Raw genomic sequence first — 144,179 nt, forward strand, 5'->3', positions numbered from 1 at the left:
TTCTGGGTAGTGCTTGCTGCTTTGCCGGCTGTGATCTGATGGAGCCGTGGCAGGAATGACTCCAGGGAGGGTCTCTGAAGCCTCCTCTGTTGCCTGGAGTCTGGGAGATGGGAGCTCATAGTCCCTTCCTCCCGCTCCCTAGGCCCTTGGTGCATAGGTGGGGAGCATCCTTCACACTGACTGCAGGAGGAATGGCCAGGTCCTTGAGCACCAAGCCTGGTCTCCAAAAAAATCATTTCATTGATGCTGCTGGATGCGAAAGAAGGAACCTTCAACCCAGTCTCTCTCCGGGGATGCTCATATATGTTAGAGATGTCTGCCAGGCTCCTCTGTCCATGGGATTTCTCCGGCAAGAATACTGGAGTAGGTAGCCATTTCCTCCTCCAGGGGACCTTCCTGACGCAGGGATGGAACCCAGATCTCCCATATTGTGGGCAGATTCTTTACCATCTGAGCCACCAGGGAAGCCCACATGGATGCGGGTGGCTGTGTTCCAATAAAGCCTCATTTAAAGACGCAGAGAACTGAATTGCCTATTTTCACATGTTACAATATTCTTCTTTTGACTTTTTTGCAACCATTTTAAAAAGCTGGCTTAAAACTCAACTTTCAGAAAACTAAGATCATGGCATCTGGTCCCATCACTTCATGGCAAATATATGGGGAAACAATGGAAACAATGACAGACTTTGTTTTCTTGGGCTCAAAAATCACCTCAGATGGTTACTGCAGCCATGAAATTAAAAGACGCTTGGCCCATGGAAGAAAAGCTATGAAAACCTAGACAGCATATTAAAAAGCTGAGACATTACTTTGCCAACAAAGGTCCATCTAGTCAAAGCTATGGTTTTTTCAGTAGTCCTGTATGGATGTGAAACTTGGACCATAAAGAAGGTTGAGTGCTAAAAAATGGATGCTTTTGAACTGTGGTTTTGGAGACTCTTGAGAGTCCCTTGGACTGCGAGATCAAACCAGTCCTAAAGGAAATTAATCCTAAATATTCATTGGAAGGATTGATGCTGAAACTGAAGCTCTGATACTTTGGCCACCTGATGAGAAGAGCTGACTCACTGGAAAAGACCCTGATGCTGGGAAAGATCGAAGGCGAGAGAAGTAGGGGACGACAGAAGATGAGACAGTCGGATGGCATCACTGATTCAAAGGATGTGAGTCTGAGCAGCTCTGGGAGATGCTGAAGGACAGGGAAGCCTGACATGCTGCAGACCATGGGGTTGCAAAGAGTTGGACACAACTGGACGACTGAACAACAAAAAACGTATTAATAAAAGCCATTCTCAGCTCAGGGGCTGTACAAAAACAGGTTCCCTGGCTTTTGCCTGTGGGCTGTCGTTTGCTCAGTTGTGTCTAACTCTTTGTGACCCCGTGGACTGTAGCCCACCAGGCTCCTCTGTCCATGGGATTCCCCAGGCAAGAATACTGGAGTGGATTGCCATTTCCTTCTCCAGGGGATGTTCCCAGTCCAGGAATCGAACCTGCGTCTCCTCCATTAGCAGGTGAGTTCTTTACCTGCTGAACCATCGGAGGAGCCCATCGTTTGCTGACCCCTGAGCTAAAGCATGGTGAGCAAATGGGGGAGAGAGTGATCCCAGATGGGGTGAGAGAGACAGAGAGAGGTGGGTGTGGACCAGACCCCATGCAGGCATTTTGTAGGCCATGGAAGTGAGTGGATTTTATTCTAATTGTTCTGGGGAATGCCTGAGGCACGTTAGGCAGGAGTGTGACGTGATATAGTTTAATAACACTTCGGTGCATCTGAGTCCAGAGCGAACCTTCAGAAAACAAAGCAGACAGCAAACAGATGACAAAATATCGGAATGGGAATGAGAACCCCAACCTCAGAGGAAGTGATGTATTAGGAGGTAGGGTGTTTAAGCAGAGCATCCAGTCCATACTGTATACCCAGTAAATGCTCCTTCCCTACACTTCCCTTCCTTTGGTGATAAAAGCCTCGGAGTATTGGTTTGGTCCAAATCTCTCATCACTCTCAGAAAAATGATTCATTCTACTAAAAACAGGTCAGATATTGTCATTAAAAGTGGATGAGTGGGACTTCCCTGACAGTCCAGCAGGTAGGATTTCACCTTCCAATGCAGAGGGTGTGAGCTCAATCCTTGGTTGAAGAGCTAATAACCTAGATACTTCACAACCAACAAACCAAAACATAAAACAGAAGCAATATTGCAATAAATCTTCAATAAAGACTTGAAAAATAGTCCACATTCCCCCCCCAAAAAAAACCCTAAAAAGAGTTGAGTGGACTCACACTCAAATTTTATGACTCTCTGATATATGTGTAGGTGTGTTCATATTTTTATTGAGCCACATGAAACAGCTAAAATTTTTCTACCGATTAAGGTTTATCAAGATCACTGGCCTTACTGATGAAACTGGCCTTACTATGAAAACACATTTAGTTTCAACCCATTTAATTGTCCTCATTAAAAATATTAATGTATAAATCAAACTATTATCCTGGTGGCCTTGAAGTGACACAGTGATGTATGTCAACTGTTTCTCAATAAAACTGGGGAAAATGTATCTAAAAGGTTTTAAAAATTTATCCTTAGGTACAGAGGAAAAAAAAAACGTACTTGATCATTTTGCTAGAATTAACAACTAACCTTTATGTGCCATTCTGTGTTCTCCCAATCTCTGGATCTGACCTGGTATTGTATTGGCATAAAAAGGTGCAAAACACTAAAGTCAGGAATTTGCCTGATATTGGAAAATTATCAACTTGGAAAAGGAGATGAATCACCCTGAACTCCATATAGGACAACATAAGACTGTGAGGTTGAGATGAAGGATGATAAAACTCTAACCAATCCAGAGTCTGTATGTGAAGCAGATAGTTGTAGAGTTAGTGATTTTATACCCATTTCACTTTATGTACTTAGAAAGGTAGAGGTAGTTGATCATAGTTATTATATATGCAGCAAAGTGTACATGTGACCATAGCTTCTGGCTTGGAAAAGTGCTGGGGAGAATCCTTCCTTGTCTCTTCCAGTTTCTGGTGGCTTCAAGTCAGTTTTCAAGACTTTTGTCTTTGTTTATATTTTCTTTCAATCTTTTTTTTTTAATCTCTGTGCTTCACTATGGATAGATTATATTGGTATCACTTCATATTCCCTGGTCTTTTGTGCCTAATCTACTGCTATTCCTATCCAGTGAATTTATTTAAATAAACTTTTGTTTGAGAAGAGTCTTGATTTACAGAAAAATTACAAAAATAGTACAGAGTTTCTATATACTCTTACCCAATTTCCCCTATTGCTAACATTTTATGTTATTGTGATACATTTATTAGAGCTCGTGAACCAACATAATAGCATTATCATACTATTAACTAAAGTCGATACTTTATTCAGATTTTCTTAGTTTTTATCAATGTCCCTTTTCTCATCTAGTATGCCACCTTACATGTAGTTATCCTGCCTCCTTAGGCATCTCTAGGTTGTGACAATTTCTGTACGATTTGTTTTGGATGACTTTGAGAATTTTGAGCTTTGCAGAATGTCCCTCAGTTTGGGTTGGGGTGACGTTTTCATCATGGTTAGATGGAGCGTATTATTTTTTTTTATTGTTGCCGTAACAAATTACTACAAACTTAGTGGCTTTAACCACACAACACAAATTTATTACTTACAGTTCTGTAGGTCAGAAGTCTGACGTGAGTCTAACTGGGACAAAATTAGTCACCTGGGCATATTTCTTTCCGGAAATTCTTGGGGATACTGTGTCCTTGCCTTTTCCAGTCTCTAGAAGCCATCTGTCAATACAGTCCCTTGGCCAGTGGTCCATTCCTGGAGCAACAAACAGTGACTCTCTCCAACACTTCCATCTCTCACCCTGCTACCATTGTCACTTCTCGTCTCTGGCGACAGAGCAGTAAAAGTTCTCCACTTTTAAAAACTCTTATGATTAGATTGGGTTCACCCAGATAATCCAGGATAATCTCTGCATCTCAAGGTCCCTATCCTTAATCTTATCTGCAAAGTCTCTTTTCCCATAAGTGTTCTTGCCTAGAGAATCCCATGAACAGAGGAGCCTGGCAGGCTACAGTTGATGGGGTTGCAAGAGTCAGACACAGCTTAGCAACTGAACCACCACAGTACATTCTGGGGTTTAGAATGTAGACATTTGGGGGGGACACTATTCTGCCTACTGCATTGGAGTTATGGGTTTTTGAAACAAAGGCCACTGAGTCATTGTCATTATATCATATTGAAGGTTCACGCTATCACAATTTATCACTGATGATGTTAACTTTGATCACTTGGGTGAGGTAGTTGGTCAGGTTTCTCCACTATAAAGTTACCTTTGCCTCTACTTCCATACTGTTCTCTTTGGAAAGAATTCATTACATGTGTCCTGCACTTATGAGAGTTATGTTGCTCAGCTGGTAAAGAATCCACCTGCAATGCGGGAGACCTGGGTTTGATCCCTGGGTTGGGAAGATTTCCCAGAGAAGGAAAAGGCTACCCACTCCAGTGTTCTGGCCTGGAGAATTCCATGGATTGTATAGTCCATGGGTTTGCAAAGAGTCAGATACGACTGAGCAACTTTCACTGTCTTTCACTTTTTATGCTCACCTTACTGTCTGGAAGAAGAGAGGTCGATAAACTGCTTGGGAACTGGATGAGGGTGGAGAACCGGGGTAGGGGGTGGGGCGGGTTCAATTTAATCCTGCTAGCCCCTGCCCGAAGATGAGATGGCTGGATGGCATCACGGACTCGATGGACGTGAGTCTGAGTGAACTCCGGGAGATGGTGATGAACAGGGAGGCCTGGCGTGCTGCGATTCACGGGGTCGCAAAGAGTCGGACACGACTGAGCGACTGAACTGAACTGAACTGGACGGAGCCCCTGCCCAGATTTTCCCATTCCTGTGCTTTTCTGGGTTCTGTATGGAAAATTAGCTCACTTCTCATAGACATTCCTCCCCCACCCTTTGCAGACACTGAGGTTTGACCTTCCTTCTCTCTGACTCTTTGATATTCCTCTTTCGAAATCCTGTCTCCATATTCCAAGAGCACAGACATCTCCAGTTTCTGAATGATGGGTATGAATTTCTGTTACCTGTTTTCCTTGATGTTTCTTGGTCAATTTTGAGGGAAAGGGGTTGGGTGGGTATGTCTTTACTCTGTTCTTCTGAAACCAGCATCTCCCATATTTTTGTAGCAGAAAACAGGACTCGCCACATGGGGTGGATTCTTATAATTCCTTTATTTTTGTTTCATAAAAGCCTAAACTTGGAGATAAATTTTAATCACTGGCTAATAGGAAGAAATAAACTATACAGAAAAGGGTTAAAGGTCATCAAACATCTGGATAAAATACTAGTTTGGTGCACAGGTGTTTTGCCTACATGACCACAAGCTAAAAACATCTGGATGTTAGATTTTTTTCCTTCTTTAGTTTTTACCAGCTGTCTGGTATCACGGAACGGTCAAGGCCATGTAATTAAAATAACTTGTGAATAGAACGCTGAGTTAATAACTTGAGGCTACTCTTCTATATGTGGCTTCCCAGATGACACTAGTCGTAAAGAACTCACCTGCCAATGTAGGGAACATAAGAGATGCAGGTTCAATTCCTGGGTCAGGAAGATCCCCTGAGGGAGGGCATGGCAACCCATTCCGCTATACTTGCCTGGAGAATCACAGGGATGGAGGAGCCTGGTGGGCTACAGTCCTTGGGGTCTCAAAGAGTTGGATACAACTAAAGCGACTGAGCACAGACTTTTCTATACATCCTGAATGTGGCCAAGGGCAGGTCCACAGTATTCCATCTGCCCATCCAGTGACACATGCCGGAACCTCAGAGCGTTCAAGGAATTCATGTCTGCAGGCACTCATCTGGTGACTGTCTTCCCTTTCATTCCCATGGAATCAAAGTATCGCAAGGAAATAGTTCTCAACCTGTAGTTTTAGAGGCTGAAGAGCTGCCTCAGAGATCTTAAATGCACATATTTCTTCCACATGTTGGATGTAGGAGTGTTTCTATCCCCCCCCACTCCCATATCTAATTTTTAATTGAAAACAAACTAGTTTCTTAACTCTAGAAATACATTTGATATATAATTCAACAAAATCCCTCTGGCTTAAACACCGAGTTGGCTGGGACTGAAGGACCAGAGGAGTTTGTTAGATTGGTGTTCCGTGTGGGATCAGAGGACATTTTAAACTCTGAAATCTCCTGGCAAGAAATTTTAAGGTTAACGACTCAGTATGACACACTCACAGGTGAATTTATTTTTAATTACTCATTGTGAACCTGTCCTTTAAGGAACAGGTCAAATTCCATCAGTGGAAGCCCGAGCTCTTCCGCTGGTATCCTTGCTGTGCTTCCTTGTTTACCACGTGGAACCGTTTCTTTTTGTGCTTGACTGATGACGTGCCATACTGACGCAATGGACGCCTATCACTCGGTGAATTATCCTTCAGAAGAGGTACAGAGAATACTGGACTAACGTCCCTGCTTTTCCTGAAGCCACTGAACTGATGTCATGGAGGCACAAGCACTGTTTTGAGCAGGAACACACACTTTTGTCAAAGGGTATTCAGTGGACCAGACTCCACCAGCTGCTGGAGTCCCTCTGGTGGGCGCATCCGGCTTGCCCGGGGGGACGCCATCTTGGTTCTGTGCGGTGACGTAGGAGAATTCCTCACGGGGACCAGAGAAGCCTCAAAAAGACCAGGGTCAAGCTGGCATGAGAGCCGTGGCCTTTAGTCCCATAGTTTTTCACTTTAGGAAACTCCGGCTCTCCTTTTAGGCTGTGGGGATCTGAGGCCTTTCCCTCAGGGAGGGTAGGATGCTTTAGGGAAGGGAAATGTCAGCCTGCTTAGGTCTCTCCGCTGTGGTTCTGTGGGGTGGCTCTGGGTTAAAGCTGTCTTGCCAGAAGGTCCCTGAAGTGACGTAGACTAGTGGACCCTCAAGAAGTCTATTTATAATTAATTATCAAGGGCAGTTTCTCTCTCTCTCTCTCTCACACACACACACACAAATACCAAAAACAAAAATCAGAAGTCAATATAATTTTTTAAATACATTTTTAAGTTTTATTTTACCTTATAATAATAATAAAAATTTTGGCTGCACCCTGCAGCATGTGGGATTGTAGTTCTCTGATAAGGGATCAAACCCACACTGGCTGGGTTAGAAGGTGGAATCTTAACCGCTGGACCACCAGGGAAGCCCCTCAAAGGGATTTTAATCTTTCTCTTTAATCTACTCTGTATTTCCAAATTTTCATTTTGTTTTAAGATTATCATCTTTTTCCTCAATACAAAAATAAAGGGGAAAAATGAGTAGCCCACTTGTCCTTAAGGTGACCAACATTAACAGCTTTGTATCTACATCTTTTTTTTTTTTTTTTTTTGTATCTACATCTTTATCCTTTTAAATTCAAACTTTTTGTGGAGGGGTCCAGTGATGTCTTTTGGGCTTCCCTGGTGACTCAGTAAATAATCCTCTTGCAATGCAGGAGACATGGGTTCCATCCCTGGGTTGGGAAGATCTCCTGGAGAAGGGAAAGGCAACCCATTCCAATATTCTTGCCTGGAAAATCACATGGACAGAGGAGCCTGGGGGGCTACAATTCATGGGGTGGCAGAGTCAGACACAACTGAGCAACTAACACTAGCACTGTCATCTTTGCAAAAAAGGAAATCAAACTGTGAACATTTCATTGCATCATGAGCTTCATTCTTTACAATACATCCTGGCCCCTATCCATAAAAACAGATATTCTTAATTTTTTATTTTTTATTGCTGCCTAATATCCCACTGAATAGATCAACCTTAGTTTATTCAATCATTCAGTTACCAACATTCAAGTTCTTCCTGATTTCGTCATGACAAATGAGTCTGCATTGCTCTATTTTCTACTGTCATCATTCAGTTCAGTTCAGTCCCTCAGTCGTGTCCGACTCTTTGTGACCCCATGGACTGCAGCACACCAGGCTTCCCTGTCCATCACCAACTCCCGGAGTTTACTCAAACTCATGTCCATCAAGTCCGTGATGCCATCCAATCATCTCATCATTTGTTGTCCCCTTCTCCTTCTGCCTTCAGTCTTTCCCAGCTTCGGGGCCTTTTCAAATGAGTCAGCTCTTTCCATCAGGCAGTCAAAGTATTCAAAGTATTAGAGTTTCAGCTTTAGCATCAGTCCTTCCAATGAACATTCAGGGCTGATTTCCTTTCGGATGGACTGGTTGGATCTCCTTGCAGTCCAAGGGACTCTCAAGAGTCTTCTCCAACACTACAGTTCAAAAGCATCAATTCTTTGGCGCTCAGCTTTCTTCACAGTCCAACTCTAACATCCATGCATGACTACTGGAAAAACCATAGCTTAGACTAGACAGATCTTTGTTGGCAAAGCAATGTCTCTGTTTTTTAATATGCTGTCTAGATTGGTCAGAACTTTCTTGCCCAGGAGCAAGTGTCTTTCAATTTCATGGCTGCAGTCACCATCTGCAGAGATTTTGGAGCCCAAGAAAATAAAGACTATCACTGTTTCCATTGTTTCCCCACCTGTTTGCCATGAAGTGATGGGACCAGATGCCATAGTCTTAGTTTTCTGAATGCTGAGTTTTAAGCCAACTTTTTCACTCTCCTTTTTCACTTTCATGAAGAGGCTCTTTAGTTCTTCTTCACTTTCTGCCATAAGGGTGGTGTCATCTGCATATCTGAGGTTATTGATATTTCTTCCCATAATCTTGATTCCAGCTTGTGCTTCATCCATTTCAGCATTTCTCATGATGTACTCTGCATAGAAGTTAAATAAGCAGGGTGACAATATACAGCCTTGACATACTCCTTTCCCTATTTGGAACCAGTCCGTTGTTCCATGTCCAGTTCTAACTTGAGCTGCATACAGATTTCCCAGGAGGCAGGTCAGGTGGTCTGGTATTCCCATCTCTTTCAGAATTTTCCACAGTTTGTTGTGATCCACATAGTCAAAGGCTTTGGCATAGTCAATAAAGCAGTAGATGTTTTTCTGGAACTCTCTTGCTTTTTCAATGATCCAGTGGATGTTGGCAATTTGATCTCTGGTTCCTCTGGCTTTTCTAAATCTAGCTTGCACATCTGGAAGTTCACGGTTCACATACTGTTGAAGCCTGGCTTGGAGAATTATGAGGATTACTTTGCTACCGTGTGAGATGAGTACAACTGTATGGTAGTTTGAGCATTCCTACTGTCATATATGTATTATTATATTAGATGTAATATATTAGATATATATAATATAGATATAATACATACATTTATTTACATATATAATACATATTTGTATAATGTAATACATATATGTATGCATATATTTACATACATAAACAATATATATTATTTGTATTTGAAAAAATCATTTAGAATATAAAAAATAGATAAGTACTATCAAGTCAAGAAACAAGTCAAGGAACAGATGCTGAATAAACAGATTAAAAATTGTATTAAAATATTACCTGGGAGTGGGGGCACATATAATCTGTTATCTTGAAATAACCATCTTTCCATTGTGGGTCCCATCTCCCAACTGCAAATGCCTCAAGGTCAAGACCTAGGTTTCTTTCTTTCCCGTCTCCTCCAGACTGTTAAGGACGCCCCTGCAGGGGGCTGGCAGTCCCAGGCCCACACAACCCACTGAGCCCTCACAGTATCTTTTGAGAACAGCTGTCTAGATTTCAGAATGAAAGTTTCCCATGTGTACAGTGTTATAAAATGGTGTATTCCTGGGCCAGCCCATGACTTTTATTTTAACCCATCATGAATGAAAACTGTATACTTATACCATCATAGTTTCTTCTTACTTCTGAGGGAAAAGTATTCCGAAGTGAGTTTCCACTATGCAGAGAGCCCGCCTCTCCTGTGTGCATGTGTATATGTGTGTGAGAGAGAAAGATAAACATCCTTCCCATCACTGCCTTCAAATGAGCTGTTTTTCCTCCCTTCTGATAATCCTATTGTATGTGGAAATAAAGCAAGCGAAGTAGGAACTATGATGACTAAAGCTGAAAGTGCCAGAAAGAGGAAAGACAAAGAAAGAAAAAAAGGTAACATAAAATTACGGTATTTTTCTTAGAATCCTCATTCATTTTTGAGATCTAAGAACTTGAATTTGATTGCTGAGCATCTAAGCATCTAGTAATATTCTTACATCCAAATGAAATGAAACTTTACAAGCAGAAAAGATTCTAGATTCTTACAAGTAGAAAAGTTATAGATTTCTCTTAAGTCAATCTTTTTCAAACAGCATATTTAAAACATGATGTGAATCAAAGCAAAAGCTTATTCAAATATTAATAATGATCATGGAATATATCACTTATTAATAGCCACTGATCTGGACACATGGTAATTTATGTTTGGTTTTATACGTTTCTTTGGAGAGTCATTAAAAATTAATATTTTGATATAATTAAAGACTAGAAGAAACTATATAGCATTTGTAGGAAAAAATTATCTAGACAGATTTAAAAATTCTTATAAGGATGCAGTGTAAGATATAAGATGTATAAACCAGTGCTTTCCTTTTTGAAGTCCAGGAGAAGAAACTAGCTAAAATAAGTCATTTGCATAAAAATCATAAGCATATCAAGAAATAATTTTCTGAAATCATCTGTAAAATATATAACATTTTTACATTAATAAAAGGAAAATCTATCCTCAAAAATGTTAATTTTTTCAACAACAAAAAATATCACCCAGTTCTGTTACTCAAAGACAACCACTATTAATGTTTTGATATAGTTCCTTTTTGGCCTTATACATATGAACATCTTTGGGGTGCTGCTGCTGCTGCTGCTGAGTCGCTTCAGTCGTGTCCGACTCTGTGCGACCCCATAGACGGCAGCCCACCAGGCTCCCCGTCCCTGGGATTCTCCAGGCAAGAACACTGGAGTGGGTTGCCATTTCTTTGGGGTGACCTTACTGTAAATATGAAACTTTGTTTTCCTTTTTACCCTCAATGGAGAATAAATTTCCTACTATTATGTTTAAGCTCATCGTAAGCAAAAATACCATCAAGAGTGTATATGTGGTAAATATCTGTAAGCATTGTAGAAGATGAGAGGGTTAGGGTAGTGTTCCTCTAATTTCTCCTGAGGGAAAAGGCTTGGTCAAAAGTGTCATAAAACATGACAGGGGCATGGTTAAGGGGGCTTCCCAGGTGTCTCAGTGGTAAAGAATCCAGGAGACACAAGAGACACTGGTTTGATCCCTGGGTCACGAAGATCCCTTGGAGAAGGAAATGGCAACCCACTCCAGTATTCTTGCTTGGAAAATTCCATGGACAGAGGAGCCTGGAGGGCTACAGTCCATGGGGTTACAAAGAGTTGGACATGATGGAGCATGCACACCAGCCAGCCAGCCAGTGGTTAAGACTCCAGACGTCCACTGCAGGGGATAAGGGTTCAATCCCTGGTTGGGAAACTAAGATCCCATATGTTGCACGGTATGTCCAAAAGATAAAAATAAAACATTAAAAAAAAAAACCCAACATGACATCAACCACACACATGGTGAAACAAGTGGTCATGATTCTGTTGGTTATACACCCCTGAAAAGATGAAAAGTTCTGTCAAGACAGGAACTAAAAACAAGGAAAGTATGGAGACAATCTGAGCAAGTCAAGTGAGGATGAACCTAAAGATTGGTCCCTCCTCTGGGGCTGGCTCTGCCTGGCTACCCAGCAGGAACTCACCCATCCACCCTCCCTCCAGTTTCTGTTCCTGGGTCTGCTTATTTCTGTCTCTCCTTCAGTCTTAAAGATCCTCACTCACACTTTGCTGTGTCTTCTTTCTTATCTCCAAGTATAGGAAAATGAAGCTGAACTAACAACCAGTATTTGAGACTTTGGTGTTTTTTTCCTTTTTTTTTTTTAAAAAGCTACAGAAGCTTTTCCCCAAATGAAATCTTCAAAACTTCCTCAAAACTTCAATATGTAAAACAGGAAAGAAAGTGGTTTTTTTTTTTGGTTGTCAGGAGATGAAATCCAGTATCCACAGTTGGATACTGAGAAAATATGTGATGGGCTATTTAAACCAATATTTGCTTTCAAATTACACAACATCCAAGGCAAATCGAGAAGTTTTACCTAAAACTTCTGCCAACAAAAATTCAGTTTTTTGATAGCAAAAAAAAAAAAAAAAAAATTATGAAGTTTTTGAAGCTGAAAGCTTTGCTTTTGGACAACAGAAACTCATCTCTATCTCCCTCCCTGTACCTGCCTACCCCCTACCACACACACACACACATCCTAACTATTCATTACACACAAAGGGTTTCTGATGGAAAAAAAATTCTGAAAAATTTTCAAAGTCAAAAAGAGAAAAAATATTCAAAACCATTAAATTTGGGGATGAATATTGATTTTGTGGTGACATAATCTCTGAGAATTATCATTGTTCACTCCAAACAGTCTAAGGAAAATAGTGTGTGCCAGGAATCCACAGTTGAATGTATCTTCTCTTTTTTAAGGAAAGTTCTTATGGGGGTGTGACAAAGAGCATGAAGTAAATATTTGCTTCACTTGTAGAGATGAAAATCAGAGAAAATGTTAAAGGGGAAGAAATACTTTAGAAATACAAAAAAGAAATGAAAAATTAGATCAAACTGTTCCCAAATATCCCTAATGTGTTGTTTCCTCAACAAATTCATCATGTAATGAACTGAGAGGTCAGCAAAAGAACTGCTGCAAATGCTAAGAAATCCACAAATTAAGAAATCCTTGCATTTCATTGATGTGGGAAATTTATAGTGTGACATTTTAAAACCACAGAACTCTTCAAAATCTTCCCATTGATCTCACAATAAAATCCATACTCCTTGTTCTGCCCTCTGCTTGTGTCCTCACCCTCATTCAGAACTTTTATGTCACATTTACCTTCCTTTGGTTTCCAGAATACGCTGGGCCCTTTTGCTTCTCAAGGCCTTTGCCTCCACTCTCTCTCCTGCATCAGCACTTCATCACACAGTTGGTGTCTGTTATATGTTGAAGTGAATGCCCCTCAAAATTCGCATGTTGCAATGCTAACCCCCAGGACCTCAGTGTCTTTGCAGATGCAATGAATTAAGATGAGATCATACTGGAGTGTTGTTGTTGTTTAGTTGCTAAGTCATGTCCGACTCTTCATGACCCTATGGACTGTAGCCTGCCAGGCTCCTCTGTCCATGGGATTTCCCAGGCAAGAATACGGGAGTGGATTGCCATTTCCTTCTCCAGGGAACTTTTCCAACCCAGGGATCAAACCCACGTCTCCTGCATTGGCAGGTGGATTCTTTATCACTGAGCCACCAGAGAAGCCCATATTGGAGTACAGGGGCCCCTAATCCAGTAAGCTGGTGTTGGACAGGGAGGCCTGGCACGCTGCAGTCCACGGGGTCACAAAGAGTCGGACACGACTAAGCGAGTAAACTGAACTGAACTGAATCCAGTAAGACTACTGTTCTATAAAAAACAGGAAATTTAGATACAGGTGCACATCCAGAGAGAACACCTGAAGATTCAGGCAGAGATGGAGTGATTTTTCCACAAGCCAAAGGATGCCCAGGATTGCAGAAGCTAGGAGGGAAGCACGTTCCCTCTCAACCCTCAGAAGGAACCAACCCCACGGACACCTTGATTCTGGACATACAGCTTCCAGAACTGTGAGACAGTACACTCCTGTTATTTCAGCCACCTGGTTTGTGGTACCCCAGGAAATGAATGGGCCCCCTAGTATTTTCTGTCAAAGGTCTTACTTGTTTCTCTCAGCACACGGATACAAATCTGTAACTATCTGATTGGTCTGGTTATGTTGACATCATCCCCATTAGAATGTAAGCTCTGGGAGAGCAGGGCTTCCGTTTATTCTTACCCAGAACATGGCCAGGAAATATCTTGGAGGTGCATCCAAGGTAAAGGAGGCAACATCAACAGCTGTATGTATGAAATGTCGTGCACATTTTGGATGTAGTGGAGATGAAACTTTCTGAGGAAGTAAGACTATTTATACTCTTTGTCCTTTGTTTCATGACACTTTTGTGTCTTTCTGATTGGCAAATTTCCAAACATTTTCAAATAGAATAAGGTGTATTACTCAAAGTGTTCAGAAGCTGTGGGGAGAAAGAGAACAGACTGAATATCAGCAAGGCTCACATGCTGGTGAGCAGAGGCGCATACAGAAAAGTGGTGGAAGCTGTAACAGAAGATTCTTAAAAAACTCCTATTCAGTGAATTTTGTGGTTTGCTGAATTTATGTTACAAACTGGAAATTTATTTCTTGTTTGAAATAATTGCTTTTTATTAATTTTTTTCTGGTTCCTTGGGATCTGATATGTTTCTCTTTTTTTAATATTAAAAAAATTTTTTAAAGATTTTTTTAAAAATGTGGGCCATTTTTAAAGTCCTTATTGAATTTGTTACACTATTGTCTCTTTTTTATGTTTTGTTTTTTTTTTTTTCGGCCCTGTGAGGCATGTGGTATCTTAGTCCCTTGACCAGGGATTGAACCGGCACTCCCTGCATTGGGAGGCAAAGTTTTAACTACTGGATGACCAGGGAAGTCTCTGACATAGTTTTAATTCTTGAAACTATTACAGTAATTGTTTCTAAAGAATCTCCAGGCAAGGCTATAGGCACTTTTCCCCTTTTGACTTTAAAAGCACTACTTTGCAGTTTATCACCTTAGAGACATAATGAATATTTCAAAGCCATTTGGGATAAGACAGAGAAATGATAGCAAAAAAAAAAAAAATTATCAAGTTTTTGAAGCTGAGAGCTTTGCTTTGGGACAACAGAAACTCATCTCTGTCTCCCTCCCTGTGCCCGCACCCCACCACACACACACCCCCTTTCTTCCCTTATTTCACCAGAGGAACAGGACAAAATTAATATTTATTACTAAGGATTGGGCAATGTATTACTCAATTGAAATTCATGATTTTCAGAGAATAATTGCAACAAATGAACCTCATTTCAGAGTTTCTAGTAAAATGGAAAAAAAAAACCCACTATATGAGGTAATACAGTAGTCCAGAACTTCTCCAACTTAATGCCTATGATCCTTGAACTTAGATAGCTTTTTCAACATCTTTGCAGTTCTACTGTTTCAACTAAAATCTACCATGGCTGTATTGTTTATTCAACATGGAATTCACAATGATATTCTTTGCAGTGCAGAACTATAATCTACGGCTTTGTATTGGGGAACTGCTCTGGCAAGTGCGGAACACTCATTTTCCATGAGTTTATAACCTCTGCTGAATTCTATCAACATGCAAAAGAGTCTTGGGGGCCAGGACAGAAGTGGTACTAGTGATACTGTGGGAAAAATTAGGGCATCAACTGGCAGAGTTATGGGGGGGGGGGCGCTGATTTAATCACAGCTCTAAGTACTTAGCCCTCTAGTTAGCATGCCATCATAGCCTATACTTGTAACTTTAACGTACAGTTCTAAAGACCGTGATAATAGCTGGAGGTGATGTCCGGGCCATTACTAGGATGATATAATGGAAATTAACATTCCAATTTACTAGACTGTAACAAAACTTCTTGGATGGCAGAGATTTTCATTTGTTATGTTCACAAGAAGAGTTCTTGGGCACTCAATAAATTTCGTTACTTAAATGATTATTTTATCAAATCAGTCTCATTTATTAGAACAAATAAATTAACCCATTTGAGAAAGGTTAACCTTGACTGTATCTTTAAGTTTCATTCACGGAAAGATCGACTGCTGTACAGCCAAGTCATCATTGTCCTTTCTCGACTCCCTTGAAATGAGTCCTGATCCATCCAGACAGATGATCTTAGGATGTTCCAATCCACAGGTGAGACATAAACAAACCTCACTCAGGAGCTCACTCTAGTTTCATTATGTTAGACTGCTCAAACAACATTTATTGCTTTAGATCAGATGTTTGGTCAGATTTCTTTCGCATGGCAAAAACTACTTTTCCCAGAGATTTTCAAAACGGTTATACTGTGCTATATTGATTCATTTCCCACAGAGGTTTATGACTCTATGCATCTCATCAAAAGGCTAAAAATATTTTTTGACCCTATATACAAATACCATGTGGATTTGGGGGTCATATTTACATTTTGGGTCTGCAATCATACGTCTTCAAGAGCATAAGAACAGAGCGAAATCCATTCTATGGTTTGTGAGTTTAGGGGCCTGGAAATTAGAAACGCTACTCATGCCCCAGGAAGTTCCATAGACTCAGGAAAGATGGGAGTTGGTGATGCTTCCCCATTTCCTGGCTGGTTAATGAAGTAACAAATGCATGGTGGCTGGGGAAAATGTTATGAGTTTAGTTGGGACATAAATAATTTGTTGCACCCAAGGAACATCTAGAAGGTAAATGCACCCAGAGCTCAGAAGGTTATAGATTTTGGAGTTATCACCAAATAGTGATATCTAAAGCTTTGGGTGTAGGCGAGAGCACTCCAAGAGAAAGCATGTAGAATGAGAGAACAGGAGGGGGCGGCGAGGCTGGACTGTCTCAGCACACCGTAATTTAGGGGGCTGGCAGCAGAGGAGGAACCAGCAAAGCAGTAAAATAGGACGGAAGGATGTCACATAGGCATCAGGCCGTATTATGGCGATTATTAAATGATACAGAGATGCTGAACAGAAACGTTCTTTACAAAAATTACTAAAAGGACATACATGAAAATATCTTCAGGTCTATTCCTTATTGGTAAAATTGCAGGTGTCATAGTCGTCCTTCAACTTTTCTGTATTCTGCACAACAAATATCGATTACATTTCTATTAAAAATACTCTGATAAAGTCTATTTTCTGAGAACCAAGGGCAAACGACTATAAGTTCCTAAGCAGCTGAGTGCCTCTGTGCTGGGCACTACCCTGAGGATAAAACGCCGAACAAGAGGATGGCTCTGCTGTTTTACCAAAAGGAATGGAAGCTGGTTTGACAAGGGAGTGGTGTGGGGCACAGTAGCAGGAGACGAGGCTGGAAAAGAGGTCTACTGTCAGATTATAATGGGCTTTTTAGGTCTTGAAAATAATATGGACTTTATTCTGAGGGCCGTGGAGAAATTTTTGAGGGGCGGGGTTAGGACTGGAATTGTGCTTCACCTGAAGTAGATTTTCTGCTTAACCTGGCTGTTAACCTGGACGAGTTCGAGTTCGAGCGGGAAGCCTAGTCCCCAGGCCACTGCCATAAATGAGTGAAGGCGATGCAGAGGGGTGGAGGAGGGGCTGGGGCCAGAGATATTTGGGATCAGCATCAACAGGTGCATATGATGGGTGGTGTGATGGGAGGAAGGAAAACATTAAGGACCACGGGGTTGCTTGCTTGGGTCCACAGGGTGGGTAAAGAGTGACAAAAATTCTACAGAGTTTGTATATAGTTACTCTAATCATCTATCACAGTCATTGCTTTATGAAATAAGAAAGTGAGCGACTGTAGCAAATAGTATTCTATCAGAGGGGATTAAAAGTAACAGAGTATGGCAGATCTATTTCTGGGACCACAGCCACAAAGCAGAATCCTAAACCCGCCCCTCTCCTCACCACACGTGCATACTTAGATAGTTTTACCCATCTGTAGAGCTCAATACTTCTGTGAAAGAGGACTGCTGGAGCTATGTTTTTAGATAAGTGTTTACACATATGTAGCTATGGCCTCCTAGGAAGGGACTTCCTGTGTGAGGGGAGAGATATTTGGGAGAAGGTCAATGAAAAGGCATGTGGGGGAAGGAACAGGTATAACTAGATGATAATCTATATTTTAAAGCAAGGGACCCCAAAGCGACAGGTCCCAAGTGAACTGTGTTAGTCTGAGCTAACACCCTTTGAAGGGAACTGGTGCAGCACTGTATTCTTGCATTCTCTAAATCATCCCCATTTCAGGGCATTGAAGACTGAGGCCTTAGGTTAAGCAACTTGACTGGGGAGTGCAGGTAGTTAAAGAGGCCAAATCGGAACCTGGCTGGAAGTACTCCAGTACAAACCTGCCTCCTGGTCCAGCCACAGTGAGACATCTTTCAGGAAAATCCGCTCTTACCCTTGCCCATCTTAGCTGCAGGCAGGGAACTTATAGGGGAGGGCCTTCCTTATCGCCCTCAGACAGGGTCCCAGATGACAGCAGCCCCTCAAATGGTTACACCCTCAGCTACTGATAAGGGTTTAAATAAGGTTAAGGACGCGCCGCTTGGCCCAGGTACTGCACTAGTATCTAAATAATGCTGTCTTGTCAGTTCATTGCTCCTTGTGTTCCTTGGCAGTGGGCAGTGTTACAAAGTGAACTTTTACTCACTCGGAAAACAGAGGCTGTAAACACCTGCCCCACCGACGGGATGGCAAGAGCGTTGCTTCCACGAGCCGCCAGCCTGCTCCCTCCTTCCCGACCTTCGGGTCGCCCTTTAGGATGGGGAGTCGGTAGGGTACCTGCTTTCCCCTCCTGCCGCCAACCAGCTGACGCCTGGAGCCCAAGCTGGCGCCCCCGGAGCCCCTCGCCCCCGGACCCCCCGGCTCGAGTGGTTTGAACGCCCGGTGCGCGGGCGGCACACTCACGAACAGCCGCTTGTTGCTCCCGCGGCCGCGATGTGGGGAAGTGAAAATGAAATTGACTTTTCTGAGAAATGATGAAAGCGGCGCTGCCGGCCAATGAACGGCGGCGGCGGCGAACTTCCGCACCTCCCGGCCGGGCGGCTCGCGGCCTCCCCCCGCCTGCACCTCCCGGTTGCACAAGCTTGAAACAAACACTGGGGAGGAAGGGCGGAGGGAGGAGGGCGGAGCGGGGGGGGGGGCGGGGGGAGCGCGGAGGGCGGGCTGGAGCGAGCCAGGCTCCGGGAGGGCGGGGGGCGGGGGGATTTCCAGCCTCGGCGCTTCGCAGTTTCCTCTCCTTGTTTTGCTTTCGATCTGGACTGTTCTCAGGCAAGCCGGGGAGTAACTTTTAGTTTTGCTCCTGCGATTATTCAACTGACGGGCTTTCATTTCCATTTCACACACCCTAGCAACACTTAAGCCTTGCGGAATTGTATTGGTAGCGTGAAAAAAGCACACTGAGAGGTAACATTTTTTTTCAAATAATAGTCGGGACTATGCGTGTGTGTTTTTCTCGAGGGCATGTTTAGGAGGACTGGAGGGGATGTGTGTGTGTGTGTGTGCGTGCGCGCGCGTCCTGATGGTTTGACACGATGTTTTGCAGACGGAAAATGCTGAGGTTCATAAATATTAATACTGATTTTTGGAGGAACAGTCGGCGCTGTTATGGATCATCTGGTTTTAGGTGAAGCAGGTTCGGTTGCTGCTGCTGCTGCTGCTGCTGCTGCTGCTGCTGCTGCTGAGGCTGCAAGGAGGAGGAGGAGGAGGAGGAGGAGGAGGAGGAGGTTGGTGGAGGTTTAATTTCACTTTTGGATTTGCAGATGCGGAGAGCTGGCTCCATGGACACAGACCTGCTCTGTGCGATCCTGCGCCCCAGGTGTTGTTTGTGGGGAAGCAGGTCCGCTGGAGTCGGGCCTCCTTTTAAAAACAACATGATCGCGTGCATGTCTGTGCGTGTGTGTGTGTGTGTGTGTGTGTGTTTACAGATGCCGGCGCCACGGGATCCGAAGGACGGGAGCGGGTCGTTCTCTGCGCCCGGCGGCGGCGCCTCTCTCCAGGCAGCCTCTGGCGTAAATAGGCAGGAACCCGCCGTCCGCCCGCAGCCTGCGCCCCGCGCCCGGGCTGGGAGAGGCACCACCCGCCGCGGCCGAAGGAAACTTGATGGGGCGCCCGGTGGCAGTCCCCGGGGCTCGCCCACCCTCGGGGCTCGGGGAAGGGTCGCGGGCATCGGGTGCCAGCGGCCGGGGGCCGGGCTCCGATCGGGGCTGCGCGCGGGGCCTGGCCGGCGCGCCCGGCTTCCTGGGGGCTGGGCCGCTGCCGCCACCGCCCGGGAGGGACGCGGCGTCCTCCTTCCCGCCGGCTAGCGCCCGGCCTGGCCCTGGGGCTTTGTCGCTGCACTTGTCCCCGCGCGGGGCTGGCGTGGTGGTGAGGGGGGCGGCTCGGGCGGCGAGTCCCGGGAGGGGTCAGCGGTCCGGGCCGCGGCCTAGCGCCGGGCGCCTCCGGGTCCCCGCGGGCGCCCCCCGGGCCGGCCTCGCGCGCTCGGCCTGACCCGCCTCGGCTACGGAGCGGGCAAGGTGGGGGCGGGGAGCCTCCGGGGACCGAGCGGCGCCCCGCTGGCAGGCCCGGGGCAGGGGGTGCCGGCGTCCCCAGGGGTTCCGGGGCGCGGGCGGCGGCGGGGTGGGGACGCGAGTGCCCGCCCCGCGCCCTCCGACCCCGCTCGGGGCGCAGAGTGGCATTCGCCAGCCGGCCGAACGTGGTTGGTGCAAAGCCGTGGCCGCCACTTCCTTTCCGCCTCGCGGGCCGGGCTTGCCCACCAAGCGATGCCCGCCGCGGCCCATCGTGGCGCCCGGCCGCTCGCGGTGCCAGGGAGCCGGCTCTGAGAGGGCTCGGGCAGCCTTTTGCAAGTTGAAAGGGTTTCAGGACGCAGCTCACCGTCCCCCCCTCCCCGCCCCGCCCCCAGGACGCACCGGCATCTCAGTTTGGGCCCCAGGTGTGGCTGCGTGGGCCGCCCTCACCCCCTACCCCTTTAGAGGGGAAGAAGCGGGAAGGAGGCTGGAAGCCCGAGCCGGGCGCATAAACAGCCTTCCGGGCACCTGGCGAGGCGCCGAGGTCAGCCGGTGTCGGCGGGACCCCTGGTCATCGCTGTAAATGTGACCCTTGGCACTGGCAGTGGAGGTGGCCACGTACTGGCGGCGTGGTTTTCTGTCGTCTTTGCCACTAAAGGATAGTGTTTGGAACTTGGGGACATTTTCCCCGCTTCCTCCCTCTCCTGCCTCCTCACTCCAGTGTGGGCATCGGTAATGCGCCGGGTCCTCTGCTCAGAAGAGTGCTGGCATCTTCCCTGTGCCACCGGCCTCCCCGTTGCTGTGACTCCGTCTGCTTTTGATGAATGGCGAGGGAGGGTGGAGGAGAGTTACGTTTCCTGTTGTGGATTTTCAGGAATCACCAAGGTTGCTGTCAAGCCTGCATTCGTTTATGAGTTTTCAGACCGACTGCAGATAACATTGAGGACTAAGCAGCGTGCGCTTTGCTTTTTGGTGCTTAAGGGCAGGTACAGAGAAGGGCCTGGTGACAATCTGGAAGGGAAGGTAGGTGGTCTTGACGTTAGGCAGATGCACGCTCCTCGCCACGACCTTGGAAGATGACCCCTATTTACCTTCATGCACCCGAACTCAGGATTTTCTCACCCCACCCCTGTCACTCCTTTTTCGGAGAGGGAAAGGACAAAATCCTGGAAAAACTTGTGTTTTCTAAGGAAACTTCAGTAGATGGAATATTGAGGACTTCATGTGGTATTTTTTAATACCTTGAAAAATGTATTCATTGATGGGGCAAAGTCCAGAATTTCACTATAATTAGTGAATGGTTATAATTTATAACAGCCTGTTGTGTAAGAAGTTAGATTTTGGCCTCCTGGATCCGAGTTCTTGTCTGTTCTGATTTGTGACTGCTTCTTAATATTAAACATCTACATTTTTCATTCTAAATGAGTTGGTTTTTTTTTTTCTTTTGTCCTTCAAAAGTTAGAGATAATTCTGCACACTTCAGACTGACTTACCTGTTAAAGTGTCATGATAATTCAAACCAGGGGTTTGTGGCTAAACTGGAGACGGATATGGTGAACCAAAGTCCTGACAGCTCCAGGAACCATGACCCAGTCTCTCCCTTCCTCTGCTTTCCCGTATACTTTAATAGGCAGATATTCAGTATACCAAAGCTAGTTCAAGGTGTTTGAACTTAGTAGTGGAAACTTTAAAACTTTGGGCATTTACCATTGGGGAGTTTGATGTGCATAAATTTTGTCATGTCTTCAAGGACACTGTTCTTTTATTCTTGGTGTCATGGCATATAAGCTTCATTGTTTTTAGAGCACTTTCGTGAAACTTTCCTTTTGATAGTGAACAGACCAGTGAACTCTAAATGAGATATCGGGACATGGTTCTGTTATGTGCTTCATACCAGAAAAAGGCTTAATGCAGATAAGGGACTTTATTCATTTAATAAGTATTCATAGAACATTCACTATGCCCCAGACACAGTGCTGGGTTCTGTGGGTTTAACTGAGAACAGGAAGGGAGTTTCTTTACCTTTTGGGGAAATTGCATTCTAGTTGGTGAGCTGACGATACCTAGCCAAAAAATAAATACAGTAAGTACCTTTAGTGGTGAGTTCCATGAAAGGTGATAGTCAAATGTAACTGAATATCTGATAGGGTTGCTTTTGGGAACAAATGAGATACTGTTTTGAAAGAAGGTTGCGTAAGTTACAGCAGTCTACAAATGCGTAAGGCATTCACCTGCAGAATTCTATCAGATCGTTCTTAACTTCCCACTCCAGTATTCTTGCCTGGAGAATCCCCTGGACAGAGGAGCCTGCGGGGGCTACAGTCCATGGAGTTGCGAAGAGTCGTATGGGACTGACCGACTAACCATGTATGCATTCTTATGCATTCCTAACTTTACAAGTCAGGGAATCATGACTGTGGGTTAAACACTGACTTTCTTTTAGAGAATTTTCAGTAAGAAGTGATTTTACTTGTTCTGAGAGAATACAGAGAATGGTAAGGAATTAAATACAGAATAACTATTTTATGTAGAGCATTAAAATCTTTAACAAGACATCTGATATTGTTAGTAAGTTTTTTTCTGTCAAAAGTTAGATGGTGTCCATGGAGACCAAATGATATGGAAATAAAAATGATTGGACCAGTGTATTTTCCCTCCTTATATCAAGAAAAATCCTTTCCAAGGTCGTTGTGTTTTAGTGTGAATTTTCTTCCTCGTTGCTGAAGACTCTTCATTATCTGTTATTACGGATATGCTCTTAACTGATTTTAAGTTTTGCTATAACATCTTTATTATTTTTGGCCGTACCGTGGGGCATGTGGGATCATAGTTTCCCAACCAGGGATAGAAACTGAACCCTCTGCAGTGGAAGCTCAGAGTCCTAACCATTGTTCCCCTAGGGGAGGCCCGCTATGACATCCTCAAAGCGAGTCAGTTAAGTTGCGTTTATTGGATGCTCACTATGTACCTGACACTATGTATGTGAAATGATACGTGACAGCATATGTGAAAATAAATGTAATAGATGGTGTGTTTATAATAGATATAAAACAGATAAAGGGGTATATATAAATAACATACATTGTTGGGAAATGTCCGTTATTTTTAGCAGTAAAGCCAGTTCTTCTTTTGGTCTGTGTGGGACACATGTTCCTTTGAGCACAGGGGTTGGAAGTTAGGGCCTCTGTCCCTGTTCACCCCATTCGTGCCCTACTTTTGGCCTGGGTGTGATCAATATTCAGCTATAATTTATGCCCAAGGCAGGGTCAAGCAATGGCCCTCATAGTGGGGGTGGCTGGTGAGAAAGGGAGTGATGAGATTTGATTAAATCTTGATTTTTTTTTTTTTCACCAAAGAGTGTTAAGTTATCTATAGGATCCAGATTTAAACCCAAAGCCAATATTTTATATAAAATACCAAAGGCAATACGGAAATCAAGCCTGCAGGTACCTGAGGCTGGGTGGTGACCCCTCCAGAAGACCCATAGTCAACAGCAGTTTTTCCTCCAAAGATGCTTTTAAAATGATTTCCCATCTTAACAGCTCCATCTTTTGACAAACAGCCTCTGAAACAGATTGTGTTTAGTTAGGAAGACTTTATGGGCCTGTTTTTATTCCTCAGAAACACACTGCAGTTAGAAATCATGGTTGACCTGAGAACCAGCATCAGCAAATATAGATGATCCAATTCCAACCCAGGGCAGAGAAACTCCATGTTGTAGGCAGCCTGGGCAGCCATTCCTTAGATAAACTGTTAGTCCTGTTGAACCTTCTGAGGTTCTGAAACTAGCTGCCATCTTCCTCTGCCCCCCTATCCGTAACTTTGAGTTCTGCTGGGGGTCCAGGGATATGAACCATTGCAGTAACCGAGGGGATTATTTTGTTAAATGAATGCAAACGTTGGGTCCTTGTTTCATTTGCTTATTAAATATCTGTTGACAGCTAGCTATGTCCAAGACGCTGGATAGTGGAAGGTGCATGGCTCTTTGAGTTGACTTTCAGTTCTTTTGTTAACTCTCCACTCACTTCTCCTTTCTGGACCTTAGTTTTCCTATCTGTAAGATGGGGCTGCATGGTTCTATCATCATTGAGGGATGGGACTTATGTGTATCAGAATCATGGAGAGGAGGGGGCTTTTAGAAACTTCCCAGACCTTCAGATTTGAGACTCAAGCCCTTTCCTCTCTTTGTCTCTTTCTTGTTGAGAATCCCTCCCCCTATCCCCCGAGTAAGCCTCTGACATTGACCAGGGTGTCCTGGATCCCTATCCCTCAGGTGTGTGGGCCAGAGCAAAGGCAGAGAACCACTGAATCAAGGGTCTCTTCGCAGGGCCGAATCTATTCATGTTTTTTTCATTGGCTCCCAGGTCAGGCTATGCAGGACGAGGACACCTTTTAGGCAGCTCTTTGAATAGGTAATCTGTGGCCCCTCCCCATTGACTCTGCCCGCTTTGACCTTGCTTGTCATACAGAAATGGGATCTGTAGTATGGTTGTGATATTTTGAATTTTCGGCTCTGAACAAGCAGAGGAGCATTGTGTTTCATGAGCCTCTCTCTAGGAAGGCCACAGAGTCATGGGTTTGTTTGTTGTTTGTTTCTGTTTTGGCTTATATTCCCCCTTATCAGTTTAGTATTCAGCTTTAATAAGCCAGAAAGAACGAGTCAGGCAGTACTGCTCCGTATGTCCCATGCCCTGTGTGCACACCTTGTACCCCCACACTTATGAGATGAGAAGGCTGTGTCGTTCTTTCTGGTTCTAAGCATTTTTATATCAGGGGCAAGGCTAATTTAGTTCAACAAAATACCTTGCTTTAGAGTTCTGCGTGATAAAAGCCGGTCCAGTTTTGGTTAAACATTTTTGAGAGTTAACCAGTTGCTCTGTCAGTTTCATGAATAATTTCTTTTCCAGCATCCTTAGCAATCCGTTGCTGTCTGTGTAAGAGCATTTGATACTCACAAACCTAATGTGATCAAAGGAAAGATGAGCTTCCCATTTCATCTATTCGTTTTGAGCTTACAGATGTCAGGTTTTTATAGGAGCCAAAGAAATACCTTCTAGATAGAAGACGTGCTCCTGGCCCCATGAGCTTAGAATCCAGCGGACTTTCCCCTGTCATGAGGTTGATGTTTTGAGTGAGGAGAAGCTACATACATGTTTCAAGTCATATCTAACGTGTTACTTTTGAAGAGCTTTTCCCGTGCTCTTTGCCCTAAAATTGTTGAAGGCGATGAGAACAATGACGGTGGTGGACCAGAGCGACCTGGCACCTGATTAGGGTGTCAGTGGGTGTGGGGGGTGGTAGAGTATGAGTGGGGAAGGTGACAGTTGAGGGAATGAGGTGATGAAAAAAGAGACGAAGGTGTAGAGTAGAAAATTATTGCCTCTTGAATTGTTGAGTGAGAGAGAGTGAAGAGGGAGTCAGACTGGTAGACTTTGTGTCTGCCACAAATATCATTGAGACATTTTTGCAAGTAAAGAGACAAGCTGGTAGTTAATTGATAGTAAATGCAGAACAAGTTGAAATGCTAGAGGACCCTCCACTTCTAACTTCGGAGTTTGGCCTTTTTTTTTTTTTTTTTTTTTCCCCTGGGGGATCAAATTACTGGGCATGGCCAACTTTAGACAAGTAAACAGGAGGCTGTGAGTGGTCACCCTTTGGGCATGGTTGAAACCATGTTAGAGGTGGTATTGGAGCCAGAGAGGATGGAGGAATTGGTGCCCTGACCTGAGGCCTTAAGACTCAAACTCAGTTACCTTTAGAGGCAACCACAGCCCCCTCAAAGAAGATAACATGTTGATGAAATGGATCAGCAGTACTGTCATAGCCCTTAAGCTGTCCCCTCCCCCATGCTCGTCTTCCTTGCTGCTCTTTTATTTTTGCCAGGTTGTAGGAGGTAAGTAGGGAGTCCGGAAAAGAGAATCGGCACAGGGTTAAGACTGAGCTATGGATGCCATCGCTGGTACTGCGGTCACTATAGTTTGGAATCTAAGCGCTAGGTACTGTAGCTGGGGTATTGTACTTTGAAATAAACTTTCTGGAATACAGTTAGGCTGTGTACACTTAATGTCTTAAAAATGTTGAGCTCTCTGTTCCAGTAATCCCACTTCTAGGAACCTACAGATGTGAAGTAACAAGAAGCAGAACAAAGATTTATGTACAGGGATGTTTACTGTTCACTTCTGTTATACTGAGAACTCGGAAACACCCTAAATCCCCAACAATAGGAGCACATTTAAATGCAGTACAGCGCACCAGGCCCTGAGTGCAGATAGCTGATAAAATTCATGCTTTTGCATTTAATGATGGGAAGGTATTTGGGGTGTATGTTGAATGGAGAAAAAGAGGATTTTCAACTGTGACCTTAATTTTGTTTTTAAAACGTGTGTGTGTTTGTATATATATCATTAAAAAAAAAAAACTGGAAGGAAACATTTGGATGGTGTGTTTATGGATGTTTGGCTTTCTCCCCCAGATTTAATACAACACCACAATTACTTTTATAACCAGAAAAATATTCTCAAGACGACTCTGAAGTGTCCCCTTTAACCTCATCCCTGGTAAATGTGGATGAGGACAAGTAAATCGGATGTTGCTAAGGAGGGTGTTGTTCACGAGCTTGGCCATTCCCAGGCCCTCTCTGCCTTAATGTACAGAGCCAGGCTCTAGAATCAGAGCTTTCCCAACCAGTGAGTGCCTAGATATGCCCTTGTCCTGATTCAGCTCTTATGGCTTCGAGATACCGAGATGGATGGTTCCTTTGGGAGGTTGGGACGCATTGTTTTATCAGCAACTGTGGAGGGTCTGAGATGTTACCCGCTTCACAGATATGCCCTCTCTGTATGTGACGGAAGCACCTGACAAGGGGGTAGGAGGGTGAGAGTTCTTTCTTAATTTTTATAACCAGGTCAGCAGCCAGAGAGATGCTATGGTGTTGGCCCCCATACCTTGAAGTGATACCACTGGAAACTGATGGAACCTGGGTGTGGATTGCCTTCCATAGACGACATCAGAACGACCATCCCTCTCCGCTGCCAATGGTCCGGGGTTGGGGGGAGGCGGGTGGGTAGAGAGATTGTGTGCGTGCTCAGTCACTCAGTCGTGTCTGACTCTTTGCGACCCCATGTATTGTAGCCCACCAGGCTTCTCTGTGGGATTTCCCTGGCAAGAATAACTGGAGGGGGTTGCCGTTTCCTATTCCATGGAAACTTCCTGACCCAGGGATTGAACCCTCTGCTCCTTTCCTCTTCTGAGTCAACATCCTCACCTTTTGGAACATAAGGCTCTTACAACTACAGGTGTCCGTGAGGTCATGGCTTTGCCCCTTTTGAAATGTACATGCTTAGAGAGGTAGGACCTCCTGAGACCCTGCAAACTTAACGCAGGAACCTAGTCAAGGCTGTAACCATTTGGCCCTCTTGAGAAGATTAGAGAAGTTTGATTATCCTTCTGGAGCAGGGCAGTTAGTTTAGACAAATGGCTAGAGATCCGATTCTTGTGGTAGGTGAAGAATAAACCATTTCGAGGGGAAGTGAATGCAACCTGCCCTGTCTTATGTACACTGTCTTTGTACCTTGTTGGTTCCTGTGTCACAGGTGGCTTGGCTGTTTCACAGGAGCCCTGAAATCCGGGAGGTTTTATTTTCCCCACATAGCAAACTTTACAAATCCCCATGGGATTCTCCATGGGGCGATTCTAAATGGGATTGAGACTCTGTGTCTCAATCGGAGTGTGATTGAGACTTTCTGACTTTCCATAACTGAAGAAGCCTCCAAATCTGGAATTTGTGTCTGGAAAAATTTTTAGAATAGTTTTGATTCCTTTATAGACATGGGAAAGGTTTTTTCAGATGGGTTATGAAACTGGGGTTGGGTGTAACCATTAGGGGTTTAGAGGGAGAATGCCAAAGCACAGCTGAGAAAAAAGAATATTGATTAGGACAACACTATCCAGTACAGATAGAATGTGAGCCACATGTATAGTTTTTAATGTTCTAGTAGCCACGTTAGAAAAGTAAAAAGAAGCACATGCTCAGACACTCAGTCAAATCCGACTCTTTGGGACCCCATGAACTACAGCCCACCAGGCTTCTCTGGCCGTGGAATTTTCCCAGCAAGAATGCTGGAGTGGATTGTCATTCCTCCTCCGGGGGATCTTCCCAGTCCAAGGATTGAACCCGTGTCTCCTGCGTCCTTTGCATTGGCAGGCAGGTTCTTTATCCCTGATCCACCTGGGAAGCCCCAAAAGAAGTAGGTGAAGTTAATTTTAATGCCCTATTATTTAGTCCAATGTGTCCAGAAAATTATCCTTTCAACATGTAATTATTAATGAGATAATTTACTTACTTTTTTTCATGCTGACTCTGCAAAACCCACTGTTACCTTTTATACCTTTAGTACATCTTAATTCAGTCTGGCCAGGTTGCAGCGGCCATATGGCTGGTGGCTACCATATTGGACCGGGTAGGACTTAGGAAATGAAGCAAGTTGTGAAGAGAAATATAGGGAAATACAGCGACTCAATCTGAAAGAACCAGGAAAAAAAAAGGAGAGTTAGAGCACTCATTTGGTTATAACCGCGTCTCCCCGTGTGTCCCCTGCCAACCCTACCTGCTCTCATCTTAAAATAACCCCCGTTTCTCTTGAAATAATAAGATGCTCTGAATCTCTTCAGAAGCAACACACCGTGGGTGCCATTCCTTTGGTCATAGTCCCAAACACCTTGAATATTTTCCACCCTTTTGAAGTGCTGTGAAAAACGTTGATTCCCTGGATTTTCCCGTTTGCAACACCTCCCTGACCAGGTTATCTGAGACCTGGGATCGTGTTGTATTTCCTTGCATTCCCCACCCGTGCTTGATATGCAGTAAGCACTGGGTAAATATTTGTTGATTTGATTTTCAGCCCGAGAGCGAAGGTTAGCTCCGAAGGCTGGATTCCAGCTCAAGATGGATGGACAAGACCTCTCTTGTGTTACAAACCTGGTGGTATATGTATGGAGGCCGGAAACCCTGGGATTTGTCACTTTGTGTTAGCAGTTATCACTTTGTATTAAGGAGTTCAATATCCAGAAGGTGGAAAAAATGGTCTGGTTTTCTCCATTGGACCGAGGCCTTTACAGAAATCTTATCACTCGATTCCTCTGACATTTATGTTCCAATGCTGATAGTAATACCTTCCGGTACATGTAAATAAGCTCTAGTTGCTGAGAAACCAGAGGTATACATTTGGGAGCTGCTACTTTCTTGGTGGGTTAGTTATTAATAATAACTTTGTTATTAGCAAACTTTCAGCCCATAACTTATAGGCAGGGAAGTTCTTTTGAAGTCAAGCCCTGGTATCTTAACAGTAGCCTTCATTTGTCCTCTCTGACTGTAATTGTTGGGGAGAAGCAACAGACGTAGCCACAGAGCCCAGGCAATTTATTTTTCCTGAAGCCTTACCGAAGAACTGCTTAGGTAGCTTTTCTCTGTGAGATTAAATACGACCTTCACTGAATCATGTTAGCAGGGCCAGCAGCTAGAAAAATAAAGACTAAACCAAACCTTCAGCAAAGAAATTCCCAGCTGCTCAGCGGGTCAGAGCTTTCTTGATTGCTTTCTTCCAATGAAAACACTGTAGATGAGTTTTAAGTGAATTCTAGTAGGTTTGGGGATTTGCAACTGACAGAAGAACAGGAAAGTATAATCTCACTTTAAAATCGTAATCCTGAGGTAAATCTTGATTGACTCTTTGGGGGGATGTTGGGATTTTGTTCATATGGGAAAACTTCACTCGTGTGCACTGTTGAGCTGACTTGGAATGTCAAGGTCCTCAGGGATGAGGGGACAGAGAAATGAGAAGCTGGTGGCCCCAGGGGATGCCCTGGGTTCGTGGGGTGCTCTCGGTGGCCCTGAGGACTGACACGGATGGCACCCCTTTCTTCTCTCCGTTATAGAAGCGAAGTCCAAAGGTCCCAGGGGGCAATGTGGGTGAACTGCTATTTCCCCTTTGGGGTATAGCTCTCCTGGTGATTCAGGAAGTCAGAGTGAGTTTAAAATATTATAGGAGAGGGTTTATTTATTTGCCTCGCTTACAGGTGCTTTGAATGCATTGTTTTTGTTTTTCCTCTCAAAGTCAAGGTGCAATTCGGGTTGCAGTCTGGGCAGTGGGGTCGGTCTGGACCCTGAAACGAAGGAGTGGACAATTTTGATCATTCATCCAGTTGCTGTTTACTCTACAGTTGAGTACTCAGTTCTGACTCCATGTCGGGAGAGAAGGTATAGAAAGGTAGAGAAGTCTTCAGCTTGGAACTGAGTGAGCTGGGCAGATGGTATGTGTTCCTTGCAGTGAGGAGCCTTGGTCTGGGCGGCCGAGACCTCAGGTTAAAGAAGTGGCTTGCGGTGTCTGCATCATCAATGGGCCACCCAGCACCGTCTCAGGTTGTCTGGGAGACCACAGTGCGGGCGCGGCACATTTTGGGGCCAGCTATTTTATTTTCTAAGGGACAGATTCTCAGTAAAGCTTATCACAGGCGTAGAACAAGGTCTTGTTTCATTGTTCTGGCTGGTTCTCTACCGTTTTCTCTCCCTGGGTTTGGCGCCTTGCTTCTCCATTCCCTCCTTGCTTTGCCATTGACTGCTGTCCTTTGTCATGAAGTGTCTGAGCCTTGACAATGGTTATCTCCGCTTTCTACTTCCGCTCCCCTCTGAGGGCAGACTGGAACTGGCCGTGCTGCTGCTGACACACAGCTCAGAATCCCTCCCTGGAAGTTTGAGCCAGGAGAACCTCGATCCTCACATACCTCATGTGGCTTGAGATGACATCACCCTGAAGGGGAAATTGGCCCATATTCAATTTTGAAAATCCATCCTTTTTTGTGCATGTGTATATGTGGCCAGTAGATTACCTTCAGGTTACCTGAAAGTAAAGTATGACTGTTGTCCTGGACGGGGCTCACGGAAACAGTGACAGCAAGCAGTGAGTTCATGAATGCGTCTGGTCATTGTTTTTTTTTTTTTTTTTTTTTTTTTACTATGGTAAAAGTTACATAACACAGAATTTCCTATTATAAACATCTGTAAGTATACAGTCCAAGGGCATAAAATTCATTTACAGTGTTTGCAGCTATCAGCACTGTCCTAGAACCTTTTTTCATCATCTCAAACAGAAACTCTGTACCCATTAAATAAAAACCCACCTCCCTCTGCATGGACAGCCACCCTTCTCCTTGCCTCCTCTAGGTACTTCATACAGGTGGCATCAGACAATATTTGTCCTTTTGTGCCCGGCTTACGTCACTCAGCAGAATGCTTTTCAGGTTCATCCAGCATTGGAGCATGTGTTAGAATGTCTTTGCTTTTAAAGACTGAAATTGATCCATTCATCTCTCGATGGGCCCTCGGGGTTGTCGTTACCTTTGGCTATTGTGAGTCATGCTGGTGTAAGCTCTGCTTTAAGAAGTATCTGTTTGAGTCCCCGCTTTCAATTCTTACAGTCCAGTGGGTCATTCTAGGTTTAACTTTTTGAGAAGTTTGCCATATCACCTGTACCACTTTACATTCCCATCAGTAATGCACAAGGGTTCCAGTTTCTCCATATCCTAGCCAGAATTTCTTCCCTTGAATTTTTTTGGTAATAGCCATCCTAACTGGTGTTTGACTGTCTCTGTGGTTTTGATTTGCATTTCCCTAATGGCTGGTGATGTTGAGGATCTTCCCACATGCTTCTTGGCCATTTGTATATCCTGTTTAGAGAAATGTTTCTTCCAGTCCTTTGCCTGTTTTTGAACTGGTTGCTTTTTGTTGTTGTTGAGTTATAGGATTAAGTCATTATTTTATGGGTTCCAAAGTCTAGTCTGAAAGCTCAAAAGATACGCTCTGAAATACTAGTATGGTCTGAAAACACAGAAGATTCTCCCTTGTTACAGTATGTATATAACATGTAGTATAAAACCAGTGAAAATTTTTCAGAATTTGAACTTGAAAAATTTTGAGATGTTGTAGAGCTGATAAAACACCTATTGAAGAATTAAATTATGCTGAATGAATTATATCAGAGTGGACTCTGAAATGGGGAATCAGCTAAGAGTACTTCATGTTTACAGCTGAAGAAATCAAGCAGCCTGCCCAGGGTCACGTGGCCAGACTAAGTCCTTAGTACATTTCGTTGATATCAGTAGTAAAGAGTTGATTTTTTTCTGTTACATTTTGAATCCTAAATTTCTGGTAAGAGAAAAAGCATAATGCTTGAATATGTAGTGAATTAATTGTATCAGCTACTCATATGGTTGTCTCTGACTAATATAAGTACCTTCAATACTTGGGGCTCATAAAAAGACCCTAGGGTTCAGTACTTTTGAGGTATTTTGGATAAAACTGAGTAAAAGCAGCCTCAAAATAACATTCGGGGGCATGCAAATTTATACATAATACTCTCAGCAGTGGTTTGATAACTACCATTTGAGCAGATGAAGCAAAATAGTACTGTTATTACAAGTCTGCTGGGAAAAATGAATGAAAGCATTTGTGTATTTATTGTGAATAATCGACAAAATGAGAAACCATATATTTGTCCTTAATAAGAGCTATAGTAGACGACAAATTCAGTGAAATGTCAACTTTACAGTAGCAAATTTATTGTTGGTTTACTTTTGTGTTCTGCTCGAATTTTCTGCTTCACTCAATCCTTTTGAGAAGTTGGTCTTTATTGACTAATGTAGCCTGACAAGATCATATATGGATTATAACTCAGAGTGAACTGTAAATAATTGGGAAGCAGATAGATAGCTGTAAAAATCTGTATTCCCTTCAGGCTTGGGGCCCAGACTTTGAAAAAAGTCTGTAAAACTAGCCTCAAGTAGCTATGAAAACAAATGTGATGTTGAAGTTAAGTTGAAGACTCCTTCCTGCAGACAAATATTTAAAATACAACTTTCAGCAGAGTTAATTCCTTCAACAGACGTTTCTGGACTGCTGGTGTAGAAATGCAAAATTGACAATTCCAGCTTCTCACGGAGCTTATCATTTAGTTAGAGACAGGCAGGGAAATAACTATCTGTAGGAGCAAAAAGAACAAAAGATGTGCTTAATGGAAGCACAACAGCAAAGGCTATGAGAAGAAATTGGCAGGGGCTCTATCTTTGATCAGGGCAGTGGAGGCGAGCTTCACTGCATTTCCACCAGCTGTAGGAACAGGGCAGGTTCAGCCAGTTTCCTGTGGGGGCTCAGGGCATCTTTTGGTTGAAAGAGCAGTAAGAACAAAACCATGAAGGGTTGGAAATTCCTTCCACTCACTCTTGGTGGATGGAGAGTTCTCTTGTTTGATGGGAGCAGACGGGTCAAGGGAGCGTCAAGGATCATTCCTGGTAGGCACGAACACTTCCTTCAGTGCGTGTGTTCCTGTGTTTACTAGCAAGGAAAGGCCTTATTCTGAGTTATAGAGCAAGTTTTGGGGGAGAAGGGTTATTGGGGATTTGGAACATCTCCCCACTCCTTACATTTTAGAAGATGATATAGGTAGTGACTTTTTAGCAGTTGGAAGTCAGCTGTGAGCCTGCCATGCTTAAGAGAAGATAGAAGGGTTAAGAATGATGCATGCCTTTCATTCATAGATACACAGGCACTGCAGGAAGGACCAGATTCTGTTTTTGATAATAACCAGGCCTGTCTAGGAGACGTTTCTGTATGTTTCTAAGAGGAAGTGATGCAAAGGTACAAAAATACTTTTTGTATCTTCTTCTGTGTGTTTTGATTTGGCTTTTAGTGAGAGAGGAGTTATGATGACTAGGTTCACAATACTTAAGTGAGGGGGCGATAGAGACTGCTGCTGTAAAACAGATGAGAAACTCAAGTCAGAGAACCAAGATGATGGCCCAGGTGCCCCCAAGCCAGAACTTGGCACAGCAGAAGTGTTTAGGGTGAGGCGTCCCAGCGGCTCCAGGAGTGACTGGATCTGGCTTCATCTCCGCAGCGGGACTTGCGGTTGGCATCGTATCTGCGGTGCATTTGGCCGTGTTATCTGAGTGGCACGATGGAAGAGCCTGGAAGGGCTGGCTCATGGAACCTTAGGGGTGAGCCTCAGTTACTCAGGAAGCCTGGGGGAAGCCGCGTGTATGGGTGCACCCAGTGGGACTTCTTCCCATCTGCATGTGACCCCCCACTCCCCGCCAGCATAACCAGGTGACAGGGCAGAGGCCGTTACTAGGTTAACGGCTGCAGTGATAGCATTTATTGGATATGTGCTGGGCTCTTTGCGTAAGTTTGGAGGTCTTATTCAAAGGCCCAAGATACTTCTGTGTTGTGTTTCAATAGATCATGCTCCAGGTTTATTATCAACAACTGCCTTGTTGAGCTGATTATAAATTTGGGAGGACCGTCGTGGGAGGGCTCAGCAGAACAACTTGGGTATGCCCGGCACTCAAGAAACGCTGGATGAATTAACTCGGAATGATTGACCTAGTTCTCCCATTTGTCATTTCCTGTCCAGACAGACCTCCTCAGTGGGACCTCAGAGTCAACGGGGCTCCCGAACGGTGTTTTCTAATTCTAATGAGGAGCGACGCCCCGACAGCAGGTGGGAGACACCTCAGCCACGTGTGCGTGTGCCCCGGGGTGTGTGAGGGTGTCTCCCCTCACCAGTCGGCAGGGACCCTTGTTAAGGTGCAAGGACAAAGGTCTCTCTGTTAGCCAGCCAGCCTCAGGGAGCCTTCCGGCTGTTTCTCGCCCATATCCGCCCATTTTTCCTGGGGCATAGCTTCTCTGAATTACTAATGGTTCAGACACGCCAGCACGCTGCTTCCGCCCTTTGCTTTGTTGCTGTGCTCCCTTTGGAAGTTTTTTCCTTCCTTTCCGCCTGAGGCCTGAGATCCCCTACCTTTCCAAGCCCGCTTCAGATGCCCCCTCTTCTTTGAAGCCCTCTCTTCTGGGCTTTGATGTAATCTAGTAAAACTCCCACAAAATGCCTTCCCAAAAGCTCAGAGTCCTATGATTGTCAGGTTTATGAAATGACCAGGGTGAGTCCAGTACAGAGAAGAAACCAAGAATCAGTTGTGTTGATGAGTTCAAGCCTGGAGGAGTGTATTATAACTTCAGGCTCATCATGGGAAGCTTTGGCATCTTTGATTTGTTTCTCTAGGATGCCTAATTTTAGAGCTGGGTGTTTTCTGTTCCTGCCTCTGTTGTTACAATGTAACCTTTTTGAGGACAAAGATCATGTCCTGATTGGCTTTGTATTCCCCACAGAGCTTTTCAGAAGGTTCTGTTTTGAATGAAATGTTAAATACATGTAATTTAGAAGTTTGCTAACATACTTAACTTGGTTCACCTGCAATGCAAAAAATGTCATGAAAATGGTACAGTTTTTCTTTTTGGGGTTGCAGGCTTTAACAGTCTTCCTCCCTCCTCCTGCTTATTTGTTACTTGTTAATATTGTAGTCCCATCATCACAACATGTATTTCATGTCATCTGCTTTCTCCTCCCCATCCCCAGCCCCAGTGGGTTTTCCAGGAGGGGTTCATCCACTGTCTTATCAATCTGTAATTACGACATCATGATTCATGTGCAAAGGACCGTACCTGATCTTTAGGGAAGATGAGTAAGAGACAGTTCCTGCTCGCAAAGACTTCACCCAGAGCTGTGCCTGTTTTCAAGTACATGAAGCTGTGCATTTCATCGGAGTTTAGATGGTAGGACGGATGAGTCAGGTGAGACGTCAGAAAGGTGGGATGGGGCTGAGTTCTGGTGAGTCCAGATTTTACTCACTGGTCATTGTGGAGCCACTGCAGAGTTTCGAGCCGGGTGATGAGACATTTGGGAAGAGGAACCTGGCCAGCACTGTGCAAGGTGCTCACGCTCCAAAACACGGACTCCAGGGACCCTCCTGCTCCTTGGGAGGAATTCTGGGGTGTCCACTCTGCTATCAGGTGGGATGCTGGCTCTGCTCTTCGGAATGTCTTGGGGGATGTTTTACGGGAGACCAAGGCACTCGTCTCATACTTTTCCTCCTAATAGAAGTTGCTCTTTTATCTGTTTCTTCCTCATAGCAGCTCTGCCGAGTTGCTATTAAGATCTCTGTTTATAGATGAAGAAGCTAAGATTTGGAGAGGTGACAGGGTGTAAGTGGCGAGATTCCCATCAGGCGTGCTTGACACTAGACCTGTGCTCTCTCCAGCACCTTCTGCTGAAACCAGGAAGGGGAGGGAAGCCAGTGTGGTCCTGAGAAGGGCTGATGGAGAGGGGGACAGGGTGACAATACAGTGGATGCCAAATCCAATTTCTAGGTACTGTTTGGGACTTGGTTAGTGGCAGTAAGTAGCTTTGAAAAATATTTGAAGACATTTCTGCAGCTTGTAAAGGAAAGATGTGTTCTTGAGTCAGGTCTTAATGTATTTGGGGGCAGTTAGCAGTGCTGGCTCTCATTTCCAGTTGGAATTCATCAGTGATTTTTTAAAAAACGCTCTAGGATTTTCATAACTTAGATATATCTGGAAAGTAACTTATCTGTGCAACTTCACACAGTTTCTCATTTTTTTTTTTTTTACAAGAAAGAACATTACATTAGTATATGTAACAGATTTAGATCATTGTAGTGTGGTGGTTTCTTTTAATGTTTTAGAAACATTGAAACATCCATGAATAGAATCATTACTGTGGAAGGGTTAGTTTGTGTGTTGGATCTCAACCGGTTTTGAGCAAAAAGAGCTGAACTGAATGGCTCTGTAATATTATACAATAAAAGTGTGGTGGTTTAGTCGCTAATCGTGTTGGACTCTTTGTGACCCCATGGATTGTCGCCCAACAGGCTCCTCTGTCCATGGGATTCTCCAGGCAAGAATACTGGAGTGGGTTGCCATGCCCTCCTCCAGGGGCTCTTTCCAGCCCAGGGACTGAACCTGGGTCTCCTGCACTGCAGGAAGATTCTTTACTGACTGAGCACCAGGGAAGCCCCAATAATAATAATAATTATAATAAAAGAGAAGGAGAAGGAAGAAGGGGAAGAGGACGAGAGGGAGTAAAAGAAGAAGCATCAGTAGTAACCTTTACTGAGAGTTCACCGGCTGAAGGGACAAGCTCAAAGGAAATCCCCGAAGGAAAAGCCACAGCAAGGAGGAAGCTGTCAGAGACCCTGTGGATGTGAAATGAGGGGAAAAGACAGTGCCCTTCAATGCCAGCCTTTTTCGGAGCAAATTATTTTCATGCAAGTATCTTTGGGGAGCATCAGTTTCACCATCAGTTCAGTTGAGTTCAGTCGCTCAGTTGTGCCTGACTCTTTGTGACCGCATGGACTGCAGCACACCAGGCTTCTCTGTCCATCACCAACTCCCGAAGCTTACTCAAACTCGTGTCAACATCATCGGCCAGTAAATGGATTTGAAATCAGATGGCAGCAAACAATTTTGTCATTTTATGCAAATAGGTTTTCTCGGAAGGTTCCAGTATTCTGAATCCCTCTTACTCGACTTTTCTAACTGAAGTAATGAAAGCATCCCCCTTTTTCCACGTTCCCTTGTTTGTGTTCCTAGTGGGACAAAACACCCACCATCTGTAGGTCACAGAGAATCCTATGGTGGTGGCAGGTAGGCAGTGACTTGGGTGATGTAAAGAGCTTGGAGAATTTAGGTCCTGCCCATTTCCTGCCGTGTTCTTCCTTCCCCAAGCTACTGTGTGTGTCTCAACGATCCACTCTGCGGTCCAGAGTTTTCTCACATGCACCATCTTGTTTAACTTCTCCTGTGCTTTCCCGGGGTACTTGAGGACCGAGAGGTCTTTTCTGGGCGTTTGGATTGCTGGCTTAACTGGATGGCTCCAGAGACACCCACCTATTCATGCGAAGAGGGACAGTCTGAAATGGACTCCCCACTTAACTCCCAAAAGGAGAAGTCATGGCTTTCAGGCTTTGCCTTACTGCAGAAGCAGTGCTCAGAGGACATGCTGACTAAGGGGAAAATAGGGTCGCTCCTTTTCCCGTTTTCCATATGGAAAGGAGGTTTGAACATGCAGTACGAGCCTGAGTCCATATGCTTTGAAATCTGTCCGTGGTTCTTGCTTTGCTGAATTGCAGAATCTGATGCCACCTAGGTACGTGGGTCTGGGGCCAAACACACACAGTGGTCGCAGCACGACTTTAGATTTATGAAGCCTTTTTTAAAAGTCAGTCTGCCCTTCTAGGTCCTTACTGCCTTCTGTGAATTCTTCTAGAAGATGCTCTTTTAAAAAGTGATGGATTTTTTTTTTAATGCTCTTAGGTTTTTATAATTTAGATATACCTGGAAAGCAATTGATCTGCGCAACTTCACACAGCTTTTTCTCAAGTTTTTTTAGAAGAAAGAATATTGCATTTGTATATGTAACGGATTTAAATCATTCCTTGTGTGTTTTGTTTTTGATGTTTTAGAAAACATGTTTCACACATGGTTAAATCGCCTTGAAAACACTTGACTGGGTCATGGCTGGGTCAAAGGATATCCTTTAAAATGTCTGATAACCATGGTCAAGCTGTCCAGAAAATTTGTATCTGTTTGTACTCCAACCTATAGCACATTTGAGATGTAAAGCATAATTCTAAGTGTTTTACAGGGTTCCTTTTCTAATCCTTGCAAAGCCCTGTGGGAACAGATAGGGTTGATAACCTGCCCAAGGAGAGATGGGCTTTCAGACCAGGCTTGAGTTCACCTCGTGGCCTTTTCTGCTCTGTTACTCCTGTGGCAGCTCTTGTGAGGAAATTAGCCAAGGGATGCTCTGATGATACACTCCTTCCTTCTACGAGTCCCTGGGTGTGATGGGAGCTCTTCTTTTTTGCCCTAAGTTTTTTAAAAATTTAAGTTTATTTTTTTTTAATTGGAGGATAATTGCTTTACAATATTGTGTTGGTTTCTGCCACATAACAACATGAATTAGCCATAGGTACACGAATGTCCCCTTCCTCTTGAACCTCCAGGGAGCATGTAACTTGTGCTCCAGGGAACATCATTCTTGCTGCATCAGATAAGAGAGTTGCAAAACGGTTTTCCTGAGGCAAAACCTTTGGTCTTTACATTCTTTCCAACACTGTACCCTTCAGAAAGTGTTCTCCAAGAAAGGTCTTTGGAGATGCATCCCCTTTCCTCAGCTGTTCCTTGCTCCATGTTCGGCTAGCTGTAGGCAAAAACAGGCAGGAGACAGTGTTAAAGTCTTACCCCTATGCACCGTTCTTCCGGCTGACTTGTTCCTCGTGGAGGTGTTGGGAGGACCCACGCCCTGCCCATCAGGGATGCCTGTTTGGGTGGCCTCTGGTGGTTGCTAGCATCTCCTAGGGGACATTGTCAAACAGAGGTATGAAGGTTTTGCAGTTTTGTTTGGGGACTTCAGCTTTTAAACCCTTGGCTACCATACCTGGTGAGACCAGTCATACACACACATACCCTCGAATTATTTTCACCAGTGCAGCCCTGGGGTCATATAAGGTCTAAAGATTTGTTCCTCTTTTAGGAAAAGCCCCAGACAGCTCACTGTCTTCCTGTTCCATCCTTGTTTGTGGGCGATTTGTATTCTTAGTTGCTCCTCCCTCAGAACAGGAGACCCAACAAAACAAAGTAAGGAAATGCTACCACGACTTGGCTCTGTTTTCTTTCTGGGTCTGTAGGCCTGCGGGACTTAAATGCTTGTGTTCCTGAAATGTTCCTGACACGAAGAAGCAACTGTCAGAACTAGTCCGGTGTCCATGGAAAGCTTGGGAAACATACCCATTTTTTAGCGTATATGTTTGAGGGCACGTGTAGACGAATCCTGTCCATTCAAGTCTAAAGCCTGTCTCGGATGCTGGAATCTCATGGTAGTGGAGCTCGGGGATGGAGGATCAGCTTTCCCAGGGACTAAGCCAGACTTTATTTTTTGAGGCTCCAAAATCACTGCAGATGGTGACTGCAGCCATGAAATTAAAAGACGCTTACTTCTTGGAAGGAAAGTTATAACCAACCTAGATAGCATATTCAAAAGCAGAGACATTACTTTGCCAACAAAGATCCATCTAGTCAAGGCTATGGTTTTTCCAGTGGTCATGTATGGATGTGAGAGTTGGACTGTGAAGAAAGCTGAACACTGAAGAATTGATGCTTTTGAACTGTGGTGTTGGAGAAGACTCCTGAGAGTCCCTTGGACTGCAAGGAGATCCAACCAGTCCATCCTAAAGGAGATCAGCCCTGGGATTTCTTTGGAAGGAATGATGTTAAAGCTGAAACTCTAATACTTTGGCCACCTTGTGTGAAGAGTTGTCATTGGAAAAGACTCTGATGCTGGGAGGGATTGGGGGCAGGAGGAGAAGGGGACAACAGAGGATGCGATGGGTGGATGGCATCACTGACTCGATGGACACGAGTCTGAGTGAACTTCGGGAGTTGGTGATGGACAGGGAGGCCTGGCATGCTGCAATTCATGGGGTCGCAAAGAGTCGGACACGACTGAGCGACTGAACTGAACTGAACTGAAGCCACAGCTTCCTTCTCTGAAAAGGGAACAGTGATAATAGTGTTACCTACCTAACAGGGTTATTGTGAGGGTTGAGGGAGGTAATGTATAAACAGCATAGAGTTTAATACTAGGTGCACATCGTAGCTATTGCCCCCATCATTCTACCACCATCTTTACCTGCTGAGGAATCAGGAGAGCATTTTTTTGGGAGGCAGGTTTGCGTGTTTTCTTTTTTTAAAAGATATATATATATATATATATATTTTTTTTTTTTTTTTTTTGGACCATTTTTAAAGTCTTTATTGAATTTGTTACAATGTTGCTTCTGTTTTTTGTGTTGGTTCTTTTGGCTATGAGGCATGTGGGATCTTAGCCCCACCCTCCCCATCAGGGATTGAGCTCATGCCTCTGCATTGGAAGGGGAGGTCCCAAGCACTGGCCCACCAGAGGAGTCACAAGTTAGATTTTTCAATGCGTGCATTTGCGGTCCATGGGGCTGCAAAGAGTTGGACACAACTGAATGACTGAGCTGACTGATTTATAAACAGTTCAATTCAGTGCATGTAAACGTAATTGGTGGCATTTGGGCATTGGCCTTTTAGGTAGGAAGGTCTCTGGGGCTCCTTGACCTTGGCCATCATCAGCCTTGCTGTGTTTTCTTTCTTCACACTGCCTAGAGGAAGTGTGTGTGCAAGGATGTCCGAACTGAATCTCTACCCAAGTCCCATAGAACCGAAACAGTTCAGAGGTACATTAGACGTCTCACGTGGCAAGGATACACCTGCCCTTTCATTCAAAATTATTTTAAGTGTAAGGGGGTAAAGTTTCCGGACAGTTCCTTGAGTGAATTTGCATTTGTGCCACTTTGAGTCTTTTTCTTTCACGCAGTGGTTTCTGCAGAGCAGTAGGGCTTATATTAAGTAGAGAATGACTCGCGTGCTTCCTCAATGGATGATGCAGTTCTTATGCTGCATATACTGTGATAAGCAGCAACAAATAAATGTGAGTTAACTTGATACTCCTGGAAGTATCCTGTCATAACTTTAAGTTTTGAAATCGGATATTTGTAATGTAGAAGGAAAGATGGCATTACAAATATCACTGTAAGGCAACCTTAGGGAAGAAATTTTAAAGAAATTTTGAATCTTATTTAAAGCTTTTCTTGGGCTTCAGAAAAGCCACCACTTTTCTGGTGGCTCAGAAGAATCTGCCTGCGATGCAGGAGGGTTTGATCCCTGGATTAGGAAGATCCCCTGGAGCAGGGAATGGTTAACCACTCCAGTACTCTTGCCTGGGAAATCCCGTGGACAGAGGAGCCTGGTGGGTTACAGTCTGTGGAGTCGCAAAGTGTCAACATGGCTGAGCGACTGACACTTTCACCTTATACTGTAAATAAATATTTTATGTATGACATTGGTAAAGTAATATGTTTACCTATTGCTTGGTGGAACTAATGTAAAGGCAATAATAATTTTTAAATGGCTACCTAAGATGTCAAATCTTAAAATATTCAGCAAAAGCATTCCCTCACTTTGTAATATGCAAAAACAATCTGTATTAAAGTTTTCCATTTCAGGACTGAAAATGTGCTGTTACTAACTCAAGCATGGTATGTGCCTGATTAGTTTATAATGTAAGTACAGTTTAAGGAAGAAGATGCTGATTGCCTTGTATAACATGGGAACAATAATATATTGCAGGGATTGAAATAACTTGAAATTAATTACAGACCCCAAATCCCTTCTTTGCAATCCAAAAAGCTCTGAAAACTGAAAGTTTTTTTATCATGACTCATTTGTCTGTATAGTCTGCCCCGAACTGGCATGAAGCTATTTATAGCTTTTACTAATCCCAGTCAGTGTGAATGTTCCTGTTTTACTGCAGAAATATTGCTGTATTAGATTAAGTGGATCTGCTCTAGAGATTGCTGGGGGTGTTATGTTCTATATGTTATATGCGCCATATCATCTCTCTACAATCCCAAAGCTGCTAAATTCTAAAACATATATGGTCCAAGGATTTTGAATAAAAGAGCAGTTATCTCCTATGACCTGAGGACCCCCTCATCCTGCTCTTTATTCCCTCCAGGTATAGTCTCTCTTTACATCTGTTTAGAGGCAAGGTATAATTATTAGTAACGCCCCATTCATACTCAGAAGTGTTCCATTTTGGACCACAAATAATATGGTCACTATACTGACCATCTGTGTATTCTGGGTAATGGAGGAGGCAGTGGTGATGGGCCTCAGTAAGTTTCTTGTGAATTTCCATATATACCACTTTGAAATAAATATGATTCCAGATTATATCTTGAAACCCTAAAATAATAGAAAGCAGTGCTTGTAAGAAATAGTTTTTTAAATGTAAAAATAGGTACCCCAGTGCTTTCTCAGACAAATTAATCATTGCATTTATATATACCTTCCTTTTTTTTTTTTTAAGGCAGATCACTATTTTCTTCACTGTAATTGCTTGTGTACCAGCCTTCTTTTACTAGGCTGTCTCCCCTCTCTGTTCCCCCTCTCACTGTCTTTCTTGTCTGACATCCACAGTCAGGTCCTAGTTTATTAACTCGGCATCAGTCTTTGCCATTTGCTCTTGAACCTCATGGAGATTCTTGACTAGGGAGGCGGATAGGTTTGGAGTCTGGCCTGGCCTAGGGAGACTAGGAAGTCTTGCCCAGGATGTGCTTGTGAAGCTAAGACGTGAGCCACGTGAGTCAGCGGGTTGCCTTTGAGAATGGCAAGTACCGAGGTCGTGGGTTGCCCTGCTGACCCGAGGGTCAGGGTCAGGGAATAGGCCAGCATCGGGAGGGGAAGCTGGAGCCAGAGCCGGTGACAACAGTGAATTTGAAAGGAGACCACAGTTTATGCTTTTACAAGAGTCTTCTGGTTGCCGGGCAGATAACAGACTGGGGTTGAGAGGTGCGGGAGAGCCGTCAGAATGGACTTGATTGGTGCGGGCTCCGCTGAAGGCAGGAATTGTTCTTGACTCCCTGGTTTCACTTTCTGTTCTTACAGTGTTGTAGTTATTCTCCTGGGGAAACAGTAACTGTGTGCTGTGCTTGTTACTTGCAGGCCAGAGCAGTTACTGAAACCATCAGCTAAGTGAGAGCAAGTAGAGCTGAAGGCTTTTCAGGCTTCCGTTTTCTCCACGTTGAGGAAAAGTTGTAAATAAGACACAAAAAGCAAAAAAAACAAAAACAAAAAAAACCCACCCCTTACTCATGGTGGGCTTTTCTTGAGCCAAGTCCAGGAAATTGGCTGTTGGGATCAGGAACTCTTGTCATGAAAGAAGATGAAACTATGCTGGCCGGGAATGCCCGCTCTGGGGCCTCTGCTGACAAATGGGACTGGCCTGAAATGCCCCCCAGAGAATCCTGCGGTGTGGGGTCCTCTGAAGACATCAAAACCCGCCATCTCCGGGGGCGCTCAGGGACCTGGCCTTCTGACGTCTTTCTTCTGCTGCTGACTTCACCTACAAGGTGAAGCAGTGTTACCTGGAAACCAACCTCATGTTCTAAAATCTAAATCTAGCATCTATTTAGTCGCTCAGTCCTGTCTGACTCTTTACGACCCCATGGACTGTAGCCTGCCATACTCTTCTGTCCATGGGATTCTCCAGGCAAGAATGCTGGAGTGGGTTGCCCTTTCCTTCTGCAGGGAATCTTCCAGACCCAGGGATCAAACCCTGGTCTCTTTCACTGCAAGCAAATTCTTTACTGTCTGAGTCACCAGATCTAAATAACTTCAATCAAGAATGAGTTCAATTAAATATGAATTCAGATGTTTGACTGAGGATAACTCTTGGATGCTGAAGTCTGAGAGCCTTCTCAAATATGCAGGCTGGCTTTTGGGGTCATCTGTTCATTTCCCACATACCCTATACTTAAAATGACTCTTGTACTGTCTTCCCTGGAAAATGAAGCTTCAGGGTTCCCTGTTCAGATCGTTGTCGCTTGATTGTACAGCCCCTTATGGGTGGACGTAAGTGATTGATGCACGCACATCATACAGTCATGGTACCCGTGGATTAAGAAAAAACTACCAGCAGTTTAGTTTAAGCACCTCAGGGGGAATTGGCTAGAGTTTGTTATATTTGCAGAAATGCTGTTGCTTCCCACTCTGGACAGTAAATCACTGGCCTGTTTGGCTGTCTTCTTTTTTGCCAAGTCTTTTTCTTTGCAGCTAATTTCAGACTTAAAAGTTGCAAAAATACCTACAAAGAATTTTCCTATTTTCCCAATCTCTGGAGAGAATGAAGTCCCATCACTCCTGAATCTTTGAATGTATCTATCCTGCAAACAAGGATGACCTCTCCACGTGACCATCAGATTCGGGAAATGGGCACGAGAACTTTCTAACCCACAGATCCCATTCAGATTTGCTAGTTGTCTCAATAATGTCCCTTGTAGCAAAAAAGGAAAAATCCTATCCAGGTTCAGGTGTCGTGCTTTTGCCATCTTTCCTAAGCATCCATGAACTTGAGATTTTTGATGATTACAAGCCAGTTATCTTACACAGCAGCTGTCAGTGTGAGTTTGTTGGGGGTTTCCTCACGATTAAATTCAGAAGATGCATTTTCTGCAAGAATATCTCGGACGTGACGCTCTGTTCTTTTTGCCTCTTCCCCGGTGGCGGTATGTCTTTGATTTGTTCCTTTGTTAGTGATATGCATTCGATCATTTGAGTAAGGAGATTATCTGTCAGCCTTCTCCACTGTAAAGTTACTTTTTCCCCTTTGTAATACAGAATGTTTTGTGCGAGGCACTTTGAGACTGTAGAAGTGTCCTTTTCTCATCAACCTTTCACCCACTGGTTTTCACTTGTGTCTTGGCTGAGTAATTATTACTTGGATTGCTGCCAAACAGCAATCTCGTTCCATCATCTTTCCCTGGTTGTTAGTTGGCACTGTACTTTGCAGAAAAGCTTTCTCTTCTCCCTATTTTTTGTAGATCCCTGTTTCATTCAGTGGGCCGTAACACAATTTTATCATTATCTCAGTGCTCCAGTTGTCTCAGATTTGGCCAGTGGAGCCCCTTCAGTTTGGCTGCTATATTTTTTCGATGTGCTCCCAGTGCTCTTTGATCATTTCCTTCCTTTCTGGCTTCCAAGATGGCTCAAGCTCATCTTCAGCTTTTCCTGACTGAGCCCTGGAATCAGCCATTTTCCCAAGAAGCCTCAATGCCGTGCCTAGTTGTGGTGGACGCAGAAGCCCCCGGGGCCAGCCCTGGTCTCCACCTTGCCCAGGGATTGTCCTGCTGCCCCAGGGTCCTAGTGGCAGCCAGACCTCATCTTGGCCTCCATCCTTGATAAGTAAGGACAGTGCTAGGGCCGGCAGAGATCATAGTCACTTATTCAGATGTTCCCAGTCAAATGTGTTAGCTGAGTCAGACAAGACTGCTTATCTTTAGTATCCGATATTTATCAGGAGCTGTCATATCAATGAGAACAAAATGAGCCTTGTGGTAATAGTCGAATCTGCATTGGTCAGGGGAAGCTTTTTTGGAAGGGTAGATTTAAAACCGGCCCCTGAATTCCCAGACAGAAGTGAGCTGGTATGTAGAGTGTGGAGGACACTCAGGGCACTGAGAGACTGAAGCTGTTTGGAGTGGAGTTTGTGGGCTGGGGTGTTGGCACTCTTTAGAGGTTCTGAAACTAGAAGTGAAGGGGAAGCAGAAGACCTCGTGGGCAAGCGATTGCTCTTCATGCACGCTGACGGCTGTGGAAATTGACAAATACCCACAATGCCTAGCATTTCCGTGGTTTTCAGTAACTTACAAAAGTGTTCCTGTGAAACCAACTCTGAGATGGTGGAGCGGTGGCTTCCATGGGGTTTGTCTGTGTTCCGGAAATAGTCCCCTGGGTTAATCAGTAACCAGCAGGGCAGGGCAGGGCATGCTTCCGTCGCTTCCTGCTTTCATCAGACCCCTCCAGGTCCCAGGTGGCCCATGCTCAGGCCAGGTGACCCTGCTTTACTAAAATGAAACCACTGGAAAATACACCCAGTGATTCAAGTTTGAAAAAAAAAAAGATTATTTCCTGTTGCTTCTTAAAGAAGGCATGGAGGTGTAAAGGGGTGGAGAGTGGAAAAATATTTTTATTTTGGAGTATGGGAGTGGGGAAATGCTGTTTTCCTTACAAATTATAAAAATAATGCCGGGATGGACAGGATATGCAGTCCCTGTTGCTGATTTGCACCAGCCAGGAAGGTACTAAAAGGGGCAGGAAGTGTGAATTGAAGGGGGTGGAGCTGGGTAATGAGGCTGTGATGCTTTCGACTCTTCAGGTCCCGCGAGTGCGGCCTGACCAGAGCTCCGTGCCAGCAAGGGCTCCCTGGGCGGGCACTGGGTCGAACTGGGAGGCACTGGGATCTCAATGCCTCTTTATGTGGTTCCCAGTTTGGCCTCATAGTCCACAAGCTAAGTGAGGGCCTAAGACTCCTTCTGTTTCTTTATTTATTTTTAATTTTTCAATTTACTTTTTCATTGGAGTGTAATGGCTTTACAATGTCGTGTTAGTTTCCGCTGTAAAAACAGCACGAATCCGTTATATATGTACATATATCCTTCCTCTCACCAGACTCCCTGTCACCCCGCAGCCCCCCATCTCAGGCCGCTAGGTCATCATAGAGCACCAGCTGAGTTCCCTGTGCTATATAAGCAGCTTCCTACTAGCTTGCTGGCTTTGCACACGGTGCTTAATATATGGCAACACTACTCTCTCAGTTCATCCCACCCTCTCCTTCCCCCACTGTGCCCTTCTGTTTAAATCAGAGCTCTCCCACCTTCTGTGAGCATGGACAAGTTGCTTGATCTTACGTGCCTCAGTTGCTTCATCTATCAAATGGGCATTTTAGTAGCAACTGCCTTCTAAGGTTGCTGTGAATCAAGTGAAATAATGCCCCTGACCAGCTTAGAACCTGCCAAACCCTTAACCCTAGTTAGCTAGTGTTGGGATTGTTGCCATGTGGCTGGGGATACAGGGCTTGCAGGTCTAGGCGGAGGTAAGGATGACTCACAGAAGCTCACCGCTTACCAGCAGGGTTGCCTCCCCAAAGATGATTCAGCTTGCGGAGGGTGAGTCAGGCCTTTTTAGACCGACCTGAGAGTAACAGTGTCTCAGTGTCAGGTGGATAACCTGCCTTAGCAGGAAACCCACAGGGGTGTCTCTTGCAGACACTGTGTTTTTCCTGGCACGGGACCACTCACAGTGACTTGGAAAGACTAGAGCTGGTCTTGAAACTATGTGTCTCTCTTTGGGAACAAATGGTTCTCCCTTCACCCAGGCACATCCCAGGTGTTCAGTAACCACTCATGACCAGTGGTTACCTTGTTAGACTGTTTGGATACTGTTTGTTTTTGTCCCTTAGTGACTCTTTGTGACCCCATGGAGTATAGCTGGTCAGGCTCTCCTGTCCATAGGATTTCCCAGGCAAGAATACTAGAGTGGGTTGCCATTTCCTACTCCAGGGGATCTTTCTGACCCAGGGATGTCTCCTGCATTGCAGGAGAATTCTTTACTTCTGAGCCACCAGGGAAACCCCAGGACATTGGTACCACATGTTAACACGTGTAGCAATGTTAACAGAAGTTTGTCTCGGTGGAGTAAGGCAAAATGCAGCCGTGACTGTAAGACAGCATAGGATACATGATAGAGGCAGTGTATATTATGGATTTAGGGGAAGTTTTGAATTTGCCAATGTGGGCTTTGTGGAGATGGCATTTGAACAATCTGTAAAGGGGTGCCTAACTATATTACCAGGCATGACTTTTCTCCTGGGCTCTGGCGTCACTTCGGATATCCCAAAGATATCTTAAATTCAATAGATGTGAAACCAACCTCAGTATTTTTCTTCTCTCTCTCTCAAGAAGAAGTATAGCTGATTTACAATATTGTGTTACTTTCAGGTGTACTGCACAGTGATTCAGTTATACATATATAGATATATTTATGTATACACAGATATGTACATATTAAGTCTTTTCTATTATAGCTTATTACAAGATATTGAGTATAGTTCCCTGTGCTATATAGGAAATCCTTGTTTACTTTATATACAGTAATGTGTATCTGTTAAGCCCAAACTCCTAATATCCCCACCCCCTCAAATGACCTTTTCCCCTTTGGTAACTAAGTTTGTTTTCTAAATCTGTCTGTCTATTTCTGTTTTGTAAATAAGTTCATTTGTATCATTTCGTTGTAGATCCCACACATTAGTGCTATCATATGGTATTTGTCTCTGTCTGACTTACTTCGCCTAGAATGGTCATCTCTAGGCCACTGGCAGCATCACGGATGGACCCAGAGATGATCATACTAAGTATTTCTCCTCTTAAACCTTCCACATTCCCTGTTGCAGAGTGACATTACCACCTGCTTGGTCTGAAGAAGGATGAAAGGAGGTCACAGAGTAGTCTGAAGAGGGAAGGGAGTCAGACATTCAGAAAGAAGAGTGGTGCCCTCTGTTTTTCTCTCTGGGGTGGGAGGCAAAATCATTTGCTGGGATCAATGAGTGTGGAAGTGAGGGTAGAAAAATCTGAAAGTGCTCCCGTGGAGAATGAGAAACACTGATGGAGAAGGAACAACAAGACAAAGGCTGTTTGAAAGCTCTGGTGAAGTGATAAACTATAAATCTATAATGGTATTATTATTATTATTATGACTGGGTACCATTCGGCCAGGGGCTTCCCAGGAGGCTCAGTGGTAAAGAATCTGCCTGCCAAGCAGGAGACGTGAGTTCGCTCCCTGGGTCAGGAAGTTGCCCTGGAGGAAGAAACGGCAGCCCACTCCAGCATTCTTGCCTGGAGAATCTCAGGGACAGAGGAGCCTGGCAGGCTGTAGTCCATGGAGTCTCAAAAGAGTGTGACACGACTTAGCGACTAAACAGCAACTATTCAGCCCAGTCCTGAATTTTTGCCATGTGAGTAAACAAGAAGAGGGAGGCAGTGAGACCTGTCTGTAGTAAGGTGGTTGGGAGCTGTGTCTGGGAAGCAGCGGGTCCCGAGAGCGAACATTCTTGGGAGACGGAGCAGGGATGCGGAGTGTGGCTGGGGGACGTGGACCCTCCCGTTGGGGAGCGCACATCTGCACAGACGTGCCATGTGGCGTGGATGTTCAAGGCTTCCTCCCGGGTGGAGACCTTCTGTTCTCTTTTGGCTACATTGAGAACTGTTTTGTAGAATGACCGTTGGCTCACCTGCAGTACTGAAAACCAGAGATATTTTGGTGTCTTTTGAGCGCATGTGTGGGGGCCGTAAGTCAATTTCTTTGTCAGCTTATGGTTGTGATTCAGAGGCTAAATCGCCCTGTTTCAGGTGCCAGCGTAGTTTGTGGTCAGAAACAGGAGATTTTTGTAAAGGAGCTCTGATAATGTCTTCTCAAAGAGTATAGAAAACATGCCTCATAAGAAATTTGTGGGTGTGCAGTGGTGAATATGCAAAACGGTAGTTTGGATAATTCTCAGTATGGGAAACTGGCTCTGCGGTACTTAGAGGTATTTAGACTTTTAATTTCATATGCAGTTGTATTCCATTGATGAGGAAATCTATTCACCATTGGCCTCCCTGTTTTCCCATGACTCACTTGTTTACTAACATATGAAATCTGAACGGCCGTTGGCTAATGATCCTAAGTATTATCCTAGGATAATAAAAAATAACTGATTCTTGACTCACAAACTTAGAAAATGAACTTATTGTTTCTGGGGGGTGGGGGGGGTTGGGGGGAAGGGATAGTTAGGGAGTTTGGGATGGACAGGTATACACTGCTGTATTTAAAATAGATAACCAGCAAGGACCTACTGTATAATGCATGAAACTGCTCAGTGTTATGTGGCAGAGATATTAGCTGTGTGTTATTAGCATTGGTATCTCATTCTTAGTAAGGGCTTGAACCAGTGTGATGGGGATAAAGATGATGATGATAACAGTCATGGTGATGGTGATTTTTAATTTTCAATTCCAACTTCCTCTAAGTTCACATAATTTTGACCTGAAATTCTTTTGTTTTATTTTTTTTCAAAAAGGTACATAAAAGTCAATATGAGGAGCATGGGATGTCATGTAAGAGGAACTTACATTTTGGGAAGGACTACTATCTATCCAGGAGAAATTACCACTAGAAATTGCTATTTTATATTCCCGCGAGTGTATCACCACTTGTGTGTTTTCCTGTTCCTCATAGCCACCATCCTCAACAGAGCAGGAGCTCTGGCCACTGGCTTCCTTGCCTTCATGTGTGGAACAGTGCTTGATTCATGATGAAATGTGGCCATTCAGGACTTTTCAGTAACCCTGCAAACAAGCCCAGTGTCTAGAGGGGCATTTGAGATCCTCCAGCAAGACCTAGATTCAAATCTTGGTTCCCAGATTCAAATCTGGGGGCTTGGGTGACTTGGACACTTTTTTTTTTTTTAGTGTACCTTTGTAAGCTAGGCTTTCCCTCATCTCTAAAATGGGGATAGTAATACTTAACTGACAAAGGCGATTGTGAGGGTTTGCGATGAATATAGCAGTCCGTGCTTCTGAACGCTGGCTGACTCTTATGAAGCTGCCCCATGTTGATACGTGAATCAGTTGCTCGGTCCATATCAGCAAAGAGGCCTTCCTTAGTTCTGCTTTGGCCGTAAACAGCGGCGCTTACCTTGCCTGACTTGGCTTGCAGTCTTCTGTCTACGTAAGTGATCCCACCCTACCCTGTAAACTCTTCCTGTACCATAAAGCTTTCGCTTAGGAACCCATCTAATAATGATTTATGAATGAGTTCACCTGGTTGGCATTTAATCACCTTCTGATCTCTATTGCAGTCTTTTATTATGATAATTATAGTATTAGTTAGCTTTATGTAATTTATGTCTCATGCCCCCAGTTAATTTACTAATTCCTTGAGGGTAGTGATCATGTCTTACATGTCTTTGAATTCTCCTCAGCACAGCACACAGTTCCTCGTAATAATGTGTGTTGAATAAATATTTGGTGGTATGGATGAATGGATATTGCCGACAATACATCCATAGGGGGAGAGGGTCCAGTGGTTAGAACTGTGAGAGAGGGTTAATGGGTGAAATCGGACTCGAGTTGGCTTTTGTCGGGAGGGTGACATTTATGTCGGTTGATAAGGGGGCTGGCTATGTGAGGACAAGAAGAAGGCTGCACAGGCATATTTAAAACGAATGCAGCTGCAGAAGCCATGGGGCTGGGCACCACTGTGACTGGCTTCTGTGACACAGCCTCCAAGTTAAGCCCTGTGCTTATCAGCAACTTCGCTCCCAGGCTTTTGCCTGCCCTCTTACCACGCTGTGACACACCATCTGTGATGCTGTAACTGGGAGCTGACGTTTGGCGGGGCTGCTGATAGAAGATCTCTAGGTTTGCTTCTAAGTGAAGATGCCTTTATTTCCTCTTCATTCCTGAAGGAAATTTTCACTGTATTTAACATTTTAAAAGAGCAGTTATTTTCTTTGGGTGCTTTTTAAAATTTATTTTAACTTAATTGTTTTGGTCTTGACACACAGCATGCGGGGATCCTAATTCCCCAGCCGGGGACTTGAACCCGCGCCCCACGCAGTGAAAATGCAGAGTCCCAGCCGCTGGACCGCCAGGGAAGTCCTACTTCAGGTGCTTTAAAGGCATCTTTTCCATCATCCTCTGTGTTCCATGGTTTCTGTTGAGTAGTCACTATAAGGCTTCTGGGTTTTGTGTTTTTTGAAGGTCATGAGCCTTTTTTTTTTTCCTTTAAGAGCCTGTTTTTCTTCTGCTGATTTTAAGATTTTTCTCTATATTTTTTGGTTTTCATCAAAGGTACTACACTATGTCTAGGTGTGGCTTTATTTATAGTAGTCAGTTTGGGATCTGTAGTGAGTATAAGAGAATCCCAGGGACGGCAGAGCCTGGGGGGCTGCCATCTATGGGGTTGCACGGGGTCGCACAGAGTTGCACACGACTGAAGCGACTTAGCAGCAGCAGCAGTGAGTATAAATTTGTGGTTAGATGGTAATTGATCACTGTCTCTTGAAATATTGCTTCTACTTCATTCTTCTCTCTTATCTTTGTAGAACTTCCAACTACCAATATCTAGACCTTTTGGGCTTCCCTCGTAGCTCAGTCGGTAAATCATCTACCTGCAATGCAGGGGACCTGGGTCTGATTCCTGGGTTGGGAAGATCCTCTGGAGAAGGAAATGGCAACCCACTCCAGTATTCTTGCCTGGAGAATCCCATGGACAGAATCCCATGGACAGAGGAGCCTGGTGGGCTACATATAGTCCATGGGGTCACAAAAGAGTCAGACACAACTTAGCTACTAAACCACCAGGACTTTTTAGGTCTAAAGTACAATCTATCAGTGTTACGGATTTTTGATCCTTTATTATACATATCCCACTCTTTTGCCTCAGTGCTTCATTCTCGTCTGTTTTGTCTTGTGGCTCACATTTTTCCCCCAGTGATGTCTAATCTGTTGGTAAACTCATCCATTGAATTCTTACTTTGAAATTATCAGTAGTTATCCTTTAGTGCAGAATTTCCAGTTTTACAGTTTTCAGTTCTCTGAAAAGATTTTCCATCTTGTCTTTTATTTCCTCGAATGCGTTAAGCATGGTTGTTTAAAGGCTATGTCTGGAAACACTGGTGTCTGTGTCTTCATTAGTTCTGTGTAAAATCCGTGTATGTGTCCCTATTGGTCCGTTTCTATTGTTTACTACGTTCCTTGGTTTTCTATTTTGTTGTCTTTCATCCTCAGATTCCTAGCTATATTGATTGAATGCTGGCCATTGTATCTGAAAAACACCAGATAGATTATAAATCTTAGGATAATGTTACCTTTCCTCAAGATATGTTTTAAGGTGACTTCTGGTAGTTCCAGATCATTTCAATTTGATCAAGGATTGAGACTGATCAAAAAGCCGGGCTTTGGTGTTTGAGGCTAGTCTATTTCTATTTCGTTTTACACCTTTACACGACTTTAGTGTTTGGGAGTGGGGACTTCCCAAGACTCCCTTTTCCTAGGTGGCTCCTGACTTCAGTTCTTATGCCCCTGGTCATTGGAAGTGTCCACAGCCCTGCTCAGCTTCGAAGCCCTGCAGCTTCCTCTCTGGGTTCAGCAGTTGCTCCTAGGCTTGGAGAAGAGCAGCCCCAAATATCCTGCATTCCTTCTTTCCCCCAGACCTTGCCCTCCTAATTCTTTACCACCTCTTTAGTTCTCTGATGTTTCTAACCAAATTTTTAAAAACACGCTTTGTTCAGGTTTCCTAGTTATTCACTACGGGAGTTAGGTCTGAATTACCTACCATGCCATTACTAGAAGCAACCCCCCTCTCTCAGCCCAGAGTTTTATTCTCTGAATCCAGCAAGGACATTAGAAGTCTCTGATACTGAACATTAACATGATTTAAGTGGGGTTTTAGGATGATTAACATGTCAGTGGTATGCAAATCAGAGAGGGGTTGGGAAAGTCTCTAAGTAGAACAGTTAAAAGACCATCTGAACGTTTTCTGCAGCAAGAGGAAGGCAGATGTTAGGGTTTCTGAGCCTGGGCATTGCAGACAGACCTGAATGAGAGTCTGGGCTCCCGGGCAGTTCCCCAACCTGTCCCCTCATCTGAAATATTGGTAATAAAGTCCCTACCTTCTGGCGTTGAAGAGAAGTGAGAAGCTCCCAAAAAACCCTGGTTTTCATGGCTAGCATGTAGTAAGTGCTTAGTAAGTGGCCTGGTATTCTAAGAGCCAAACCGCAGTTATTTAGGTTACAATTCAAGATCTCGGTTAAATCAGGACCAGAGTTGGCATTGTCAGCCTCATGGGGGATGTGAGTTCGTCCCTTGAAACACAGTGGACAGCTCTTATGCCTTCATGGAGCAGCGCTGGTGCCTGTAATATTCTAAATACTTGCCGTGCACTGAATTGATTTATGATCAGTGCCGTGGTTTCAAAGATGATCCCAACCCCAAATCTCAAAGATGTTAGGATAGCTGATTTTTCAAAGTCAAGCTTGAGGATAGATGCTTCATATTTTAGGTTTGAAAGTGTGATCACTCAGTTGTGTCCGTCTCTTTTGCCACCCAGGGGACTGTAGCCCGTCAGGCTCCTCTGTCCATAGGATTCTCCAGGTGAGAATACTGGAATGGGTAGCCATTCCCTTCACCAGGGGATCGTCTAGACCCAGGGATCAAACCTGGATCTCCTGTATTGCAGGCAGATTCTTTACCATCTAAGCCACCAGGGAAGCCCATGTTTAGGTTTATAGAAGCATAAAATTTAAGTTTTTCACTTTTAATGCACTGTGTACAGGAAATGAAGCTTACAAAAGAAGATAAATCAGATTATGAGCCTTTATGTTACAAAAAGATTCCTAGAGTCACAGATAACCTTGGAAATTATCTTTGTGAAACCCCTCCTTTTTCGAGATGATTAAAGTGTCCACTGGAGAGATTGAGTGACTAACCCAGGGACGCACAGTAGTCAACAAAGTCAGAACTGGAACACAAAGGTCCAAGTTTCTGATGAATTTTGGTCCTCTTGGCAAAAATAGCACCTCTCTGTCTTCCCTGACTTTTTCAACTCTGTTCAGGTTTCCTGTGGCCTGAGTGTTTCTGCCCAAGGGAAACGTGCATCAGAGAAGGAAGACCCAGCTAGCTCCTTGAATTTCACTGATGGAAGCTGGAAGGCATGTGCCTTGTAGACCTGTGCTAGATCAATGTTGAGTCCCATCTTCCCTTCCTTTCACAGACGCGAACTCAGCCTCTGATAGTCTTGAGAAATCTATGTCAAATGGCAACCTTTTTATTCTCGATCATGTGGCAAGACCACTGGTAATTCATTACCTGTTTAGTGTGTGGGAAGGGGAGCCAGGCTCTAAAATCGGGTAAGAAAGAGGAAGTGCTTCCGTGTACAAGGGTTAGCTTTCATTGTAAATCATCGGGGATGTCCTAGCTATTTTAAAAAGAGAAAAAAACACAACACCATGGAACCTGAAATAAGTGAAGCACTTGATAATAGTTTTCCCTGCTCTGATCAGATATTTGCTGTATTTGCTTTTCCTAAAAATCTGCTTATAATTTATGACAGTCCTGACTAAAGATTTAGAACAGTTTCTGTATGTGGGATTTCCATAGAGTTTGGCTGGGTGAGCGGTAAACATTGAGGTTTGGCTGAGCTGCATCCTTGTTAGAAAGACATATGTAAATGGACTGGGTCAATAGGTAGATGACGCCATAGAACACGTTGTACAGAGACTAGTGGAGGCGGGCTGTCTGCCGGGACGACCAGACTTTGTAGCAAGAAGAACCAGACTCTTCGCAGAAGAACCAAGTGAGTCTGGAGCCTTGCTCTTTAGAGTGTGGTCCAATGACCTAGGAGCTTGTTAGAAACTGAGAATCCCAAGGCTCACCTAGACCTCCTGAATCGAGATTTGTGTGTGCGTTAATGTTGGTGGAGGCCTGGTCTAGGTTTTATAATCAGCTCTTATCGTTACTGTTCACAACACTGATAATATCCTTGGTTGGTATAAATCTCTAGTTTTTCTCTTCACTCTTGGGAAGATGACCAAAGTCCTAAGCATGGTTTTGCAGGCCTGTGGGGTCAGCCTGTCTCTGACATCCCCCTGTTGCTGACTGCCTTCTGCAGCTGGTCCTGCCGCCGGGGTCTTTGCACTGTCCGCTGTCCCATCTTCCTTTAACTGTAGACAGAGTAGGAGGCCTGTCACCTGACTCAGAGCATCTTCTGCGTTGTTTCCTAGGGTGGCCGTAACAAAGTACCACAAACTGTGACTTCAACAGAAATCTGTTCTCTTACAGTTCTGAAAGTTGGAAGCCCCAAGTTAAAGTGTTTGTAGGGCTGTTCTTCCTCTTAAACCTCCAGGGGAGGGTGGTTCCTGGCCTCTTCCAGCTTCTGGTGGTTGCACGCAGTCGGTGGGTTGCGGCTGCATCACTCCAGTCTCTGCCTCTGTCCTCACATGGCTGTCTGCCCCGTGACTGTGCCTGCACGTGGGCTTCTGTGTGTGTGTGTGTGTGTGTGTGTGTGTGTGTATGCTCAGTCACTCAGTTGTGTCTGACTCTATGTGTGTCCCTATGGGCTGTGTAGCCTGCCAGGCTCCTCTGTCCGTGGGATTCTCCAGGCAAGAATACTGGAGTGGGTTGCCATTTCCTCCTCCAGGGGAATCTTCCTGACCCAGGGATCGAACCCACATCTTCTGTGCCTCCTGCATTGTGGCAGATTGTTCCACAGAGCCGCCTGGGAAGCCCCCCCTCTCTATGTGTCTGTGTCTGCATTTCCTTCTTCTCCAAAGACATTAGGTTCCTGCGAGCCTCTGATCACATTTTCATCAACCCATTGATATGTAATCTTGTTTTACGTGCTTCTGTTTTAAAGACTCCATATTTATTACATCTTGTAGACAACAAGCAGTAACTCATGCCTGAAGGAAGTTTATCTCACACACGTATTTTCTCTAAAAGTCACGTCACAGCCTTCTTGCACTTAGAGATGGTTGACAGCATTTCAGACAGCCCACTCTGGGGGCCATTTTAAATGGCAAAATCACCGACAAAAAGGCAGGAAAATGTGAAAAATGTTGCACTGGATAGACTGTGAAAAGGACACGTATTTATAGTGTGAGAGCTGAAATAAGAAGGCAGGATGTTACCGTTTTGACCTTAGTTGGGAGCATGTGCACCGGCTGACTCAGGATTTCCACGTCTCTGGGCATGTCTGTGAAGGGCCAGGGAACACCCCAAGGATCAATCTGGGTGATAGAAATATACTTAGTGAGTAGGTACATTTGCAAATATGAAATCCTCAAATAATGAAGATTGATTGTATTTCCCCACACAGGCTTTAAAGATAGAAAGTTTTTTGCCTTATTTCAGGTGACCATTTTTTCCTAAATGGGTTGTTTGTTTAAAAAAAAAAAAATAGGGGAGGAACATGTTATAAATTACAGATGGAAAGCAGGGGCGTGTTTCCTTGTTGCTGAGCTAAGGTAGGGCTGCAGAGGTTCCTGGGCCACAGCGGTTCTGCTTATCATCTTGTCCCCTCAGAAGAGCTTGTCACCTCGTATCCACGCCTCCTCGCCCCTCTCTACTGCCCAGACCTACCTGCCCCCTCTCTGTGTCTCGAGATCTTTTTAAGAAGGAGGATCTGCAGGGTCAGCTGGGCAGAGCCCTCACCGTGCTTGGTCACCCAGTGGATCTAATGTGGACAGCTTTCCCCCATGCTTCCAGAACTCTAACCTTATCATTCTGTACACCAGAGGTGCCCTGGGCTGTAGGAATTGTCTTGTTCCGTCTCCTGCTAGACCGGGGGTCCCTAGACTGCAGGGACCATCTCCTTCCTTCCTGTTCCTGGAGCATCACTCTTGATACATGACCTGTGAATCCACGGATGAAGGAGTGAGCGATTGGAACAGCTTGAAACCCACTCAGAGCAGCCACGTGGGGCTCCCTGTGGCTGTTCCATGTCCTTTCGTGGTGTCTCTGTGGTTCCTCTCACTCCTGAAGTCACCAGATGAGTGGACAGGGCCAGCCAGCCGTGGTGACCCCATCTTGGCTGACCTTCAGAACCTGTCCTTGTGTTGCACCTCTCTTGGGAGCGATGGCTGCATTTAGGTTTTGTAGGATTATCCAAAGACCTATGAGAGCTGGAGTTCCTGCTCTCAGTGAATTTACTCTTTGGAAAGAGGAGAGGGTGGGCACAGCTGAAAAGTTTCCGTTTAAAAAGGTAAGAGTAAGAATAAACACTACCTTAGAATAGCTGCCCTATAGCAATGTTTGATTTTCCGATGAGCAGTACAAGATCGTGGGCATTGTGGGACGTGGAGGAGGAGGGATTCCTGCAACTGGCATGTCTGAGAGGCCTTGTGGGGAGGAGGGCAGAGACTAGGTCTTGGAGAATGGCTCGGGATTGGCGAGGCCGGGGAAGAGGAGCAAGGAGGAGGCGGTGTCTGTGACGGCGAGTGGGTCAGAAGTAGGGAAAAGGTTCAAGGGAAAGGCAAGGGCTAGGCTTAATTCTAGAGTCAAAATAGGCTTTACGGGCAGAGAGTGCAGCTCCAGGTGGCTCATAGTGATGTTTGCCCTCTGGTGCAAGCTGCGGGCTGGGCACAGAGGAGACAGGAAGTTCTCTGTGAGCTGGAAGAGAGTTACTGAGACTGTGATCATCCCAGCCCGAAGTCATCGGAACAGAATATCCAGAGCTCATTTCTGGAGGAGAAAATGAGCCAAGGATAGATGAGGCAGCCAAGAGTTGAAAATAGCGTCGTGTCCCACTGTCCATGAAGTCCTGTGGAATTGGAGACTTGGTTGCCATTGTCTCTGCTTTTGCATCGAATGCAAACTTGTGTGTAAATAGGCTGAAGATGAGTGAGTCATCCTGCTCTCTATATTTAGGTGGGCAAGGGATAGACTGTGTAGAAATGCATCTGGAAGGAGGAGGGAGAGGTGTTTTGTGGGCCGGTGGAGGAAAGGTGACCCCAGGTCAGAGGGGACTCGTGGCAGTGGAGAAAGACCCTTGAGGGAGCACTCTGAATAAGAGATGCTTTCACATAAAAGTGACGCTGAAGCCGGAGGAGGAGGCTGGTGTGCTCTGTGGGGAGACAGAATACATCAGGTGGGGATGGCTAATTGATGAAAGACCTTGAAACCAAATGAACTGATATCTTAAGAGCTTGCCCAAACGTGCCTGTGTTGGGATTTCGAAGCTTGTCAGTAACTCAGATATCCCAAAGGAATGGCTACTGTGTCCACCCTTGGCTCTTAAGATGATGCCAAAGGGTACTTGTAAAACACTGGTCCTCTGGGTACCTGATACACTGAAGGTATCTGCCATAAACAAACACGGGTTGGGAGGGGGTAAGACCCAGCCTTAGGGTTTCCCAGGTGGTACAGTGGTAGAGAATCACCCTGCCGACGCCAGAAACACAGGAGATGCAAGTTGGATCCCTGGTTAGGATGATCCCCTGGAGAAGGGAATGGCAACCCACTGCAGTATTCTTACCTGGATAATCCCATGGACAGAGGATCCTGGCGGGGTACAGTCCATAGGGTCCCAAAAAGTTGGCCGCAACTGAGCACACATGCGCAAAACCCAGCGTTAGGCATCCGAGTCCTCTGACTGGCTGCGTTTCTGCATCATGGGACCCTCTTAGCTGAGAGCAGGCGTGGCCCTCACTCACCATCACCCCACGGAGACAGCCCCTCGGGAATGAGTGGGGCAGGATGCTCCAGGGCAAAGCCCCTAATACGCTCTCATAGCCCCCCGGCCTCTGGGTACACATAAGCTGTGCGATTTTGAGAAAGAAGAGTGTACAGTCAGTCAGGCATAGTGTCAGACTTCACCGGCGGACGTGACAGTGAGCAGCAAAAATGCCTGATGTTGTATTTGCTTTTCTGCAGAAAGACACCATGCCGGTGGAAAGGATGCGTATGCGCCCATGGCTGGAAGAACAGATCAACTCAAATATGATACCAGGGCTGAAGTGGCTTAGCAAGGTAAGTGTGTGCATGTGTGTGTGTGTATATGTGTGTATGTGAGTGTGTGTGTGTGTGTCTGTGAGAGATTCCTACTAAAAGCAGCTGCGTGTGGAGTGCTGCAAGTATAATTGTTCTTTGTGTTCCAAATAGTATGCTTCTTTATTACAGAAACTAACCAAGCAAAAGTGATTATGAAAATATCACAGAATCGTAAAAAGATTTATCATCACTTCAGACTGTAGCCTTGACCCCGAGTTAAGGCTCTGGTCTCATGGATGACTGTTGTGGGAAGCGTCTGGCTGTATTTCTACTCAGTGCTTCTTACCCTTCTCCATCTCTGAATATTCTTTCTTGCTTCTCCTGGTTTTCTAGGGTTGGAGGACATGGAAACTCTAGGGCTTTCTATAGGGAAAGGAGCATATTGATTTTCTTTTCAGTATTCTCTACATAAAGAAAACTTTTGTTTTTGTCTTAAAAAAAAATGATTTTACTTTTATTATCAAACTCTTGTTTGTGTGCCTACCTGTCCGAAAAAAGCAGTATTCTGTCCTTTACAACCCCCTCCCGCATATGTACATAAATACTTTCTTACTTTTATCAACCTCAAAACTCTCAGTTTAGTTGATCCTGACTCTTAGGGGATGGATCAGGAAGCCATTGGATGTAAAAATAAAGAACTCCTGGAAATACTTAGTTATCATCTAGAAAAGCAATGACTACATCATACTTTCTTTAAGACAGCCCAAGAAAGATTTCTCTCTCACTGCTAGGAGTATTACAGTTCTTCTGAGCAAGTGTCTTTTTCCTCTTCTGCCTCCCCCTGTGTTTTTAATCTTAAGGACACGATGAATAATTTAGCAGGTCAGGCTTTACCTTTGCATCACGTGCCAAGAGCTGACAGCCAGATTGTGGCCGCTCCTATCAAGTGTACAAGATACTGTTCAGCCTGATTTTTGTATGAATATTGTTCCTTACTTCATTTTTATCTTCTCAGATGTCTCTCAATCTTATTTCTTTTTTTCTTCCTCCTCGTTTACCTATTTTTTCATTTATTTTAAATGTAGTGGTGTATTATATTTGAATGTTATCTATTTAAATGAGTCCCTTCTGAAACAAGATGGCATAGAAGTAAACAGAAATATTTTAAGTAAAGCATATGCTCATTTCAAATGACCTGTCCTATATTCTAAGGTCTTAGGGCAAACAATATATTTTTCCAGCCTTGCTGTGTCTGTAGTATTATAGGTTTGTATCCCGGAGGGGCTTTGTAATTAGCCTCTTCCAAAGAAACAAGTCATCAGTTCAGTTCAGTCACTCAGTCGTGTCCGACTCTTTGCCACCCCATGGACTGCAGCACGCCAGGCCTCCCTGTCCATCACCAACTCCCGGAGTTCACTCAAACTCATGTTCATCTAGTCGATGATGCCATCCAACCATCTCATCCTCTGTCGTCCCCTTCTCCTCCCACCTTCAATGTTTCCCAGCATCACTGTCTTTTCAGATGAGTCAGTTCTTTGCATCAGGTGGCCAAAGTATTGGAGTTTCAGCTTCAGCATCAGTCCTTCCAATGAACACCCAGGACTGATCTCCTTTAGGATGGACTGGTTGGATCTCCTTGCAGTCCAAGGGACTCTCAAGTGTCTTCTCCTACACTACAGTTCAAAAGCATTAGTTTTCGGCACTCAGTTTTCTTTATAGTCCAACTCTCACATCCATACATGACTACTGGAAAAACCATAGCTTTGACTAGACAGACCTTTGTTGGCAAAGTCATGTCTCTGCTTTTTAATAAGCTGTCTAGGTTGGTCATAACTTTTCTTCCCAAGAGCAAGCATCTTTTAATTTCATGGCTGCAGTCGCCATCTGCAGTGATTTTGGAACCCCCCAAAATAAAGTCGTTGTTTCCAGTTTCCCCATCCATTTGCCATGAAGTGATGGGACCAGATGCCATAATCTTAGTTTTTTGAATGTTGAGTTTTGACAAGTCATCAGGTAGATCTTTTTGTCGTTTTGCAGACAAGGAAATCAAGGCTCATAGGTTTAGGAGGAGTATATTCTGAAGAACTGGTAATATTGCCTGTGTTGATTTAGGATGTGAAGTTAAAGCAGATGTTCCTCATTTCTGAAGAGAAGTCGGTTGTTTGCCTTTGCTTTTTCCTTTTCAAAACCCACCCACCCGTCTGGGCTAGCTTGACCCAGTGGCGTGCTTCGAACGTCACCACGTCTCCTGCAAGTGGGCTCTTAATACACTGCAGTGTGTTGTTGTCTGTAGTAGGTTGAACGGTAGCCCCCCTCAAAGATACGTCCACATCCTGACCCCCAGAACCCGTGGTTGTGACCTTATTTGGAGAAAGGATCTTGGCAGATGTAACTAACGTAAGGATGTCGATGAGATCATCCTGGATTACCTGGTGGGCTGATCCAGCGACCAGGGTACTTATAAGACACAGAAGAGGGACTTCCCTGGCAGTCAAGGGGTTAAGATAATTCACCTTCCAGTGCAGGGGCTCTAGGTTCAGTCCCTGGTCAGGGAGCCAAGAGCTCACATGCCTAGCAGCCAAGAAACCAAAACATAGAACAGAAGCAATATTGTAACAGATTCAGTGAAGACTTTAAAATAATGGTCTGCATAAAAATAAAAACAAAAAAATCTAAAAAAAAAAAAAAAAAAGACACAAACGAGGAGACACACCCACAGAGGGAAAGGCCAAGTGGAGAAGGAGGCGGGGACTAGAGTCTGCAGCCGTAAGCCAAGAGCACCTGGACCCACTGGAAGCTGGAAGAGGCAAGGGAGGATTCTCCTTAGAGCCTCTGCTGATGTCTTGATTTTGGATTTCTGGCCTCCACAGAAAAATAATAAGATTTGTTTCTGTGGTGCTAAGCCATTCAGTGGGTGGCAGTTTGTTACAACAGCCCAAGGAAGCTTTCACCCGCTCTCAGAGCTACTTCTTCACTGGGGCTGTCCACCAAGATACCTTTTCCTCAAACCCCTGTGTCCTTGTGTCTTGGATTTTGTTGTTCAGTCGCTAAGTTGTGTCCGACTCTTTTCGAACCCATGGACCTCAGCACACCAGGCTCCTCTGTCCTCCACTATCTCCTGGAGTTTGTTCAAATTCAGGTCCATTGAGTCGGTGAAGCCATCCAACCATCTCATCCTCAGTTGTCCCCTTCTCCTCCTGCCTTCAGTCTTTTCCAGTGTCAGGGTCTTTTCCAATGCGTCGGCTCTTCGCATCAAGTGGCCAAAGGATTAGCATCAGTCCTTCCAATGAATTTGCAGGGTTGATTTCCTTCAGGATTGACCGGTTTGATCTCCTTGCAGTCCACTAGGCTCTACAGAGGACCAGAAAGTGAATGGATTCTTGGTGCCGCTGAACACTTAGTGCCCCTCAACACTTAGTGCCCCTCAGGCAATCCTTCGTGTGGAGCCTTTCTCACCTGGCTCTTGGCTCCTGAGTGCCTTCCCTCCATCCCCTTGTCCTCTGCTGGGCTGGGCGTGGGCCAGGCTGAAGGACAGAGAGGGGGCAGTGGCTGCAGCAGATGGCACTGCCCAGGACGATGCTATGCCCACAGCTCCTGGGCTCTCTGAGGGCCCAGTGCCGATGGAAACACCCTGTGGCTGTAGTCACTGTAGATGTCGGGTGGCCTCGGGGCATTTCCTGTCTGTACCCACACCTCCCCAGGGCATCTGTTTATAGGTTTCTGCTAACTTAGGCTTGCTGGCTTTCAGCTGTCTGCATAAATATTTCACTCAGACCCCACTGTTATTCCCTGCCCATTCATAAGCCCAAGAATCCCTACTTGTATTCTGAGTGGTTTCAGGTCATCCCCAGTTCTCTTCTGCTGAAGGCTGATGTGAGTCTTAGAAAAGCTGTGCCACCCTCAGGGCTTTGTCGTTCCCGGTGCTCACGGGGAGGCACTCCAGGCTGGCCATGTACCAGGGCTGTCTTGACCATCACTGAAAGCTAGGCGCCAGGCCTGACACCCTGGAGGCTCCAGGTAACATTGTGCTGAGAATGAATGGATGAAGGATGGCTACTTGAAGGGGAGGGACATCGGTGACTCTGTTTTTGTAAGATAATTAGACTCAAGAACACTGGGTTAGCAATGGTCACATCACTCTCAAACGGAGACTCCATCATACCCAGTGCATTCCTAGTGAGAGACAAATAGGTGGCTGGTTAATGCCTTAAATTTGTTTCCGTCTCCTGCTTCCAATACATGAAGGGGTGGGGAAGTGAATGAAAGTCTGTTGCTCAGTTGTATCCGACTCTTTGCAACCCCGTGGACTGGAGCTCACCAGTCTCCTCTGTCCATGGGATTTCCCAGGCAAGAATACTGGAGTGGGTTGCCATTTCCTTCTCCCAGGGATCTTCCTGACCCAGGGATCGAACCTGCGTCTCCTGCTTAACAGGCAGATTCTTTGCCACTGAGCCACCAGGGAAGATAGATAGGTGGCTAACTAACACCTTGAATTTGCCTCTCCTGCTTCCAATACATGAGGGGGTGGGGGCTGATGGAACAGGTGCTCTGGATTCCTTTGGGGGAGCAATAAGGAGGTTTGCGCAGCAGCATTGTACCTAGCTTCTGAAAGTGGCTGTGGCTTGGGGCAGTTGCTTTTTATTATGAGTATTTAGTATGCTTGAATGATCTAACAACTAGAAAGAATAGTGTAGCAAATTCCCTTCTAGATTTAAAACTCACGTCTAGATTGAACAACTATTAAGAGTTTAAAAAAATCTGTGTGTTGGGAGGTGATTAAAGCAACTCCCTGACTGGGTATATCTATAAGACCCAAGTACATTTTCTTATGGATTCGCAATACCATTACCAGTTGGATAATCATAAATTAATCATAATTAATCATCATTTAAAGTGCCATTACTGCCCCGTTCCTATTCAGAATACCTGACTATTCCCCAAATATCTTTCTAGGATTTATTTGTTCCATCAGAAGCCACAGCAGACCCCCAGGCTGTGTTTGGTTCCTGGGTATGAGCAGCGCCCGCTCACTTTCTGCCATCTCTCCATTGGCTTGTTGAAGAGACCAGCTCTGTTCTGGGTTTGTCCTCATGCTTGATTTTGTGGTTTTCTGGGGCTGTTTCTTGAGGAAGGTGGCGGCATCCAGGTTCACTGTTCTTATCACTTCGATTGATTCCCACCCTGATTATTGAGGTTCCTATTTCTCCGTGGTGGTCTGCCTGGACCCAGGCGCCAAGGCCCCCTCCCTGAGCCCTGGAGGTCATCGGGTAATTCCAACCTTTTCCTGCTCTGCACTTTGAAAGCAGGGTTGTACTTGTGTAAATATCAAGCCATCTCAGAACACAGTGAGAAGTCCAAACAAAAATAGCAAGCGACATTAGAACATCTTATAAATATTGGGGGAGTGAAGCAGCCATGGGAGATAAGAAGGCTGGATTCCTCTTGGGGGTCAAGGTATGTTTGTTCTGCGTTGCTCAAAATTATCTCAGATGTTCTCCACTTGAGCCGGCTCATCTCTCCTGCCTACAGGTGGGCAGCGGTCTCTACATCTGCTGCTGTGGTCAGTCCTTCCATACACAGTGTGTACAGCCACCCTGGAAAAATGTCTGTTTAGGTCCCTTGCCCATTTCAAGGGGATTCATGGTGGGTGATTGCCAGGTTCAATCATTACTTTCATGGTTTCATGATTTGGGCATGATTTCTGGGAGACTGGGTTTGGAGGTGTGTGTGTGCTTGTTGTTGCTGTTGTTATTGAATCACTAAGTTGTGTGTGCTTGTGCACACACACACACGCTTGAAAAGATCTACTTATCAGAATCAATTTTGTGTCTCAGGAGATTGATTTCAGATTCTGTCACCCCAGATCACCTTTGATCTAGAAAAAAGTGCAAGAGTCTGATTCTTTAAGGGTCTGTATCTTTAAGCATAAACCTTTAGATTCTGGTTGTGCACTTCAGGAAAAATTCTTTCAGAGGTTAAATTTATGTTTTGTTTTGTTTTGTTTTGTTTTTACTGGGAATGTTAAAAACTGCATTGAGTGATTTTGTGCTCTGATATTCATCTACTGTAAAAAATAAAGTTTCACTCAACCCTCTTCAGATCACCGCCGTTTTGAAACTGGCCAACCTGAAACCCTGCCCTCTCTCAGTGGATGATACAGCGTGAACACGGAGTGTTTTATGAAAAACCTCTCGCTTTCAGTTCTTCTTTATTGACTATGTTTTATATACATGGAATTTTCCCCTTTAACAGTTCTGGGGAACCCTCAAATGTTCTGACATATTTTTAGTTCAGGCTTTGTGATTGGTTCTGTGGGAGGCATCAAGTCCCTTTTGGGTCGGTGGGGCCCGTTTGTATCTTTCATTGTGTGAAACCAAAGTGGTGGAAAATCCCTCCTGACATTTACTTTCCTGCTCCAGTGTATTGTGCAGAGATTTTTTTTCCCCATCCCTAGAAGTGATCAGACTTACCTTGAGAGCTTTAAAAAAATACAGTTTTCTTGCTCTTTAATCTTCATGGAATCCAAGTCAGCGGATCTGTTGTAGGTCAGGAAATCTAAATCTAAACCCTGGGAGACAACGGGCAGTGTGAGTCGGTGATTGAATACGGGATCACATGACCTAGGTTCTGAATTTGGATATTTACTAATAGTACCGTGAGTTCCTTGAATGGATAATTTAAATACGTTCCTCAGTTTCCTTAACCGTAAAGCGGAAATAGTAACATATACCCAGCTCCTTCGGGTGTTGTAAGAACCAAAACTGAGACCGTGTGAACATGCAGAGTAAACTGGGTTTCACACAAGTAGTTTTACTATTTTGTTTCCAAAGCCCTTGCTTCTAGTCATGTGTTTGCCAGGGTTGATTTAAGCAGTTTTGAGTTGGGATGTAAGAGAGATGGACAAGGTCTTCTATGACAAGAATTGTACTTGAGGGACTTTTCTTCAGAAAAGGAGGATCATCCTCACATAATTGGTACATCTTTGTTTATATTGTTGCTTTCTGTTCAGGCAGGGTAGTGGACACATACAGATTAGAACAAAATCTTTTTAGGTTTTTTTTTTTTTTTTTTTTTGACTTCTCCATTTTGTTTTATTTTATTTATGTATTTTCGGCCACGCCATCTGGCATGCGGGATCTTTATTTCCCCAGCCAGGGATCAAACCTGTGCCACGCCCGCCCCCGCCCCCACCCTAACCCCTGGGCCTGAGTTTGAGTAAACTCCGGAAGTTGGTGACGGACAGGAAGGCCTGGCATGCTGCAGTCCATGGGGTCGCAGAGAAGTCGGACATGACTGAGCGACTGAACTGAACCCCTGGACCTCCAGGGAAGTTCCTAAAACAAAATCTCTCATTTCTGTTGGCTGCATGAGCAGATTGAGAGATTCAGTCTCTGACAGTGACCTCAGACACCCCGACTTCCCTTTAGCAGTGAAATGAGTATTGCTTTGGAGAGTTGCCTAATTTTAAAAAATTTCTTTATTTTCAATTGAAGGATAATTACAATATTGTGTTGGTTTCTACCATACATCAGCATGGATCAGCCATAGTATATACATATGTCTCCTCCCTCTTGAGCCTCCCTCACACCTCCCACCCCTCTAGATCGTCCCAGAGCCCCGGGTTGAGCTCCCTGCGTCATACTTCAAATTCCCACTGGCTGTCTGTTTTACCTGTGTTAGTGTATATGTTTCCATGCTGCTGCTGCTGCTGCTGCTGCTAAGTCACTTCAGTCGTGTCCAACTCTGTGCGACCCCATAGACAGCAGCCCACCAGGCTCCCCCAGGCAAGAACACTGAAGTGGGTTGCCATTCCCTTCTCCAATGCATGAGAGTGAAAAGTGAAAGTGAAGTCGCTCATGTCTGACCTTCAGAGACCCCATGGACTGCAGCCTACCAGGCTCCTCCATCCATGGGATTTTCCAGGCAAGAGTACTGGAGTGGGGTGCCATTGCCTTCTCCGTTTCCATGCTAGAGTTGCCTAATGTTTAATTTACCTGAGCTGGAGTTCCTCTTTACCAAGTGACAGAAATAAATCATAAGCCATAGACATTTCAGTCAGTGGCCATCCATGTACCTGTGGTCCTATAAAACAGGAGGCACAGATAGTGAAACACACTGGCATTTCCCACATCATCGCTTTTGACCTTGAAATTTATTTCTAGCCTACCAGACTCCACCTGCCTCTTGTCTCACCTGGTAGACTGTCAAGGTTTGGGTCATAGTGAGGAAATGACTTTGGTTTACCATAGACATTCAGCAAACCCAGTGATTTTCCTTAATGGGGAGTCTTACTAGCTAAAACTTGCCAGAACCCTCTGCAATGATGGCCTGAAACCCTTGGCTGCAGTTCATATTTACTTTTTTTTTTTTTTTTTTAGGAAAAGAAGATTTTTCAGATCCCCTGGATGCATGCTGCTAGACATGGGTGGGATGTGGAAAAGGATGCACCCCTCTTTAGAAACTGGGCCATCCATACAGGTATGAATCCCACATCATCTCCAGAGGCTGGCACTGTTGCTTTTTTTGTTGTTGGTTTCATGCTTTTTAAAAAATCAAGGTATAACTGACAAATTAAATTGCAGGATATTTAAAGTGTACTTTGTTTTTTGGTTGAGAATATTTAAGTTCTACTCTCTTGGCAAATTTCGCTTATATGATAGACTGTTAGCTATTGTTTCTTTTTATTTTTGCTGCATGTATGAAATGCCTTGGCTTATGGTTTCATGAAGATAGTGCTGATAAACCTGTGACTTGTCTCCAGACACATCAGGACATATGAGGTATAGACTTCATCACTCAGAAGTGATGCTCCACCCATTCCATAGAAACTGAGTCTTTAAATTTCCTGGACATGTGGTTTTCTTTCTTTTTTTTTTTTTAACACCAAAAATACTGTATATTGGGATATATCCGATTAACAATATTGTGGCAGTTTCAGGTGAACAGTGAAGGAACTCAGCCATATATATGTGGTTTTCTGATGAAGGTCCCCAGGTGTGTACCAGGGGGATGTAGAACTGATTTGTTCTGGAGCTGTAAACCTTGGTCGAATTATTTCCCCCAAAGGTAGTCGAGATTATATTTATTTATAGTATAACTAGAGAGCTGTTTCTCTTACTATTTATTTAGCTATGTATTTCTTACTATTTATTTAGCTGTATATTTTTGACTATATACTTACTATTTATTTAGCTATCTATTTCTTATTATTTATTTGCTGTTTATTTATGTAGCTATTTATTTATAATTTCATTTAACTAGGGAGCTGTTTGGTTGAGAGTCAGTTGAAAAAGAGACCTTCCAGTGACTTATGCTTATTGGTCTCCTGGCCTCCTGAAGTGAAGTGAAGTGAAAGTAACTCAGTCATGTCTGACTCTTCGTGACCCCATGGACTATAGAGTCTATGGAATTCTCCAGGCAAGAATACTGGAGTGGGTAGCCGTTCTCTTCTCTAGGGGATCTTCCCAACCAGGGATTGAACCCAGGTCTCCCATGTTGCAGGCAGATTCTTTACCAGCTGAGCCACCAAGGAAACCCTCCTGACCTTCTAGCTTTTCCTTTTCCTTACCTTGATTCTCCACATTGATTTCTACCTTTATTTTCTCTGAAGCTGTTTTGTAGACCCAGGGTGACCAGTTTGTCCCAGTTTGTCCCAGTTTGCCCTGAAACTGTTGGATTTTAAAACAAAAATTCCCGCATCCCAAAAACCTTCTCAGCTCGGAACAAACCAGGACGTTTGTTCAGTGTAGGCGTGGCCTGGAATGAAAAGCATTGGCTCTACGACCCGCCAGCAATCCTGTTTCCAGAAATTTTTACTCTGGAAATAATTTTCCCTCTCTCTCTCTCTTTTTTTTTTTTCTTAACCTTCATTTTTTTGACTATTTTTTTTTTAGGAAAGCATCAACCAGGAATAGATAAACCTGACCCAAAAACGTGGAAGGCAAATTTCCGATGTGCCATGAACTCCTTGCCTGACATTGAGGAAGTCAAGGACAAAAGCATAAAGAAAGGGAACAATGCCTTCAGAGTCTACCGGATGCTGCCCATGTCTGAGCGACCTTCTAAGAAAGGTAGATAAAGATATTTACCGGCTAAAACAACAGTCACTTAAATAGCGCCTTTGTGATTTCTTGATTTCCACAATCGTAGCCACAGCAAGGATACAACCTTTGTTCCCACTGTGGATGTTAATTCTGCCCTTACTTGGCTGGGTAAAATGACTCTCAGGGCCCCCAAGGAAAGGAAAAGAAACGTTTGGGATCTTGACCATCTACAGATTACAGCAATAAATGCAGTGAGAGTTTCAGAAAGAATTGAATGTAGGGGAAATGTCTCTCAGTTCTTCATGGGTTAATCCCAAACTGTTTTTGTTACCACAGGAAAGAAACCAAAGACAGAAAAAGAGGACAGAGTGAAGCACATCAAGGTAATCTTTGTGCAAAGAGGAGGCAAAGTTGTGATCATACTAGTGATTCATAGTCTGTCTCGTGAAGACAAGCGATGTGGTCTCTGCGAAGTGTTTAATCTTGCTTCCTTTGCCGTTGTGATTTCTGTGCTTTCCATGTCTCCTCTTTGGCATGTGCCCGCTTGTGGGCTCAGGTACTCACACCTCCCCTGCTTCATCCAATTTCCCTGAACGATTTATGAATGAACTCACAAATCCACGCTGAGGCTGGCAGTCTCAGGCCTCCATCTGGCCCCTGCAACGTGTTGCCAGCTGGTCACGTAGCTCCAGCTAAGCTCCAGCAACCCGCTACTATCTGATAATATCAAGTATGTTTTCAGGCCGTTAAATATATTTTAAAGTATATTAGGTATTATAAACTTATATTAAATACATTTAATACATTTATATATGTATGTGCATTATATATGTGTGTGCTTAGTCACTCGGTCGTGTCCAACTCTTTGTGACCCCATGAACAGTAGCCCACCAGGCCCCTCAAGCCTGGCAGGCTACGGTCCATGGGGCTGCAAAAGAATTGGACGTGACTGAGTGACTGAACACACACACGCACACACACAGACACACACATATATATATATGTGTGTGTATATATATGTGTGTGTATATATTTATGTGTGTGTGTGTATATATTTATGTATATATATACATATTTATGTGTGTGTGTGTGTGTATATATATTTTTTTCCCTTGATAGGCTATTAGTTTGTGGTCTGTTCAAGCCCTCTATTTGTGTGGATCTCAATATAGAACTAGCTTTCATAACTCCCAAAGGTCTTCCATAGGGATGCGTTTGTGCGTGTGAGCTATTCCATCGGCTGTGTAGTCTGAAATCCCCTACCCTGTGAGGGTCTTTGTGTGTTGATTGGGGGGCCCCTTGTTCAAAAGCTAGAGAATCACCAAATATCCCATGAGAAACTGAAGATGAGCTTCAGTTGCTAAGCAAAGAGCAGACTCTACAGTCCGGGCCCGTAGACCACCAGAGAGACAGTGGTCTGCTTCAGCGCACCCTGTTTGCAGATGAGGAGACGGTGGTGTGAGAGGGTTGAGTGACACGGGCCCAAGGGCAGCGGGACATGTGGCCAAGTTCACATGGTAACTTAGAACTGAACTTAAAAGTGATGCCAAGTACTCTGATTTCTACTCCAGAATAACTGTTGAAGGAAAATCCAAATTATCCAGATAGCACAATGTCTAAAAGCAAACCACTGAGTCAAAATAGTCGGAAAAACACACAAAAAAAATATACTTCAGTTTGACTTGTGAAGGTAGTTAGAGGGGAAAACAGGTAAATTGTTAAAATTTCAGACACATTTACTTCTTCAATGGAAAAGAAATATTTTAGCTAGAGTATTTCAGCAGTGAGACCTTTAGTTTCCACTTTCAGTATTTTTAGTTGGTGACTTACTTTAAATATAGCACGCTATAGGCCTTATTTTAACTTTTTATTATGGAAAAATTCTATACACACAGGAAGGAAGCAAGTGAGTCAAGTGTACTTCATAGACCGTCACCCCACTTTCAACATCAATCAGCTCATGGCCATTTTATTACATTAGTACCTCTGTCCACTTCCCTATATGCATGAAACTGCAGATACTCAACCATTTTTGACTTGGAAAAATAATTTCATATGGTTCAGCCCAATATTTTAAAGCAGATTCCAAACATCATTTCTTACACAGCTACTTCAGTAAATATCTTTAAAAGATAAATGCTGTTTAAAAATAATCCAGAATTATTATTACATCTGAAAAAATTGGTAGTTCTTCAATATCACCAAATATCCATCCAGTCAGTGCTAAAAATTTCTAATTTGTCTCATAAGTTTCATAGTTTTTATACAGTCTGATCACTTGAATCAAAATCAGATAAAGTCTACATGTTGTGATTTTTGTATATGTCTCCAGTCTTTTTAATCTATGGGTTTCCACTAGACTACTTTCAAAAAATTGTTTTTTTCTTTTTCTTTTATTTATTTTATTTTTTTCTTGCAATTGAAAAAATCTTGTTTGTTGTATCAGATTTCCCACCGTTTGGATTTCTTTTTAGGGCCTACATTCTGATAATTCTTGTTTAGTCAGAAAAGCGTAACTTCCACAAATATGTGATTTTGAAGAGTCCTCTGTAGTCTTTTAAGTACAACTCTATCATATTTACTGCTATTAATATTCACAGCATCTAGCTTAGTCACTGGTACAAAACAGATAATTAATACATATTTGATCACTGCATAGATAGATGAGTATTTATTGACCAAGTAGATGCATAAATAAATATATGGGGAGGGAGTGGAGGGTTAGAATGCACATTGAATTTCATAATCTCAGTTAATGGAGAAATAAAAATGGAGTAACAGATATTTACTTTTCAGCTGACTTTGCTCAGACATATCCACCAGAAGCAATGACTATTAGGTACCAGTGATTGTAAGATGTACTATTATTTTTTTTATCTGTAAGCAAGGAAAACGGCTTGCAGTGAAATCCTGACACACATAATTGATCAGAAGGCACATCTTACTTCAGGGGTAGGGAAATGTGAGGAATGTGCCCCTCATAAGTCCATCAGTGTGAGAATTGATGACATGTGGTGTTCTCAGCAGTAAAGGTCATCTGCAGTCGCGTCACAATGACAGTGTCTTCCGTGTGGCCAGGCCCCGCATTGACGCAGGGGAGCAAGTGAGAGCTTTCCTCGTAGGTGCAGCCATGTGGGTTAATTCCATCCCAGGAGAGGGTGCAGTGAGAAATCCTGCTTTGATATAGGCTTGCTTAGTACCTGAATTGTGTCCCTCAGAGAGACATTGTTCCTTCAGCAGAAGGTAGGTGATTCATCAGAAGTAAACACAACTTAACTTTTGAATAGAAATCCCCTTCCATCTAACCTGCAACAAAGACTGGGAACATGGAGGAGGCTGATAGGCTTTCCCAAGTGCTGTGGCTCATGGCTGCATAGTGTTCATTGAATGTTTCTGTAGAGCGGTTCAAAGTTCATTCCCCAGATTGTCTGGAATTGTGTAAAGGATTTTACTGAGATGTTCATACATTACTTTTTATTGTTTGTCAAAACAGCTAAGATCTGAGTTCGTATGTCCTGTGCATATATGCAACTGAATAGACTAGGTAGGTTTCTTCTACAGAGAAAATTTGTCTTATACGTATGCTTCCCTGGTGGCTTAGCATCTACCGGCTAAAGCAGGAGACATGGGTTGGATCCCTGGGTCGGGAGGATCCCTTGGAGAAGGAAATGGCAACCCACTCTAGTATTCTTGCCTGGGAAGTCTCATGGACAAAGGAGCCAGGCACGGTCCATGGGGTCGCAAAGAGTCAGACGTGACTGGGCAACTAAGCACAAACATGTAGTAACTAGGTATGAAAATTTGCTGTTAAAACAAGCTCTTCCCAGTCTTCTTTCAATTAAAGTTGAAGTTTTTTTTAAAGATACCTGAATAAATACTATTCTTCTTTAAATTATTTTTTTCATTGTAGTAGAGTTGATTGAGTTGAAGTTTTTAACTAGGAAAGAACATTCAGAGCATGCTGGCCCACTCTTCGAATATTTCTTGGGCCATTCAGGCAGTCTGTTATCTCCATGCTCTTTGTTTCCTCTGGAATAGCTTCCCGGAAACTGGGAGACCCAGGGCCCATTGACCACGTAATATGTGCAGAAATGCTGCCTCCATATCCTAGGATGTTAGAGTATATGCTGTGTACTCAGTGAGCCATTTTACTTGAACTAAGCCTTGCCTGCGTGGAGGTAACTGGCTGTCTAAGGAAATATTCGCATAAGAAGCACAGTAGAGAGCAGTACTAGATGGCACGTCATCAGAGCACATTTGTGTTTCAGAAAATGTCCCAAGGCCACGATCAGTAAGTATGCTACTGCTAAGTCACTTCAGTCGTGTCCAACTCTGTGAGACCCCATAGACGGCAGCCCACCAGGCTCCCCCGTCCCTGGGATTCTCCAGACAAGCAAACTGGAGTGGGTTACCATTTCCTTCTCCAGTGCTTGAAAGTGAAAAGTGAAAGGGAAGTCACTCAAGTCGTGTCCGACTCTTCGCGATCCCGTGGACTGCAGCCCACCAGGCTCCTCCATCCATGGGATTTTCCAGGCAAGAGTACTGGAGTGGGGTGCCATTAGAAGTAGATAAAACAGAGGGGTGTAGCTGACATTCTGGAGCTCCTACCATGCTCTCAGCTTCAACTATTACCTGTTTCATCCTTCTCATGATGGGCAGGTTGTCTCCCTTTTGCATCAGCAGCAGTGGAAGGGATGTTGAGTGATTTTTCCCAGAGTTGCACTGTTTTATGGAGTTGGGATTTGATTCCAGGCGAGGCCAACTCCAGAACCTGTGCCCCATCACCTTCCTCAGTGCCTCTTGGCCTCTTGGAAGCTGTGGGCTCCGAGCCAGGCCTTAGGGGACATGCCAGTAAATTGGTGGACATCCACCACCACCAGCAGCATCGCCCGTGAAGGTCTGGAGGTCAGAGTTGCTGTTTGGTCTTCAGTGGGTAGGGCTTCCCTGGTGGCTCAGATGGTAAAGAATCTGCCTGCAATGCAGAAGACCTGGGTGGGGAGGATCCCCTGGAGAAGGGAATGGCAACCCACTCCAGTGTTGTTGCCTGGAGAATTCCCGGACAGAGGAGCCTGGCAGGCTACAGTCCACGGGGTTGAAAAGAGTTGGAAATGAGAAGTCAGGAAACCAGCTCTATTAGAGCAGGAGCCTGAGTGAGATCTCATGGGGAAAAGAAAGCCTGTAGGTAGGATGGATTCGAAATGAATGCTTGTAAACTGTAGACTGCTTCCAAATCAAAGAATTGGTGCTCCTAGAGAAAATATAATCAAGGACAGCCTGCGCAGTCACTTGGTAAAGAGCAGGCCTGGTTTCTGTTAGTTTTGAGTGCAGACCTCTAGATGGGAGTTACAGAAAAGCAGGTATTGGCTCAGCAGATTTTTTTTTTTTTTTTTGGCCACCTTGCACAGCATGCTGGATCTTAGTTCCCCTACCAGGGATTGAACCTGCGCTCCCTGCATTGGAAGCGTGAAGTCTTAACCACTGGACTGCCAGGGAAGTCAGCAGATTTTTCTGATGAGCGCTCGGATCCAACAGTGACTTGAGCTGGCTTACCAAACAATATGCTCCCTGTTGCTGTCCACAGATGGACTGAATGACTGCCTATCAGGGATCATACTGGAGTGAACTCTTCATGGGTTGCAAGGGACCTTCAATTTTTAAACCTTAATGAACTGAAAACCCATGCCAGCAACCCACCTGAACTTACAACAGATGGAATCAGAACTGCTCTGGAAGCAGGGAACAAGTGAAGGGCTCGCCCAGCCAACCCTGGTGCCTTCCTCTCCTCCTGGAGGCTCTTGAAGGGACTGCTCAGAGCACAGTCTGCAAAACTGTTTGGCCGACTAACCTCCATGGATGCTTCTGTGGCATAAGGCACAGCTGAACTCCTTGAGAAAGACTTGGAGCATGGGGGACTTGATGTTTAAGGGAGGTCTTTCTCACGGTGATGGAAAGCAGTCAGGGAGGAGAGACTGCAGTAGACAGTTTAGCTGAAAATAGTGGTTGGAATGGAGAGGAGACATTTCTCTGCAAGAGGATGCTGAGGATGAAGACAGGTGTGGATCCAAGAGGCACCCCTGAGTTTTCAGGCCTCATGGAGAGATGTTAGGACAGAAAGAGGAGCCAGGTTGGCTTAGGACTCGGCAGGCCAAGCTATGGTACAGCCAGGTGTGGTACAGGGCAAGAATGAGCATCACAGAGGACCAGGAGATGCTGTGGGCAAAGGCCATTCGTGACCTGAAGGATCTCTGTATACTTGTTCTATAGAGAAACGTTCACCTATTTTCTTAATTTGGGCTCTTGCCTTTAAAAAAAAATACACAGTTTAGTTTTAGATCTTCCTATTCTAATAATTTCAAAAATGTCAGCTGAATGTCGTGAAGATCCCTGTTTTTCTGCTCCCTGGATGGAAACCTTTCAGAGCGGTGCTGGATGCTTTTTACTAGACAATCTGCTGTCTTGTCCTTCCAGAACCAAAGAGAAGGTTTGCATGGAGGACTTGGAACTCGATCGGCTGGTTATTTTGGATGTGGGGATGGGAGGGGGCAGTGTTCAGAGCAGTGTCAGTCTCCATTGGTGGCGGTGGTGCTTTAGTTGCCCAGGCGTGTCTGACTCTTTGGGACCCCAGCCATTGTAGCTCACCAGGCTCTTCTGCCCATAGGATTTCCCAGGCAAGAATACTGGAGTGAGTTGCCATTTCCTATTCTCTTCTGTTACATAAGTTGTGCGAGATTCGAGGCAGGGATCTGGGGAATAGAACAGTGTTGGCAGTAGTTCTCTCTCAGTCTCCATTGGAATTAGTACAGGATCCAAGGGTTTATTAAGACAGAAACTACTGGAATTGGACCATGTTCCCTGACCAAAGACTGGGTTCAGCTCCCGTATCTGCTCAGATTAAAACAAGTGTGATCTTAGAAAACTAATTTCGTCTCTGAGTCATAGTTTTCTCAAGTGTGATGTGATAAAAGTCGCACTTGCCGCTAATTAAACCGTAGATCATGTGAAATACTATGACGTCTCCACATTGAGAAATCAGAATAATTTAGGTTTTTAAATATATGCAAGTCTGACTGCCTCATTACTTTTATAAGAAACCTAGCATGGAAAATGGCAACAAAAGAGACCCATGAAAATGAGCAGTTCTTTCCATAATTCCTTAAAATGTTCTTAGTTCCTTTTGGGAAATCAAAGAGATGGAAGAGGAATAAAATGACACATGGAGCTTGTTGGAGATGAGGGGGTAGAGAGGGGGCCATTGAGAAAGCCAGAGAGGAGGGGGCCCTCAGCGAGGTGGAGAATCAGGTGGATTTTGTTGTCAAGAAGGGAGAGTTACAGGTCTTCCTGTAGGATGTCAGAGTGTGAGGCTGAGGGACGGAGACTTGCAGAAAGGTGCTTGGATTTGGGAGAGTGGAGTTTTATCAGTGACCTTGGATAATAGCGAGTGTTTAATTATAGATGACAGGTGCATATTTGTTGTATTTAATCTTCCCATCATCCCTGTGGGGATGCTGTGGGTTCTAGTATTGTCCTCAGTTTACAGCTGTCCACAGCATCCTAAGAGGCCACTGAAGAGGCTAAAGCCCTGTAACTAGTGAAAGACTTGAACTCCAGGCTCATGTGACTCCAAAGCCAGACTGTCTCACCATCACCCTCTCCGGGAGCTGAGAGTTTGCTTCCACGAGTGGAGTGGCAGCAAGACTGCAGGCTTTTCCGAGCCACAGTGAGGGGTCTGTGGTGGGAAGGCAGGTGCACAGTTCAGAGTTTAGCTCTCAAGGGAACATGACACCTCAAGTCATAAGCAAGCGAGTTTCTTCCCAGAAAGGATAAACTCTTTGGAATTTGTAAAAGAGATGCTACAGGAAAAGAGGATAAACATTCTACCCAACAGGGCTGTCCCAGGTCCTTCCTGGGGTGGGGTGGGGGTGGGGTTGGGGGGAGTGGTCAGCGTTTCATACATCTGGTCAACCCTGCCATTTGTGATTGTTTTATTTTTTTCAAGAACTGAGCTATACAGTGAGGTAATGTCTTCAAAGTCAGGGATATCGTGCTGGGAATTTGCTGGGTGGGACTGTGGCTTCCCTAAGGTTTACAGGGCATTCATGATTGAGTCCAAGCAGCACATGCATTGATAAGAACACTCTGCATGCCTTGGAGCAGCCACTCGAAATTTTTCAAAGCACAGTCATATCTATCTCATGTGATCTTCTGCTCCCGTCTTCTGTTCTTTCCATCCTTATACCCCCTCTCCAGTGTGGTTTCCCCAGGAGTTGTGTGCGGCTATTTTGGTCTGATTCTGTTGCTGTCGTAGATAGCAATAGCTTCTCTTCTCTTGAAGAGAAGCGCTCTCATCAAACCACTGAAAGTCAGTCTGCACCCCAGCACTGGCTCTCCCAGAGATGTTGGTGCTTTTCGAGGTTGCAGGGCTCTGGTGCACTTGAGTAAAGCAGAATCAAGAGCCAAGCTTAGGCAGAGGAGTTGGTTCTCCTAGATTCTTAAGTATCGATATGTAGACTCTCAGAAGGCTTTAGCAGGCACCATGGGTATGACTGCTCCACTGGCCTCCACGGAGTCGGAGAGTCTTCATCTGGGAGTCTGGCCCATGTCACCAGCCGCCCCACCCCACCCCCGGGGCAGGATGCTCAAGTGGCCAGGGTCCAGGGCAAACCCTATATGAGAAAAATTCATCCACCATGTGCTCTGAGTTCCTGTCCTTGGGCTCGTAGTTGAGGCAGAGCTTTTCCTCCAAAAGCGTAAAAGGATTCCTCCCTTAGAGAGAAGGTCAGGAGCTGACACACGCACGCCCTCCTTCAGAGAAGGAAGAGTTGAGGTCTCCCCAGCACGGAGCTTTACTTAGATAGTAAGGCAGCTTCCTTACCCAGGGGTCATCGGGTGCAGAGGTAAGCATTTCAGGAAGGCAAGCCAGGTGCAGTGGTGTTACCTCCTCCAAGGAAGAAGGGGAAGAAAAAGGGAACACTAGAGGAGACATTCTAGGCAGAAAAGTGCTTTTTGAGCTCTAGCTGATTGAAAACATGCACTTGAAACACACACTTGGGAGATGAACCTGACCTTGGCATTAAAAGAAAGCAGACAGGGTAGAATTTAAGCTAAGCAAAGGAAGGGAAAAGGAAGTGTTCTCAATTCTTTTTTCTTTTCTTCTTCCTAGCAAGAACCAATTGAGTCACCTTTGGGGCTTAGTAACGGAGTAAGTGATCTTCCTCCTGAGTATGCGGTCCTGACTTCAACTATAAAAACTGAAGTGGATAGTACGGTGAACATCATAGGTAAACTGTTTTGACATCTCATTTCTTTATACACACAAGTAGCCCCTCCGGGGTCGAGAATTTGTAAAACGTGACTTAAAATAACATAGGCTGTGGGAGGAGGGCTTGGAACTGTCTCAGAATGCAAGTTCAGGCCCTCAGATGTCAAGGCTGAAAAATACAATCCTTTGAGGATCAGATAAAGGAACTGAGGTGGATGGACCTCAAGAAAATAGGTAGATGAAAAGAGATTCCCCGCCCTGCCCCAGCGGCTAATGACCGGCGGTTCTCAGTCTTTGCATTTTTGGTTATGTGGACAAATGTGTTATTTATTTAACTTGGGAACAAGGAGTGGGGGAGACTGTCCCCACGAGTCCTCACAGCATCTCCTGGATGATGGACTTGCCACAGAGGTGGCGCTCATCTCTCAGATGTGGAAACAGAGGTGCATGGCCAGAGGGCACGCTGTGATCCCGCAGAGAGTGCTGAGTACCTTCTTTGCAGCAGAAGCAGCGCTGTGCACGGGGAGATAGATCGGGAGCAAGGCAGGACCAATTCCTAGTTTCATGGAACCGTAGATAACAACAGCTTTACCGTCTATGATAAATGCTCCTGAAGGACAGACTGGAGATGAGATGCTGCTCCTGGGGGAGGAACTGCAGCAGGTGGCTGGCAGCAGACCTGGCCCCATGGACCCTGATGCGGGAACACGCTTGGAGGACCAGAGGGGAGGCCAGTGCGCCTGGGGAGGGCGCATGAGGCACCTCAGAAAGGAAGTGGGGTGGGCTTATGGGGGCCTTTGCAGACCCTGGGCAGGAGGTTGGGTATTTTTCCTCAAAGTGCTGGAGGGTGGGTGGGTGTGTGAGTGTGTGTGTGTGTGTGTGTGTTTTAAAATTGAAATATAGCAGATACTAAGGCTCACAGATGTTTCATATACACGCATCATGTAAGCCCCACCCCTGGAGGCTTTTAGGCAGGAGGGTGACAAGTGTGGATTATATCTCAATAAAGTCCCGCCGGGGTGCTGCCGTGAGTGGATGGTGGGGACCCTTTGTAAGAGTGGAGGCCCAGCCTTGAACTTGTATTCTGACTCCAGCCCAGGAATCCAGAACCTCCGTTTCTTTGCCCTCAGTACCTTTGGTTTCATTTCATTTTGCTCCAGTTTGTACAGATAGGGCTTCTGACACTGGTAAGAATGGGAAAGATGAAGCAGAGCTCCCAGAGTCAGCCTCACGCCTGAAGACCTTAATTTGTGGGTTCTCAGTGGCTTCCGAGTGGCTCAGCAGATAAGCTGCTTGGAATGCAGGAGACACGGGAGACGTGGGTTCAGTCCCTGGGTTGGGAAGATTCCCCTGGAGAAGGAAATGGCAACCGGCTCCAGTATTCTTGCCTGGGAAATCCCATGGAGCCTGGCGGGCTACAGTCCATGGGGTTGCAGAGAGTTGGACATGACTGAGCTACTAAGCACACAGTGTGGAGTTTGGACCGGAAGTTGCAACTGCTGCATGTGGGATTTTGGAGTTTGGAGGTAGAATCACACGCGCAGGGTCTCCCTTGCACTTGGAGTCTCCAGCAGCATGCAGGGTGAAGGAAGAATGACGCATATGCTGTATCTCGCGACTGGACGGCCTTGCCTGCCTCTTTGGGATACCGCTCTTCTGCACAGAGACAGATGGCCCCACAGTCATTTTGAGTGGAGTGAACTGTCAAGCGAGCAGCCTTCTCACTTCCCCTCTGGAGCGAGGCTGCTTGTCTGACCGGAAGTCCGGCTCCCTCCCCCAGGGCCGGGAGCTGCTTCTCCAGCACCTGGGTTTTGATCGTCCCTGTGTCAGCAGACTGTCCTCGGAAAGCTTCGGTCCTCTGAGCTCTCTTTAAAAAGCAAGATATTTGCCAACCCTCCAGGCACGCTTTCTTAAGATTCAGCTTATTTTTGAGGGAGCTGTTTGACTTTTGAGCTCCCCTTCCTTAAGGAGGGAAATTCAGCCTCAAATAAAACGCCAGACAGAAGCCAGAATTGGACCAGTTTTCTTTACCCCCCCCACTTTTTTTTTTTTTTTTTTTAACATTCTGGTTGAGTCTTCAGCACGTAAATTCTCTGTCAGGATGGTAGTTCTTTGCCTTTTGGTGTAGTGGGCGCTGCATGGCGTTGGTACTGATTTATTGAGTCGTTCCTTCTGGGGCAAAGATTAGAGAATCACCAACCGGATTAAATGATTCTCTTCCAAAGAATAAAGTCATAATAGATGGCAGTAAAATGAGTTTGAATATCTCTTTCTAACTAGTCAGTGACCCTTGCAAAGGTGTGTAATGAACGATGCAGTTGATCCATGTAAGTATTTGAAAGAAGTGGGTTATTTGTGATTATTGCTAACAGAACCACTAGTTCAGATTTTAAAGCCTTCTCAGATCCTTGTCTCCACTCTCCCAAGTGATGATTAATTAGCCATTCCAGCCTCTGTGATGTGTGGACCGAGATGAGAAACATAGCTGTTTCTGATTCCGAGCCTCCTGTGGCATTGGAGAGATTCTTTTCTGGGCTCTCATGACACCATTTCTTGCTTTCTATTTATTGGTCTCTAAACCCAGAGTTCCTTCCAGTTTTGTATCCAGGCACCAAGATGAAAACTTCAAGATGTTTTCATTCCCCTCTTATTAGCCCGCGTTTATGAGATTAAAAATGGGAGCTGAAATGAGTCCTTAATACGAGAACCTTTTCCTCGTTGTTGGTCGGCTCTGTCCCTGGGGAAATAGATTGAAAATCAATATCTTAATCCCGTGGAGTCCAGCCAGCCAGTATATTTTTATTCTGGAGATGGGCGGGCTGTGTGGTAAGCAAATCCAGTAAGGGCGTAAACAACGAAATGTACTGTTACCCTGACAAATGAACTCTTGCTGGATCGCAGCTGTGTTTCACTTTTATTCTTAGGGCAGCAGGAAAACACACACACATACACACATGCATGAGCGCACACACACTCACAGTCAGCGGGCAGTGTCCTGGGCTCGCCTTCCTGTCCATATCAGCTGAATGTACTTCCAGATTTAGCTGGCTGTGTGCTCCAAGCGGGAGTGCGGCGTCTCAGTACTTAAACCAGGTCTTTTCCCGTTTTCTCTCTCCTGAGCGTTTATATGCACAGGTCAGCACCCGCCAACACCCTTACCTGCTACCCCTTTAAGAGGAGGGAGGGAAAAAAGAACACTCCTTATTGTTATTTTTACTTTTCTTTCACATTGAATTATTTCGTGTATGTGGCAACTTCTGTTTTTAGGAAGTGGAAGAAGCCAGCAACATACTGGATTGTTCTGATAATACCCTGCTGGCCTACTGCCCGGTCAGCAGGGCCTCTGCTGAGCTGTATTGAAATCACCTCCAGGCCAGTGTGTAAAGTCTGCAGGTGCGGAAATTCTGTCTCCCTGGCTTAGGTGGGGCTTCATCACCCTCATTGTGTTCCTTGATAAAGGTAACCCCACCCTGCAAGAAAGCAAAGACTGCTGTGAAATAAGGAAGGCTGTTCATGACCCTGAAGTAAATGAAGCAGGCCTTGGGCAACTAGACATAGATAGTTAGGAAATAATGTGATTTGGGTTTTGCCTTGATTTTGGTGGCCCAAATTGCACAGTCTTCAGACATACCTTTTTTCTTTTTTTTGGTAATTGCTTCCAAATTTTACTGACTTCATCTAAAGTAAACCTTGAGTAGCTTTTGTTTCTTTTCAGCCACACATAGAAACTTTGAGTATCTACAGGAGCAGAAAACAACAAAAAAGGCATAGAAGAGATTCAGAACTAAGAGACCAAACTTGGGGCCTCCCAGGGCCTCACAGTTATAGCTTAAGATCGGCAGCCTCTGGCACCAGATTTCATAATTGTTAGAGGACGGCCTGCCAGTGCAGGAGACGTAAGAGATGCGGGTTCGATCCGTGGGTCAAGAAGATGCCCTGGAGGAGGGCACAGCAAACCACTCCAGTACTCTTGCCTGGAGAATCCCATGGACAGAGGAGCTGGCAGGTCCATAGGGTTGCAAAGAGTCAGACAAGACTGAAGCAACTTGGAACACACACAAAGATAATGCTCAGGCTGTAAGGCTGTCTTCATTTTTTCAGCTCCTTTGTGGGTCGTTCTGTATCCCATTTTCCCTGATGCTTCAGATATGAGAAATTCCATCTATAAGAGAAAAAAGTAGCTTTGGGGTGGCTCTTTCGATGGAAGGCACCCCTCTTGAGAAGGGGCGAATAAAGGCTCTCCATGCTGGTTCTCAGTGGGCTGGGCCTTGTCCTGGAGGCTCTTGGGGACAGGGTCAGAGACTGAATATCCAGTTTTATCAGGACCCTGAGAAAGCTTAGCCATCATGTGGTCCATGTATGAGGTGTAAATCAAGATCTCATAGCGTTTTCAGACACAACTGATAATATATCTTGTTTTTCTTTGGTGAACTGGACCTTGGAAAACCCAGGGTGACAGAGGTGAGCCAGCATAGGACGTGGTCTCAGTCCCGCATGCCCCTGCAGCCCGGGGCAGTGGAGGTGGAGGTTTATTTATTTATTTTTCAACCTTCAAGGAGTTTTTATTTACCCAAGAAAGTTTCAACTTTTCATGAGGCTATAGATGTTTTTCTCCTTCTCCCTCTCTTGCCACCTCTGCCTCATTTATAATTAACTGTCTAATCCTGTCTTCCCTGGTCGTATTTCTCAAATCCGTCCTCTTCTATTTCTGATGGGACTCCCAGTCACCTTCGCACTGGCCCGAGCTTTGCGTCCACGCTGCCCCTTCTCCACAGAGTCATTTGTCACAAAATGCCAGGCTTACCCTGTCACCACTGCCCTGGCCCAGGACCAAGGCCCTCACGTTCACAGGCTCCTGGTGACCTAGCCCCTGCCCACCTCTTTTATACCTGTGTTTGAACTTGAGTGACTCTGAACAGTTTGATTTCTATGTGTGCATCCAGGGAGTAAAAGGTTTGGGTCGTGGGTTCTGTTTCTGTGGGTGGATGCTAAGGCTCTGTCCGCAGAGCAGAGTGAGGAAGGGGCATTTGGTGGCTTCATCAGGGAGGGTATGCTGCCAATCCATGAGGTCCTACGTTTCTGCTCCCATTCAACCGAGTTGTTACTAGAAGACACCGTTTGCTCCTCTTTGTAGCAGAGCAGCACAGGATGCTGTTTCCTGGTGGGAGTGAAGAGTGTATACACACCCGTCACACTCTGGCTCTGCCCTGCACCCCTGTAGACCTGTCACTGTTGCGGGGGGGAGCAGTGTGCCCCATGTGGGGACAGAGCTCCCTTCTCTGAAAGTACTAACCTTGTAGACACTGTCTTTACCACCCTTGAATGCCGAAACCAAATCATGGCCAGACTCTTTTATCTAAAAGAAAAATGGGAGAGCACCAGATTAATATTAACCGGATGGGGCTCCAGACCCAGTTCTGTAGGTTTCTGTTTGTCACGTGGCCCTAGGCAAACCCCCTAACTTCTCTGAGAGGCAAATTTCCTCGTGTCTGAAGCAGAAATTATAAAACTGATCCCACCCACCTCACAGGGTTGTTGTGAGCATGCAGTGGGTATCACCAGAAATCGCTGTGTGATTGAAAAATGAAAGTGAAAGTCTCTCAGTTGTGTCCGACTCTTTGCAACCCCATGGACTGTATAGTCCATGGAATTCTCCAGGCCAGAATACTGGAGTGGGTAGCCTTTCCCTCCTCCAGGGGATCTTCCCAACGCAAGGATCGAACCCAGGTCTCCCACATTGCAGGCGGATTTCTTTACCAGCTGAGCCACCAGGGAAGCCCAAAGTGTGGTTAGAAGATGGTAAAATGATATTATGATTGTGATATTATCAAAATCATATTAAAGTAGATTTGTTAAGAAAAGTTTTCTCTGTGTTACGTCATCAGGGCTGGTCTTCACAGTTTAAGTTCTCAAACTTCAGATGAGGTCAGAGAGAAATTTCTCTCCGTGGTAGCTTGCAAATTGGCCTGCTTTTCTATGCCTTCAGCTGGACCCTGCAGCCGCCTGAGTGACCTTGACAATTTACCCGACCTCCCTGGTTTTCAGCTTTTTTCAGCTGCCGAGTGGTAGGACCTTCAAAGAACTTTCCCATTCCTAGTAGGCTACTTTTAAGATCTTTCTCTGAGGCATGGGGGCAACTACTTTCTTGGGTGGAGCCCTGCATTAAGTCAACAGTTATTAATAAAGTGCGAATGACCTTTTAAGGAATCAAACTGGCTCATCAGTAACGAGCCATGAATAATATTGTTGTAAGTCTCAGCAACGAGGTCCCGATAAAATTACATTCTTGCGGGTGTCTCTTTTCCTGACGTGCTGACCTTCGTAAGCTGGAGGAGCTTAGTGGATTCCTTGCTCCTCGAGCCATTCGAGAATTTCCTTGGCACCCAATATAGAACTGTTGAAAAGCAATTTCACTATTGGTTATGAGCCCGGAGTTTTATTAAGGTGAGATTTGAAAGTTTTTCTCCTAAGAGGAGCTCAGAGAGCCCTGGGTAGCTCAGTTTGAACTTCCTTAACTCTTTCTTTCAGGAGACGGTGCTGCTGAGCACTGGAGAGGGAAAGTTGAATTTCCACCCTGAGACTGCCACTTAACCAGCTGTCTGACCATTGAATGCTCTGTTAGCTGTTTGATTCTCCACGATATTTTTCCACCTGTGTAAGACAGGGCAGGGTGATAATCATATCTTCCCCATGGAGTTGTGAGGTCTTGCAGGTGATCAGTCATGGTGGGGAAGACAAACTGCAGGGCCCAGAAGGTATTAGGTTTTGTTCTTATTGATTATCAGGATCATCCGGCACCTAGACAGCTCCCACCCCTGTCCTTACATGCTGTAGCACAAGGGTCCCCGACCTCTAGGATCGAATGCCTAATGATCTGAGGTGGAGCTGATGCAGTAATAATAGAGATAAAGTGCACAAAAAATGTAATGCACTTGAATCATCCCCAAACCAACCCCACCCTCAGGTTCTTGGAAAAATCATCTTCCACGAAACTGGTCCCTGGTGCCAAAAAGGTTGGGTACCACTGCTTGAGCAGATTGCTAACTTTGCTCTTCTTTGTGACTTTTCATTCCTTAGGAATCAGTGGCACTGTCTGTGTAGTCCCCTGGGGGCAAAGTTTGGTGATTCAGGGAAATCTGTTCTCATCTGTCTCTATAGATGGGTAAAGAGAGAGAGATTGATCAAGGCTGGTGTGTAAAGCCCATCCAGAGAGCATCTCAGATGTGTGGGACCTCCGTGCTTCTCTCTTGGACTTGCAACTTATGAGTTGGGAAGTTTCTAAAGTGTCCTTGGTCGTGTTCAGATGGAGAGTGGTGCTCGTCCCTGTCCCAAGCACAAAGCCACACACTCTCGGGGCGATGCTTGGCCTTAAACATCATGGACTTATATTAACTGGGTACCAGATGTAGCCCAGAAAGCAAGAACTTACTTTTCTCTCTTTGTCACTGGTATTCAGGATACACTTAAAAATTGAATTAGAGGTGCTTACCTACTTTCGGTCTGAAAGCATGTATATTAAGTGAAATATAGTAAAAGCAGCCCCCTTTGAAGGTGTGCAGCTCTGTGAATTTTGATGGATGTCCTCTGTGGTGTGACCACCGCTATATTTAAGACACAGGTCACTTTCCTCACCCCCAAATGTTTTTATGTCCCTCCTGCAAGCCCCTGACAGCTGTGGCTGCTCTGTCTTTATCACTTCACCTAGATTTTTAAAATCCTGCTTGCCAGGAGTCCTGAAATTCTCTGGAAGACACTCATTGTTCCATCTGGTACTCAAAAATGGTCCTGAACTCCCGCAGGCCTCTGGCTCCCGCCTGGGAGCCTTGCTCTGTTTATTCATCTCTTTACTCAGCAGAGTCATCGAGCTGCTCTGCGGTCCAAGCCGCAAACATGTGCTGTGACTCGAGACACAAAGTCCTCATGCAGGTTCTTGGCTCTCTCAGGAGCCATGGTTGGAAGATGACATGCATGAACACATAATAAAGAGACAGAATTAACGGGGCATGTGAGGCCGAAAGTCAGGACACGGTCCCGAGATCATGTCACGTTGTCGTTTTGGCTGAGCCTCAGGGACAGCGAAAGAGGGGCCCACAGGAAGGAGAGGGCAGCTCTGTTCTGGGTTGGGGCGGGCAGGAAGAGGCCCCCCAAAAGCAGAAGCGTCTGACTCCTGCCTGCCATTCACCCTCCCCTTCTCCCCTCCCGCTCGCTGAAGCCTTTGATTTCCTGGAACTGGAAAAAAATATTCCACTTCCTGAACTTTCATCACAGGCCCTCCGCTTTCTGTTCCTTTTCATGACTGTCCTCAGCTTATTCTCTGGATCATTGCGTGCTGGCCTCCAGCCCCGCTGGACTTCTCACAAACCAGATCCTGGCGTAGACTGCGCTTCCTCGTCTCCTCCTAGGACCTGACAGCCAGGCCTTGTATAAAGAAGATGCTCCAGAAATCTCTTGTCAGTTGAGTGACTGAGTTGGGTCTTCTGGGGGAAAACCTTGAGGGAGAGAATTCCTGGTCAGAACAAAGGGATGCAGTTAGGAAGATGCTTGAACGGCCACCATTGTTTATCCTTCCAGGAATGACAGTGCAAGGGAGAAAGGAATTTTGGAGGATTGGAAATTAAAGCAGCCTTGATTTAAATCAAATTTATAAAAGATCTTAGCGTGTAAGATCTCACACACAGACACATGCACGCACAGACACACCTTGTTAGGTTTTTATATCCACCCCCAGTTAGGGAAAGGAAAGACCCCATCTCGTTTTCCTGCCGTTTTATTTTCCTTGGGAGAAGAGGCAGAAGGAACTTGAGAGGGGTCAGTGTCAGCGCTCAGTCCGTGTTTGGTGAGCAGCATAATGGATGCTCTCAGGCCCGAGTAGGATCATCCAAAGGATAAAATAAGAATTGGGGAGTCTGCCTGCCGTATTTAGCCTGCCCTCCTCTTCTTTAATTTTATGCGTCCCCCCCCAGGAAAACCTTGGTGGCGTCCAGTTTCCATTTCATTCTGTCTGCCGTGACTTTGAGGAGTCTGTTATCACATCCTCAAATCTCCTTTCCCAGCTTCTTTGGCGCCTTTCTTTTCTTTGCTAGAAAATCCATGGATTCTCACTCCCTTCTAAAACCTCCCCCCTCTACCTTGTGCTGGTCATTTCATCAGCCCTCATTGCCCAGGCAGTTCAAACAGAAACCCATGTATAAACAGAAATACTTAAGTCATCAAAATACTTGGAGCAGTGAATACAAGAGCTGGCCCATGATGCTAATAACTTCTCCAGGAGACTGGAATGTGGCCGCCTTCCTGCCTAAACTGAACCTTTTCCAGGTGGCCAGGGACACAGAGCACTGCCCATAATCCGAGCCGAGTGTACTTCGGACGAGCCACTGTACTTCTCTGTGCCCGAATGTCTTCATTTATTACAGGATAGCGATGCTTTCCCTGACATTCTCATGTGATGAAATGTTAAAGTGACTTCAGTTCAGTTCAGTTCAGTTCAGTCGCTCAGTCATGCCCAACTCTTTGCGACCCCATGAATCGCAGCATGCCAGGCCTCCCTATCCATCACCATCTCCCGGAGTTCACTCAGACTCACGTCCATCGAGTCCGTGATGCCATCCAGCCATCTCATCCTCTGTTGTCCCCTTCTCCTCCTGCCCCCAATCCCTCCCAGCATCAGAGTCTTTTCCAATGAGTCAACTCTTCGCATGAGGTGGCCAAAGTACTGGAGCTTCAGCTTTAGCATCATTCCTTCCAAAGAAATCCCAGGGCTGATCTCCTTCAGAATGGACTGGTTGGATCTCCTTGCAGTCCAAGGGACTCTCAAGAGTCTTCTCCAATACCACAGTTCAGAAGCATCAATTCTTCAGCACTCAGCCTTCTTCACAGTCCAACTCTCACATCCATACATGACCACAGGAAAAACCATAGCCTTGATTAGACGGACCTTTGTTGGCAAAGTAATGTCTCTGCTTTTGAATATGCTATCTAGGTTGGTCATAACTTTTCTTCCAAGGAGTAAGCGTCTTTTAATTTCATGGCTGCAGTCACCATCTGCAGTGATTTTGGACCCCCAAAAAATAAAGTCTGACACTATTTCCACTGTTTCCCCATCTATTTCCCATGAAGTGATGGGACCGGATGCCATAATCTTCATTTTCTGAATGTTGAGCTTTACTCACGAGCAAAACATTGATTATGGGTACGGAGTGCTTTGAGAGGGGCCCTTGGGAAAATGTCAGTCCCGTTTGCTTATGGGTGCCAGTTTTCAGGGATATTCCATCCAATCAGTTGCCAACAGAAGTATATGGTCTGCTCTGTTTGAAAGTGAGACAGGGCATTAGGGGCATTCAGATTAAAACCACGATGAGGTATCACCAACATGTATCAGAATGAGTAAAGTCAAAAAGTAGTGATGACACCAAAATCTGGCGAAAATGTGCATCAGTGAGCTCATCCATACATTGCTGGTGGGAACGTAAAATGGTATAGCCGTTCTGTACGCTACTTTGGCAGCATTTTGTAAAACTAAACATCTAATTACCACATGATCCAGCAATTGCCCTCCTATGCCTTTGTCCCAAAAACGGATACTTATGTTCAGATAAAAACTGCATGAATGGTCACAGCAGCTTTATTTATAATAGCCAAAGAATGGAACATACAACAAGTCCTTCAGTGGGTGAATAAAAACAGACCATGGTACATCCACATCATGGAATATTACTCAACAGTGTGAAGTAACCAACTACTGATAAACACAACAACTTGGATGAATCTCCAGGGAATTATGCTGAGTGAAAACAGCCCATCTCAAAAGGTTACTGTGTGAGTTCATCTGTGAGGCATGCTTGAAATGACAAAAATTATAGAAACGGGAAACACATGAGTGGATGTCAGGGGTTAGAGACAAGGGGAGGAGGCTGAAGGACGGTGGATAACGGTTATAGAAGATGCTTGTGGTGATTTGACTGTTGGGTGTTTTGACTGTGGTGGTGGCTATATGAAACCACGTGTGTAATGAAATTGCTAGAACTAAGTATACACACAAACACACACAAAGGGGTACAAGTGAAACAAGGAAATCTGAACAAGACGCATGATTATCAGTGTCAATATCCTGATACTGTACGATAGTTTTATCAGGTGTTACCGTTGGAGGACACATGGAAAAGGGTGTGCAGGATCTCTGTATTATCCCTTACAACTGCACGTGACTCTCCAGTGATCTCAAACTGAAAAGCTTGATTTAAAAAAAGATTGAGGCAGGATTCAGAGCCAAGGTGGTCATCCTGTTAAGTGTTTTGAGGAGCTGATGCTGCAAAGGTGTGTTAGAACTGGGAAGGCAGTCTTTTCGATCGTTCTGATATGACATCCTTTGCCTGCAGAGGAGGAAGAGGGCGGAGAGTATGAACAGAGCATCCCACAGCTAGACATGACACAATAGGGTGGATTTTGGTGGTCCTTCCACTTTATTAAAGTTTGATGAGCTCTCTGGACCCAGAACCTAGCACAGCAGCTTCCTTTAGAGGAGGAGCAGAGAAGAGAAACGGGTCAGGTTCGAAGCACGTTCCCTCTTGCGCCCTGGGGTAGGTCTGGATGCGACCTCTGCTCCTGCAGCCTTGGCCCTGGGCGGGTTGAGTTTGGGGTGCTGCCACACGTGAGCACCGTTGGCAGGGCTATTTCAGCCCTGGGGAGCCAGGTTATTGGCAAGCTGCTTCTCCAGGGACATTAACCCAAAGTGAAGGCTTGTTCTTATTTCATGGCAGATGACATTTGATAACTGGGACTCCGGCTCCTGGGCTCTCTCGGGGGAGGTTTTCTTTCTTGAGAGTGCGTGCCAGGATGGTGTAGGCTGGGGATGGTGGCACATGATGGCCGTCTTTTCTTTAAAGTCGTAGGACAGTCACATCTGGACGGCACCTATGAGGATCAAGAGATTGTCACTAACCCACCGGACATCTGCCAAGTTGTGGAGGTGACCACCGAGAGCGATGAGCAGCCAGTCAGCATGAGTGAGCTCTACCCCCTGCAGATCTCCCCCGTGTCTTCCTACGCAGGTAAGGAGGAGGGTGGGTCAGAATCTCTGCCACTGAACAAGGAACAAGGCAGGGAGGTCCTTTAGTCTAACACATTTTGCCAATACAGCAGAGAACCTCTCCTCCGTCCTAAGGATTACTCTGGCTGGAATTATTCTGGCTTTAATGTTCTCAAGCAACATCTTCTTAGACACTTGTTCACAGTACCACGTCTTGGTCACATTTCACTTGATCGCCCATAACATATTCACACATGACTAATAAATTAGAAGGTTTCTTCGGGGGGGAAGTATGTTCGATTTTACAGATGTTACAGAAAGATGTTTCAGAAAAACCTGAACGAAAGTTTTGGCCAGTGTTACAGTTCATCTGTGTCTGTTTTATTTGTACACGTTATCAGAAATTTGGAAGGGTGTTTTTCACGGGATCTGAGTTTGTCCCACCTGGGTAGGACCTTAGGGATCACCTCTTGCAGTTCCTTCATCGGAAGTGAAGGGAAGTGAAGGAATTGCTCCAGGCCAGTAAGTGTTTGGGTCAGAACTTGAACTGAATCTGCAGACCCCACATTCCATTCTCTCGTTCCACCGTTTCCTTGTCATCTCCACATAGGTTCCACTTCTTCAGTTTAGCAGAGCTTCTCATTGGGCATTTTGAACTCTCTAGGGAATGTCCCCAGACTGGCAGAAATTGGCCCCGATGTCACAGTGTTAGGACCAGATTCAGCAGGCTCTCCCATCCTTAGAGGATAAAGTGGTGGCTCCCTTCCTCCACCAACATTACGTCTTACCCTCCTTCTGATGATCTCCACTTGACTTTTTGGGACTCGGTTATAATTATGAAATGTAAGGTCTGAGTCAGGGTTATTCCTTGCAGATACTACAGGTAAAAAGTGGATGTCCTCTGATGGATAACCGCAGTCACTCAGGTCAGGAATTCTTCCCAGGGCTCTTTATGTCCTGCCAGTAGCCTGTCCTTCAGTCTGGGCACCACCCCAGTGACTGGCACAGAGTCGGCTTCAGAATTAGGTGGATTCATGTGACACATTGATTGTACATTAGCAGCCCCTAAATTAACCTTCTGTTTCCTGAACCCCAACTTGCTTCCATGTCAACTTAATTTTTTTCAATTGTGGTGAAATATCCGTAGTATAATATTTACCACTTTAGCCTTTTTGTTATGATTTTTTTTGGCCATGCTCTGTGCCATGTGGGATCTTGGTTCCTCGCGCAGGGATGAACCCATGCCTCCTGCTGTGGGAGCGAGAAGTCTTAACCACTGGACGGCCAGGGAGGTCCCCCCACTTCAGCCATTTTTAAGTGCACATTTCAGCGGCATTCAGTGCCTTCACAGTGTTGTGCAAGGAGCACCCCGTCCATCTCTAGAACTCTTTCACTTTGCAAAACTGAAACTTCGTGCCCGACATACAGTAACTCCCCATCCCCTGCCCCCCAGCCCAGCCCCTTGGCAGTCCCCCTTCTACTTTCTGTCTCTCTGCATTTGGCTACTCTATGTACCTCATATAAGTGCAATCATACAGTATTGGTTCATTTGTGACTGGCTTATTTCACTTCGCAGAATGTCCTCAAGGTCCTGACTTTCTTTTGTGCTGCAGACATAAAAGGAAAGTGAGAAGCAACCTTGGCTACAAGAGGCCTATAATCTGCCAAACAGGCTAAGCTTGTCATCAGTTATTTATTCATGAAACATATTTTGAACTCCTGTGGGTACTAGTCCCTGTAATAGAAACTGTAACGATACTGTTTGTTGCGTGTTCGTTGTGCCCTGGAAACTATGCTGAGTGCTTGATGTTGACTGGCTTATTTAATTGTCAGGAGAATAACCCTGGGTACTGTCATTATTATGTCTTTAAAAATTAAGTATCTAAGGCTGCTGGGGTGAAGCAATGTGTCCAGAGATGGACAACCTGTTGCACAGTGGGACCCATGCGTGGCTGATGCTGTTCTTAGCCCTTGCACTGCGATGCTGCCCTGCAGGAACTCGTGGGGCTCTGCCATTCAGAGCAGTCCACATGCCAGGATCTCAAGGGCCAACCAAAGGAGGCAGAGCCAAGTGTTTTTGCCCTGATTTTACAGTGGAGATAACTGAAACCTGAAACTCTCAGCCCCTTTGCTTTTGTTTCCCTGACCATGGCTGAAAATGTGTGACTTGGTGTCTCATGCACTGCAGGCATTGTTACATCGTTTTTTGTTTGTTTGTTTGTTTTGCTTTTAAAGGGGTTAGTGCTTTAGAATCAACTTTTCTATTTATCTGTTGAGTAAGAGTTTTCTGAAGTGTTCTTGGGGATTCTGGAAGGGCCTCTTCTTGCTGTTCTGCCAGCAGTAGCATTTTGCCTTCGCAGAAGAATCCCAAGAACAGCTGATTCATGCAGAGAGAAATGAAAATGTCATTACCCTTTTCAGGACATTTGCAAGATTTGAAAAGAAGGATTTTAGTGCCAGGCTGGCAGGCAGCGGGGGTTTGCTCAGAGCCTGGTGTTTCAGCCTGGCCTTTATTTCTTTCCATTGTTTTCATTGTCTGAATTCTCCAGAACCCTTTGCAGGGAGGCTTATTGGATAGAGCCAAGGTAAGTCATCACTACTACTTTTCTAGAACCCAGGACACACCAGAAACTTACCTGTTCCTGACCATGGGTAGCTAAAATCTTTCAGTCAGGAATTCCATAGCTTGCTGCTAGGAAAGACAGCTTCTTGGTTGTGTTCCTTTTTAAAGTTTATGGTCTCCACAAAAAAATAGGCTGTTTGCCTGTTTTTCATGACAGGGTCCCTTTGTTTGGACTATTCAAGTGAATTTCAGCCTCCTCTAACCACTTTCATTCATTTAGGAAACTGGTATTTGGAGGCAGTTGTTTGCTATTTTTTTCCTCCTTACTGATCATTGAAATAGAATCCCAGTAGTATTACAAAAACCACATTCATTGTTGCAAGTTGGTCTTCTCCGTGGTCTAAATATGATGTTGAGCAAAAAAAGGGACAGTTTCTTTGAGTGGACGTACTTGCGCTGTGGGCTTCCCTGGTGGCTCAGTGGTAAGTAGTCTGCCTGTAGTGCAGGAGATGTGGGTTCCACCCGTGGATTGGGAAGAGACCCTAGAGGAGGAAATGGCAACCCTTTTCAGTATTCTTGCCCGGGAAATCCCATGGACAGAGGAACCTGGTGGACTGCAGTCCATGGAGTCACGAAAGAGTCGAACATGACTTAACTACTGAGCACACACACTTGCATTATGTTGTTTGAAGACAACGTGAAATTTTAGTTGGATTCGTGAAAATTTATTCTGGGACCGGACGTCCCAAAGCCCAACCTTGGGAAACTCTAGAGAAGAGTCCTTTTCATTTTTAAAGATTCTGGTGTGTGAACAGGGATTATTTATTATGTTGTTGGTGGTTTAGTAAGAGAAATCACAGTAGTATTGGGGGAAAGGCTGGATGAGAGGATGGAGAAGAAGGCAGAAGACAAAGGATTGATTTGTGATAACTGAGAGAAGGGAGACCAGCCACCAGCAGAAAAGACTTTGGGCCCTTCAGGAAACCGGAGCAGGCTTGTGTTTGTTGGGTGCAGCAAAAAGAAAAGTGCTTTAAGAGGACTCAGGTTCGAAGAACTTGCCTGGTGGTCCAGTGGTTAAGAATTTGCCTTCTAATGCATGGGATGCAAGTTTGATCCCTGGTTGGGGAACTAAGATTCCACATGCTGTGGAGCAACTAAGCTGTGTGCTGCAACTGGAGAGAAGCCTGTATCCCATAACAAAGGATCCCACACACCACAGCAGCCAAATACAGAAATAAATATATATATATATTTTTTAAAAGAGGGCTCTGATTTGAACCTTTTCATTGAGACTTGTAGTGAAAGTCATGGAGGAAGTGATCGAGGGAAAAGAATCCTTGTCAATCTTATTAATAAAACTTGTTGAACAACTCTTCCTGAAAATGTACCAAGATGTCATTGTGCAAAAGAGCTGTGACTGAAGACATGTTGTCTCCTTCCAAATCATGTTCCTAAGAAGGTCTGGCAATAAAAACTGGGCTAAGGGGACTCCCCTGGTGGTCCATTGGTTAAGACTACGTGCTTCCCCTGCAGGGGGCATGGGTTTGATCCCTGGTCAGAGAACTAAGATCCTGCGTGCCAGGCCACACAGCCAAAAAAAAAAAAAAAATAGAGCAGAAAAAAAAAGAAAGAAACCAGGCTACATGGAGAGTGAGCCTAAGACTGGCATCATTGTAAAACTGCAGGTCCTGAAGGGAGCACCCGAACCTCCCTCTTCCCTCTCACCCCGGTTGCTTCTGGGAATACAGAGACCAGAAAGATCAATCAAACTGCTTAGGTGCCTGCTATTACTCTGTAAACACTACAACTTACTCAGACTGTGCTTAGGAGGCAACTCCCCCTTTTTTTTAAATTCCATTTTACTCAAAGCAAATAAAAAACCAAACTGAAACTAATGAAAAGGAAAAATAAAACAACTCATATTGATGTGTCAGCAACGATATTGATTTGGAAGCGGCAGCTGCCGTGAACTTGTTAGTTCTGTGAAAATACCAGTGGTGGAGTAAAACCCAAGAAAACAGAGGAAAACAGGTATGCGTGGCCCCCAGCAAAGCACTTTGAGCCAGTGACCCAGGAGTCACTGGAAGTACCTCTGTTCTTCTAGAGAGAAGGGTTTGAGATCCTCAGGCTGGGGCTTCAAGCATCCTTTGCTCCTAAGCTGAAGGCACTCGAGGCCATTCTTTTAAATACTAAAAACTAGAAAAATCAGGGACTTCCTGATGGTCCAGTGGTTAAGACTGCACGCTTCCAATGCAAGGGCCAGGGGTTCGATCCTTTGTCCGGGAACTAGGATCCCACATGCCGTGTGGAGCATCCAAGAAAATACTTTAAAAAAACAAATAAGTAAAAATCTCAGTTTGCTAATATGGAGATTCTTCAAAACTGCTTCAGAGGGAATCGACCTTCCTTTAGAGATGATGCTTTTCCATCAACACTTGTATCAGCTGAAAGTAGAAGTTTGGAGCATGTGTGTCTCCTCTTGTCTCCAGCAGTTTCCCTGAAGTTTTACTTACAGGTGGATAACATTCTGATCCCATTTATGGTCATGCCAGGTCCCAGCACAGAATCTTCCCAGAGACTGCATCCCAAGCCTTCATGCATTGGTGACTCAATTCCCTGCTGCTTTTTGCCATTTCCAATAAGCCTGGTGGCATCCTGTGTTTATTTGAAGGGGAGAGGAACAGAAGATGAAGAATTTCTGGAGGGTGATTAGGAGGAATTGGAGGGGCTGGACCTACAGGAAAGGAAGAGAAACCTCGACTTTGGAACCCTAAGAAGCTAACACTCAAAACGGAAAGGGGATCTTGAAGTTTCGTGGGAGGTTGGAGCTGCAGGAGAGCCTCAGTGCCCAGGCCCCGGGGATCAGAAAGCTGGTCTGTCTTCTCTCCCTGCGCTGACTCAGACCATCACACTTGAGCTGGTTTCTCAACTTCTCTGTTCTGCTTTCTTCTTGGAAGTGGCAGCCACTGATTTCTGTCTCCTCTTCAGAGTCCTGGGATAGCTGGAAGATTAAGCCAGGAGGGGTGCTTTCCCTTGCCGTTGTTTTTACAATAACGTGTTTTGGTGGGGAAGGGTCTCTTGTGCCTGGTGTTGCTGGTTTGCCCTGATAAAGAGGGTGAAGGCTTCCCAGGCGTCTGCTTCCTCTGCTGGACAGGCCAGTTTTCTGGCTGCGGGTGGTCAGCTGTCTGCGATGGTTCAGGCCTGGGTGAAGTCACTGAAGTACAGTGACCGAGAACGGTGCTAAGAGGCCCCAGAGTGGGCCCCGTGTCATCACTTTCAGCTTCTTTGAGGAATGATTCTGTGCCTCAGTTTGTCCGTTTGTTCCCTAGCCTTTAGTTCATGGAGGGGGCTGGTCTAAGACTGGTGCTCTGTGTGGTCGGAAGGGCTCTGTCTGGGCTTGGGGGCTACCTGGTCACAGCCATGCCACCAGCAAGGTTGGAGGCTAGAGGCCAGGGCCTTTGTACGTTTGGAGTGGAAGGGGTAGAAGCCATGAGAACACACAAGATCTTCTGTCCAGTGAGGGAGGGGTGGGGTGACAGGACCTGCTTCCTGACTTAGGGTCCTTGAGAGACTGAATGAGACCTGCAGGCAAAGTGCTGGCCCACGGCTCACTAACCCCATACTGCTGCTGCTGCTGCTACTGCTACTGCTAAGTCCCTTCAGTCATGTCCGACTCTGTGTGACCCCACAAACAGCAGCCCACCAGGCTCCCCTGTCCCTGGGATTCTCCGGGCAAGAACACTGGAGGGGGTTGCCATTTCCTTCTCCAATGCATGAAAGTGAAAAGTGAAAGGGAAGTCGCTCAGTTGTGTCCAACTCTTCGTGACCCCATGGACTGCAGCCTACCAGGCTCCTCTTCCATGAGATTTTCCAGGCAAGAGTACTGGAGTGGGTTGCCATTGCCTTCTCCGACTAACCCCATAAACATTCACTAATACGGCTTCCCTTCAGGCCTTGTCTGTAAAGTGAGTGACCCCGAGGGTGACCTCTAAGTGTCCCTGTATTTTGGAAGTTCTCCCTTCTGTGCGTTCATTTCTCGATGTTGTGAACCCTGAAAAACTGCGCGCCATCAATTTAGTATTTGAGACACTTAAAATTTTTTTTACTTAAAAATAATCAAAGGTAGTTTGTGTAAACATTTTTTAAAAATTATTTTTACTTGAAATCTTGGGGATTCCCTGGTGACTCAGTGGTGAAGAATATATTAATACCTGCCGATGCAGGAAACTCAGGTTTGATCCCTGGTCCAGGTAGATCCCACATGCCGCAGAGTGACTAAGCCTGTGCACCACAACTACTGAGCCTGTGCTCTAGAGCCCAGGAATTGCAGCCACAGAAGTCTGTATACCTGGAGCACGTGCTCTGCAACGAGAGAAGCCACCGCAATGAGAAGCCCACGCACCGCAACTGTGGAGTAGCCCTTGCTCCCTGCAATTAGAGAAAAGTCTGCACAGCAATGAAGACCCAGCCCAGCCAAAAATAAATAAATAAATATTTTTTTAAAATAAAAAAAGAACACTGGTAAATTACTTGAAAAAAAAAATACCTTGTATTCTGTGCACAGGTGATATCACCTCTAGTTTGTTGCCTGATTCTGTTCCCTGAGTATGTGGTACAGATCCAGTGTTGAAGGAGGCTAGTGAGCTCAGGACAAAGGCGCTCCAGCATTTCCTGGATGTGGCTCTGTGCTGAGCCCTGGGCTGAGCACAGCATCCTCTTTGGAAGGGGCTTCTATTCCCATTTTACAGATGGGGAAAACTGTGCCTCCGTGAAATCAAGTCACTTGCTCTGTCTCTCACAGCCGGCAGGCTGAATCAGGGTGGTGACTGAGTTGGTCATCTGTTGCCGCCTACAGCTACGAACTTAGTGCCTGAACACAACACACTTGATCATCCCACAGTTGCTGAGGGTCAGGAGAGCAGGCGTGACTTGGCTTGGGTCTTCGGCTCTGGGCATTCTCTGCAGAGACCTGCAGTCCAGTTCTGGGCCCGGGCGGCTGTCGCATCTGAGGATGGGATCTGGGAGGGTCTGCTCCCAGGCTCACACAGCGCGGGCTGGAATGTAGTTCCTGGCAGGTTGTCAGCCTGGAAGCAGCCCCTCGGTTGTCTGTCCGGGTGCCTCCCTGCCATGGCGGCCTGCCCCCTCAAGGCCAGCCAGGGAGGTCGTCGCCTCATTAGACGGGGTTTCAGGCTTATGTAATGTGATCGCACACAGCCCGTCGCCTCCGCTGCTTTCCATTGGTTTCAGAGCAAGTCACGGGCTCCTCCTGCCCTCCGGAGGAGGGAACCCCACGAGGAGGTAAACACGGCAGCTGAGGCTCACGGGAACCCCCCTAGAATCTGTGCATCCACAGCAAGCCAGGGGGAAGATAAACCCCTTTATCCTTCCAGGATATCAGCGCTGAGGGGCTGGGAGGAGACTGGGCTGGAAAGGAGGGACCTGGGGAGACTGGGCTGGGATTTAAATAAACCAGCTGCCACGGATGGTGTGGGGCCTGGATGGAGCAGCCTCAAGGAAAGGGCCTGACACGGAGGCGGGAGCTGGCAGAGGACCCAGGGGGGCAGACGGGCACCCTGGGGCCCAGCACCCCACCCTGGGAAGCAGAGACCATGAATAAATGTAGCCTGGCCCTGGGAAAATGAGCCATCCCTCCACTCTCAACCTTTTCTCCGAAGGGGCAGAACGAGAGAATTCCAATTCTGCCCAGCACCTCCCATGCACACGCGTTTGACCTGAGCGAAGGAGACGGAGGTTATGAATTTAGTGACCCACTTCTCTGGAAGAAAAAGTTGCTGATATATATTTTTTAAAACACTGCCTGAGTCTCCAAACGGTTTGAGCGGCAGGAATGATGGGCCTGTGTTTTTCTCTCTGTGAACAGAAAGCGAAACTACCGATAGCGTGCCCAGTGACGAAGAGAGCTCGGAGGTAAGCATGGCGGGGCCGCTCTCGCCAGCAGGCACTGGGACGGAGCCTTCCCAACCAGCACAGTGGTTTCCTCGTGGCTAGTGAAGGTTCTTTTCTTTGATCATGAGTTTCATTTGTGGCTTTTTTTTTTTTTTTTTTTTGGGTGGTGGTGGTGAAATATACATAATGTAAAATTGACAGTGCTTTTGGATTTCAACTTACAAAGTGAGGCTTTGGGAAGAACGGGAGGGCAGAGAGTGAGAGATGTCTCAGTAAGAAAGGAGGCTGTGACACAGGAAAAAGCCAGGAAACGCTGATGTTCTTAGCGTCATAAACATCCTAATTCTCGGGCAGAAATAGAAGCTCCAGGTGGCCCTGGGCAGTGATGAGAGGTCAATGTCAGGAAGTGCTTTAAGCCGGAGCAACTCTCCAGGTCCCTAGAGTCCCTGCCACCCGCCATCCATGCTCACTGGCCAGGTGCGTGTTCAGTTGGATTCTGAGTCCCTCTCCTGTTCTGCTTTCTCTGGCTGGGCTCTGACAGTGGCAGCCAATGGCTCTGATAGTGAGCGAAGGCATTCCTGTGAAGCCTGCCTTGTGTCTGTGTTTGAGTAAGGTATAGACAGACAGACTGCCTAGCGGTTGTTTGAATTAGCGATTTCCCAGGGTGCGAACTGCTTCCAAGGATAGCCTGGGAATTCTGAAAAGACAGCAGGCGCAGGTGCTTGCACATTCGGACCCCGTTTCTTCAAGGTCAGAATTCTAGCTCCTTCCCTGAATGGCGCCTGCACCTTGAAGCTAGCTGTTGGCAGCACGCTGGAGCTCTGAACTGCACCCATTTGAAAGCGACCCAGGGGCATTCCCTGTCTGTTACTGAGCACCTCACTCGCCTCCCTCTAAAAAACGCAGCTGGATTCAGGGATCCGGTGGGGCCATCGTGAAGACCTGGCCACGCTCTCGCACCAGCCATCCTGGCCCAGAGCTTCCTGCCAATCAGGCCAGGCAGCTGGCGTTAGAGGGGAACCAGAAACCAAGCTGCAGCTTCATTTTCCTGCCTTCATAGAATAGCCTCGGCTAGATTTCTGGGAGGTGGGCGACGGGCATTGATGATTAAAAATAAAAGATGGAGGGGGAGAGAAACCGTGTTTTGGGGGCATGTGTGACTGGGGATGGATCTCAGTTCAAGGATGTGGAGTCACTCAGCTTCTCGTTTATTCCATGCCTCTTAAATTCAGACACTTAACACGTGGGGAGAAGGGGCTGGGTTTTAAAAAGCCACTGGAGAAAGGGCAGAGGAAATACCTGTCATCATTCTTTTCTTTGCAAGGGTCGGCCACACTGGCGGAAGAGGAACGTTGAAGGCAAACAGTACCTCAGCAACATGGGGCCGCGGAGCACGTACCTACTGCCCAGCATGGCCACCTTCGTCACGTCCAACAAGCCCGACCTCCAGGTCACCATCAAAGAGGAGAGCTGCCCGGTGCCTTACAACAGCTCCTGGCCCCCGTTCCCAGACCTCCCCCTCGCCCCCCCCATGAGCCCCACGCCCAGCAGCAGCCGCCCAGACCGGGAGACCCGGGCCAGCGTCATCAAGAAGACGTCAGACATCACCCAGGCCCGCGTCAAGAGCTACTAATAAGCCTGCGACTTCCCTTGGTGGTTGTCGGGATTTCTTGGCTTTGTGTTTATCGTTTGTTTGTATTTTATTTTTCTCTCTGACACCTGTTTTAGACGAATCTTAAGGGAAAAAGCCTTGACAAAATAGAACATTGATTGCTGTGTCCAACTCCAGTACTGGAGCTTCTTTTTAACTCAGGACTCCAGCTTCTTGGTAGACGCGTTATCTCTAGAGCCTGCTGGATCTCCCAGGGCTGCTCCCTCAAGTTCAAGGCCGTCATAGGACCAACCCCCGTATGGGCAGTGAGGTGCTGCGTTGCCTGTGGTCAAGGCCAGCATGGTGGAATGGATGCCTCCACACGGAGGAGAAAATGTGAACTAGCTGGAATTTTTTATTCTTGTGAATATGTACATAGGGCAGTACTAGCGACGTTGCAGTCTGCTTCTGCACCTTATCTTAAAAGCACTTACAGATAGACCTTCTTGTGATCCTGCTCTGTTTCACAGCACAGTCAGCACCCCCCTTCCCTATCCTTCCCTCCTCCCCTCCCAGCCCTGACCCTTCATCCCTTCCCTCCCCCTCCCCTCCCTTCTCTTTCCCTTCATCTCCTCCCCTCCTCTCCCATTCATTTTCTTTCCTCCTCTTCCTCCCCTCAAAGGCCATGTTCCACATCCCTGAGGAGGAGAAGAAGAAAATGAACTTCTCCACCAATGTCCCATTTTAAAAGACTGCTTTAAAAAAAACAACAACAAAAAAAAAAGAGAAAATCTTTCTAATCTGCTATGCTTGAATGCCACGCGGTACAAAGGAAAACTATCCTGGAAAGATTATGCAAATTCTCAGATTTGAAGACAAAAATACTCTAATTCTAACCAGAGCAAGCTTTTTTATTTTTTATACAGGGGAATATTTTATTCAAGGTAAAATTCTAAAGAAAATATAATTGTTTTTTATCTTTTCTACAGCAAATTTATAATTTTAAGATTCCTTTTCTTGTTTATCGGCAGTTATTACATCCTTGTGGCACATTTTTTTTTTTAATTTTGTAAAGGTGAAAAAGCTTTTATGAGCTCATGTAGCAATCAAATTATCCTGTGGATTGATAATAAATGAATATGATATATAGTTAAATTTTTAATGGGCATCACGCCTGGCTTTGTCTGTGTGTACCTTAGAGGACAGTCATGGGACAGGACTGGCAGGGTATCATTTCTTCCGGTGGACTGGAACTTTCCCCCTTTCCTTTTCCTTTGTGTTAATCATTCAGTCGTGTCCGGCTCTTTGTGACCCCATGGACTGTAACCCACCAGGCTTCTCTGTCCATGAGATTTTCCAGGCAAGAATACTGGCGTGGGTTGCCGTGTGCTTCTCCAGGGGATCTTCCCAACACAGGCATCCTGCATTGCAGGCAGATTCTTTAGGATCTGAGCCACCTGGGAAGCCCTGAGGATACGGATGCCTTCCTTTGCTGGGTGTTTGCCCGCAGCTGGATCCTGTGCTGAATGTTGTCTTACGTGACGCTTTCACCTCTTCACTCATCAAGGTTGTGCACAGGATAGAGATTTATCTCCATTTCACAGGGAAGAAATAGAGACTGGAAAGGAACATGCCTTTATGCAAAGCCTCACGGGTAGTAAGCGTCCGAGGCTGGTGTGATTATAGAGGGAGTCTTTTTCCCCCTTTCCACTGCTCTCTACTGTTAGCAAATTCCATGTACATCTGTGTTTTTCTTGTTCTTAAATATATGATTAAAATTCTGTATGTCATATCCCAAGCTCATGGATAAGACATTTTTCGTAACAGGAGATATTTGTTGGACTCCTCCTGTCTCGGTCTTCTTTCTAAGACCTGGGGCCTCAGCCCAAGGCATATCTTTTCGAGTGAGAAATGTGAACTGCAGAATCCCAGACTCCATCACCAAGTCCGTGACCTCGGGAAAGCCACCCGGCTCACCCCTCAAGCTTCCACCGTGTCCGTAAAATCAACCTATGGAGCCCCAGCCCCCTCCCTGTTACCTCTGGGGCTTGTGCAGGAGATTGCTGGGTTAATATTTGAAAAGCTTCCTTCAGTGAAAGGACAAAGGGCTAATTTTATACCTCCCTCTGTGTGTGGCTGCAGATAGAATTAGTAGCCATAAAATTATCCAGCCCTGAACAAAAAATGAACTGAAGCATGTTACTGGTTGCTGTGCTGTGGCTGAAATGCCAGGCTGGACGCTTGGCTGCTCCCATGAGGAGCACCCAGGTGACAGTGGGTTTACCTCCCCTTCTCGAAAAGCCCCTGCAATCTCGGCGAGAGGAGAAGCTGCAGGGAGGAGGGGTGCCAGTCTTCCTTGGCCCTGTGCCCTTCACTGAAGACCTCACCTTCTCCCAGGTTCTGGACAAACAGGTCCAGTTCTTTGCAACTTGGATCTAAATCCTTCTACTCGGCCACCCTGCTTTAGAATCAATTAAAAACCAATAGCGGAAGGCGGCTCTCGGTCATGTGACCTGGAGATGAAAGGGCAAAGGGGAGATCCTCTTGACCCCTTTCTCTCTTCCAAACACAGAGGGAGCCCCCCTGACCCCCAACTCACTTCCAGGCCTCCCCGCAGCTCTGCAGGGCCCAGAGGCCGCTCCGTGTGCTGCTGGGAGCACGGTTGTGACCGGACAGGCAGCATCTCACCAGGTGAGAGAAGACGGAGAACTGGAAATGCACCCCTGAGGGTCCTAAAGATAACCATGCATGGCCAAGAAAATGCAGGTTCGATGCCTGGGTCGGGATGATTCCCCTGGAGGAGGGCATGGAAACCCACTCCAGTACTCTCACCTGGAGAAGCCCATGGACAGAGGCACCTGGCAGGCTGCGGTCCATAGGTCACAAAGAATTGGAGACGGCTGAGCACGCACACAGAGCGAGCCAAGAAGGCAGCAGAACCAGAATGGTGTTTAAATTATTTCTGAGAAAGGGCATGCTCTATCGTGTTTCTCAGTGTCACTTGCCAGGAGTATGGGGAAAGAGCCCCGTGCCTGGGCTTGGCCTGGCCTGAGGAAGAAAAATCAGTGAGATGGGGCATCTCAGGGACTCAGCTTCAGACCTCATTGTCCGATACAGGAAGTGCTGGGGACACGTGCTTCCTTTGGCTGGCGGTTGTGATGGGCTTGGGTGTGTGTATGTGGATATGCTTTTTATGATGGGCTTGGTGTGTGTGTGTGCACTGATATACTTTTATGATGGGCTTGGTGTGTGTGTGTGTGTTGATATGCTTTTGTGATGGGCTTGGGGTGCATGTGTGTCTGTGCGTATCTGTGTGTGTGTGTAACTGGCAGGTTCGGTGTCTTAGTCTCTGCTCCAGCACCTGAGTCATCCCCTTAATAATGAGGAGCCTGTTCAGCTGTGAACTCTGCAACCAGTGGCAGGAACTTCCGCCCAGTCCGAAGGTTGAAAGAACCCAGCACATCCTGAACCGCAAAGAGCTTCCAGAACACCGTTTGCAAGTTTCTAAATAAATCCATGCTCAGCCATAGCATTTTTCCATGTTTTGATGGAAGTAACTGCCAAAGGAGGTGTTTAGTCTATTTGAATGTATTTATAGAGAAGAAGAAATATACACAGAAAAGAAATACAAATCTCCTGGCCATCCAAACCCCAGAAGAGTATCCGTTTTTTTTTCTCCCATCCTAAATCTAAAGTATATTTGGCTATCAGGTAACCACTAGTGAGATCAAAATTTTAGGATTGAGGAAGAGGAGTGATTGGGTTTCAGGATTCTGAGTTTTCCAATTTGTGCTTTTGGAAGTATTTTGCATGTGAATGAAAACGACGGTTAAGCCCCGAATGGCCTCCTGCCCTAATGGAACACCAGACATTCCTTTTGCTCGAGGCTATTCTTTGAACGTTGAATTCATTAGGTTTTAAAAGCCCCCTGTTATTCTAGCTTTGGACAAACAGACCCAGATAAAAGGTGAACATAAGAACCCTCTGCGATTCTGCCAAATTTCTACTGAGGAAAGAGAAAGCACTAGGAGGCTTGCAAGCAGGTAGCCCAGAGGGGTCCTGGCACGCAGTGTCACACACCCAGTGTCTCAGTAGCAGCCTTGGTTTGCAAAGAGAAATGGAGGCAGAAACTGGTTTTCACTTCATGGTGTTCAGCTACCTCTTGAAATACCACCCCCCGGGCACACCCTGGGCCAGGATGGTTGGAGCTGGTGGACTAGAGCCTGACCCACCCAGAGGCCTGGGAACCCATTCTCCACCTGTTCTCGGGCTGCCGCAGACCCCTCCCTGAGGGGATCCCACTCTGTGGGACTGGAAGCTTCTCCAGGTTGTGTCTCAGTCATGTTGGCCTTCCACATGTGGAAATTAGGCAGTCACCACCCCCCCACCCAGAATCTTCTGCTCCCCTGGGATCCACACACCAGTGTCAGAAGAACAGGGCCGGGGCCCTGGGCTCCGGCCCTCGGGAGTGTGGCCGGCCACAGACCCAGGGAGGAGCACCCCAGCTGGGCAAAGCTTCAGGTCAGGAGACACAAGAAGATGGTGGGTGTGCAGTTCTCTTCCGAGGCTGCCGGCCCTCTGGACCCTAACACCATCCCGTGCCCGGCTTGGGCAGGCCTGGCCTTGCTGGGCAGACAGACCAGGGTTTTGTTGAGGTTCTGCGGCCATGCTAACAACAGGTGCAGGGGTTCTGCTACCGAAAATAGAGCCTGGAAGGAAGGAAGTGGCCAGGCCTAATAGCCAGTGTGAGCAAAAATGTGAAGTCTGTCCAAGAACTTGAGTCATTCCATGGAAGGGTTGGAAGGCTCGAGATGTGGGACATGTCAGAGTTCACACGGTCTAAGAGTTTTCTGGAGTCCTTTAGGCAATTTCTTAAGAAGAAAAGCAGCCCAGGTGGTGCCTCTGTTCCCTAAGCATGCTGCCCTCGAGTGGCTTGGTCAGTTTCCCTGTATCTGCTTTGTAAACACGTTCAGACTGCGCTTGCTGTTTCTAAGGAATGCATTGTGCTGGATTGTGCAACTCCAGCTCCGTTAACCCCTCACACGCACAGCCGGAGAAACGCCACTGTCACATGGCAGTTGGTTTTAGCAACACAACTGTTTTTGCAGGTGCTCAACAAACTCCAGGGTGACGGCATCGCTAAGTTTCGGTTTGTGTTGAGAAGAATGTTTGAAAATCTAAACATCCAAGCATTCAACCGCATGAATCATCGGGAAACGAAACTCTCCAACATGATCCATCTACTGGAAGCTTGGGTCGTAGAACTGAGCATGCTCACATTCTCCAGTTCTCAGTAATGCACCAGATCAAAGACATTATTTTGAATCACAAATTATACTTGAACTCGATGTCTGAAATTTCAGGATAATGTTAGCCGCTAGAGGCTGGGGAGGGGAGGAGAGGAGGGGGAAGTTGTTTATGGTTTGTGATGGCTAAGCATTTATTTATCCCTAGAATTCACATGATAAATATTCTCAATAGAATTCACTTTTCTTTCTCCCGATGACATTATAAGCAGATTTCCCTTGCCTTCCCAAAGGATCTAGTGCTATAACTTTTCTCTGGGAAGCTCCTGTATCAAGTTTTTTAAATTTTATTATGAAATATGCTATTAATTGTATTTCACACCCTGAGCTGTAGCATATTCAGTGCACAACCAAAAAAGAAGATTGATACAAGTGTAGAAGGTAGCCCAAGGCCATTGCTCAAATTTCACCCTGATGGCTTCTGCGATCATTCACAAGACAGCTGTGACATGGGAAGGAAACCCCAGGCTGGTTTAAAAGATTCGTGTTTGCAAACTTTAATTTGCAAGATGGATTTAAAATAGTATAATTTCAAATGCCTTTCTTTACCACCTCATGAATTTAACTAGGGCAACTAATCATCTTGGTTTGCTCAGGTCATGGGATTTCAATGCTAAAACTGAGAAAATATCAGGCAAACCAGAAAGATTTGGTCACCCTAAATTTAATGCCGAGATTCAGAGAACACATATCACTTTGCTTTCTTTGAGGATTTTCTAAACCCAGGTGAAAGCTTCATGAAGAGACATAATTGAGGGTATATTGTTGATGACCTTGTTATTAACACAGTAATTTAGGAGTAGTATTCGAGTAAGAGGACTTCCCAGGTGATGCTAGTGATAAAGAACCCCTCTGACAATGCAAGAGAGGTAAGAGATGCAGGTTCGATCCCTGGGTTGGGAAGATCCCTTGGAGGAGGGCATGGCAACCCACTCCAGTGTTCATGCCTGGAGAATCCCATGGTCAGAGGAGACTGGTGGGCTACAGTCCATAGGGTCACAAAGAGTCAGACACAACTGAAGCGACTTAATATGCACACACCAACATTCTGTTCAGAAAAATAGACTCATTTATTCAACACTATGGAGTTCCTACTCTCTGCCACTAAGGTTCTAAGTGTTAGAAGGCTGTACGGAAGTGAGCAAAACAAAGTGGTATTTGAATAGAGATTAAATTCTAGTAGTGGTGGACATCCAACCAATAAACAATCTTTGGTGGTGGTTTAGTCGTTAAGTCATGTCCAACTCTTGCAACTCCATGGACTAGCCCAGCAGGCTCCTCTGTCCATGGCATTATCAAGCAAGAATACTGCAGTGGGTTGCCATTTCCTCCTCCAGGGGATCTTCCCAACCCAGGGATCAAACCCATGTCTTTTGCATTGCAGGTTGATTCTTTACCAACTGAGCCACTAGGGAAGCCCAACAATCTTTCAGTTCAGTTCAGTCAGTTCAGTTGCTCAGTCATGTCCAACTCTCTGCAACCCCATGAATCGCAGCACGGTGGGCCTCCCTGTCCATCACCAACTCCCGGAGTTTACCCAAACTCATGTCCATCGAATCGGTGATGCCATCCAGCCATCTCATCCTCTGTCGTCCCCTACTCCTCCTGCCCCCAATCCCTCCTAGCATCAGGGTCTTTTCCAATGAGTCAGCTCTTTGTATCAGGTGGCCAAAGTATTGGCATTTCAGCTTCAGCATCAGTCCTTCCAGTGAACACCCAGGACTGATCTCCTTTAGGATTGATTGGTTGGATCTCGTTGCAGTCCAAGGGACTCTCAAGAGTCCCCTCCAACACCACAGTTGAAAAAGCATCAATTCTTCGGCGCTCAGCTTTCTTCACAGTCCAACTCTCACATCCATACATGACCACTGGAAAAACCATAGCCTTGACTAGACGGACCTTTGTTGGCAAAGTAATGACTCTGCTTTTTAATATGCTATCTAGGTTGGTCATAACTTTCCTTCCAAGGAGTAAGCATCTTTTAATTTCATGGCTGCAGTCACCATCTGCAGTGATTTTGGAGCCCAAGAAAATAAAGTCTGACACTATTTCCACTGTTTCCCCATCTATTTCCCATGAAACGATGGGACCAGATGCCATGATCTTCATTTTCTGAATGTTGAGCTTTAAGCCAACTTTTTCACTCTCCTCTTTCATTTTCATCAAGAGGCTCTTTAGTTCCTCTTCACTTTCTGCCATAAGGGTGGTGTCATCTGCATATCTGAGGTTATTGGTATTTCTCCCAGCAATCTTCATTCCAGCTTGTGCTTCCTCCAGCCCAGCGTTTCTCATGATGTACTCTGCATAGAAGTTAAATAAGCAGGGTGACAATATACAGCCTTGACGTACTCCTTTTCCTATTTGGAACCAGTCTGTTGGTCCATGTCCAGTTCTAACTGTTGCTTCCTGACCTGCATATAGGTTTCTCAAGAGGCAGGTCAGGTGGTCTGGGATTCCCATCTCTTTCAGAATTTTCCACAGTTTGTTGTGATCCACACAGTCAAAGGCTTTGGCATAGTCAATAAAGCAGAAATAGATGTTTTTCTGGAACTCTCTTGTTTTTCAGTGATCTGGCGGATGTTGGCAATTTGATCTCTGGTTCCTCTGCCTTTTCTAAAACCAGCTTGAACATCTGGAAGTTCATGGTTCATGTATTGCTAAAGCCTGGCTTGGAGAATTTTGAGCATCACTTTACTAGCACGTGAGATGACTGCAGCTGGGTGGTAGTTTGAGCTTTCTTTGGGATTTCCGTTCTTTGGGATTGGAATGAAAAATGACCTTTTCCAGTCCTGTGGCCACTGCTGAGTTTTCCAAATTTGCTGGCATATTGAGTACAGCACTTTCACAGCATCATCTTTCAGGATTTGAAATAGCTCAACTGGAATTCCATCACCTCCACTAGTTTTGTTTGTAGTGATGCTTTCTAAGGCCCACTTGACTTCACATTCCAGGATGTCTTTAAGAGACAATAAATACTATGGAGAAAAATAAAACTGGACCAGGGAGAATGGGAGTGATGGGAGATATTTAGAGCTCTCATTTTAGGGCTTAAAGGATCCATTGAAGGGTTGACAGTTGTAAAGCCCAGCAGTTAGTGGGAGAGATGAACAGTGTGTATCAGCAGGGTTCAGTTGCAGGAAGCAGAAACCGCTCTGGCTATTTTCAGCAGAGAGGCATGGACTGGGGAGAAGCAGGTGTTCGTGTTTTGGGAAGGCTGGAGGGGCTGAGAGCAGGCTGCCTCACCTCTGCCTCTGCTGTCAACCTCAGAAACCAGGAAGCTGGCTCTGGAAGTACCTAACGATAGTGAGAATGTGATGTTTTAGTGGAAATTTGAGAACCAAGAAGTCCCTGTCAGCCCCAACCTATCTCTGGTGTGTGTGTGCTAAGTTGCTTCAGTCATGTCCAACTCTGTGCGACTGTATGAACTGCAGCCCACCAGGCTCCTCGGTCCATGATTCTCCAGGCAAAAGTACTGGAATGGGTTGCCGTGCCCTCATCCAGGGGATCTACCTGACCCAGGGATGGAACCCACGTTTCTTATGTCTCCTGTATTGGTAGGCAGGTTCTTTACCACTAGCGCCACCTGGAAAGCCTGCTGGGGGCCCATTAAATTAGTGACTAAACCTTGAGACGCAGCTTTAGAAAGTCCCAGTGTCTCACAATCACGTTGCCGGATGATTACAAGTGAATGCGAAGGAAGGTGGCTTCTGCCTCCATCCTGACTCTCAGTCTCACTCATGTGCAGATAACTAACTCGTCGAAAGAGATTCACAGTTTAGAAGCCCAGATACAAGAGCAACTAGGAAATAAGGCTGTCTGTTTCCGGCTTTGGCGTTAGAGGAAAGCAGAAGAGAAAAAGTTGGGCAGGACTTCCCTGATGTTAAGGTTCCTGTGCTTCCAATCTGGGGGGATGGATTTGATTCCCTCCCCAACCCAATTTGGGCATGGGGACTGCTGAGTGCTTGTTTGGGATATACATACACCTCAAGGAATTCACTCTGCCAATAACACCAAAGGAAGTAAAAATTCCCAAATAAGAACATCCAGAGACCAGAGTCATCATCCTGTACTTCCAGTGTATATGAGACTGTAAGATGGTGTGGTGGAAAGAGATTGGGTTTTTGAAATCACATGAACCTGGGTTCAGTTCTCACTTGCTGCTGACTTTTCGGAAATCTCTTAATATCTATACAAAACAGAATTTTTTGTATATAAAAGAAGACATTAACATCTTACTCACAAGAATGTTGTGAGAAAGAAGATCTTGTCATTAAAGTCTGGACTGTGTTGTATGCACTCGGTTTTATCAAGCACATAATCTGGATATAAAATAGCCAGGATCCATATTACAGAGCGCTGCTTCCAAATGACGTATCCACTCCACATTTATATTAATTCAAGAATTTATCACTGAGGATTCCAGAGCTCAAACATGTGACCCCAATTTCTATGTAGCCCAAAATTAGTGGGGTTTCCCCCCCAGCTCCTGGTCCAGGCTTTGTTGGGCAAGACTCATTTTATGATTGAGTGGGCTTAGAGTTAAGAAAATATTCCTTCCTGGTAGGAGTTGAAGGCAATCAGAATCTGTCAGTAGGGACTTATTTTTAACATCATGGACTCAAACACATTTTTAAAATGCCTTCTAAGACCACCAGGTGGAATTTAATTAACTTTTGATTATTGAGGTGATCCTAATTGACTTCATTCTGGGTCAGCAACATGATTTTCATCATAGACCAGTGGGCACACTGATTCCCACCAGATTCGTAGGATGCAGGACATAGTGACTCAGCAAGTTTGAAATCAGGTGCATTTCAGCGAACTTATAAATCAGACAAGCACACTATTAAGCTTTTGTGTTTCTTGATATTTTCCTACCCTATCCTAAACTGTTATCTTAGGTCATGGACAGGATAAAGGAACTCGGATGTGGCGGAAGCTTCGACAGAATCTGATATGGACCAGGTGTAGGGGCAGGAGAAGTCCTTTCCAGGGTATCTGTTTGCCTCAATGGATCAACATGGGGATTGAGAAGTTTCCTGGGAGAAGAGCTAGAAGAGTGTGTCAGAGACTAGATTCTGGGAAGACAGTGTAGGCTGAGGCTGTGACCAGCTGGAGCCGGAAAGATGCTGAAGGTGGTGGGCACTGTTCTCGGTAGTGTTGGGACTGCTGCTTGTGCCCATAAAGATACTCCATCACCCTTGAGAGACGTGTAGCCCGAGGCGAGAGAGTGCCTGAGGGTATGTCAGCTGCCATCTCAGGACCCCCACTCCCCTTTATGATGCTGTTGTTCAGTTGCTAAGTTGTGTCCGCCTCTCTGCAACCCTCATGGACTTCAGCTGCAGCACGCCAGGCTTCCCCTATGCGGAGGCTTGTTTTTTAGTTTCCTGGTTCTTTTATTTTTAGTGGTTGGATGAGCAGTGGCCTGAGACTCAGGAGCAGATCAAGTAGAATGATGGGAACCACCCTGGAGAGGGCAGAGGCAGGTCACCTGAAAAAATAAACGTATAAGAAATAACAAAGAAAATGTGCCAAACGAAGAAGGAAATACAGTGAACACAGCATGCAGTGAATATAACATGGAATAATATGACAGCTTTGAGACTAAACAGGAGTGGTATCAACAAATGGAACAGACTTTACTGGTTTCTTTTCTTGTAGTGACAGATGAGCCAGGTATCAAATTAGCTTACAAGCCAATGTTATATTTAATAGACATGCCTTGATCACAGTGATTCAAAAGACCAAAAATTAAGAAACAGGCAAAGTTCTAACAGAAAAATAAAAGCAGTAAGAAAGAAGGGTGATGATTTTTATATCAGATAAAGTGAATTCAGGCTAAAAAGCTTTACATGAGAGAAAAAGGCATGCTTTCTAAGGCTGAAAAATCACGATTCACAATGAAGATAAATTATGAACATCTCTGCACCAAATGGTACAGCAACCAAGCATATAATGCAGAAATTACATAAAATAAGAATAGAAAGAGATGGAAACATTTTAGTAAAAGGAGACTTCAACACCCCATGCTCAGCATGGCAGGTCTGGAGGAAATAAAACAAAGATAAAAGTTTTAAACAATTTAGTAAATAATAAGGTGGAACTTATGCATGTATATTCAACACTATACCCTAATAGTAGTGATCATATCTTCTTTTCAAATGCAGTGGATGGGGATAATTTTGAAAAATTGATCACATATTCAGTTTATGGTCTCATTAAATTAACTTCTGAGTGAAGGGGAACTGAGCCCCCACAAGGTAACTCTTTCTCCCAGAGATTTGTGTAAATTCCTTCCAGGGATCTGCATCTTGGCCTGGTTTGACTTTGTCCTCCTATAGGTTCTTGTCGCATATTTCCAAACTGGGGGACTTACTATTCCTTTTAAAGCTAAGAATTTTTTTCATAGGCAACAAAGCAAAGCTCTTAATTGCTAAGCAGGAAGGGGAGCGGCTTTTCTGTGTGAGCACTTGGAACCATCATTAAAAGTTTGTTTGCTTTATAATTTTATTAAAAAGAAAGAATCAAAGAACACCCAAAGCAAAAATAACCACACACGGACATGCAAAACTGCAAAGTGCTTTTATTGGAATTATTCCTCATTCCTTTATCAAATGGAAGTCCGTCTTTCACAATAGCTGTGTGCTCACACTCATTCAAATGAGACTCCTGAGAAAAGGAGGTTTCGTGTCTTAGCACAGCCATGAAAAGACATTTGCTTATGAGCCCTCAGGAAATGAAGAAATTAGCCTCATGGTAGTTCAGGCAGGAAGCTTAAAATAAGCATAACCATTGTCTTCTTCTTCCTTTTTAGATTGGTTTTCCCTCCATGCTGTGACTTGAACTCTGTGATCTCCAGGTTTGAAGCTGGAGGAGGAGTTGGGATGACAAAGGATAGAGGCAGACACAACTTTCTAGCTGGTGGACAGAGCTCCAGCTCTGCAGAATTCTCCAAGGGCTTGGAATGTTTGAAAGCTGCCCTATTTTCTCGAGTTTAACACTCAGTTTATTTTCCCATATGTTAACATTTATGAAATTGGGATCTGTAATGCAAGCCCTGTCAAAAAGATTTGCCTGCTGCTGGGCGGAGAAGTGAGGTGCCAAGACAGTTGGCACTGCCTATGGCCACACAAGCTTTGCCAGCGTAGAAGTATCTTCATCCACTTCGCCACTCCTGGTTCACTGTTTGCATTGGTGGCACTACATGCTATTAACTTATCAATGGATATATGTCCTAATGGTCACCGAAAATGTCTTCAAAAAGCTTACAGTGCTTTACTGTATTGAAGCAGAAGTCACCTCGTGTGCACATATTGAGCATTACACATTGCCCCACGACACAGGGTACATTATAAAAATTTTCAAAACTGGGAGAAATTGGTGTGACCCCTTCATGCATCATAAAAAACTATCATTTAGGCCTCAAAATCTTTTAAAGGTTTCTAGTGACTTTCAACAGAAGCTGTTTAATGCTCTTTAAAAAAGGAAAAACGAAATTATAAGTTTAACCAAAGAGGAAATGCCAACACATCCCTAGGGTTCTCTGTGATGCCTTCAAATTACACTGTCAATCTACATTGCAGCAAAGGCCAAGCTATCTCCTCGTTAGGCTGTGAATAACTGTAGGTGTCCAAAATGACTTGGGAAAATATTTAGTCTCTGATTATGAAATAAGGTACAGAGACTTCCCTGGTGGTCCAGTGGCCAAGACTCTGAGCTCCCAAATGCAAAAGGCCTGGGTTCAATCCCTAGCCAGGAAATTAGATCCCACGTGCTGCAACTGAAGGACCTAAGCTACTCCATTTTGTTAACAGAAAATCTCCATTTTGTAAGGTTCCAGGAAAAGAGCCTTAAAAATCCAAGAGCCTTTGGAAATCCCCTGACCTCACCCCACCACCCTTGAGCCAATCGGACCCCAGACCAGAATCTCCGACTTAACATTCAGGAACTCGTGGTCTACCTAGGTAATGGGAACCAATCAGAACCCGTGGCCAGCCTGGGAAATGAAAACCAATCAGAAACCAACACCTAACTCTTCCACAGAAGGTAACCAATTAGACGTCTCCCAACCCGGAAACTCCTGTTTTTCAAATTTCTCGCATGAGAATACCCTATGTAACCCAGAGCTCAGGGCTCCTCCCTATATATAGCCTCTGCATCGATATCGGTGGGAGCCCCAGCTCGAGCTTGGTAATAAAAACTCTCTTGCTTTTGCATTGGAAATATCCTGGCTTCCTGGTGGTCATTGGGAGATTTCGCGACTTGGGCATAACACAACCAAGACCCAGCGGAGTCAAATAAATGAATATTTTTTAAAAAGAAATAAGCTGCAGCTAAACTCTGATAATAAAAGCAGCATGTAATCATGAAGAGTAGGAGGTGTGTGTCTAGAATCTTTTTTATTTTTTTTGCAAGTGGATGCTCAGTTGTCCCAGAACTGTTTGTTGAAAAGACTTATCTTTTCTCCATTGTGTTTCCTTTGCTCTTCTGTCAAAGATCAGTTAGTTATACTTATTGGGGTCTGTTTCTGGGTTCTGTATTCTGTTTCACTAATCCATTTGTCTATTCTTTTGCCAACACCATGCGGTTTTGATTGTCATAACTTTCCAGCCTTGAACCCAGGTAGTGTCCATTCTTCTTCTTCTTCAATATTATGTTGGCTATTTTGGATCATTTGCCAGGAAGTCAAACAAATCGTCCAAATGCTAATCACTGGGGTTCTTAAATGTCTTAATAATACCTCTAGACAACTATGTAACCGCCAAGATAATATTACAAAATCTACCGTGTTCTGGTTTTCATTTCAACTCTTCTCCACTTAAGGAAGAATCCTGTGTAAGCACAGCTCACTTTCGCTTCAGTAACTTTGGGGAGGGGGGTTGTCTCCTTCCTTTATCAGTCTGTCACAGGAACTCCTTGGACTGGGAAGTTCGCCAAGTTCCTCACATTTCAGCCACAGAAAACAAAACTCACCGGAAGCATACGCTTCCCTTCTCTTCCCAGCAATAATTACTTTATCCAATCACCAGGAAGTCCTGTGCCCTATCAGCGGCGGAGGGCAGTGTGGTGTCGCTGTGTATGTATGTTACCCACAATGTGGCATAATAAAGGCGTAAATAAGATGCAGGAGAAAAGGGTTTTCCCCATGACTGCCCTTCCAATCCCTAAGCTGCCCGACAGGCTTCCTTTGCTGTCTTCTTCCTGCAGGGACCACTTGTGCATGTTCTGGATGCTGGTGCTTCCTCTCCCAGGAGCACAGTTCACCCTGAGGGATCCTGGGGAGGTGGGGAGTTGTGCCCATCTGCACTGGTGCAACACCCCCTCCCCAAATTCTACACAATTTTCTCTTTTAGAAAAGTGATTTATCTCCCCCAAATGTTTTTTCTTTATATGATAATGATGACTCCGATTCAGGAATACTCCAAGACAGAAAATTCAGTGAAACATGTGTCTATGCTCATACCTAGTGTGCCAGTTACTGTTGCTGGACGAGATTTTATCCCTGACATTTAGCAGCTTCAATCACCCATCTACTACACGTTCAGGGATTTTATGGGTTTGGAATTTAGACAGCAGGAATGGCTTGGCTCTGTTCCATAATATTGTTACCGGTGAATTTGAGGTTCTTGCTTCATCGTGAAAGAAATAGCAGTCCCCAACCTTTTTGGCACCAGGGACTGTTTTCGTGGAAGATAATTTTTCCACCAAACAGGAGTAGGAGATGGTTTGGGGATGATTCAAGTGAATTTCTCTTCAAGAAAATTAGAGATACCAAGGGAACATTTCATGCAAAGATGGGCTCAATACAGGAGAGAAACAGATCAGAAGATATTAGGAAGAGGTGGCAAGAATACACAGAAAAACTGAACAAAAAAGATCTTCATGACCCAGATAACAATGATGGTGTGATCACTCACCTAGAACCAGACATCCTGGAATGCAAAGTCAAGTGGGCCTTAGGAAGCATCACTACAAACAAAACTAGTGTAAGTGATGGAATTCCCGCTGAGCTATTTCAAATCCTGAAAGATGATGCTGTGAAAGTGATGCACTCAATATGCCAGCAAATTTGGAAAACTCAGCAGTGCCCACAGGACTGGAAAAAGTCAGTTTTCATTCCAATCCTAAAGAAAGGCAATGCCAAAGAATGCTCAAACTACCACACAATTGCACTCATCTCACACACTAGTAAAGTAATGCTCAAAATTCTCCAAGCCAGGCTTCAACAATACGTGAACCGTGAACTTGCAGATGTTCAAGCTGGATTTAGAAAAGGCAGAGGAATCAGAGATCAAATTGCCAATATCCACTGGATTACTGAAAAAACAAGAGAGTTCCAGAAAAACATCTATTTCTGCTTTATTGACTATGCTAAAGCTTTTGAGTGGATCACAATAAACTGTGGAAAATTCTGAAAGAGATGGGAATACCAAACCACCTGACCTGCCTCTTGAGAAATCTGTATGCAGGTCAGGAAGCAACAGTTAGAATTGGACATGGACCAACAGACTGGTTCCAAATCGGGAAGGGAGTACATTGAGGCTATATATTGTCACCCTGCTTATTTAACTTCTATGCAGAGTACATCATGAGAAACGCTGGGCTGGAGGAACCACAAGGTGGAATGAAGATTGCTGGGAGAAATATCAATAACCTCAAATATGCAGATGACACCATCCTTATGGCAGAAAGCAAAGAACTAAAGAGCCTCTTGATGAAAGTGAAAGAGGAGAGTGAAAAAGTTGGCTTAAAGCTCAACATTCAGAAAATGAAGATCATGGCATCTGGTCCCATCGTTTCATGGGAAATAGATGGGGAAACAGTGGAAACAGTGATAGACTTTATTTTTTTGGGCTCCAAAATCACTGCAGATGGTGACTGCAGCCATGAAATTAAAAGATGCTTACTCCTTGGAAGAAAAGTTATGACCAACTTAGACAGCATATTAAAAAGCAGATTCATTACTTTGCCAACAAAGGTCCATCTAGTCAAAGCTATGGTTTTTCCAGTGGTCATGTATGGATGTGAGAGTTGGACTATAAAGAAAGCTGAGCACCAAAGAATTGATGCTCTTGAACTGTAATGTTGGAGAAGACTCTTGAGAGTCCCTTGGACTTGAAGGCGATCCAACCAGTCCGTCATAAAGGAAATCAGTCCTGAATATTCATTGGAAGGACTGATGCTGAGGCTAAAACTCCAATACTATGGCCACTTGATGGAAACACTGACTCATTGGAAAAGACCCTGATGCTGGGAAAGATTGAGGGCGGGGATGCCAGAGGATGAGATGATTGGATGGCTTCACCAACTCTGTGGACATGAGTTTGAGCAAGCTTAGGGAGTTGGTGATGGACAGGGAAGCCTGGCGTGCTGCAGTCCCTGGGGTCACAAAGAGTCGGACCCGACTGAGCGACTGAACTGAAAGTGAGTAACATCTATTGTGCACTTTATTTCTGTTATTACATCAGCTCCACCTCAGATCATCAGGCACTATTGGGTCTTGGAGGCTGGAACCCCTGATTTAAGTGAAGCCTGGCAAAATAAGGAAGGCAAGAAGGAGAACTAGGTGGAGGAGAATGCACTGTTTAAATACAGGGAGGTAGGGAAGCATGGGGTTAACGTGAGTACGTCTGTGTATCTATAGTGCTGGGGTTGGGCTCAGGGCTGAAGGGAGAGAAGCTTGAAATGCACACGGAGTCTGAATTTGTTTGAGCATTTGACTGACAAAGCAAAGGCTCAGGAAGTCTGTTTATATCTGTCCCTCCTGCCTCTCCCCGCTTCCCACTGTTAGTCTATATATATATTTTAAATATTTTGTGTTTGCCCCTATAATTTTCCTTTAAAAACAGCCTCCCATGATTTTGTGGCATTGGCACTCTTGGAGGAAATAAAAATACAGAAGAGAGGGCTCTAGATGTGCATACTTTCCCAATGTCTGCAGCTAGGGTCCTTCAAATGATGCTGATGCCTCTGCCTATCACAGAAAGCTTAGGTCTCACCCACAAAGCAACTATGGGGGGGGTGGTGGTGGTGGGCTTTCCAGTTGCATACACCACCTCGTGGAGGTTAGGAGCGTCTGTAGATTTACTTATACCCATGTCTTGACTTTGGAGCTGTTCTTAATCCACGTCTATTCCTCCTCCTCCACGTCCTATGCAGTCTCTGCTTCTTCCTCTCCTTCCCCTGCTTCTCTCTCTGTGTGTCTCTTTCTCCCCTTCACCCCTTCAAATTCACCCTCTAGAGGTAAAGATGATGCTCCAGCTGGGAAGGGACTGTGTGTGTCCGTCCCGCGGGAACTGGAAAGCCCTGGGTGTGGCCCCAGGCCCTGGGTCACTGAGCACACAGGCAGCTCCCGGGGCCTGGTGCTGTCCCTGCCCTGTCCACGCTCCGCATCCTGGACTCAGGGTTGGCCTTGGCCTTTGTTCGAAGAGGGCTGTGCACTCCTCACTGTGTTTTCAGACTCTCCGCTGTCCACCTGCCTGCTGGTCATTCAGGAGTAAACTCAGGCATGGCTGGATGTCAGGGGAGAAACTGATGATTATGAGGATTCAAAGGACAGCCCCAGAGACGATCGGGGAGACTGAGGCCACACGGCTGGAGAAAGATGGCAGGTGCTGGGGGGACCCGTCAAGGAGGTTCTTCCACTGATGCAGGGTCCCTTTCTTTCTGTACAATATACAAGACATAGCCAGCATTCAGGGAGCTGTTCCAGAGAGGGACGTGCCACAGGAAGTGGGGGGGGGGGGGGGGCTGTGTCACCATCTCAGAAAGACCCAGAAACAGGTCTGGGAAGGAGGTGCATATGTGCAAATTTTTTGACTCACTTATTCAAGAAATAATAATGATGGAAGGATGAATTAGGGTTGCAGGACTAAGAGATATCAACAACTATGTACAAAATAGATAAGCAACTAGGATACACTGTATAGCCTGGGAACTATAGCCATTAAATTGTTACAGCCTATAACGGAGTATAATCTGCACAAATACTGAATCCCTCTGCTGTATCGGCAACATATTACAAATCAACTGTACTTCAGTGAAAAATGAAATAATGAGAAATGAGTTACACACAATGGATTAGTCTGTGCCGATAAGGTACAGATCGAATACCTAAGTGAACTGGATTTAATGACACATTAAGGAACTCTTTCTGGAGCAATTATGAATCTCTCTCTCTGGAAGGCTTGAAAAAATGGATCCATTAAACTTGTTGACACAGGGGCTTATTAAAGGCCAGAGGAGGTAATTCTAACTGTGAGGCCCCTGGCCGGGGAAGCTACACCTGCATAGGTAAATATTTGCTCACTAGTTAGTTCAGCAAATCACCATGCTGACACACCCATCTGCTACCAAGGTCCAGAAGCTGGTTCGGTGAGAAGGGGAGAATCAGGTTGGCCTTTGTGTTCTAAAGGAAGGACATGAATGAAGTACAGTGGACCTTGACCTTCCGTTAACACGGCGGAGCAGTGTTCCGCGATCCACTGAAATCCCATCATCCCTCCGCATCCGCAGATCCATCAGGTGGTGTTTTTCCATGGACCTTATTCCAGCATAATGCTCTGGAGAAAAGCTTGGGAAGTCGACACTAGTACAATACAGTACAGGATGGGGGGCTGGGGGGTGGAGAGGAAAGAAAAGGACTTACATGCTTTTGAAAAATCATTGCCAGAAGATAAGCTTGTTTATGCAGCCTCCAGCATGGGTGGGGGCAGGGAGGACTCTGTGCCCCCAGGACTAAAGAAGGAACTTTAGTCAGCAAATAAATACACAGTTCATACAAGCCAGCAGGTAGGGAAAGGACTGAGTCTGTAAATAGTCCGAGAGCAATAATTTTTGAAGGCAGATTTAGGGCGAGGTGTCTGACTTAATTTCGTTGGTATGGAGTGATGATTTGGAGTCTACATTTAGAAAAAAAAAACCAATTCATCTCATGAAGCTACAAACCAAGGTCTACAAACCGAGGTCTCTTCATAGACCCTGATCAGTGGATTCAAATGATGATGTCCTACGTCCTGGGGGCCAGTTGGCTTGCTGCTGGCTTCACAGCAACCTCTGGGTAACAGAGCCTTGCCATTAGGAAGGCTGGGTAGGCACTGAGGCCAACTAGGGGGAATATGAAATGAGTCAGTCATTCTGTGAGTCCTGGCTGTTACCAGGAAGTGATCTAAAAAAATGAGAGAGAGAATAAATATGCATATCGAAAGCTGGAACAGAGATCTTGTACTGAAAGGCTGTTTGCAGTAATTCATTCACTTCAAGGTACGAAAACCCACCTTCTCTCTGGGTGGAGACACTGAAAGCTGGCTGGTTTGGGGCTCTGCGTGTGACCAGATGGTGCCCGGGGTCCACTTCCAGATGGGGCAAGCTCCAGGGGAAGAAGCCTTTACTTGAATGAAAAGCAGAGACTTGACTCAAAGTTTCTCAGCGACAAGCTTTCCATCATTAGTGGCCAGGAGGCAAGTTCCAAAACCCTCCTTAAGGGAAACTTGAAGAGATCTGAAGACACGGTCCTAAAGCCTGGGGAATTCATCCCGAGGCGGATGGACACAGCGGCAACCTAGGGGCTTTGAGTGTGGGACTCACATCCAGCCAGGGGCAGGGTTTTCTCAGCAGAGGGCGACACACTGGCTCTGGGTTGCGGGGAACCTCTCCCAGGAAGATCCCGGCCAGAGGGGATGGTCTAGGGTGTCTGAATATCCACGTGACTGTTGAGGACATTGGGTGAAGCTCGGGGTAGGACGCCATGAGACCTCTCATTAAGACTAAAACATTGGCTGAATGCTTATGTGTGAATTTTATTTTTAAGTTGTGACTTCCTTCCTGTCTTTTGTGGCCAGTGCCTGAGCCGGAGGAAGGAGAGTTTTTATCACTCTGCAAGAGAAGTTTCCCCAGCTTTCTGGGTAGATTCTTGAGGCAATAGACATCTGACCCCTATCGAGAAGTACTGCAGGTCACCCGAGCCCTCCGCCACCCCACCCCAGGCACAGGCCCATGGGCCCACAGACAGAATATTGTATGCACATCTCTCTGTCCATTTCTCTTCAGAGACCCCAGAGGAGTGCGAGAAGCTAATTTCTGCAGCAGCGTTTGCTGTTCCACAGCTGAAAGAGGAACTAAAATTGAAGGCAGGATAGCGACATTTAGAAAATGCATATGGAATTCACTGAGCCATCTCAGCTTAGAAGTCTTATCAAAGCTTCTAAGAAACCACCACTAGGGATATATTGTTTTCAGACCCTTAGGATGATCTGTCTGGTAGCTGGTGTAAAACTGAAAAATTGTCTGGGGAGCATGACTGACTTTTTGATCCGCTCCTGAAAATATGGTAGATGTGAAATTCCAAAAGTTGCACCAGATTCCTCGCCGGAAGGAAACCTCTTCTGAATTGCTTCCCAGTGATGGGTTTTCATAAAATGGTGTTTAAAACCATTTTTCTGTAAATGATATCTATGTAGAAGGGAAGACTAGGCTAAAATAGCATATTTTATCACTTCAGATCATCTCATTTTCTCTGTCATTCCTGGATTCTGAGTTCTGTTTGGCTTAAATGTGTAAAGCTTTCGACCATGAAGATATTTTACAGAACTGGGTCAGGAGGACAAAGTGTTGAGATAGAAGGAGTTTTTAGCCAGCAGCTTCCCAATAGCACAAGATTTCTGGCTTTTTTTTTTTTTTTTTTCTTTCTCATTCTTCTTCAGAGGAGAGCAATGTGTGTGGGGTGAGGACCTGACTACAGGGCTGCCCAGGCAGGAAACACTGTCTCAGATCATGAGATTTTAAAAGGAAGAGATTTTAGAAAATGATATATCTATTTATGCTTTGCTTCTTTCATTTTGTTCAATGCCACAGGCTTCATGCTTTGTAGCCGCACGAAACATTGCAAATCCCAAAGTGATCCCATGAAATCAACTTTAGTGGTCACTCTTTTCCTAAAATGATGAGGATTTTTTTTGGGAAAAAAAAAAAAAAAAAAGATTAGTGTGTTTTTTCAGTTGGTCAGAAGATATTTATAGGCCCTCCCCTGGGTGCAGAGTGATGTAATGGGTCCTGAGGGAAAGCAATTAAAGAGCAGGCTTGGGATCTGACCAGCTGTATTTACAACCTTTTGAAAGAGGAGGTCTCATGTATCATGTAAGACACTTGCCCCTCGGAGCCCAGCAGATCAGGGTGCAGACAGAAGAAGGGGCAGCCCAGGGGCCCACTGTGGGGGAGATCAGCAGAAACCCCAAATTCAAATTTATACTGTGTTCTGGGAAAAACAATAAAAGCAAGTGACCCAGGCCTCTCTCAACCTCTGAGAGATACTGGCAGGGAGAGGGGACACAAGCGGAAAGATGGCTGTGATGAGTGGTGACGATCACAGCCCTAGCTCTGTTGCCTCTCCTGTACCAACCAGTCATTCAGCTCTTGTCTTCTTCTGCCCAGCCCTCTTCCTGCTCTTTAGATGCTTGGGAGTTATCCCAAGGTAGATCTAGAGGCTGCGGGTGTTATGGAAATAATTTGGCTTTGGAGTATGTCAGACCTGGGTTCAAATTCTCTGACTGTACCATTTATAATGTTAGACTTTATTTTCTTACTCTGAAAAATGGGTCCACCTATGCCTAGCAGTCAGAGTAGTTAGGAAGACTGCAGTGGATTCTGTGTGCAAACACACAGCGTGGTGCCTGGCCCAGGATAGAGGCTTGGTGACGATTGCTCGTCTCTCAGCCCTTGTAGGGGTAGCCAGTCACTGGGATTCACCCATATTGACGTGCGGGTGGAATAGCCCGGCATGGAAACTGGTTGTGTTGCTGACTAGATGCGAGGTCCCCCGTGTCCCTGTTTCTAAAGAAGCCAGAATGATTCCACTGGTGTTTTGCAAAGAGGAGTGTGACATGCAAGTGAGTACCAGCATTGGCACATTCCCTGCCAATCCCAAGGAAGAAAGGAGTCAATGGCCAAGAAGAAGAGCGGTTTGGTCATCAGATGGTTAAATGTGGTGAGGTAATGCTCTGTTAGAGGTTTCCAAACGTTCAACGTGTGTTCTCTTTGCTTCAGATAGACCCGAGTAGAAAGCATCTGGAGATACGTGCACATCTGTGGGAAACACCTGTGCGTGTGGAGCAGGGTGCTGGCTATTCTTCTATAGTCTCTCAGTTCCGTTCCCACCTCCTGCCCTTCTCTATAGAGGGGATAGAAGCCTGCAAACCACATCTCCCAGACCCCTCAGCCAGCTGGCCTCCCAGTGAGCTCTACCAAAGGCAGACACTGGTGGGAGACTGGAAGGTGAGTGGAAGGAAGAAGCCCATTAAAAAAAAAATTTTTTTTTTGCTGAAGTCTTTGACAGTGGCCACAGCAACAGCAGTGGGTGATATGGGTTTGTGCTTAGGTAGTTGAATTTCAGCAGTGGAGGCAGGGGTGCTCCTAGATCCCGGCTCTGGAAGCAGCAGGATCAGTGATGGGCAAGCATGAATGGGAATTCAGCCTCTTGGCTTCTTGAGAGATGTTCCAAGAATAATAGCAGTGGAGGAGTGACTATACGAGCAGCCTCAGCCACAAAGCAATGGAGCATTCTGGAGAAGGCCTTTTTTTTCCCTCAACACTTTTTTTTTTTTTTCTTGGTCAGCTCTAGGATGATGCTAGCTTCCTGCAGTTACTAATCTCTGAGTGATCTCAGCTTCTCTCTTTTTTTCCTCCGGCCCTTCAAAACATTTATAGCTGATTTCCTATGTTAACGCTCTTCTATCTGAAAGTCCTAGAGTAGTTTCTGTTTTGCTAACTGGACACTGACCCACACAAATAAACTAAAAAAAAAAAAAAACTGAAAGCAAATCAAATTAAAATTTCAACATCCTTAATCTCCTACTCCTACATTTTGGAGCTTACAGTGAGGAAGAGATAAGTAAGATTTTATCCCTAAAATTTGGCAACAAAACTCAGTTCCTTGTCATATGTCCTGCAGGTTCTACCAAAAAAGAAAGATTAACAAGACAAGTGTTTTAGAACAAGACTTGCCTATGAGAGATGCCTGTCTATAATCTTAGTCTGTCAAGGGCCTTAATAATAGGTACCCCCTCTCCAGGTATTTTTTATACTCGGCCTTTCAAAGACGCTATTTCACTTAATTACCATAATAACCCTAGAAATTAGGTACTGTTCTCATTTCATACGTGAGGAAGATAAAATACCTTTAATGGAACTGGTTTATTGTTTAATGGCTGCTTATGCCTCCCTTTCTAGAACACATGCTTTTTGCAACATGACCTAGCCACTCCTCCCATTCAGCAGCACAGTCTGTTTCTTCACTCCCTAGAATTTGAGAAGAACTTGTGACTTATTCTGGCCTGTAGAATGTGCCAGAAGAGACTTGCGAGTTCCAGAACCCAGGCTCAAGAGAGCCGGCAGCTTCTGCTTGCTCTCCCCGGGAACATGGCCCTGAAGGCAGCAGGCTTTGCTTATTGAAGGATGAGAAGACACATCAGAGCATTTAGAGTTATATAAGGACAATGTTAGAGTTCAAACTGATTGCTTGAGTCCAAAACATCCCTTCCTCAGTCTAATTCCACTGGTGACCTTGGGGAGGAATTGAGCTCTAACCTGGTTAGCATCATCTGGTAAATAGGGCTGGCCCTGGGCTTAGGCAAGAGGAAACGGGTACCGCTGTTGGATACAGGCAGATTCTGACCACGACTCCAGGCCATGGGGAAAGGGAAAGGGGAGGGCTCTCTCTCTTTTTTTTTCTAAGAATTAAATCTTCTTCTTAAAAAAAAAAAAAAACTATGCATTTACGGCTGTGCTGGGTCTTTGCTGCTGCGCGGGCTTTCCTCTAGTTTTGGTGAGTAGGAGCCGCTCTGTAGTTTGCACAAGCTTCTCGTTGTGATGGCTTCTCTTGTTGCAGGGCGCGCGCTCTAGCACACACCGGCTGCAGGAGTTAGGCTCTAGAGCACAGGCTAAGTAGTTGTGGTGCTCGGACTAAGTTGCACCAAGATATCGGATCTTAGGGATTGAACTCAGGTCGTCTGCTTTGGCAGGCAGATTCTTTACCACTGAGCTACCTGGCAAGCCCAAGAGAGGGCTCTCTTAAGCTCAGAGCCTGGTTGAAGGCCTGGATCTCCTGTCTGAGTTCAGACTGGAAACAATAAAACGTCACAATAAAAAACGCGGTAATGTCTGCAAATGACATAGGCAGTGTGACCTCTGCCTCTTTTTAACTGAACCCCAGGAGCAAGTACAATTGTGAAGCTCGCTCCTCAGGATTGAATACACACTCCAGGGGAGGTTTGCAGGGAGATTATTAGGAAGACCCTGCTCTCGGGGCAGCTATAAGCACTTCCCTTGTCCTCATTCTCCATAAACACCAGCAGCTTGGGTATTTAACTCAACGGATCTTAGAAGTAATCTTCCGTGGTAGAACAAGAGGTTTTCTACACATGTGAGTTGGTTGAAAGGACTGTATCAGACATTCTGGCTCTCGCTTACAAAGGTCATTATGATCTAGAGAACCTAATTAATAGCGTATGCCCTTCCCAGGGCTGACTCTGGCTTCAGATTTGAAGCAGGACCTGTAGGAACATTTCTCGCACAGGACTCTGTCTAGAAGTGTAGCTAAATCTAGTGCTCAAATATTGTCACATCTGCCTTAAGTGAATCTGTTATACAAGGAATTTGTCAGCGCGCCAGGAGGACGGAGAACAGATACCTCACTGAGTTTACAGAACTGGTTATGCAACTCTCTCGTGCCTGCTGCCTTTAAATGTTTATTTTATGGAATTCAGCCTGAGACTCGCTTTTCTTGTCAGATATGTGCGTCTGTGTGTGTGTGTGTGTGTGTGTGTGTGTGTGTGTGTGTGTGCATGTGTGTGTGTGTGGTGTCCTCAGTCGTGTTTGACTCTTTGAGACCCTATGGACTGTGCCACTGAGAAATGAGGATGAAGACTGGACACTGTAGCCCTCCCCTACCTCTGCTGCAGACACACAGGCCCACATGACACCCGCGAGTGAAGGTTTATGTCCCTTAGTTTAAGGAGGTTCTCAGAAGCTGGAATAAAACCTGAATCCATTGTTAAGCCTCCTGGTTGCAGCAGCTGAAGTGGTCTTCATTTCTCTGCCCCCTTACATTTCTACATACTGGTTTTTCCACCATTAAAGCCGTTAGGGTAAGCTGCCTCAGTTCTTTTATTGGAATGACCTATAAGATGTATGAGATGGTATTGAGATAGGAGAAAATTAAAGAGGGCATCTCACCGATCCAGGAACCAACTTTTTTTTTTAATGTGTGTGTCTGTGTTTATAGGGTCATATGTGTGAAGAATCCTTTCCAGCTTTTGAAAAAGATACTTCAGGCAGGGCTAATATCCCTGTAGCCAACAGCTCCCGCTAAAGCTACAATTTCTCCCTGCTGGGCTGAGCCAAGCGCCCTTCTTAATTTCACAGCTTCAGAAAACCTGCTCAACTTCAAGTTATTTTGGCACTGAGCCCATTATTTTGTTTGCTTTTAATTATCTTTCAGGACCACCACACCGGGTGATGTACTTCTTTTTTCTGACCCCGATCTCACATGTTTGTACCACAAATACACCACTGAGTGACACTCTTATTTCTGCGTACGCCAACTTTGGTTTTGGTAAATGAGAAAATGCTTACTTCTTGTTATCTGTGGTGTGAAATTCCTTTGGGGAGCCCCACCAATAAAATAAATAAGACCATCAGGAGTCCTTAGACTCACTAAAATTCCAGACTCTCTAAAAACAATATTTTCTGTCTAATCTTAACGTTAACAAAACGATCAGTTGGGAGCCAAAGCATGGCTGTGGGATGAGCTATTTGGGACACTAACTGCATGACATTTAGAAAAACCAAGTCACCGTGGACATTAAGGTGTCAATGAGAAGTGTCTGTTTCTCTGATGCACACTTATGCCTCATAGTGGTGTATGTGTGTGATATGTAAGCATGCAATCCAAACAGCAGAGAAAGCCGACAGTAACATGTCACTACCATGAACATTCATGTTGAAAAGCTATAGTCAGTTTAACTTGTTATCACTCTTGGCCTTGAACTAAGCTTTGTGGCCACTCTGTGAGAAACCATCATAAACACAAAATCGACATGTGTTAAATGATTCCAACAGAGGCCAGCAAACAACGTTTTCAGAAAGGGCCTTTGCTCTTTGTTAGTGGCAAAAAAAATATATGTTTCCTTGGGAGGACAATTGCCTCTTCTTTAAAGGCCAGAGGATGGGGACAGGGGAGCTGATTGAGATTTATGCCAGTGGAATGCAGGAGAGTTGCATTTATAAGGCGTTATGCTCACCCAGCTGGGTGTGGCCTTATTCAGGAAAGCCAAGGAGATTTTTTTGGATGCATTAAGCTATGAGTGATTGTCCGTTCATAAAAACTTGGACTAATTATCATTAGGTTTCATGCCAGTAGAATAGTTCTTGGATGTTTAACCAGAATGCTTAAGGAACCAGGCAAGGGGCTTCTCAGCTCATTCCTCCATGGACCCTGCTAGCCCTTGAAAACAATTCTCTGTTAGCTCCACGGTCTTTGAGTTGGAACCACAAAGCCTGAATTTAACAATTTTTTGAGTCAATGACTGTCCACCCCTCATCTATCCACATATTCAATGATTCCAGCCTTTGCTGTATTCTTACTGCGTGCTACCAACTGAATTTTATAGATGAGCAAATCAAAGCTCGGGTTTCCCAGATGTCGCTAGTGGTTAAGAATCCGCCTGCCAATGCAGGAGTCTAAGAGACTCGGGTTCGACCTCTGGGTTGGGGAGATCCCCTGAAAGAGGAAATGGCAACCCACTCCAGTATTCTTGCCTGGAAAATCCCATAGACAGAGGAGCCCGGTGGGCTATGGTTCATGGGGTTGCAGTCGGACACAGCTGAATAACGGAGCACAGATCAAAGCTCAGATAATACATAACTTCCCCAAAGCCAAAAGCTGCTAAGGAACAGCATTGGGATCTGGGAGCATTTTTAAAGTTCCTTAGACTTTAAGCCCCATGCTTTTATTCATTTAATTTCAACATCTAGTAAAAATTTAAAACTGGTGATAATTCACCTTTAGTTATGGGTCATCTTACTCTTAAATGGACTTTTCCAGCTATTCTACCCAACTAGATAAGGGTATCTTCAATGTTACCTTCCTAAGTGTCTTTGGTTTTTATCTTCTATAGGTCAGGAGGAGAAAAATAGGTTTGAGATTGTGGATTGGGAGCATCGGTTCAGAGTGGGCCAAGCCTTAACTGCAGTATGTCTTACGTTTTTAATGATACCACAGGGTAGGAAAAACATTTTCTCTACCTTCCAACATTTGGTATCTGGTTGCCCTGTGAGTTATATTGGCAAAAGACAGATTAACAAGAAAAAAACACAGATTCAATTGATTAATTTTTCTCGTATTGATCCGTGATTCTCTAAACAGCCTCTCACTGCTTGATTCTCTTGGCATCCTAAGAAATCAGCCTTTTAACCCTGCATACATTGATCAGACTCGATGGCCACGCTACAGAGGTAGGAATGAGCATCTCAGGAGGATGTATAGGCCCAATTCACACATAAGAGACCTCTGTGATCCACTGCTGAAATGTAACCTCTACTAGAGTGTAACAGGACACTGGGCACATTGTCTAAAGATCTAAGAGAGGAAGTAAGAGCAAAGCCCATGAAGCCTCGTCCAGACCAGCAGGGAAATTCCATGTCATTGGGTTCTGCCCACACAGGTGGGAGCCCTGCTCTGCGGTGACCCCATCATTCTGCGGTGTCCCCCACCCCTGTTCTGTGTCTCTCAGTGCCTCTGAGGCACTGTCAGAAGGATGACCTATCGTGGTAGGCTCCGGGCTGGCTGAAGGTGCTGATGCAAATGTCAATACCAGCCCTGTCATGATGTCATAATCTAAAGGTCAGCAGCTGGGTCCCCTGGCATTTGGGGTCTGCAGGGGTGGATAGGTTCTGTCACTACCCCCAGCCACAGAGCCCAGACCACATCCATCCACTGGCTTCCATGGGGCCTGGGACTGGGCTGGGCCCTGGTGGCCACTGGAGGACAGTGTTTGAGGACACAGAAGCCCCTTGGATGGGTGCGGTAGCTGCCGGGCCTTCAGTGTGCTCTCTTAAGCGCTTTCTTCCCGTCCTCTAGAACGAGCTCACTTAGCTTGCCTTCCTTCCAGACTTGAGCACAGTGTGCAGAGCAACCACCATCTCCCGAGAGGTGATGGAGAAGACAGGACCGCAGTAGGTGTTTTGACTTTGAGCAGAACCCCTGGGTGTGCCCTGCAGCGGGAGTTGGGGGGCCGGCCTCAGTTCCGGGAGCCCCTCCTCTGCTCCTGTCTCTTTTGGGGAAGGTGTGTCTCGTGCAGCCTCCTTCCTTCAGGACCCCGTCTATCCTCTGATCCTCCCCGTGGTCTCCCCAGCTTTGCACCATTTTGCTTTCTTCTACTGGAGAGGCCTGAGTGGGAACAGAGACACCACACAGATGTGCACGGCCTCCTCCCCAGTGTCACAGAGCTACGTGCTCCGAGCTAGTGGTTTTGAGGAATGCTGAAAAACATGTGGTTTTACCCCAACTTCCAAGAATTAGAGGCAGATTCTAGGAGAGTGGGGACTGTCTGGACTTAAAAATAGTAAGTAGTACAACACATCTGGTGATGAGATAGTGCTGCCCATTAAAAGGACAAAATAGGAGTTGGTCTGTGGGGCAGGGTGTGTACCTTACAGGCAGTCCCCAACCAGGCCCAGCCCTGGGGAGGCTGCTTGCCCAAGAGGTTTGGGGGGGTTGTTAAAAACTCTCCCCTCGACTTCTAAAGTCCATAAAGAGCAGTGAGCATCCCGGTGGTGACTCACTCCCCCTGTCATCAACCCCTGTTTTGCCGGAGAAAAACTTCTAGAACTCAAGCCTGCTCAGACATTTCACTCCCCATGTTTAAATCCAGCTCGTTGGTTCCCAGACTACACAGGTTATACAAACCCCTTTAAGATCAGGCTCCAGCTTATCTTTATACCAAATTACTCACAGGTCCTCAGACAGTCCGTGTTCTCACTTGCTGTTGGGTTTTGTTCTGTTTTTTTCCAGTTCTCTTTCTCTGCTTGATTAACTCATACTTCAGCACTCAGGCACTGGGATATTTCCAGGGTGGCTGTCCAGTGGTGCCCACCCATCCAAGGTAGGGCTTGGCTTGACCAAACACGTCTGTGACCTGGCCTTAAGCCTACGCTTTGAATTGTCTTTTTCCTTCTCTGTGTTTTCCATCGCATTATCAGATGTTCAAGGGCAGGAACCACAACTCTTTGTTCTCCAGAGTACAAATGTTTCTTTGAGCAAATATGCATTAAGCTCCTATTATGCTAAGCTTTTTAGATACAATGGCAAAAAAATATATATATATAAAGCCATGTTTGCGGCCTGTAGTAGTTTGCTAAGTTTGCCAGAAAAAAGCACTCCAGATTGGGTGGCTTAAATGATCGAAGTTTATTGTCTCACAGGTTTTGGCAACAGGGCTTTGGGCAAGAATCTGTTCTCAGGCTTTCCCCTGGCTTCTGGTGGTTTGCTGGCCATCTTCGGTGTTCCTTGGTTTATGGAAACATCACCTCAATCTCTTCCTTCATCTTCACATGGCCTTCTCCCTGATTTTGTGTGTCTGTCTTCAAATTCCCCCTTTTCTTTTTTTTAACTTGCTTTTAAGTTTTTTTATTGGAGTATAGTTGATTTACAATGTTGTGTCAGTTTCTGCTTTACAGTAAAGTGAATCAGTTATAGATATAAAAATATATATCTGCACTCTTTTTTTAGATTCTATTCCCATATAGGTCATTATGGAGTATTGGGTAGAGGTCGCTGTGCTATACAGTAGGTCTTTATTAGTTATCACATTTTATATATAGTAGTGTGTAGAGTATATCAGGAGAAACGCTGGACTGGAAGAAACACAAGCTGGAATCAAGATTGCCAGGAGAAATATCAATAACCTCAGATATGCAGATGACACCACCCTTATGGCAGAAAGTGAAGAGGAACTAAAAAGCCTCTTGATGAAAGTGAAAGGGGAGAGTGAAAAAGTTGGCTTAAAGCTCAACATTCAGAAAATGAAGATCATGGCATTTGGTCCCATCACTTCATGGGAAATAGATGGGGAAACAGTGGAAACAGTGTCAGACTTTATTTTTGGGAGCTCCAAAATCACTGCAGATGGTGACTGCAGCCATGAAATTAAAAGATGCTTCCTCCTTGGAAGAAAAGTTATGACCAACCTAGATAGCATATCAAAAGCAGAGACATTACTTTGCCAACAAAGGTCCATCTAGTCAAAGCTATGGTTTTTCCAGTGGTCATGTATGGATGTGAGAGTTGGACTGTGAAGAAGCTGTGTAGTGTTGGAGAAGACTCTTGAGAGTCCTTTGGACTGCAAGGAGATCCAACCAGTCCATTCTGAAGGAGGGCAGCCCTGGGTGTTCTTTGGAGGGAATGATGCTAAAGCTGAAACTCCAGTACTTTGGCCACCTGATGCGAAGAGTTGACTCATTGGAAAAGACTCTGATACTGGAAGGGATTAGGGGCAGGAGGAGAAGGGGACGACAGAGGATGAGATGGCTGGATGGCATCACGGACTCGATGGACGTGAGTCTGAGTGAACTCCGGGAGTTGGTGATGGACAGGAAGGCCTGGTGTGCTGCGATTCATGGGATCACAAAGAGTCAGACACGACTGAGCGACTGAACTGAACTGAACTGAAGTGTATATATTTCAGTCCCAATCTTCCCCCTTTCACCTCGGTAAACATAACTTTGTTTTCTACATCTGTAACTCTATTTTGTAGGTAAATTCATTTGTTCCCTGTTTTTTTAGATTTGATATATAAGCAATATCATAGGATATTTGTCTTTCTCTTTATGATTTACTTCACTCTCAATATGACACTCTCTAGGTCCATTCATGTTGCTGTAAATGGCATTATTCCACTCTTTATGGCTAATAGTCCAGTGTGTGTGTGTGTGTGTGTGTGTGTGTGTATACCACATCCTGTTTATTGATTCCTCTATCGATGGATATTTAGGGTACTTCTATGTCTTAGCTATTGTAAATAGTGCTACAGTGAATGTTGGATTGCATGTATCTTTTCTAATTATGATTTTCTCCAGATAGATATGCCCAGGAGTGGGATTGCTGGATCATATGGTAGTGTGATATTTAATATAAGTGTTACATTCAGTTTGCAGATGAGACGTTTGAGGCTCAGAGATATTTTTTTTTTTTTGATGGGTGACTGTTTTTATTTTTTATTTATTTATTTTATTTTATTTTTACTTTATTTTACTTTATAATACTGTATTGGTTTTGCCATACATTGACATGAATCCGCCACGGGTGTATACGAGCTCGCAATCCTGAATCCCCCTCCCACCTCCTACCCTATATCATCTCGAGGCTCAGAGATATTAAATAACTAACAAGTGTCACATAATCTCTAAAGGGTAGAGGCAGAATTTAAAGCCAGACCTGCTCAACTTAGGCTCATTCTTCCTCCGTAACTGTCGGTATGCCCATGTTACAGGTCATGATGAACTATCATTGCAAACAGACATAAACAGGTCAGAGATTTCATACCCCACCCCACCCCCATTTCATAATTCTTGAAATGAATCCAGAAATCTGGCCCAGTATGAATCACCCTTGTTCACTTCATGAGAATAGTGTCCATAAAATGCTAAGAACATAAACATGGCAATAGAATATAGTGAAGCTCCTGACAGAGAATCGGCTACAATGTTGAATGAAGGAGACCTTTGGGCATATTTCTCTGTGTGGGGAGACGCTGACGGAGTTCTGTGGAGTTCTCAAGAGGAATACATGCTGCGATTTCCTTGGAAAGGGCCAGGCTGTGTTTTTCTGCAGGTTTTGCGGTCATTCCTGTCTTTTAGTCTCAAGGACAAAGCACCGTCATTAGTTAACTACCGGAGCTATTGACTCCCTTTTCTTCAGTAAACACTGCTGGCAGCTTCTTTCTGCTGCCTCCTCGCAGCCATAGTAACCGTTGTTGGGTAATCCATGGTTGCCAGACTCCTCAACTGAAGTGAGAGTTAAAAAAAAAACCCTAATGTCATATCCAGGACAAACAAGAAAAGTCCTTTCACCCACACCAGACTCTTTTATAGCTACGGTGTTTACGGTGTAGAATTTGTATGCCCTCATCTGCCCCTTTCTGCTGCTTGGGAAAGTATAGTTCACACCCAGAGATCTGTCTCTGTTTAGAGAATAGACGGAAAAACAGTGATCAGAGATATTGCCCAAAAGATGCTTGTTGGGCCAGAATCCATGGACGAACGACTCCAGTTAATCCTCATAGCTGCCTTAAAGGTAAGTACTTATGTGGTTCCCATTTTATAGGTGAGAAAGCTGAGCCCCGGGTCATTCAGGGTGGAACTGGGATTTGAACCCACCGTGAGTGATCCTGATTGGCCTGCCTTCAGTTTGGTTTACATGTCGTCCGCGATGTGTGTTCATTTCATTGCCAGCTAGCTTTCTAGCTCGGGAACCTATTCTCCTTCACATAGAACATACAGATTCTGAGGAAAAGGGTAAAAACCAAGGCAGACTTTCTCCTGCTGGGAGAAAGGGAGGGTTCCCTGCAGATGAGGGAAGTAAGAAGCCGCGTTGCTGCTTCAGCTGCAGGTCCCAGCCAGGGACTCAGCAAACATCACTGACAGACCCTGTAACAGTGAACAGCTGGAATCCAGTCACACGCCAACATTCAAAATCCGCTGCTATAGCGCGACACTCTGTCAGGACGCTTTATAAGTGAAGAGACAGTGTGGGAACCAAAGGAAGACAGTCTTCTTATAAAGTTATATTTATTTACTTGAGGGGCTCTGGTCCCCAAGGTGGGTTCTCCCGGGGGCCCTTCCTGTGGCAGTGTGTTAGTCCCCTGCAAGGAATTCATATTATTATTAGAAATATTATTGTATTTTATATAATAATATACCTGTGTATTATATTGTATGTATTTACATACTAGAAATAATATTTTAATTGAACTGTTTGGACCTTATTGAACCCTCAGAGGTAGGTTAACATGCTTAAGCATGTAAAGAGGTCTTATAAATCCACATAGAAATAAAGAGGAACAACCCCACACAAAAAAGAAATAAACCACTCACAAAAAAAGGAAATAAAAATTGCCCCAGACTATAAGAAGATAGACAGTCTTATTCATAATAAAAATAATTTAAAATAAATGAGATGCTATAGTTACCTACCAAACTGTCAAACCAACAGCAGATTTAAAACTCATTTCTGACCACAAGGAACTCTGCTCAAAGTTATGTGGCAGCCTGGGTGGGAGGGGTTTGGGGGGAGAATGGATACATGTATATGTATGGCTGAGTCCCTTCACTATTCACTTGAAACCATCACAACATTGTTAATTGACTATACCTCAATACAAAATAAAAAGTTAAAAGAAAACAACTCAGTGCTGTTCAGAGTATGAAAAAAATAGAGTTTATATACTCTGTAGTGAGAGTATACATTTGGTTCAGTTATTACAAAACAGCATTTTAGAAAAAAAATATGTAACCTTTAAAGAGGTAGTTACTAGACAAATATACATGTACATACATACACACATACAGAAATGCAAATGTACACACACATACACACACATTGCATATCTTTTGACTCAGTAACTAAACTTTCAGGAATGTGACCTATGAAGGCCGATAAACTCAAAAAAGGCAAGAAGCAGCTGCGCAGCACTGGAGAGGTGAGTGACCGAGGAGATACTCCATGTCCAAGGTCAGTAGCGGCAGCTGTGAGGAGATACGCCACATTCAAGGTAAGGGGCAGTGGCTGTGCTTTGCTGGAGCAGCTGTGAAGAGATACCCCACGTCCAAGGTAAGAGAAGCCCAAGTAAGATGGTAGGTGCTGAGAGAGGGCATCAGAGGGCAGACAGACTGAAACCACAATCACAGAAAAGTAACCAATCTAATCACATGGACCACAGTCTTGTCTAGCTCAATGAAACTATCAGTCATGCCGTGTAGGGCCACCCAAGACGGATGGGTCATGGTGGAGAGTTCCGACAAGATGTGGTCCACTAGAGAAGGGAATGGCAAAACACTTCAATATTCTTGCCTTGAGAACCCCATGAACAGTATGAAAAGGGAAAAAGATAGGACATTGAAAGATGAACTCCCCAGGTCGGGAGGCACCCAATATGTTACTGGAAATCAGTGAAGAAATAACTCCAGAAAGAATGAAGAGACAGAGCCAAAGCAAAAACAATACCCAGTTGTGGATGTGACTGGTGATAGAAGCAAGGTCGAATGCTGTAAAGAGCAATATTGCATAGGAACCTGGAATGTCAGGTCCATGAATCAAGGCAAATTGGAAGTGGTCAAACAGGAGATGGCAAGAGTGAAAGTTGACATTTTAGGAATTTAACTCAGATGACATTATATCTACTACTGTGGGCAAGAATCCCTTAGAAGAAATGGAGTAGCCATCATAGTCAAAAAAAGAGCCTGAAATACAGTACTTGGATGCAATCTCAAAACTGACAAAATGATCTCTGTTCGTTTCCAAGGCAAACCATTCAATATCACAGTAATCCAAACCATGCCCCAACCAGTAATGCTGAAGAAGCTGAAGTTGAGTGGCTCTAAGAAGACCATTTAGAACTGACACCCAGGAAAGATGTCCTTTTCATTATAGAGGACTGGAATACAAAAGTAGGAAGTCAAGAAACACCTGGAGTAATAGAAAAATTTGGGCTTGGAGTACAGAATGAAGCAGGGCAAAGGCTAACAGAGTTTTGCCAAGAGAATGCACTGGTCATAGCAAACACCCTCTTCCAATAACACAAGAGAAGACTCTACACGTGGACATCACCAGATGGCCAACACCGAAATCAGATTGATTATATTCTTTGCAGCCAAAGTTGGAGAGGCTCTATACAGTCAGCAAAAACAATACTGGGAGCTGACTGTGGCTCAGACCATGAACTCTTAACTGCCAAATTCAGAATTAAATTGAAGAAAGTAGGGGAAACCACTAGACCATTCAGGTATGACCTAAATCAAATCCTTTATGATTACACAGTAGAAGTGAGAAATAGATTTAAGGGACTAGATCTGATAGAGTGCCTGATGAACTATGGACGGAGGACTGTGACATTGTACAGGAGACAAAGATCAAGACCATCCCCATGGAAAAGAAATGCAAAAAACCAAAATGGCTGTCTGGGGAGGCCTTACAAATAGCTGTGAAAAGAAGAGAAGCGAAAAGCAGAGGAGAAAAGGAAAGATATACCCATTTGAATGCAGAATTCCAAAGAATAGCAAGGAGAACTAAGAAAGCCTTCCTCAGGGATCAGCGCATAGACGAAAACAATAGAATAGGAAAAACTAGAGATCTCTTCAAGAAAATCAGAGATACCAAGCAAACATTTCATGCACAGATGGGCTCAACAAAGGACAGAAATGGTATGGACCTAACAGAAGCAGAAGATATTAAGATGTGGCAAGAATACACAGAAGAACTGTACAAAGAAGATCTTCATGACTCAGATAATCACTCATCTAGAGCCAGACATCCTGGAATGTGAAGTCAAGTGGGCCTTAGGAAGCATCACTATGAACAAAGCTAGTGGAGGTGATGGAATTCCAGCTGAGCTATTTCAAATCCTAAAAAATGATGCTGTGAAAGTGCTGTACTCAGTATGCTAGCAAATTTGGAAAACTCAGCAGTGGCCACAGGACTGGAAAAGGTCGGTTTTCATTCCAATCCCAAAGAAAGGCAATGCCAAAGAATGCTCAAACTACTGTACAATTGCACTCATCTCACGCACTAGTAAAGTAATGCTCAAAATTCTCCAAGTCAGGCTTCAGCAATATGTGAACTGTGAACTTGCAGATGTTCAAGCTGGATTTAGAAAAGGCAGAGGAACCAGGGATCAAATTGCCAACATCCGCCAGATCATTGAAAAGCAAGAGTTCCAGAAAAACATCTATTTCTGCTTTATTGACTATGCCAAAGCCTTTGGCTGTGTGGATCACAATAAACTGTGGAAAATTCTGAAGGAGATGGGAATCCCAGACCACCTGACCTGCCTCTTGAGAAATTTGTATGCAGGTCAGGAAGCAATAGTTAGAACTGGACGTGGAACAACAGACTGGTTCCAAATAGGAAAAGGAGTACGTCAAGGGTGTATATTGTCACCCTGCTTATTTAACTTCTATGCAGAGTACATCATGAGAAACGCTGGAGTGGATGAAGCACAAGCTGGAATGAAGATTGCTGGGAGAAATATCAATAACCTCAGATATGCAGATGACACAACCCTTACAGCAGAAATTGAAGAACTAAAGAGCCTCTTGATGAAGGTGAAAAAGTTGGCTTAAAGCTAAACATTCAGAAAACTAAGATCATGGCATCTGGTCCCATCACTTCATGCCAATTAGCTGGGAAAACAGTGGAAACAGTGGCAGACTTTATTTTGGGGGGCTCCAAAATCACTGCAGATGGTGATTGCAGCCATGAAATTAAAAGACACTTACTCCTTGGAAGGAAAGTTATGACCAACCTAGATAGCATATTAAAAAGCAGAGAAAAATAAATAAATAAATAAATAAATAAAAATAAAAAGCAGAGACATTACTTTGCCAACAAAGGTCCATCTAGTCAAGGCTATGGTTTTTCCAGTAGTCATGCATGGAAATGAGAGTTGGACTATAAAGAAAGCAGAGCACCAAAGAAGTAATTATTTTGAACTGTGGTGTTGGAGAAGACTTTTGAGAGTCCCTTGGACTGCAAGGAGATCCAACCCATCCATCCTAAAGGAAATCAGTCCTGAATATTCATTGGAAGGACTGATGTTGAAGCTGAAACTCCAATATTTTGGCCACCTGATGCGAAGAGCTGACTCATCTGAAAAGACCCTGATGCTGGGAAAGATTGAAGGCAGGAGGAGAAGGGGACGACAGAGCATGAGATAGTTGGATGGCATCACTGACCCAATGGACATGAGTTTGGGTAAACTCTGGGAGTTGGTGATGGACAGGGACGCCTGGCGTGCTGCAGTCCCCGAGGTCGCAAAGAGTCAGACATGACTGAGCAACTGAACTGAAACTTGAAAAGGTAATCTTTTAGAAATCAGGGAAATGCAAATGAAATATGATGGGATCCATTTTTATGAGAAAGGCACCGATCTAAAGCTTGGCCATACAAAGCGTGGATGAGGTGGTAGTGACACACACACACCCTCATTTGTTCACTGGTGGAGCCTGATTGTGCAGCCACACTGGTCCAGTTTAACAGTAGATCTTAAAATTTAAAAAATGTGCTTTCTCTATGATCACCAATTCTACATCTTTGAGTCTCACCAGAGAAGCATTTGCACATGTATGTAGGGAAGAGATCAAATTCAGCATTGTTTGTCTTAGCAAAAAACTAAAAAGAGACCAGATACACAGCAGTAGGGAACTAACTCAATAAACAGTGATTTGTCCTTATTATGGAATTGACCCAACAGTTACAGAGAGGGTTCCAGAGCTTCATGTGGGAGCATGGAAATAGCTTCAGCATTTGCTGCCGAGTGAATACATTCAGCATGTGAGCATCTGTGTGCTACTCCTAGCCTCGCAAATAGAAACCATACACCACTATATACTTTATTTAGATACATGAAAATATATGTAAACACACTGAAAAAAAAGAGGCTAGGCATTAACCAATTATAGTAGTTACCTCTATCTAAAAGACAATGACTAGAACCTCACTGTCTAGTGACTAGCTGGTCACTAGAATGACTAGTTGGTCATTCACCGGGACTTTAGTCATAGCTGTACTGTTTTAAGTTTTTACCAAGTGCATGTGTTGGCTGATTGCATATGTAGTTTAAAAATATTTGAAAGAATGATTGCAAAGCTTTGGCTACGCTAATATTTATGGAGGCATTACTTGGAGTAGCGAAAATTTGGAAATAACCTAAATGTCCAACAGCAAGAAATATTTCATGGGATATCTCATGACGGATTACAACACAACCATCCAAATAATATTTACAAATCTAGTAAATAACTGAGGGGGAATGTTCACAGTGATTGTCAAGGGGAAAAGGCAGATTAGCCAACAGTGTGTACATTATTAAATACCTGTTAACTGAGTAGTCCAAAGCAGGCATGTAAGATCACAAAATGTGAGAGTGCTAGCCAAAAAGCTTTTTAAAGCTTCATTAAGACCAAAGTCAACAATATCGGTGATTGAAAGGATGATCCCCAGTAAGATGATGGAGTAACAGAGGGCTAGAGAAATTGAGGAAGAAGAAAGTGTGGCCAGGCAGCCAAGTGGAGGATGTGAGTGAAGTGCTGATGGTGCCGCTGGGGATGGGTCCATCACAAGCACTCTTTGTTCAGGACCCTTCTGGATTCAGGATCAAACTGGGGTTGGCCCAGCTGTACCCAGATCTGCCGCTTCGCCGGATGTGATCAGTCTAGGGGTGGTCTGGTCCCCTGCCTCTTCCTACTGGAAGATCTACTCAGAGTAGAGTGTGACCTTCCCCTTCCCACTTTGCTGGATGCATGCATGCTCAATCACTGAGTCGTGTCCAACTCTTTGTAACCCCATAAACTGTAGCCTGCCAGGCTCCCCTGCTCATGGGGTTTCCCAGGCAAGAATACTGGAGTGGGTTGCCATCTACTCGTCCGGGAGTTCTTTCTGACCCAGGGATGGAACCCACGTCTCCTGCATTGGTCGGAGGATTCTTTACCACTAGCGCCACCTGGGAAGCCCTCGCTTGGCTGGACAGTAACATGCCTCCTAGGTGCGACTCCCTGGCACACAGAGCCCCAGGCCTCCTTCTGAGGCCAAAGCTAGGTGGTTGACACCTACAAGCCCCATTCCAGTGGCTCATCGAGAAACGGCTCATCTTCATTCAGTCATGAAAACTCTCACACAATACGGTGAGGGCCCCCTTTGAAAGTCAAAACTGAATGTTAGAAATTCTGTTCACATAGCAGAATTAGTCAGAGAGAAACCGTTCAATGGAATAGATTTTACATTATAGAAAAGGAACAGAAAGAAAGAAGAGAGAACAGAGAGAAAAGAGGTGGATGGGAAAGAAGAAAGAGAGAGAGAGAGAGACTATAAATCTCGAGGAGAAAAAGACCAGAGAGGTCTCCATAGTCACAAAGGATGGTGCGCTTCAGGTTTAACCGTGCCCCTCCCCCGCCGCCCCGCCCCAGCAGCCCTGGAACTTGAGTGAGAGCTGGTGTTCTCCGAGCTGGTGGAGGGTGGGAAGAGCTCATCTTAGCAAGATGAGCTAAGGGGACAGAGAAAGAGTCCAATTTGAAAACGCAGGTGGAAAGTAATCTGGGTCCTAAGTGCCAGCAGCTGTAGTTAAAACAATTAAGCAACCCAGCAAACCGGCATCTCAGCATGAGTCTGGGGCTAGAGTACGGGAAGAGTAAATGGGGGGAGAGGGAGGCAGAACAAGGAAGAAGCATTTCTGATGCAGGAGGTGAACTTCAGGTGCTGGGAATGATTCTAGAAACCGTGACCTTGTGAGTTCATTTCTTTTTTTAAATTTATTTATTTTTTGAATTTGGAGGATAATTGCTTGACAGTGTTGTGTGGGTTTCTGTTGTACAGCGGGCCTCAGCTCTAAGTATACACGTACCCGCTGCCTCCTGAATCTCCTTCAACTCGTTTTCTTTCATCGCTCATTTTTCCTCTGCTGTTTTAAAATCTCTTTCCCCCTTCCTGCTTTTATACCTGCATGAAGTAGTTATCCTCCACGAAGGGGACAAACGGTTTCAAGTCCCTCCTTGGTTTCATAACAGGTGGCGCCTTGCACAGGAAGAGACAGGTGGGCTGGGAGAGAAGCTGTTTGCCCACGGTCTGCAAACTTGGAGAACTGCAGCCCGGACAGGTGGGAGGACTGGTGAGACCTGCATGCCAACTTCAGAGATCAGAATAACACTTTGCTTTGTTTCTGTGGTCAAGCTTGCAAACATATTTAAAACTTCTCTGGGTGATTTGTCAGTGGACTTACTTAAACAGTTTACATCCTAACTCTAAGTAAGAATAGGTCTGTGCCTTTGAGCAATACTGACACCCAGTGTTGGAATTTTTAGAACTGAAAGGGAGGAGGAAGAAGAAATGCTAAATATAACTGCTCTCATTCACTGAAGTTCACTGAACCAACTGAGGTTCAGCAAGGCGAAGTGTTGATGGACTGGTCCTGTCTTCTTGTTCTGCACAAGGCTCACTACTCAAAAGCCAATGTGTGTGTCAGGGGTAAATTTTGGGAATTGTTTTTTTCTAAAAAAAAAAACAATTTTTTTCATAGAAAAGATTGTTTAGAGGCCAACAAGTGTTCAATAAGTAGGATACGAATTTTTTTGGTTTTCAAAATTAGTATTTAACTTGTTGAGGATTACAAAAATTTAAACATAAGCTATTTCTCCCTTAAGTGTTGAAGTTCAACTTCCAAACCCCATTGTTTTATTTGTTAGTACAAGTAACTTTCTCAACAATCATACAGTCAACTCAAAGAACAATGCACAATGTAAGACCTGTGAGTTTCAGTTTTTTTCAGGGACCTTTCTGAGGGTTAAGCCCAGGAAACAGCCTCTTAGTAGCTCAGAGGAACTGATCTAAAGGGGTAGGGGAGGAGCCAACGTATATATGAATTTTTTTGGCTAGGAAAATACATGTAGTCAAACGTACATTTTTTTTTTTTTAATCTATTTATTTGGCTGTACTGGGTCCTAGCTGCAGTCATACAGGATCTTCCGTCTTTTGCGGCATGCGAATTCTTAGTTGCAGCACGTGGGATCCTGACCAGGGATCGAAACCAGGCCCCCTGAGTCAGGAGCACAGTCTTAGCCACTGGACCACCAGGGAAATCCCCAGACATACATCTCAGTAAAAGACGACTGTTTACCTCAAAGAGCAGACATCTCAGATTAATGATCTTTGTGCTTTTCTGTGTTTGGGAAGATACAAGAATCTGGAATCATTGGAATTCTTCCTGAGATATGCATCTTAATTATCTGTGCACTCCTTTATCCAAAGCACAGAATGCCTCATTCTTATTTTTTCCATCCTGAATTCCCACCAGGGTGCACAGTTGGTGAGCCACTGCATGGGTTGTGGCTTAACCTTTTATACACCTGGATGATGAGTGACACTGTTCTTTTGTTGTTGTTCACAATATCCACTATTTGGGAAAGTCTGTCAATAAGCATATACATATATATGAAGTGAAATGGAGCAATTTAAATACTTAAAAAGAAATCTGAATGTTAAAGAAGTGGGACAATGCGCTTATATTTAAGGAAGCTAATTATGTTTTTCATGCCTGTGAGTGTGCGCGCTCAGTCGCTCAGTTGTGTCTGACTCTTTGCAACCCCCTGCGAGGCTCCTTATCCACGGGATCCCCTCAAACACCGTCATTTCATTTACAAATTTATTACATTCAGATATCTTTTTGAGCACATCTAATGGAAAACCCTTTCCAGATATCTTATAATAACTTTTAAACATAAGATAAAATAAAAATATACCTAAGGCAGTTTTTTATTTTTATTTTTTAATTTTTTTAAATTTTATTTTATTATTATTATTATATTTTTTTTACTTTACAATATTGTATTGGTTTTGCCATACATCAACATGAATCCGCCATGAGTGTATACGAGTTCCCAATCCTGAACCCCCCTCCCACCTCCCTCCCCATACCATCCTTCTGGGTCATCCCAGTGCACCAGCCCCAAGCATCCTGTATCCTGCCTCGAACCTGGACTGGCAATTCGTTTCTTATATGATATTATACATGTTTCAATGCCATTCTCCCAAATCATCCCACCCTCGCCCTCTCCCACAGAGTACAAAGGACTGTTCAATACATCTGTGTCTCTTTTGCTGTCTTGCATACAGGGTTATTGTTACCATCTTTCTAAATTCCATATATATGCGTTAGTTATACTGTATTGGTGTTTTTCTTTCTGGCTTGCTTCACTCTGTGTAATAGGCTCCAGTTTCATCCACCTCATTAGAACTGATTCAAATGTATTCTTTTAATAGGTGAGTAATACTCCATTGTGTATATGTACCACAGCTTTCTTATCCATTCATCTGCTGATGGACACCTAGGTTGCTGCCATGTCCTGGCTATTATAAACAGTGCTGCGATGAACATTGGGGTACACGTGTCTCTTTCAATTCTGGTTTCCTTGGTGTGTATGCCCAGCAGTGGGATTGCTGGGTCATAAGGCAGTTCTATTTCCAGTTTTTTACCTAAATGACTCAAGATTGGTTTCAAACTGAAAATAATTATCTTGTTCCTTTCCAGTTAAAATCGTAAGTCTTGAACAGTTGGTAAGTCATCTTTTATTGTGGTGTTCTTAGATTTGTCAATAATGTTTCTACTGACATTGTCACCCTTCACAAGACCTCGTTTGTTGTGAATCAGTGCTTGGAGGTGCTTCCCAACT

General features: G+C 45.0%; 1 protein-coding gene across 1 annotated transcript; it reads left to right on the forward strand.

Annotated features, from left to right (window-relative positions):
• The first annotated feature begins 18,917 nt into the window (after positions 1–18,917).
• Positions 18,918–102,604, forward strand: IRF2 (interferon regulatory factor 2). Its single transcript, XM_068970682.1, has 9 exons — positions 18,918–19,045; positions 59,947–60,042; positions 68,382–68,481; positions 69,897–70,073; positions 70,383–70,429; positions 79,207–79,324; positions 91,188–91,352; positions 99,775–99,821; positions 101,125–102,604. Exons 2-9 carry the CDS (start codon positions 59,956–59,958, stop codon positions 101,431–101,433), a joined length of 1,050 nt encoding a protein of 349 aa, XP_068826783.1. The 5' UTR covers positions 18,918–19,045; positions 59,947–59,955; the 3' UTR covers positions 101,434–102,604.
• The last annotated feature ends 41,575 nt before the right edge of the window (positions 102,605–144,179 follow it).

The sequence above is a fragment of the Capricornis sumatraensis genome, chromosome 4 (genome assembly GCF_032405125.1).
Source record: "Capricornis sumatraensis isolate serow.1 chromosome 4, serow.2, whole genome shotgun sequence".
In the NCBI taxonomy this organism is placed as follows: Eukaryota; Metazoa; Chordata; class Mammalia; order Artiodactyla; family Bovidae; genus Capricornis; species Capricornis sumatraensis.

Coding starts and splice junctions, on each gene's coding strand:
- IRF2 (XM_068970682.1), top strand. CDS start 59,956: ATGCCGGTGGAAAGGATGCGTATGCGCCCATGGCTGGAAGAACAGATC. Junction 68,482..69,896: donor AAACTGGGCCATCCATACAG/GTATGAATCCCA, acceptor TTTTTTTTTTAG/GAAAGCATCAACCAGGAATA. Junction 99,822..101,124: donor GTGACGAAGAGAGCTCGGAG/GTAAGCATGGCG, acceptor TTTCTTTGCAAG/GGTCGGCCACACTGGCGGAA.